Below are 144,179 nucleotides of genomic sequence, written 5' to 3' on the forward strand. Positions count from 1 at the left end.
CTGTTAGCCCTTGGACACCATGAACGACAACATCTGATTAGAAAACCCCTGCCCACAGACACATCTCGTTCAGTAATTCTCCACTTGCCCGTAGATGACCCTGGATCCTGGAATTAGCCAAAATCACATTTTCCTGCCCACGAAAATACCCCCTTGATGCATCGTATAAAACACTGTTAGCCTATACAAAGAGAGCCTTTTGATTAGTCATGGCCCCCTCAGGTTTCTGCCATTGAGTCTCTCATCTGCTCTCTCCTGTGTCTCTGATTCTCTAACATTTAGCATTCTAACACACCAAGATGGCCTCATGTTGATGGTCTTCCTCATTAGATTGTTTATCTTTGTCCTGTTTAAAACCGAATGAGTGTGTCTCTATAAATTATATCTATACTTTCTCTTGTTTTTGAGGGACTTACATATTTGAAGTAAAAGGTCTAAAATAAATATGGCAATATATATATGTATACACATATATACACAAAATATATATATATATTAAGATGGTTGAGGACATTAAATTCAGTTGCAAGTCATTCACCCCCCCACATGTAGTAGAACATTGCTGACACAGGCAGCTGGTTTGGAATATATTCGGTTCATCAAGCTTGTGATGCAGTTTTCATGTCCTGGCACAGGCAGAGCCAGAGTCTCAGGTGCAAAGACCTGATGGTCTCACATCTTCTACCTGGAACCAGACATTGCCACTGTTGGGTATCTTCTCAGAATCCCCTCCCATCACTATACTGTGCACTGGGGGGAATCTGGTGAGGAGGTTCAACATGGTTTCTGTCTTCAGGAAGCTTACTAAATTGTGGAGGAAGAGATGCTAGGAATAGTGTGACAACACAGTGCTAAGGGCTCCGATGGGAGCATAGGATGGTGATACCTTAGCCATGTGCAAGGACATGGAATGACCTTCTACAAGAGGAGCTATCTCAGCTAGACTTAGTCTGTCTCCCTCCTACTGCTTTCTTTTTCCAGCCTTCTACTTGAGAGGTGGAGACGGAGGTGCAGAAAGGAGACAGAGCTCAGTCAGGAATGCAAAGTAGAGAAAGATTTTATTGAGGCAAGGAAAAACTCCCAGCCAGATTCCACAGCCTAATGAGTTAGGTTAGGGAAGTCGTGTCAGTGGGATATATATATAGGGCTCGAGTCGAGGGAAGAGAGGTTTTTATTGGTGCCACTGCAGAGTCTTGAGTCAGGATGTAATCTGTGAGAAACCAAATTCCTTCCCTGGAATTCTGGGGGAGGGGGCTTTGAAGTTCGGCAGGTCATTGGTCTTCCCGAGGGGCTGGAGAGGGGGTGTGGGCTGCCTGGTCCGGACTGGCCCAAACACTACTGGCACTATTACTTCATCTAGACTCTAGAGAAACAGAGCACACATTTTTTTTCATGGTTCATGGTTTATCTGGTGGTGTTGGCGTAACAGATAGGTATGTTGCTCACATGTAGATCTTTTCACACTGCATGGTGATGTATATGACTCTTATATGTATCTCACACAACATAAAATCTACCTGGACAATTATGCACAAGACAATCAATATTGGATTTACACACTGGGGCCCAAAGTTGGACTTGGCATGTTGAGTGAAGGTGCCAGAAGTTACATAACATATAGTCGACACATATTGGCTATAGTGCCTTTAAGGTGGTGGAAGGATGTCATGCTAACCAATTTAGAACTTCACATGCCAAGTATTCTCCACCGTCAGGATAGAGCTGTAAAGCTTTAAGGGACATCCTCCCGTCTGACTTTAGGAAACTAATGTTTTTGGCTTTCAGATCGTAATTATACTGCTTTAATCACAGATCAGATACAAGAGCAACACGCATAACCTCCAACTAACACCCATTTGCAGCCTGAACCGTGAAGTGGTACAAGAGCAGACCTTAGAATCGCAGCTCGTTTGGGGTCCCGTAAGTGTATCTGCACTTTGCTTCAGTCTTCCTCAGGAGTCAGTCACCATCACAATGTCTGAGATTCCTTTCTGTCCCCATATGGACGGGACGCTGAGGAAGACATTGCGATGAATTAGACCCTTAATCATGGTGGAACCTGGATATACTCACCTCAGATTCTTCATTCAAGTTTCTGCCATCTGCCACAGACAGTCCCAAAGCGCGGGATCTACATCCTTTCCCTTTGCTCGCCTCATAAACACTGTCGACCCCTGTTTGTGGAGCTCTTTCCACTGGTCCTTTGTCTCCACTGGGGCCTCCATCAAGGTGCAGGCTTCTCAGGGAGGCACCGGCAGTATTTGTTCCACTCCAAACCAGCACACTAGATTGCCCGTGCCCTCCAGGGATCCATCCATGACAGCTTAACTGGTACTCCCGGCCTCGCCCACTTTACATAATGCAACCTTGCTGAATCCAGATCACAGCAACTTCCAATAACACGGTTCTGGGGAAAGCCACGTGTCCTGCACGCCACGTCGGCGAGGATTTCCACTGGATGAGAAACAGCAAGCAGCTTGCTGCTTGGCCTGTGCGTTCCGCCGTAAGGCATGATGAATTTGAGGATGCTCATGTTGTGCTGGATCAAGTTAGCATGGCTTTCTTCTCCCTCCTGCGGACACGCCCTGGCTATGATAATAACCAACTTGAAATCACAGCTACAGTCTAGTCTTTGCCAGAGCCATTGATGATGTGCTAAGGAACAGGCTGCCGAGTTGGAGATCCATCCTCTCTCCCTTCAATTTGTCTTCAGTGAGGTCAACAAGAGTGACTTCATCTGCTTAGTCCCGCATTAAGGTATGGATGGCACAAGCCATGCCAACAGCACCAATCTCAACTTTACAGTACTCGTTTTTTTGGGGGGGTGGGGTTTGAGGGGAACTATCCTTCCTTAAGAAAATTCTGAATCAGGTGATCCTCCAGAGTTGCCATGTTGGGTTTGGAAGAACAAGGAACCAGATCGCACGCTGAAAGAACCGGACTTGGTGGCAGCAACTCTGGATTTTCAGACAGAGGACATCTTGGAGCCAACAAAAAAGCCTAGTCCAACATGAGCAACTGGAAAGGAGATCCCAAACCCTTCCAATATCCAAAGGATACGCATCCACTGCCTCTCTCCAGTCTAGTTAGCCAGTCCTATGTCTCTACTACTCTTCCTTGCAACTGGATGGGACAGGGATGGCTCTAGGCTTGGCTGGTCACCAGACCAGACAATTGGGTTGGGCATCTACAAGATCTGAAGAACTTTTGCCAGCTCCAGGTGAACTTCCCCTGACATGCTGGTACCCTACTTACACTGCTGGCCTCTGCAAGCCATAGGCAGAGGCTCTTGTAACACAGTGAGGTGGGCATAGAATGCCCAGCAGAGGCACCATCACAGATCCATACCTGGTGCTGGAAGGCCTCTTGGAGGGCAACTTGTTTCTAGACCCAGAAACTGAGACCCAGAGAGGGTGAGGCACAGCCAGGTGCACAGATGTCAGATACCAAGGTTGTCAGGAGTCCCTTGATGCACTGTGGTGCCCCACTCCTCCCACAGATCCACTACCAGGTAAGGATGGGTCTTCTTCAGGGCTTGGTAGAGCCGGTCTTTGCAGGCCGAGTTCCAGGACCGGCTGAAGCTGAACAGCTTCCGCATCTTGTCTTGCTTGGTGGCCTCAGCGCGCACACTCTCATACTGCTCCTCACTCAGCATATGTCCGTGCAGCTTGTCTAGGACAGGGTCCACTGATGTCACCCGGGCAATCAGCTGCTCCCGATACCGGTCCACAAAATGCAGGGGGTCTGTGATGTCTGGGATTGGAGGTAAGGCTGGCAACAAAGAAAGAAAGGATACCACATTGGCTCCCAATTCCGATCCCTCTCCCAGTGATCCTTACTCACCTCATTTGCATCTGTGCCCTCCCTCACCCCTTTCAAGGCTGACATCAGAAAGGCACCCCCACATTCTCTCCCATGAGTATCCAGTCTAGCCTTCTGCACAAGTCGGGGGATTGGGATTGAGGGAGGATAGAGGGGGAGTTTTGATAGGGACTTTTGATACTGTTCACGGGGAGGTACCAAGGTCTACATGGGCAGGGAATAGGGAAAGACAGGAGAGACCCTAGACCAACGGTTCTCAACCTTTCTAATGCTGTGACCCTTTAATATAGTTCCTCATGTGGTAGTGACCCCCCCCCCCAACCATAACATTATTTCCGTTGCTACTTCATCACTGTCATTTTGCTGCTGTTATGAATCGGGTGACCCCTGTGAAAGAAAGGGTTGTTCGACCCCCAAAGGGGTCATGACCCACAGGTTGAGAACTGCTGCCCTAGACACATCCACTTTCCAAGGCCTGGTCCCTTGTGAGTTTTGTAGCAATAGAATCTGCTCCTTTTTCGTTTTCCTTTCTTTTATGAGCAGACACCTCAGAGCTGCCGCCACTGGCTCTTGTTGTCTCTAATGGCTGTACTAACCTGCTTGCTCTGGAAGGTCCAGGCTGGCTGCAGGTCTGAGATCTCCTAGAGGAAGACAGACATGCAGATGAAGACATCAGCAACAGCAACAGTCATTAACATACACACAATGCATCTCCAAACTTCCATCCACTGCTGAGATGGGTTGACTCTGTGAACAAGCTAAAAAGAGATTCAGATACTACCTGGGAGGCTGCAAAGAGCCCTTAGACTCTAAGGTTTGGAGCTCTAGGTGAATCTGTACCTTATGCATAGAGGGAAATTGAGGCTCAAAAGTCCTACTCATAGACAATTACAGAGAGTATCTAATTATAGAGAGAGCATCTACCCCAATGAGAACTGCAATACCTGAAGCATGGTTTTCTCCAGTCTTGGCTTGATCGTTGCTGAACTAACCAAGCCTCTTGCTAGATAGCTAAAACTATTTCATATCTCCTTGATCTAAGAAACCACAAGGTCTGCAGTTCAAAGCCATCAGCCACTTCTAGGAAGAAAGATGGGGTTTTATATTCCCATATAAAGGCACAGTCTTGAAAAGAAAAATAAAGTTAGTCTCAGAAACCAACAGGAGTGGTTCTACCCTGTCCTGTCGAGTCTCGATGTGTCAGCATCTACTCAATGGCAATGAGTCTGGTTTGATTTGAGCAGGAATCAATGTCCTTGTCCTTGTATGGTTTTCTGGACTCCATTAAACCAAGTCTGTTTGTTCTGAATTTAATGTCAGATTATGATAATATAAACTGATAATATAAACTCTCTCCCTGACATACACACTTTACATATGTATGTGTGAACCCACACATATGTACACATACCCTTTTATTAACTTTATCTCTTTATTTTATTTCTGTAATCCCTCTGAACTCCCTGGATTTGCCCTAGATGTACCTGTTTTCAACAAGGCCCTCCAGACTACAATCCCATCTTTCTTGTCTCTTATCTCCAACCTGATCCCTGATCCCAAGTGTCCAATGTAGAACTCAGAGAAGAGCTGTGATTCTCCAGGGGTCCGATAGCAGAGCTCCAGTTCCTGCGGAGGGAAGGGGGAAGAGAAGTCTGAGAAGCCACCATTTATCCTGCAGACAAAGCCTTGTTCGGCCCAACACTTTTGTTGGCTCTTCCTCAACCCCACAAAGATGCTCCAATTGAATCGAGCCCACGCTGGCCTTCTCAGTGGGTCCTAAACTTCACCCACCTTCAATGAACAGGACATGTATAGCCCTTCTCTTGCCTAAATCATATCTAAGACAGAACTCTTGGTTCCCAACTGTCTCCAAAACAGGGTCCTCTTCCATCTCTCCCTCCCCCCATACTCATTGGGTAAGCCCAAACATATCACCACTAGGGTCCCAGTTCACACCTGCGTGGGTTTATTCTAAATAAAATGCTTAAAATTGTTTCTGTGATCAATGCATGGTGGCAAACGAGACTGTCAGCAATACAGTTATCTTAGTCTTGTTAGGGTGCTGTCAGAAGAAGAAGAGGAAGGAGAAGAGGAAGAGGAGGAGGAGGAGAAGAAGAAGGAGAGGAAGAGGAGGAGGAGAAGAAGGAGAGGAAGAGGAGGAGGAGAAGAGGGGGAGGAGGATGAGGAGGAGGAGGAGAAGAAGAAGGAAGAAGAAGAAGAAGTCGTCGTCCAATCAAAACAGAACTGACTGCTGCAGGGCTCTTTTAGGCCAGTTCAATTCGAGACAGAGAGATCAGTAAGTTTATGGTGACTATTTTTGGGTTCCAAAAAGGTACCCTTGACAGATTTTCTTGAAAGACACAGTATGATCACATGGGCTTACTATAAAGTTCTCTTGGCATTTAAAATGTCACTGTTGAGAAGAAGGCCGAGAAAGCTGTGCCAAGGAATTTACTTCATCACAACAATGCATCTGCCCATTTTTTGAGGGCAGCAAGGACTGACCCATGAGGATTTCATTGGGAATCTTATCCCCTCTCTCCTCCAGCCCTGATCTTTCCCATTCAGACTCAGTTTGTTCCAGAATTCAAAGAATATTTAAAAGGAACATGATTTGAGTCCCCAGATGGTACCAAGTCAGGAGCCCTGGTGGCATAGTGATTACTTGTTGGGCTGTGATCCACAAGGTCAGCAGTTTGAAACTACCAGCTGTTCCTTGGATGAAAGATGAGGCTTTCTATTCCCATAAAGAGTTGTAGTCTTGGAAATTCACTGGGTAGTTCTACCCTGTCCTACAGGGTCACTGTGAGTCGGCATTGACTCAATGGCAGTGAGTTGTTGAGTGAGTTGAGAGGTTACCAACAAGTGTTTTGACATGGCTTAATCAAAGAGCTCAGATTTTCTCAGAGAAAGGTTAGAGAGATGAAAACACAAAAATTTAGGAGTTTATAGACCCTGATGAAGGATATGGCAAGAAATAATAGCTCAATGCTTTGATATTTTTGTGTAACAAGGGTTTCTATGATCTTATAGCAATAATTTTTGACTCACCCTCCTATGGCACTACCATCCACTGAATGTTCCGATTCCAAATTTAGGCATCACCCCCAGCTCTTTCCTTTATTTCTCCATAGACAGCCAATTTGCCACGTCTTGTCAGCTTGGTCTCCAGATTGTATCCTGAATCCATCAACTTTTCTCTTTCTTCACTTCACCTTCCCTAATCCAGCCACTATCAATTCTTGCAACAGTCTTTCAATGTATCACTCTGCTTCTACTCTTGCCCCCTTATCACCCACTTATTCTCCACCGGCTGCCAGAGGGTCTCTCTGAAAGTACAGCAGCAGGTCTTGCTATAACCATGTCTCAGACCCGGTAAAGCCCTGCTGTTGTACTTACAATAAAACAGAAACACCACATCAAAGCCAACAAGACCAACACGCCTTGGGACGCCTTTACCTCTTTTCTGACTTCCATGTTTCGGTCTTCTTTTGCTGCACTCACTAAACCCTGCTACATTGGCCTCGTTGTTTTTGTTTTTTTTTTACATTTTATTAGGGACTCATACAACTCTTATCAAAATCCATACGTATACATACATCAGTTGTATAAAGCACATCCATACATTCCCTGCCCCAATCATTCTCAAAGCATTTGCTCTCCACTTAAGCCCTTTGCATCAGGTCCTCTTTTTTCCCCCCTCCCTCCTCGCTCCCCCCTCCCTCATGTGCCCTTGGTAATTTATACATTGTTATTTTGTCATATCTTGCCCTATCTGGAGTCTCCCTTCCCCCCCTTCTCTGCCATCCATCTCCCAGGGAGGAGGTCACATGTGGATCCTTGTAATCAGTTCCCCCTTTCCAACCCACTCACCCTCCACTCTCCCAGCATCGCCCCTCACACCCTTGGTCCTGAAGGTATCATCCACCCTGGATTCCCTGTGCCTCCAGCTCCCATATGTACCAGTGTACAACCTCTGCCCTATCCAGCCCTGCAAGGTAGAATTCGGATCATGATAGTTGGGGAGAGGAAGCATCCAGGATCTGGGGGAAAGCTGTGTTTTTCATTGGCACTACCTTGCCCCCTGACTGACCTATCTCCTCTCCTAAACCCCTCTATGAGGGGATCTCCAGTGGATTGGCCTCGTTTTTAATCACCTGGAGCGATCATGTTTACTCCTACCTCTATGTCTCTGCACATGCTCCTTCTGCATCAGGTGCTCTGCCATGAATCTGCAGGTGCCTGGACTCGTCTTGTCCCTCAGGGCGCAACTCAAACACTACCCTGTGTTAGTTAGATGATGTCACGTCAACTTGACGAAGTGTGGAAGTGTAGGGGTGAAATCCAACCTGTCTAAATTAGCCCAAGTCACTCTCTTGCCTGGTTTGTTTCATTTTCATTCACAGCCCTTGGTGGTATTTGATCACTATTTAAAATTTTTTATTTACTGTAGATCTCATTGTATCAGGATGCAATTATGACAAGGGCAGGGCTCAGTCTTATTAACTGAAATATTCAGTGTTAAGGACATCACATGCTTAGCACTTGATAAATATTTGCTGAATAACTGAACCATGCTTCTCATTCTTGATTGCCGATGCTCTGAACTTAGTTACATTTAATTCCATCGAATTAGATTGCTGGATCCACCACCTCCTTCCTGACCTTAGTGACACAAAATCTAACACAGTGGTTCTCAACCTGTGGGGCGCGATCCCTTTTGGGGTGGCATGACCCTTTCACAGGGGTCACCCAAGATCCATAACTGTCACAAAATGACAGTGATGAAGTAGCAATGAAAATAATTTTATGGGGGGCGGGAGTCGACGCAACATGAGGAACTGTATTAAAGGGTGGAATCTGTATTGCAGCTAATTCTTCCTGCAGGACCTGTGTAAATACTACACGACAGGCAGAACCGTGTGTGACTCGGGAGGAAAAGAGTGAAGCAAAACAAAGAACACCACTTGGGTTTCTAAAACGGACCCACGTGGAGTCCGGGACATGATCGACACCCTCGTGTTGAGACCGGTTGCAAAGACCAATAGTCGCTTTGATGTTGACCACTGCCTATGTTGTAGTCAGCTGGTGCAGCCTGGGTTTTGAATAGAACTGCACAGGCATTGTGGTTCGACAACTCATCTCACCACAGAAAGAGAAGGGCCTTGGGTGGGAGCCCTGGCTTCGTGGATGTCCAATGAAAGGAGACCCACAACCACCATGTATTTAGCACTTCATTGCTCTCCTTGCATTCATGACAGGTTTTAATCTGAGAGACGAGGGTCTTCCCTTGCAAGAAATGATACAACAAATCTTCCTCTCGCCCCAACACCCACGCTCCGTGTCCACAGAGCTCAATCGATTAGGAAATCGATCTGTGCGAAGCAACAGCTCATGGAGTGCAGCGCACAGTGGGCCTGCACTCGCACAAACCCCTCTTAGCACTAGTACCTTTTAAAAGAGAGCGATTGACTGCACTCAGCGGACACTCTTCTGGTCCTCAAGAGCAAAACGGCAATAATGGTGCAGATCTAGATATGATGGGTTGATGGCCAATGGCCCAAATTGATCTCATTTGACCAAAAGGTGGGAGTTAAGGAAGAAGCAAGAGGCAGCTCCTGATGCCCAGGAATTGGTCTGATGCTCCCACGTAGACCTCAATGGTGTTACAAACAGATCTGATACTGACAGGGAAGCCATGCTATTTTCCGGTTGGATGTAAGCAGTGTCACATCACATCTATTTCTGCAACGTAACTGGGAAACCCACAAGATGCCAACACCAGCTCCTCCTCGTTAAACAAATGGCTGAGGTTTCTTTAGCAATTACAGCTTTCTCTTTGCTCTTGTCTGCCATTTCTACAGGTTCATTGACATTAAGATTTCTACTTATAGAATTGCCCTTGCGTCCAAGCCAAAATGAATCCTGAACTCTTCCCCCAAAAGGCCCAAGTTCCAGAACAGGTTGTTATAACACCCTCTTACTGAGTCACCCCAGGCTCCGAACACAGTGCGTACTCAGCACCACTGCAGCGACTCATAGACCCAACTTGTTCAACTATGGATATCAGTTATGACCAGACATTGATATCTTATAATGCAGATACTTTTCAGTCCCCCTGTTATATAATCAAGATATAATCAAGTCCTAACCCTTGGTACTTTAGGACTTTATTTGAAAACAGGGTCATTGAAGATGTAATTAGTTAGCAGGAGGCCATATTGCAGTAGGGTGACGCTTAACCCAATCATGACCGGGGTTCTTATAAAAAAACAACGAAGAGACACAGACAGATACTTGGGGAAGATGGTCATGCCAAGACAAAGGCAATGATTGGAGTGATGCTGCCACAGGCCAGCAGATGTTAAGAATTGCTAGCCATCATCAGAAGTTGGAGCAAGGCATGGGGTGGAATTCATAGTGCTGACGCCTGCTTTCAGACTTCCGCACTCCAGAATTTTTCAAGAAGAAACATCTGTGGTTTGAAGTCATCTAGTCTGTGGTATTCTGTTACAGCAGACCTAGGAAATGAATACAGCTCCCACTTCAAACCCCATGATGTTCCCATGGTAAATGGGATCCTCCTTCCACCTCTCAATCTTCAAAACATTCTTGTTCATCCCGAATCCCATTTGCTTTTACCCAACACCAATTCATCTCATCCTTTTGAAAGGTCTGATTCCTGCCTCGTGCTGTATTCCCAAGTGAGAGTTTTGATTTCAGGGATGGGATGAACGTCGGGGCAGCTCACCTCGGGGTTAATTTCCAGATTCTTTGAGCTGGACACGGTGTAGCGGGAGCCTATGTAGAGCGGGGTCAGTGGAGGTGGCTTGTGTAGTTGCACAAACTGAAACTTCTTTTCTTCATCGTCTATGGCCTACGGAACAAGAATTAAAGGGGTGGCTTACTCAGAGTTATCCCTAGGCGGCCCAAACAAGGGGAGAGGTGCTTCCGTGTGTTTATTAGCGGGAGGGTAGCACACCAATACCCCTGATCCTCCCGCACCGCTGTACCAAGAACCCCACACTTGGCTCCCACCATCCTCAGGGTGGGAATAGGAGAATTGCTAGAGAGGAAGAGAGAATGAGAAAAGGCTAGAATTCTGGGCATGGAATCTTCCCATCTGCTGGGTCCTGGAAAAATACAAAAAACCCCAAACTCATTTCTATCACTCCAGTGCCGGCTCATAGCAACTCTACAGGACAGGGTAGAACTGCCCCTGTGGGGTTCTGAGGCTGCCCCATCTTTCTCCTGAGGTGCCCAACACATAACCACTATGACCCCAGTGCTCCTGGATTTGGCTCCTGGAAAGAGGCTACACATAGTGAAGGAGGGGTGAGTGCAGCTGGGGAGACCTGGGAAGAAGGAATGGAGATCATTGCATGGCTCAGCAAGGGGCAGGACCAGTGGTTCTTGTCAAGGCTCCCGCTCCTAGGAGACCAATCCTGACTTCTCTGGGGCTCTCTGGCTGCATGGCGTTGTCTTTCGGGCGCGCGGAGTTACCTTTCGAATGGAGCAGTCACTGGGGATCAGGTAGAGGTGGACGGTGACTTCCTCAGGGTGGTGGTGATGGTAGAGCAGCACGGTGGAGATGATGGGGATGAAGCGTAGGGCAGTGTGGATGACCCTGAGCAGGACGCCCATGGCGGAGAAGCTGGGGTTTTCCAAGACTACGTAAGATGCTTCCACTGAGGCTGGCTTCTCCAGGAGCATCCCCTCCTTTTTAAAATGGGCCACCTGGAACATGGAGGTGTCCACACGGCCCTCTGTCAAAGAATGGGCACACAAGGCTTAGTCCCTCTGCTGACTCAGGCTCTGGCTGTGTAGTATGCTCCAAGGTTTAGGCACAGTAGGCTTCCTTGGGGAAGTCACCGGGAGGAGGAGGCATGTTTGAGTTTGAAGCCTTGGGTGACTTAAGACAATACTCATGCCCAGGGTGGGAGCACCACAGCCCCCCCCCCCGCTTTGATCCAAGCTGAGCAATGAGGGGTCATTGAAGGCTACTGGCAGGTCTGGTTCCCATCAGAGCAAGAAGGAAGAAGGGATGGTGAGAAGTGGAGTTAAGTATACCCTGGTCAAGTGCTTGGTCACCCACCACGCAAATTCTTTTCAGAAAGACTCCCTCCTGCCCCACCCTCCTCCCTCCTCATCACACACTCAATTGTGTGAGCCTTGGAAGGAGGCAAGATGAGCCTCCCATTCAGACACCGCTACTACCTGGCAACTCCAACACATGACTAAACGCATGCCTCCTTGAGTCTGGAAGCGTGAAGCAGAATGAAAAGATAGAGGTCATCTGGGCAGGGACAGTGTAGACCCACCATAGCAGGGACAGTGTAGACCCACCATAGCAGGGACAGTGTAGACCCACCATAGCAGGGACAGTGTAGACCCACCATAGCAGGGACAGTGTAGACCCACCATAGCAGGGACAGTGTAGACCCACCATAGCAGGGACAGTGTAGACTCACCATAGCAGGGAGGGTCCTGCAGTAGCTGTGTTAGCAGCAGAGGGCTCCCCAACTTTTCCTTAATGACTGTGACTTCCCAACATCCTTCAGTCAGTGCTTTTCTGTGGTTTGTTTTAAAAACCTTCTTCCTAACCCTTTATTAACTCTCTGCACTACATACATTTATTGATTTTCTGGCTAAATCAGTTTAATGGGTTTCTTTGACTGCATGCACTCTGACCAGTGCCGGTGGTGGGAGAAGCACTGAACTAGATGCTTGGAGTCAAGCTTGAGTGCGGTGTTGCCTAGCAACTGTTGCCATGCAGGTGACTTCTGGGCGATGAAGTCATCCAGCAACGTGGACCAGTGTCTTTGCCTGAGTGGGCCCCAGCTCGCGAAAGGTCTGTGGTGACCACTACTTTAGTTTCTCTTTATTAATTGCTTATTATGAATGAGAATGTTCACGCAGTCGGAAGCTATCCAGGAAGACCTGACCTCTGACCCTCACCAAGGAAACCATACAGCTCTTGCCTGTGTGTCTGTCCCTGCAGGACACACATTTGTACTTCGGGTGTAGTACATGCAATTTTGTCTCCTGCCTTTCCCTCATCAATTTCTATCGCCGCGAGCATGGTCCGGCCTTCCTACTGACCACCCAGGATCCCTGTGGGTGGACGTGACATCCTGTAATCAGCCATTCCGCTCTTGTTTCAGCAGGGAGGGGTTTTCCAGTTCCCACCATAACAAATAGTACCGCAGTGCACGCATCTCTGCCTTACAATCACCAAAGGGCATGAGGATTTTTATGACTTACGGTGTTTTGCTAAATTGCCTTTTAAAGCAATAGCGCCAACTTGCTCTGTCCTGAACCACATTAATTGGGCAGGTTTCCTGTCACCCCCCACGGTAGTGAACTCCCTCCCTCCCTTCCTGATGGGGAACTGAAAGCCAGGAGGAGGGGAAGTGATTTTCCCAAGACCATACACCCAACAGCAGTAGCAGGAGGAGAGCCCTGTGTCCTAGTTCCCGACACTTGCAGATGCTCGGTGTCAAGCTAATTCTGCCTGAATTCTGGAAGGTTCTGTGCATCTCTAACTTAACCTTCTTCCTAGGATATGCACCATCCCGATTCGCATAGGACTGCGGGGTTTCCTCGATGCAGGGCTTGGGTTACTTATGAGAAAGTGGGGTCTCCAACTTGTGAGCTAGAAGCCAAGGGCAGACCAAAGTGCGTTGGCCACGCTCCTCCTTGCACATGCCGATCTTCTCATAGACTGTAGCAGAATCACTTCTCTGACCATGAAGCATGACCATATACAGAACCCATACCCTCAAGTGGATTCTGACTCACGGCGACTCTATAGACAGGGTAGATCTGCCCCTCGTGGGCTTCGGAGAGTGTTACTTTTTTCTTTTCCTTTTTTCTTTCCACTTTTATTTATTTATCTTATTTAAAAGATCATTTTATTGGTGCTCTTACAGATCTTATAACAATTCATACATCAATTGTATCAAGCATATCTGTATATATGTTGCCATCATTATTTTCTAAACATTTCTTTTTATTTGAGCCCTTGGTATCAGCTCCGCTTTCCCCACCCCCTTGATCCCTCCCACCCTCATAGCCCCTTGATAAATCATAATTATTATTTTCATATCTTACAGTGACTGCTGTCTCCCTCCTCCCGCAGTTCTGTTGTTCCTCCCCGTGTGTGTGTGTGTGTGTGTGTGTGTGTGTGTGTGTGGTTATGTGTCAATCATTGTGATACATTCCCCCTGCCTCCCTTTCTCTCCCCACCCTCTCTCTACCCTCCTGGTATCTCTACTCCCATTTCTGTTCCTGGATTCTCTCTTCTCTCTTATCTCTACCTGTGTACATACACGAGTCTAGCCCACAGTGAAAGGCAAGATTGGGGTCATGATAGTGGGGGGTGAGGAAGCCTCAAGGAACCAGAGGGATATCATGTGTTTCATCGGTGCTATACTGCACCCTGGTTGACTTATCCCTTCTTTGTGACTCTTTGGGGGATGTCCCATTGTATACAAATGGGTTTTGGTCTCTGCTACGTCCCATCTCTTTCTCAACAATACTTTTTTTTTGTTAGTTTGTTTTGGGTCTTTTGATGCCTGTTACCCAATCCTGTTGACATCTCATGATTGCACAGGCTGGTGTGCTTCTTCCATGTGGGCTTATTTGCTTCCCTGCTAGATGGCTGCTTGTTTAACTTCAAGTCTTTAAGACCCCAGACACTATATTTGTTGGTGCAAGGGGGAAATCTCACCTGCACTTCCACAATCCCTTTCGGTCTCTCAGGGAAAGCCTTAAAGCCCCTCCCCAGGATGTCATGTCGCCCCTTTCACCTGCATTGCCATCACCACCCTCGTCCCTTTATCCTGCCCTCCTGCTGGCTCACCTGCTTGTTTACTTTGGAAGGCCACAAAGTGTGGGAGGTACACAGCTGCCACCACTCCTGGCTCAGCCTTGATGTCCAACAGAGGTCCTGCTATCTTCCAGTTGTGCCGTGAGGCAATCCCATCTAGGTACTGGCCCCAGGAACAAAACCCAATCTCCACGGTCACTGCCTCTTTCACGACAAAGTGGACACCGGTGTTGGGCCAGTGGTAGGAGCCGGCCGCGGGGAAGTGAACTCTGGGAGGAGCAGGGAAGAGGCAGAGAGTAAATTACTCTACAAAGACTCACCGAGCCAGTCTCTGCAGCGGGCGCTGCGGCTGCAAGCCCAGACGTCAGCATCGGTGGATTACGTTGGAGTCCTGCGTCCTTTGCGCTCCAGCTGTGGGGCCCTGAGCAAGTCACTCAGACTGCGTTTCCTCATATGTAAATGGGGATAATAACGGACCCAGGTCATAAGGTTGTAAGGAATAAACCACCTAGTGCATGCCAACATTTTCAGAGATGCCCGGGCGTGGTTGGCTTTCACGATGATGGTGGTGGTGAGGAAGCCCCACACCAAACACATTGCCACTGAGTTGATTCTGACTCCCAGCGCCCGCTGCAGCACAGGGCAGAACTGCCCCCGAGGTTTCCCAGACTCGGCCTCTTTATAACCATCAACAAGAACTGTTAATGCCTTGCAGCTGAAAACAACTCTGAAAACAGCTCTGTAAAGAGCTCTCAGGTGACTTCCCCAAAGCTTCCTATCAGGTAGACGGTGGGGCCCTTGGATGTGAAGTTCTGTGGGTGCCTGTTGAGAGTTCAGGTCCGTGACACTGAGCTTGGGCCTGGGACAGTGTTTGCTGATCGATAAAATTTTAGATAAAAGATCATTATGATGATAAGCATTTATTAATTTGAGACTGCACACCTTAGAAACCAGGGCTTCCGTGTTTATTTTAGTACCACCACTGCGTACTTGGAACTATATATATACACACACACACACACACACACACACACATATATGAACTTAAGCAACATTTCAGCAATATAACAAACCAGATGCCATGAGTGGACCTTGTATGGCTCCTGATTAGGACAAACCAATGGCAATGACCCACTTTTGACCACAGAGCACATTTGAACCTGAACCAAGTTTTAGATGATTCCAGAAGCCGTACTTGTTTTGCTATTATTTGTTAATGTTATCATCACACTGTGGTTATGGGAAGATGAAATCACCTGATGCCTTGGATTTTAAAACGACAACAGCCAAGATCGGGAGTATTCAGGGTGGTATGGCCGTAGACAGGGAATCCAGGATAGATAAACCCCTCAGGGCCAACAAGGAGAGTAGAGATACCAGGAGGATTAGGGGAGGGTTAGGGGAGAAAGGGGAAACCAATCACAAGGATCAACCTAGAAGCCCTCCCAGGGGGATGAATAATGGAAAAGTAGGTGAGGGGCAATGGAGGACTATGTAAGATATGGAAAAAATAATCTATAACTTAGCTAAGGTTTGTGAGGGAGGGCAGGTGGGGGAGGGAGAGGGAAGAAATGGGGAGCTGATATCAGGGACTCAAGTGGGAAGAGAATGCTTTGAAAATGATGATGGCGGCATATGGGCAAAGGTGCTTGACACACTGGATGAATGTATGGATTGTGTTAAGAGATGTAAGAGCCCTCAATAAAAGTATTTTAAAAAGTAAAATAAAACAAAATCAGAATTGAATGAAAAAAAATGAAGCTACCCACTCTTGTAAAGATTCCCAGCCTCGGGAACCTGGAATAGGGTCACTATGAGTCAGGATCGACTCGATGGCAGGGGTTTTGGTGGTTTGGTGTTCGGAAGACACTACATAGAGTCGCTATGAATTGGACTTGAGTGAATGGCAGTAGGCTTCATTTAGATTTGGAACAATTAATAAAAATGTCTTACTGTTAAAAATAAATAAAAATAAAAACTAGAAGAACATTAAAAAAAACCACAGAGAAAGTTGAATAATTGACACCAGTTTGGCAAAATGATATTGAAGGTGAGTATTGGCTACATGGATGAAATTCCTTGAAGTTACTATTTTGAAAGTTTTCATAAAGATTTTTTTGGGGGGTGGGGTTATAAAAATCACAGACCTAGCAGCTCAGCCCTGTCCTTGCCTTCTGGTTTGGAATGAGGAGGTGACTCAAAGGGGTTGGGTGGGTGGGGTGGTGACTTAGTGTGGGAGTGGGTGGGTGGGGGTGTCAGGCCCAGTTCTACTCACCGGTATAGGCTCTTCTCTTTGTCAATCACCTCAGTAGCCACTGGCCCTGTGGGTCCCCAGAAGTCATCATCAGTCCTCAGAGGCTCCACGTGTAGCTCCTGCCAAGGGACAGGAGAAGGCTGACAGGAGGGTTTCCCTTCAGCTGCTTGTGAGGAGCTTGCTTCTGGAACAGGAAGGGTAGTGGTTAGGTTTCGATTCTGCTTCCTGGTCTCTCCTAGGTCCCTACAGTTAGAACCTCTTCCCAAGGCTGCATCCGAAGACCCTTAACCCTGCTCCTGACTTCCCATCTGATTTCCAAGGTAGCCCAGCCTCTGCCCACCTCCCTTGTCTACTGGTCCAGAAGCATTCTCTTCTCAGGAGGTTCCAAACAGGTAGGTTGAAAGAGCAGCATGAGAGCAAAGATCGATGGGTAAGAGTGGAAAGGTGGTTGCCGGTTGGCAGTATCCCAGAAAGCACCTGGGAATGTTGAGCTCCAGGTCAGAGTCTGACGCATGCCATAGACATTCTGGGAGGAGCAGCACCAGCTGAGGCTGGGAGAGAGGGAAGCAGAAACCCTGCCAGAGTCTAACAGTAAGGATTTCTCAAGAGGAAGAGGGGCAGCTCTCTCATCTTGCATTGGGATGAAGGGAGGACAGGTGTCGGTCTCACCAAAGGCACAAGGCTCCTAGCCCGGCCCTGTCAAATTACCTGTTTCTGATCTCTGCCGCTTGAGCGAGGGCGTGGGATTGCTCATCTCTCCCCCATCTGGGTCTTCGTTAGGGGCCGTTACACTTTGCTTCCTGAAACAGAGTTGTTCGTTCTCCCTGAGGCCTGGGAGGGGCCTGGGCTGCCTAAATAACACCCTCACCTCAACTTCAACTCGTCTGACTTAGAACTGACGGCTCCCACCCAAGCCACTCCTGTAACCCCGTCTCTGTGGATATCCTGCCATCCACCCCACCATCCATGCCAGGACTGGGGGGTGGGGGGTGGTCTTGGCTGATGGCGTACCTTGGTGGTACCTCCAGGATAGCTCTACTTCCTATTCAGATCTCACTACCTTCATGACCCCCACCCGCGTCCTGGGCTCCGTCAACTGCAGGCTGCAGGTTTTAACCCATGGCCACACCTTCTGCAAGGCCTCCCTGCTCCACTCATGTCTTAGCCTAGGCCATTTCTACACAGAAGCTGATCTTAACATATGACGCAACACCTCCCTTGGTGGCCAGAGTCCGTGGCTTTTAAGGTAAAGTGAAAAGTTCTTAATGCCACCCTAAAGGCTTTGCTGTGACCTTGTCCACCCAAGCCCTGCCCAGGCCACTCTCCCTGCTCACTCATCTCTAGACCCAAATCCAAACCCAAACAACAAACAAGCAAAATGAACCCCGCCAGTTCTTGAGTGGCGACATCTTGGCTTTGTGGTGACCCCACGCGGGCTCAGTGGAGCTACTCTATGATAGGGCTTTTAGGTCTCTGACCTTTCGGAAACGAACCGCCTGGCCTTTATGCCGAGATGACTCTGACGGGGAGGAGCCACCCGCTTTGGACTGGCAGCCACTTCCTTGATTGTTTGTACCACCCAGGGACTCACTCCGTCTCTAGACCAGCAGTGCTCCAACTGGATGTGCTTTAAAACCACACGGCAGGTTTGTTAAAATACAGATTCCTGGGCCCTGCCCACAGAGAGTCTGATCTCGCAGCTTTGGGGTGGGGCCTGGAAGCCACCACCACCTGGGGTACAGTGAGCACCCTTTGAGGATCTCTGCTGAGGGCTGAGTGGCGCTGCGGCAGACTCCTGCCTTCCTCTTAGTTTCTCCAAAGAGCTAAGCACTTTCTTCCACCAGGGCCTCTGTTTCTGCGAGAAGCTGACCCTCTGTGGGCCTCAGCCCAGCTCCTTGGGATGGGATCTCGTAGGGCTGCCAATGTGGGATAAATTGTGTGTCTGCCTCCTGGAGGGTGGGGCCGTTGTCTCTCTTGTTCACTGGTGTAGCTTCAGAGCCTCAAATAGTGTTTGGCACACAGTGGGTCCACAATACATGAATGAATCCTCCTCTTAAGCCTAGGTTTCCGTTTTCTTCCATTTCAGGTTAAGCAGTAGGGAACTTGGGGTGTGTGTGTGTGTGTGTGTGTGTGTGTGTGTTTGTGTAGGTCGGCGGGTGAGGTAGACAGACAGGTGGTGAAATGCACTTCCAGATCCAAGGTCAAAACTGGCCAATTAGATTCTTTAAGGGTATCTCCTGGGCAGAACTGAGGGACACTTCTGCCTTGGGGCTGGTCCCTAAGCCCATGAACACAAGGTGGCTTAAAACATTCATGGAAAAATTCCATTATCTTTTAATTTTCCATCCCATGCTCTTTTTGAAGCCCCCTAGGATATCTAGGGGGCTCGGGTTGGGGGGTGCTTTCCCAAGGCTTTCTCATTGTCTTTGTCTCCCCCTTGTGGGCATCTCTCCTCCCACCCCCACCCCAACCAGCATGCTCCACTCCTGGACAGGTACACCCCTGCACGAAACTGTGTTGGGATCAAAGGATCCACTCCCTCACCCATTAGGTCATCTTCTCATCATCATGGACTGAATTATATCCCTCCATCACCAACTATGTGTTGGGATTCTAAGCCCCATACCTGTTGATATCATTAATTGCAATCACTTTCCACAATGCAATCTAATGTTATGTTAGTGAGGCCATGTCAGTGTGGGATCTTCTACCAATGAGGGGTGCCCCAAACGTAAGCATGTCCTGGAATAATCCAGATCAGCAACTCTGATCTTGGTGGGGAAGGAGAATGGAGAGCCTGGTGCCCTGTGACTCCTAAGCGGGTCAGAAACTGGGATCTGGGTCTTCAGTCAAAGCCTTAGATGGGAGATCTGAGGTTTTGACACCACATATTGCTAAAACCTTTGCTGCTCCACTTCCCTACTGAGAGCTGCCAGAAAGGCTTTGGGGACTGTCAACAGAGCCACAGAAAAGCCGAGAAGTGGGCCCTCAGACAGAAGCCAACAGAACCTTCTCTACCAAGAGGATAATAGGGCAGACCAGAAAAACCAGAGCTCTTTCCCTGCTGTGATGGCCCCCATCCAGAAAGAGAAACAGTCTTTCCCTGAGATCCAAGAGCACCAGCTTGAACACCTCCCCTTGACTGGGGGCCTCTCATGATCCCTGATGAGGAGAGGGAACACGGTGACCCCCTTCATCTGTGAACATGCCCTGTCTGACAGGGGAGCCAAGTGGTTGCAGCCTCTGTCAATTCTGGATTGCCACCTGCTTGCGATGACTTCAGAAGCCCTAGTGACATAGTGGGTATGTGTTGGGCTACTAACCAGGAGGTCAGCAGTTCGAAACTGCATGAGAGAAGGGTGGAGCTTTCTATTCTCATCCAGAGTTGCTGTCTTGGAAACCCACAGAGATAGTTCCCCCCTGTTCTAGAGTTGGCATTGACTCGATGGCAGTGAGTTTGGGTTTTGATTTTGAAGTGGTGACTTTGATGTTTAAGTTTCTTTGCACTTTGTAGTCTATATTTTTATTAATAAAGCTTTTATTTATTTAATAAGCTAACAAAAGAATTTAAACACAATAATTTCTAAGTTACAGAAAGAACAGATCTGATCCAGAGACAAAAATGCACAAATATGAGCTAAGAGGTGCCATGCGAAGATCACCAAGGCACAGAAGAATTCGCAGGTTACGTACTGGGCTGCTAATACAGGGTCAGCAGTTCGAGACCACCAGCATCTCTGTGGGAGAAACACAAGGCTTTCTACTCCCATAAAGTTAAAGTCTTGATATAGGAATGGAGGGAAAATTCCTTCATATAATTCAAGCCATATTTGAAAAAACCAACCACCAATGTAGTAGTCAATGGAGAAAAGACAAAGACATTCCCACAGAAAAAGGGGACCATACAAGGATGGCCCTCGTCTCCTCTTTTATTCAACACCATGCTAGAAGTCCTAGCTAACAACATAAGGCAAAGCAAAGACATTAAAAGAATTCGTCTGGGGGAAAGAAGAGGTCAAGTTTCCATTATTTGTAGATGATATGATTTTATATATTGAAAACCTTAAAAGCTCCAAAAGAGGAGTGCTAGAAGCGTTACATACAGGAATATGGCAGCATGGCAGGATAGAAGATCAATAAACAGAAGTGTATTGGATTGCTACATACACAACGGACAAGATCACGGAAGAGGAAATAAAAAAGGAGATAAAACCCTTTCACAATAGCCAAGTACAAGTTGAAGTATACAGGGAGATACCTAACCTAACCAAACAAAGCAAAAAGCCCAAAAGATTTGTACGAGGATAACTACAGAGCACTCTTAGAAGAAACCAAAAGTGACCTCCACAAATGGAAGAATATCCCATGCTCGTGGACTGGAAGAATCAATGTAGTAAAGACGTCAATCCTACCCAAGCACTGTATAAATTTAATGCTATCCCGATAAAAATGGCAACATCTGTTTACAAAGAAGTGGGAAAACTGACTACCAACTTCCTATGGAGAGGGAAGAAGCCCAGGAGAAGAGCCCCAAGGAGAAGGACAAGGTAGGAGGGCGTAATTTTCCTTTAACACTTACTGTACAGTCACAGTGTCAAAAGAACATGGCACTGGTATAATGACCGATACTCAGACCAATAGAAAAGAACAGAAATAAAGACATCCGCATACAGACAACTGAGCATTGATAAGGGCCCCAAAAATATCAAATGGGAATTGGATGCTCTCTTCAACAAGTGGTGCTAGAAAAAGTGGATATCTACCTGCAATAAAAAATGAAACAAGACCCTCAGCTCACTCCATGCACAAGAATAAATTCAAGGTAGATCACAGATCTCAAAGTCAAACCTTTTAGGGCCATCAGTGAAAAAATTGGGACAAACCTAAGAACTTTGGTGCAGAGAATACACAAGCTATTGGAAATATGGAAGGACAGAGGAAGCATAAATTGACAAGTGAGATATACTGAAGATAAAACACCTGTGCACATTGAAGGACTTCACCAGGAGAGTAACAAGAACCCACAGACTGGAAAAACATCTTTAACAATGACACATCAGGCAAAGGGCTTATTACTAAAATAAACAATACTCTGTGAACCTACAATACAACAAGAATAAAACAAGGAGCCCACTAAGGAGGTGGGCAAAAGACCTGAACAGAAGTTCCACAAGGGCAGAAATCTGAATGGCCAATAAACATATGAGAAAATGTTCCCGGTATTAGCCATAAGGGAAATGCAAATTAAAACAACTATGAGAGACCACCTAACAGCCTCAAAGATAGCCCAATTCCAAAACCCAGAGAGCAACAAGTGCTGAAGGGGGTGCAGTGAGATAGGAAGTCTCATCCACTGCTGGTGGTCCTGTAGGTATGTGCACCCACTATGGAAATCGATCTGGCAATACCTAAAACAAATGGAAATCGAGTTAACATATGCTCCAGAAATCCCCCTACTGGGCATATACTCAGAAGATGTAAGCAATAGACCAAGACCAGACATCTGTGTCAATGGTCATGGCGGTGGCTGTTCACAATTATGAAGAATCGGAAATGATCTAAACTTCTATCAACTGACCAATGGATTAAAAACTCTGGGATATACATACAACGGAGAACTATGCAGCTCTAAAAAGCAGTGATGAGGACATGAAGCACATTGTCTCATGGGAAGAGTTGCAGGACATTATGCTAAGCGAAGTTAGCCAAGCACAAAAGGACAAGTATAACATGAGTCCACTGAGGTAAACTCAAAAAGTACAATGGACATAGAGAATAAGCTACTTAATGCATCAATCCTGGGTTGAGGTCCAGGCACTTTGGCAGGGGTCTGACCCAACCCAGGGATGCTTATGGCAGCCAACTAAAAAGGAGGGAGGGAGAGGGAGAGGGAGAGGGAGAGGGAGAGGGAGAGGGAGAGGGAGAGGGAGAGGGAGAGGGAGAGAGAGAGGGAGAGAGAGAGAGAGAGAGAGAGAGAGAGAGAACACACACACAAAAACCCAAGGGTGATGGGGGAACAGGTCACTAATTTACCCATGGGGAGGGTATTGTTTATGTCTCCACAGGAGAAAGAGAAAGAGGGAGAGAGGGACCAGACCCCATCCCGGAGCTCCAAGTCTTAAGGGCAACATACCAGCATAGAGCCTCAAACTAACAGAGAGGATGGCGGGCCAGACCCAAACTGAGCTATGTTGAGCCCTCCCCAGAAGAATGCACCACAGAGGACAGCACTGAAGATGTAGGCCAGGGAGACTGGTGGGTCTGTCCAGACCACACGGGTGCAAACTAAGAGGGAAAGAGAGAGAGAGAGAGTGTGGACCTCACCATGGCCCACCAAGCCCCGGGAATGACAACCCTGCTCAGAACAGCCAATGCACAGAGAGGACCACAGGGCCGGCCCCACCACGAGACATGATATTTCCTCCCTGACCCACAGGGGACAGCACTGGAGACACTGTGCAGAAAGTGTGCCCAGTCTGCCCCATGCACAGCAGGGCAATGCTCGAAGGGAGTGCAACAGTACTGCAAGGGGAGCAAAGTAACCAAGTCCCTGAGGAATCCTGACAATAGGCTTCTGACTCGGGGGACAGGACTTGGACCTCATCACCTATGATTGGAAACACTCATAAGACAGACCTGGAACTATTTATCAGGTTTTTTTTTTTTCTTTCGCTCTGTGTCTGTATAAGATAAGCAAGACAAACAATCCCAAAGAGAAAACAACGGGACCCATGCATGCATGGTCCCAGGGGGACATGGGAGAGGCAGGGGTGAGGAGGGGGAGCAGGGAGCTAGCAAACTCAGGGACAAGGGAAATCAAGAGGTCTAAAATTGATGAAGAGCAGGGCGTATAATGCCTGGTGGGGTTTGATCAAGTGCGATGTATTCAAGAGGAATTACTGAGAGCCGAATGGAGGGTGAGCATGATAGTGGGGCAGGAGGAGGGTGAAAGGAAATAGAGCAAAGAACTAGGAGGCAAGAGCTATTTATAGGGGTATAGCTATAGGCATGTATATATGTAAATATATTAATTTATAATGAAAGGGATAGAGGTCAATGTACATATATTTATATATTAAGTATTAAGATAGCAGACAGGCTCCGGGCCTCTGCTTAAGCCCTCCCTCAATGCAAGAACACTTTGTTCTAACAAACTGGCATTCTGTGATGCTTGCCCTCCCAGCACAATTGCTGAAGACAAAATAGGTGCATAAGCAAATGTGGTGAAGAAAGTGGATGGTGCCGGCTATCCAAAGATATAGCGTCTGGGGTCTTAAAGGATTGAAGTTAAACAAGCAGCCATCTGCCAAGGAATAAGCCCACGTGGGAGAAGCATATCAGCCTGTGTGATCATGTCGATGAGATCAAGTATCCAAAGATCCAAAACAAACATTTGTATCGATATGAAAGGGGGGGGTTGGAGTGGAGACCCAAAGTCCATTTGTAGACAATTGAGACATCCCTCCACAGAAAGGTTACAAGGAAGGGACGATTCAACCAGGGTGCAAAATAGCACCAAAGAAACACACATCATTCCTCTAGTTCCTGAATGCTTCCACCCGCACTACCAATAACTAGTTCTATCTTACAAATCTGGCTCGACTGGAGTACACACATTGGTACAGATAAGAGCTCTCAACAGATAGAGTTCAGGACAGGTAAACCCCTCAGGAACAGAAATAGGGGTAGCAATACCAGGAGGGTGGGTGGAGGAGGGGAGGAAGGGGGAATTGATTGCAATGTCTGACATATAACCCTCCCCTCCCCCCACCCGGAGGACAAACAACAGAAACATGGGTAAAGGAAGACAGCAGTCAGTGTAAGATATGAAAACAATAATAATCTATATTTTATCAAGGGGTCACAAGGGGGAGTGAGAGGAGGAGCTTCAACATAGAAAGTAAATGTTTAGAAGATGATGATGGCAGCATGTGTATAAACATGCAGGATACAATTGATGTATGGAATGATTATTTAAAAACCCTCAGGAACAATAGTGTGAGTAGTGATATTATGAGGGTAGGAAGATGGTGGGAGGGGGAAGGGATGGAAGGGGAAACCCAATACAAGGTTGTATATAATGATGCCCCCCAGGGGGGACGAATAACGGAAATGTGGGTGAATGGAGACAAGGGACAGTGTAAGACATGAAATAATAACAATAATATATAATTGATCAAGGATTCACGAGGGTGGGAGAGGGGGAAAGAGGAGCTGATCCCCCCACCCCCAAAAAGAGAGGAGCTGATCCCAAGGGTTTAAGTAGAAAGAAAATGTTTTGGAAAGGTTGACGGCAACATCTGTACAAGTGTGCACAGTACAGTTGAATAATGGATTGTCAAAAGATTTGTAAATAAAATGATTAATAATACTAGTAAACAAATTTAGAAAAAAATGGACACGTGCCTAAGAAATAAAAATTAACAGCAATAATTTATGAAATTTAAAAAAATTGGGTTACAGTCTCAGAAGCCCACAGGGGCAGTGCCACCCTGTCCTTTAGGGTCACTATGAGTCTGGCGCGACTGGGTGGCAGTGAGTTTGGGTTTTGGGTTTGTGGTTGACTATGGGTTGGGTGGTTGACAACAGGGCTGCAGTTTGGACCTACCAGCTGCTCCTCCGGAGATAAAGCGTCCTGTTCCCTTAAAGATAGATTTATAGCCTCAGAAGCCCACAGGGGGTAGCTCTGGCCTGCCCTGCAGGGTGAGTCACTGTCAGTGAAGCTTTTTGTTTGTTTGTTTGTTTGTTTGTTTGTTTGAGGACTTTGAGATCTATAGCCAGGGCTACAGACACTGCGACAGGGGTCTACCTCCAGATTCGTCAGAGACAGAGAGTGAGAGAGCGAGAGCGTGAGCGCTATCCCTTACAACTGGTGTCCGTAATTCAAACACCTGGTCTCGCGAATCCCGAGGAAGTATATTCGTGCCTTTGCTTTAAAACCCCCCACTTGTGGTATTCGGGGGACAGAACACTAGGTAATGAACACACACAACCCCACCACCTTGGAGTCGAGTCCAGACTATAGTGACCGTATACAGGGATCTGGAGGCTGTGAATCTTTACGGGAACATCTTTCTCCTGCTGCAGAGCCGCTGGCTGGTTAGAACCCAACGCTTACCTGATCCCGCCACCAGGGCTCCTTAACAGACTAAGACTCCTGGAAGGTTTAAAGGCAGAGTTGGGACCTGGTAGCATTTGCATGAAACAAACTAAAAACAAAGCTCACTCTGGTTGTTGTGGTCTTGCCTGGACTCTTGGTTTCCCCCCAGGTCTGTCAGTCTGTCCCCACGAGTCTCTTTCCCTACCTCCGGGTTCTGCACTAGGCATGGTCAGGGCCCCGGGTGGGGTCTGGGGAAGGAGTTCTGGGCCTCTTACCAGGTGACGAGCAGTTGAGGCTTCTCCTCCTCCAGGGCCCTCAGGCTCTCGCTCACCTCATCACTGAAATGGGCCTGGTCCAGCCTGTAAGGAGAAAGGAAGTCTGGTTCTCCTGGAATGGCCTACGTGATCCCGAGCAAGGGCCTCAGGGCCCAGGAAGCTTGCCTCTGCCACCCTCTGCAGGAATCTGCTGCCGGGCGGGTCCTTTGGGAATCCCGCTCTGTGATGGAGATGAGAGGGAAGCGTTTCATGCATCAACCCCAGGTAACGGAATGCAGATTGGCAGAGGGAGAAGTGGGATTGTGGTACAGACTCCATGGAGATCCCAACCACCTATGGAGGGGGTTCTGGGGCTGGCTGAGGGGGGCCGGGCTTCTCTATCCCTCCACACTGACTAGCCACCTTGGTTCACATAGCATGGACAAGGAGCTGGTAAGAAACCCAGGCTGAACTGTATGGATTGACCTATCCCTTTCCCCTCCTCTCTCCAATTCCATGGTACCCCCATCCCATCCCATTCCACCTCACCCCCCTGCCCCTGCCCAGAAGAATCCCAGAAGGGCCTCACCACAGGAGCTTGAGTTGGCAGCTGGGGTGCCGCAGTCCCTCGCAGAGCAGGTTCACCCCCAGTGTTCCCAGGTCATTCTGCTGCAGGTCCAGCTCCATCAGGCTGGGGCTGGCACTGAGCACAGAGGCCAGGTCCTGGCAGCAGCTGGACGTGAGGCCACAGCTGACCAGCCTGCAGGAGAGACATGCCTGTGTCCCCAGCCACTGTCCCGACAGCTTCCTACTATGTCTGGAGTCTGGTCTGCCTTTCTGGAAGGTCTGACCCCTTTGATTGTCTGGGGGTGACTTCGCAGGAAGATGAAGCCTTGCCTGGTTTGGAATAATGTGGGAGATTGTCATCTCCCTCTTGTGGCCGAGTTGCTCCTCGAAATGCTGATGGCCTCTCCTTCTCACTCTGTGTGACTCCCATGGATCTTGTCCACTCACCATACCAACCTGGGAGGATCACTGTCCCTCCGTTCCATGTGTCCACCTGAGTGCAAACCACATCCGTGGGTCTGGAGGACGTCAGCAAGACCCTCCAGATCCCCAGAATGACCCAGTATCTCGGGTGACAGAAACAAAGAAGTCAGTTTTCAAATCTCTCCTGATCGAAAGAATAATACCTGGGGTCTAAAAGGCTTGTCTTCAAATAAGCAGCCATCTAAGTGAGGCATCAGCTAGGTCCACATGGAAGAAATACACCAGTCTGTGTGATCTGAAGATTGTAATAATATAATCCAAATCTGAAGGAGGGAATGATAGCATAGCTTAAATGATGAGCACCTGGTTTGCAGAATGCCATGGACGACAGTGGAAGCCCATTCATTTGCAGGGTCCACACATGGATTAAACTTCTGGTGCATCCCCTCTGATTGACCTACTGAGTTATATGATATGTGACTCATATGCTAGTCAGACTGTTAAAAAATAAGTGAAAAAAATAGCCCACATTGGGTTTTAGGGGATGACTCATTCATTCATTCAACAGTTTTATTGGAATATAATTCAAATATCATATAACTTAATAGTTCACTCATATTAAGAAGACTTGTACAATCACCACCATAGTCAATTTTAGAACATTTTCTTCTTTCTGGCACTTATGGTTATTAGCTTCCCATTTCCGTCCAACCTTCCCTGCCATACTCCACGGAAATCATTAATGCGGTTACTGTCTCTTTAGATGGATCTATCCTGGATCTCACATACAGGAAAACATGCAAAAACAAACAAACAAAGACCCAACCACAATAACAAAGTACAACAGAGAAAAGCCTCAATAGAAAAGAAAGCAGAAAATATTAAAAACTGGAACTGGCGAGGACAAGATGAGGGGTTGCATTGTAACCTCACTGCATCTACCATCACCCACTCTCCAACCCTCTGAGAGCAAAGCGATTCACATCCTGGCTCTGTTCCAGAGGGTTTTTAATAGCCCATGTTCCAGAAGTTGTGCCCCCCAATTTTCTTCCAAGGAGGCTCTGGTGGGCTTGAACCTTTTCTATTAGCAACCCAGTGTGTTATCCATTTGCACTCCCCAGATACTCCATCAGGAGCCTTAGCAGCAGAGTGCTTATGGGTTGGGATACTAGCTGCAAGGTCAGCAGTTCAAAACCACCAGCCGCTCCGCCGGAGAAAGACAAGACTTTCTACTCCCGTGAGGAGTTCCAGTCTCGCCAACAGTTCTGCAGGGTCACTCCGAGTCAGAACTGGATCCATGGCGGGGAGCTGTTTCCTTTTTGTTGTTGTTGGAGTTATTCCATCTGACATATGAACAAATAAACATCCAAACCAAACCCAAGCTCAGTTGGTTGTTGTTGTCGGTTCTGACTCCTGGCAGCCCCACCTACTATGGAGTAAACATGATGAAATTCAACGAGTGATGAATGGCTCAGTTGCAGTCAGAGGCATGGGAAAGAGTGATCAAGTTTGACGAGGGGAAGGGATAATGGGGCTGGAGGAAAAGGTGTGCCTGGAATGCTGAGTTGCCCTCCAAGTGGGAGTGGTGGGAGGGGGGATTCCAGGATGCAGAGGGGATGCGAGTTGCAACCTGTATTTGGCAGACAGGCTGTATCGAGGACATGAAATTTGAAGGTAAAGCTGGAAGACACTGCTGACTGTTGTGTTTCCCCTCGTCCACTGACTGAGGGGGCCTGGGGGAGGGCGTGGGATGGTTAGGGTGGCCCGGGTGTGGACTGTGGCATCCTGGGCTGGGGCGTGGTGGTTGCTGGCCCTGCCCTGGATGGGCAGCACCACAGCACATGCAAGCCGCTCACCCATCCCTGTTCCAGGTACTTAGCACATTTTGGAAATATTCTTGGTGGGGAGAAGAGGACTGCCATATTCTTGGTGGGGAGAAGGGGACTCCCATGTGCTGTGGGTGGATCTGGTGAGCCCGTGAGAAGCAGAGACTGAGTGAGGAGAGTGGTGACACTGCGTGGTGAAGCTGGCCAAAGGAAGGGACAATGAGTTGGCGGAAAGGGAAGGCATGTAAGCCTTGAAGGATGAGTAGGACTCTCCAGGGCGGGGTGGAGGGAGAGTAGGACTCTCCAGATGGGAATGGGTCACCACCCACACTGAGGCATGACAGGAGGGGAAACCCGGCACCTACTGGGCAGCTGTGTATGCTGAGACAAGGCCCCTTGACACCTTTGAGGGTCTACACTCTTGCCCTGAAGTACCACCGTGCCTGAAGGAGTGCATCATTAAAATGCCCATAAACAAGACTGCGCGAGGGCTTTCTGTGTGGGGACACTATGGAGGCAGCATCGTTCCATCCTCCAGCCCTTTCTTACCTCTCCACTCAGGTTATGTTCTGGGCATCTCCTGGAGAACCCAACAGGCAGGGACACTCTCCATTGGAGGGTGGAGCTTTGAAATAACAGATGAGCGTCTGTGTAGGGTCATTTTGAGCAAAGCTCATGGCCCGGGCTGTGTGATCATGAGAGAGCTGAGCCCCCAACACACCGTAGGCTTTGGGCTTGTCACTTACTCTTCAGTGGAGGTGGACGCAGCCATGAATGCCAGGCCACACAAGGTGGGTGGAAGAATGCCAGGCCACACAAGGTTGGTGGGAACCACCGAGAGCTGTCACACGAAGACTGGGTGCCCGTGTAACAGTGAAACGATCCAGGTGGAACGTTGAAGTAATGGAAATCATGACTGACTGGCACTGGCAAGAAGGGAGGGTGTACTTTTGGATGATCAGCATACTTGCATATGATGTCAACGATATTCTTCCATGATTTGAGTATTCTTTTGGGTCATCTTTTTTTTTTTTTTTTGGAATGGATACAAATATGGATCTCTTCCAGTCAGAGGGTCAAATAGCTGTCTTCCAAATTTCCTGCATAGATGAGCGAGTGCTTCTAGTACCGCATCAACTTGGTGAAACATTTCCAGTTGGGATTCCATCAGCTCCTGGAGTCTTGCTTTTGGCTGATGCTTTCAGTGCAGCTCAGACTTCTTTCGGTGCCATTGATTCTTCCTTCTTGAAGTGGCTGCATGCTGATGAATTCTTCTTCGGTACAGTGATGCTGTGTATTCTTCACATCTTTTAATGTTGCTTCCTGTATCATTCAATGTTTTGCTCATAGTATCTTTCAATATTACAACCCAAGGCTTGAATTTTTTTCTTGAGTTCTTCAGTTTAAGATTTTCTGAGTTTGTTCTTCCTTTTTATTTTTCTGATTCTAGGTCTTTGCACATTTCAGTTTAATATTTGACTTTCCCTTCTTTTTTTTTTTTAGTTCAAGGACTGTTTGTTGGCCTTTAGGAGTGTTTTCCGGTTGAGTCTGATGGGGTGCCACACCCTGGCCCGACAGTCTATGACTCTGCCTTCTTGAGCTGCCCTTTGAAATTTTCTTTTCAGCTCTTTGACTTCATCATTTCTTCCAAGTGCACTACTCTACAATTGGGAACACATTTCAGTCTCTTCTGACATCCACACGGATCTATTCTTTCCCTCCTGCCTTTTGAATGACCTTTTGCTTTCTTCACGTATGGTGTTCTTGATGTCCTCCCATGGCTCATCAGGTCTTCTGTCCTTAGTAGTCAATGAGTCAAATCTGCTTTTGAGATGTTCTGAAAATTCAGGCAGGATGTACTCAAGGTTGTATTTTGTGCTGTATCTTGTGGACTTGTTTGAATTTTCTTCAGCTTTCATCTGCACTTACACACGAGCAGCGCATGGTCAGTTCTGCAGTCAGCCCCTGGCCTGGTTTTAGATGGGGATATTGAGCTTTCTCATTTTCTCTTCTCACAGATGTAGTCAATTTGATTTCTGTGTATTCTATCTGGAGAAATTCATGTGTATAGTCATCTTTTGTGTTGCTAAAGAAAGGTATTTGCTATGAACAAATCATCGGTCTTGCAAAATCCTATCATGTGATTTCTGGCTTTGTTTCTATCTCCAACGCAATATTTTCCAATGACTCCAACTTCCCCTTTGTTTCAAGCTTTTGCATTCCAATCACCAGTAATTATCAATGCATCTTAATTGCAAGTTTGATCAACTTCTGACTGCAGACATTGGTAGAATTCTTCAATTCCTTTAACACTAGTTTTTGTAGTTGGTGCATGCGTTTGAGTAAGAGTTGTCTTATATGGATTTCCTTGAATACAGACAGACATACTCCTATCCCAAGCAGCAGTGAACTTCAAGATGGAGCTTGATATGTCCTTTTTGGTGGATAGTGCAATGCCATTCCTCTTGATTGCTTCATTCCCAGCATAGAAAGCCCTACGATTTTCTCCTTCAAAGTGACCAATATCAGTCCACACTCGGCTCACCAGTGCCTAGAATGTCAATTTTTATGCATTCCACTTAATTTTGTACAATTTCTGGTTTTTTCTAGATTTATCCTTTGTACATTCCACGCTCCAGTTATTTATTGATCTTTGCAGCTCCTTGCTCTCATTTGGAGTTGTGAGCCATCAGCAAAAGAAGGTCCCAAAGGCTTTGCTCTTGTAGGTTTTACTCCATTCGTGTCACGTGGTCGACTCCACTTTGAGAAGGCCACTCTTCCTCAGTCATATTTTGAGTGCCATCATTTTATTGAAGGCTCTTACAGCTCTTATATCAATCCATACATCCATTGTGTCCTGCATATTTGTACATATGTTGCCATCATCATTTTCAAAACATTTTCTTTCTACTTGAGACCTTGGTATCAGCTCATTTTCCCCCTCCCTCTCCCCCCTCCCACCCTCATGAACCTTTGATAAGTTATAAACTATTATAACTCTCTCTACCCATGTTTCTGTTGTTCTTCCCCTTGGTGGGGGGTGGCTATACGTCAATCATTGTAGTCATTCTCCTGTTCTTCCCCCACCTCCCCCTGCCCTCATGGTATCGCTACTCCTATTATTTTTCCTGAAGGGTTTATCTGTCCTGGATTCTGTGTGTTGAGAGTTCTTATCTGTACCAGTGTGCATGCTCTGGTCTAGCTAGATTTGTAAGGTAGAACTGGGGTCATAATAAAGAGGGGAGGAAGCATGAAAGAACTACAGGAAGGTTGTGGAGGGAGGGGAAAAAAAGGAAGTGACACCAAGGGCTCAATAGAAAGTAAATGTCTAGAAAAGAATGATGGCAACATATGTACAGATATGCTTGATTTACAATTGATGTATGGATTATAATAAGAGTTGTAAGAGCCCCATCTGTAGGCAACTGGACATTCCCTTACGGAAGGGTCGTGAGGAGGAGATGAGCCAGTCAGGGTGCAGTGAGCAACAATGACACATACAACTTTCCTATAGCTCTTAAATGCTTCCCCCCACCCCCATTATGATCCCAATTCTACCTTACAAATCTGGCTAGACTACAGGATGTACACTGGTACAGATAGGAACTGCAAACACAGGGAATCCAGGACAGATGACTCCTTTAGGAACAGTGCTGAGAATGGAGATACTGGGAGGGTGGGGTGGAAAGGGGGAAACAAGGATCTACATGTGACCTCCTCCCTGGGGCTGGATAACAGAAAAGTGAGCGAATAGAGACATCAGAAAGTGTAAAATATGACAAAATAAAAACTTATAAATTATCAAGGGTTCATGAGGGAGGTGAGAGCTGGAGGGAGGGGGAAAATGAGGAGCTGATGCCAAGGGCTTAAATGAAGAGAAAATGTTTTGAGAATGAGTGCACAAATGTGCTTTATACAATTGATGTATATATGGATTATGATAAGAGTTATATGAGTCCCCAATAAAATGATTTAAAAAAAGGATCTACTTTAAAATACTTTCTTTTTAAAAATTTAAATCATTTTATTGGGGCTCATACAACTCTTATCACAATCCATACATACATCAATTGTGTAAAGCACACTTGTACATTCGTTGCCCTCATCATTCTCAAAATTCGCCTTCCGCTTGGGTTCCTGGAATCAGCTCATTTTCCTTTTTTCCCTCCCTCTCCCTGCCCGCTCCCCCATCCTTCATGAACCCTTAATAATTTATAAATTATTATTTTATCTTATCTCACACTGCCCGGTGTCTCCCTTCACCCACTTTCCTGTTGTCCATCCCCAAGAGAGGAGGTTATATGTAGATCCCCGAGATCGGTTCCCCCTTTCTACGCCCCCTTCCCTCCCGGTATTGTCACTCTCACCCTTGGTCCTGAGGGATTCATCTGTCCTAGATTCCCTGTACTTCCAGATCCCATCTGTACTGCTGTGCATCCTTGGGTCTAACCAGGTTTACAAGGTAGAATTGGGATCATGATAGTTGGAGGGGAGGAAGCGTTTAAGAACTAGAGGAAGGTTGTGAGTTTCATTATTGCTAACACTGAACTCTGAGTGTCTCATCTCCTCCCCACTACCCCTCTGCAAGGGATGTCCAGTTGTCTACAGATGGGCATTGGGTCTCCATCATGCGTTCCCCTCATTCACGATGATATGATTCCCCCCGCCCCGCCTTTGTTGCTTGAAACCTGGTCCCCTCGGCCCTTCATGATCACATATGTTGATGTGCTGCTTCCATGTAGGCTTTGTTGCTTCTGGGCTAAATGACCGCTTGTTTACTTTCAAGCCTTTAAGTCCCCAGACACTATATCTCTTGATAGCTGGCACCATCAGCCTTCTTCACCACACTTACTTATGCACACATTCGTCTTCAGCATTTATGTGGGGAAGGTGAACACACAGTGATGGTTTTTGTTCTTTGGTGTCTGCTGCCTGATCCCTTCAACACCTTGTGTTCACTTAGGCTTGTGTGCTTCTTCTTGTGGGCTTTGCTTCTGAGCTAGATGGCCACTTGTTTGTGTTCAAGCCTTTAAGACCCCCAGATGGTATATCTTTTGATAACTGGGCACCATCAGCTTTCTTCACCATATTTGTTTATGCACATGTCTGTCTTCAGCGATCATGTTGGGAAGGTGGGTATCATGAAATGACCGTTTAGCTGAGCAAGGTGCTCTTGTATTGAGGGAATGTGCGAGGAGGCCCAATGTCCACCTGCTACCCTACTGTGGGAGGAGGTCAGATGCTTACAGACATCTTCCCTGAAGGCAATCCCACACCACAGACTGCTGTCTCCCCACACCACAGGGGTGGGCCTGCTCCCTGCTGCTGGAGACAATGGATTACTTCTCCCTGAAACTTGAAACCATTAGCTTGGTTCCTGTAGGTGGAGTTCACACCCTACAGATAATGATCTCTATCAGTTGAGCCAGGGAACAAGCACACCGGCTCTGTGACATCCAAAGTTAGGTTGCCATCCTGTATCTAGGATCCGCCCATCTTGCCACAGGTATACCCCCAATCCCTCCACTTCCTACTGCGTGGATACCCCTAGATCACCCCCTCCCATTAATGAATTACCTATAGCGTAACCCCTTCCTGTGACGTATGTCTTCACCTGTAATTAAGGGGCTTGCACGTCCCCAGAGAATATAGAAGTCTTGGTTAGCATTAAAGATTCTCTTTCTCCACGTGGACCACCAAGCGGGGCTGAGGGGAGCATGCTACCATGAATTGTGTCTGACTCCATTTATTTCAATATTTCTCTTCTATCTCTCATTCTCTCTAACTTTACTATAATCTTTACTTATCGCTGTACAATTGTGCCTACCAGACCCATAATGATGTGCTAGGGGCTGGCTTCCCCTGACACCCTACTACTAAACTTATAAATATATGCACATAGGTCTATTGCCCCCATAATCATAAATATATTTACATATGTACATGTCCGTATTTAGGCTTCTCTGTATGCCCTTTGCCTCCTACTCCTTTCCTCTATTTCCTTTCGCTTTCCTCCTGTCCCACTACCATGTGCAGGCTTCATTCTGGTTTCAGTAATTCCTCTCAGTTACCTTGCCCTTGGTCACTCCCTACCAGTCCTCCCATCCCCTCCCTCCACTGGTTTTGAACCACTCGTTGTTCCCTTGTCCCTGGGTTGGCCAACACCTGCTCCCATTCCCTTCCCCAACTTCCCATAATCTCATGTCCCTTGGGGACTGTTGGTCCCGTTATTTTCTTCTCACATTGTTTGTCCAGCCTATCTTATCTAGGTGGACCTGCAGATATAGTAATATGTGCATACAAATGCAGATGGCTTTGATAGCACCAAAGTGGCACTAAGAACATGGCGATGATGGCAGTAACGCCGACAAGCTAACAAACAAAATAAAATACTTTCATGTAAAATGTGCTTGATACAACTGATGTATGGATTGTTATAAGAGCTGTAAGAGGCCCCAATAAAATGACTTATTAAAACAAAGAGTTGTAAGAGCCCCCAGTAAAATGATCTTAAAAAAAGGGGGGGGGGAAATTGGGGAGGGAGGGGGAAAAGTGAGGAGCTGATGCCAGGGGCTTACGTGGAGAGCAAATGTTTTGAGAATGATGAGGGTAATGAATGTACAAATGTGTTTTACACATTTGATGTATGTATGGATTGTGATAAGAGTTGTATGAGTCCCCAATAAAATGATTTAAAAAAAAAGAACTAGAGGAATGTTGCATGTTTCATTGGTGTTATACTGCACCCTGGCTGGTTTGTCCCTTCCTTGTGACACTTCTGTGAGGGGATGTCCAATTGTCTACAGATGGCCTTTGGGTCTCTCTTCTGCCCCCCCTCATTCAAATCAAAATGGTTGTTTGTTTTGGATGTTCTGTTACCCGATACTGTTGACAGTTCATGATCCCACAGGCTAGTGTACTTTCTCCATGTGGGCTTTGTTGCTTCCCAGATAAATGGCCACTTGTTTATCTTCAAGGCTTTAAGATCCCAGATGCTATATCTTTTAATAGTCAGGCACCATCAGCTTTCTTCACCACATTTATGTATGCACCTATTTCGTCTTCAGTGATCTTGTTGGGAAGGTGAGCATCAAAGAATGCCAGGTTACTAAAACAAAGTGTTCTTGACTTGAGGGAGGACTTGAGGAGAGTCCCAATATCCGTCTGCTACCTCAATACGTAACATATAATTATGTGTACATAGCTCTATGATCCTGTTGTTATATAGAAATATGTTTACATACGTATGTGATTGTATTTCAGGAATCTCTCTCAGCTCCATTGTCCTTGATCAAGCCCAGCAGGCATGCTACGCCTTCCTCACTATCGATTTTAGATCACATGTTGTCCCTTGTCCCTGGGTTTGTTGTCTCCCCCACTTCTTTCCCCCAACTCCCCCTCTCCCTTGTTCCCCTGGAACCATCAGTTCTGTTGTTTTCTCCTCTAGATTGTTTATCCTGCCTATCTTATATAGATAGATAGACATATTTTAAAAAAGCCTATAAATATGTCCAGGTCTGTCTGTTGACCTTTATGAATGTTTTCCGATCGAGTCTGATAAGGTACCAAGCCCTGCCATTGAAATCTATTTTTGGACTTCCTCAGAGATTCCACTGCTTTGCTCCCCTTGCTGTTCTGTTGCAGTCCCTTCGTGTTTTGCACCGGTGTGTGTATGGGGGGGTGAGGTTGGGGCATTCAGACCAGGCACAATGTGCACACTGTGTCTCCAATGCTGTCCCCCATAGTGCTCTGGTTCAGTGATGGGATGCCGTATCTTGTGGTCGGGCTGCCCTATGGTCCTCTCTGTGCATTGGCTGCTTTGAGCAGGAATCTCTTCCTCAGACCTTATTGGGCCAGCATGCGGTTCTCTCTGCCTCTCTCTCTTTCCCTCTTAGTGTGCTCCTGTGTGCTCTGAGTAGACCTGCCTCTCTCCTTGTGCTGTATCTTCAGTCCTGTCCTCCTTAGTGCATTCTTCTGGGGTGGGGGTGGGGGGCGTCCACATAGCTGGGATTGGGGCCAGCCACACAGATCTCTCAGTTAGCTTGCTGCTTCATGCAAGGGGCTCATTTTCTATCACTGTCTCTTTTCATGAAGTTTGCAGTATCTGACAGCATTTCAATTCTATTCATAAGGCTTTCCATGACTAATTCCTCAGAAATGGACGGCCCATTCCTTCTTTGTTGTCTGCTCTCGACCATGGACCGGCAGAAAGATGAACAAGTCTGTCTTGCAGGAAGCACAGCCAGACTCGACTGATAAAAGAGGATGGCGAGACGTCGTCTTGTGTATTTTGGACATGTTAATAGGAGAGAACAGTCCCTGGAGAAGGACATCATACTTGGTAGAGGATCAGCATAAAGGGGAAAATCTCCAATGAGATAGCTGGACTGCAGGGGCTCCAACAATGCTCTCAGACGCACCTGCTCTAGTGAGGATGGCTCAGACCCAACACTATTTCAATCTGTCATCCGTGGGCTTGCTCTAGCTGGAAAATGACTCCTTGTACCCACCACCACCACCACCATCACTGCCACGAACAATAATAACCCATCCCGAGGAAGCCCTGGGTAGGACAAACGGCTATTGAATTAGGCCAATAACGGAAAGATTGGAGGTTCAAGTCCACCCAGGGGCACCTCAGAAAAATGGCCCAGCAAGCTACTTCTGGAAAACTTTACAGAGTACTGTTCCACTCTGGCACACACAGGGCCAGGATGAGCCAGTGGTCAGCAAGTGGGTTTTGGTTGTGCCAGTCTGGAATCCAGGGTTAGCGCTGTCAACATCATGTCCAGGACTTGAGTTTTAGTACGCTCGTCCTTTGGTTCGATCTCCCTGGACAACTTCGGCACCCTTGCTCCCAACCCTGGGTTGCAGCTCATGGTCAAAGAAAGTCAGGGGCACACTGACGGATGTCAGCCCAGCTAAGGCTGTGTCCCTGCCCGGACACAGCCCATGGTTGAGGACTTTCTTCTTAGCACAGCCTACACCAGCCCTGGCTGATGGGCTCCACCAGCCTAGCTAGTCTGGTTTCCTGACGGAAATCACTTAACGTGTTTCTACCTCCAGGCTCCAGGTCCGGATGAACAGATATGCCTCGAATGTCCTTTATGCATCCACGAATAACTCACTCACTCAATAAGCTGTAACAAGTCCTCTTCCCTCTCCTCAAAACCCTAACTCTGTTTCATCACTAGCTTTGGTGGTTGGTGCATACATTTGAATGATAGTTGTAGTCATCAGATTTCCTTGTTTGCTAATAGATATAATTCCTATCACGGGCACCGTTGTACTTCAAGATAGATCTTGAAAGGTCCTTTTTGGTGATGAATGCAACACCATTCCTCCTGATTGTGTCGTTGTCAGCAGAGTAAACCATATGACCATAGCCTCCGCTGAGGACTGTCAGCAGAGGACTACACTGAGGAGCCTGAGGTCATCTGACCAGGGATGGAGGGGCAGTCTAGTGAGGGATTCAGGCTCCAGAGCCAAGCATGCATGGGTTCAAATCTTGCCACTGCCATGAACTAGCTGATGACGGGGGCAATTTTCTTTATCTTCAAGTTCTAACGGACTCATCCCTAACACCGATGAAGCATGCCGATTGCACAAACTTGTTGGGAGGATCAAAGCAGATGGCGTATGCTAAGTAGTTAGGACAGTGTCTGGTGCATGCTTAATGCCTATGCTGTGGGAAGGTAGCCTTCAACTTGCTTCAGACTTCTCACCCTCAGATGCCTGTGTTTCAGATGCAGGTCTTTCTTTCTCCGTTGTCTCAGAGGTCACAGTCTTTGACTCCATGTCCTCACAGCTCTCCTCCTGCCTTGCTTCCTTCTGGCACCCCCTCTTTCAGATCCCCAGTCTCTCCTGGACCAGTTCCGTCTCCGATTCCCCAGAATTCGGGATTCTTATCTTGATTCAACATGTTTCTTACTGAGCCAGGGAAACCCAACCATGAGTTAGAACTTTGCCTGACAAGGGTTCATGTTTTCTTGTGTCTGAGTGGTAATGCTTTGAGATCTTCCATGGGGCCTGAATCTTCTAATGAGGGGAAAATTCTGAAGTTCCCGATTCAGGATTGGGCAATGTGGGAAAATTGTGTATTTCATTACTCCAGGAAGTTAGCTTTCGTCAGCTCCTGGCTTCCCTGACATAGAGGTGATATCAGCGCTGATCTTCCATCACATCCCTCTGACTAATCCCAACCTCTGCCATTCTCCTTGCTGCCCTGGGCCTGAATGACAGGGGAGGTGGCTGCCACCATGAGTCACCACCACTTCCTCACATTGGCTCACAATGCGGGTGGGTAAAAATCTCCTGCCCTGCTACAGGCATAGTAAGCTTTTACCTTCCTCACACCTCTAATATGCTAAATTCCATGCTCCACAGAGAAAAAGAACCTGCCCAAGATGGAAACTCTTAAGGTTTCCACTGTCAGTCTTCTCCATATCCTCGTCTCTTCTTTTATAGCTGAAACAGTACCCTTTCCCCAAAGGTCAGTCTTTCACAACAATTTCTAATCCTATCCTTTCCCGCTGAACAAAGGGAGATGTGGTAGTTATGTAATCTGTTGTCAACTTGAGACTATTAAGAGCAAAGGGGTGGAGTTTAGCCTGTAATCAAATTGAAGCTTGATGACCTCATTTGAAGGAGGTAAATAGCTCCCTGGAGGTGGGACACACTCACTCTCCCTACCTGACATTCCTGTCGACAAGGCACCTGGAGCTAAGCTGAGAGAGCCAGTGCCCTGGACCTGGCACAACCACGTGGAGACCCACACCAGAGCTGAGATGCTTGTAACACCACTGGAAACACTCCACTTTCCATCCACTGGCCTGTGACCTTCCTGCATTCAGCATCATTGCATGTGTTGCGTGGTTCTGAAGGGAAAATTATAAACTGGTACTGGACATATGGGCTAATATCGGACTTATGGACTTGATCTGGAGTGGGCTGGGATGTTTTCTTAATACACAATTACTCTTTTAAATAAAGCTCTTTCTGATACACATATATGAGGGTCAATGAATGTATTTCTCTAGTAAGCCCAGACTAACACATTATGGGATCAGGAGTGGGTACTAGAGAAACAAATCATAAAGATGGAGAGTGGATGCTTGTTGGATCCCACTCCTGGTACCATAATGTGCTAGTTCAGGTAGACTAGAGAAACAAATCCAGGGAGACTCACATGTGTCTATCAATTTCTCCCCTTTCTTGTTGCTTTCGTCATTGTATCTCCATTGAGGTTCAAACTCATTTCTCTTAAATGCAAGCAAGTAAGCGCGCACGCGCGCGCGCGCACACACACACACACACACACACACCACATGTCCTATGCAACTCCTATCCCATTTTTCTTTAGTGCTTTCCTCTTTTTCAATTCCAGTCTTTGGCATTGTTGTTTGGATTTGTGGTGTCTGTCTCTCAACCTCCCGTTTACTCTCTGTCACCACTCATGGGTCAGTTTGTCGTACTGTAGTGGCTCGCAAGTTGCTGTGATGCTGGAAATGATGCCACTGGTATTTCAAATAGCAGCAGTGTCCCCCATGGTAGACAGGTGATGGTGGCAAGATTTCTCATGTTCTTTGGTCACGTTATCATGAGGGGCCAGTCCCTGGAGAAGGACATCATGCTTGGTAAAGTAGAGGGTCAGCAAACAAGAGGAATATTCCCCAACTAGACGGGCCGACACAGTACTGCGATCATGGGCTCACCCAGCGGTGACTACGAGAGGCTGGTGGCTAGGATGGGAAGTTTTCTTCTTGTTTGTACGTGAGGTCACCATGAGAAGTGATGGAACAGCATCTAACAGCAATACTGCATTTCTTGAGACTGGTTTTATGAGGCAGGCTTAACTTTTCTAAAACCTTTATTATATTAAAATCTATATTATATCTGTTAAAGATTTCCACTTAAAGGAATTTCAAATTAATATGCCCCAGATTACTCTTATGTTAATTCTTGCCCCTCAAACATTCTACTTCCAGGATTCCTCATCTCAGTAAAAGCACCATTAAAAATAAACTCACTGCCATCGATGATGGCATAGTAATGAGTTTGGCTGCAATCCACAGGGTCGGCAGTTCAAAACCACCAGGTGCTCTGTGAAAGAAAGATGGGGCCTTCCACTCCTGTGAAGAATTACAGTCTCAGAAACTCGCAGGGGTAGTTCTACCCCGTCCAATAGGGTCACTACGAAGATACCAGTATCTCATGAGTTCTTCTGGCCAGAAATCCAAGATCATCCTTGGCATCTTTCTCTCTTTGTTTCTAAATCCTGTCCCCCACGAAAACTGGTTGGTTTTACTTTCTCAGGCTCTCTGGAACCCATCTGCTTTCCATCTGTATTGCCAGCTACTAAGCTATCACCATTTCTTCAGGAACTACAGTTTTCCTTATCTAAGCTATCATCATCTCTCATGGATGGAGTTGTTGCAACACAAGTATGTGTTGAAAATTCTAACCCCTAATGAGTTGACTGCCTTGGGGAAGCCCCTGGACCAATATTGTAAGCTCCTTTGCCTAATGTAATGTACGTGTCCTAATAATGACCCCCCAGCCCCCTTAGGGAGCCCCAAGCGTAACTAGGATGAATTGATCTGCTGCCAACCATATTTTTGCGACAGTTTTCTTTGACATATCCTTTTTAAAGGTCTGTACCTCAGCAAGCTGTTGGACCCCATTATGACCCCATGCTAATGGTCTCCTTCATTTGGATGATATGTTTCAGTAGTCATCTTTGTCCTGTTTAAGACTTACTAAATACTCTCTTAAGAAAAAAACAACAACAAAAAATCCCAAGAAGCACACCAGCTTGTGTGATCCAAGGATTGTAAATAATAAATCCAACTCCAATTGAGGGAATGGTATCAGAGCTTAAATTGTAAACACCTGGTGTGCAGAAGGCTGTGGGAGACAACAGAAGCCCCGAATCCATTTCCAGGGTCCCCACATGGATTAAGCCTCTGGTGAATTCCTTATGACCATAGATGAGGGGTGTGACTAGTCTTGCTATCATGCAGGATGTGTTGGAAAATGGATTATTGCAGCTACAGCTAGGTTAAAATCTAACACCTGATCGTTTGAGCTCCTTTTTGATCCATTTTAAATTTGTTCTAGCCCTGTGATCATGAGGTGTTGATTTGATCAGGTATCAGGCATCAGAATGTCCAAAACAAACAACCATTTCCATGGGAACGAGGAGGCTCAGACGGAGACCCAAAGCCTATCTGTAGACAGTTGGACATCCCCTCACAGAAGGGTCACAAGTAAGGGATGAGCCAGCCAGGGTGCAGCATAGAACCAACAAAACACACAACATTCCTCTAGTTCTTTAATGCTTCCTCTCCCCCACTATTATGACCCCAGGTCTACCTAACAAATCTGGCTAAACCAGAGCATATACACTGGTACAGATAAGAGCTTTCAACACACAGAATTCAAGACAGATAAACCCCTCAGGACCAATAATGATACCATGAGGGTAGAGGAAGTGTTGGAGATAAGGGGGAGAAAGGAGGCGCATGCACAATGATTGTTGTACAACTCCTCCCATCTCCCCCAGAGGCACGAAAAACAGAAATGTGGGGGAAGGGAGACAGCAGAAGGTGTAAAATATCAAAATAAAAATAATTTATAAATTATCAAGTGTTCATCAGGGTGGGAGGATGGGAGAGGGAGGGGAAAAAAGAGAAGCTGATACCAAGGGCTCAAGTAGAAAGAAAATGTTTTGAAAATGATGATGGCAACCTATGTACAAATGTGCTCGATACAATTGATGTATGGCTCATTATAAGAGCTGCAAGAGCCCTTAATAAAATTATTAAAAATAATAAAGTATGAAAAGCATAAATTAAAAAAAATCTGTTCTAGCTTTTAATATTTTCTGTTTTCTTTTCGATTGAAGTTTTTTTTTTATCTGTTTTACTTGATTATTGTTCCTGGCTTTTAAAAAATATTTTCTGAAGAGGAGCTGATACCAAAGGCTCAATAGAAAGTAAGTGTCTAGAAAATAATGATGGCAACGTATTTACAAATATGCTTGATACAATTGATGTATGGATTTTAATAAGAGTTGTAAGAGCCCCCAATAAAATACTCTTTAAAGAAAATTGGTTAAAAGGTAATATGTCTTTTAAAATACTAATTTGAATACATAATCTTTAATCAAAGATTACGTGTGTCCTAGAAATGTCTCTCTTATGAATTGAGGACAATAAAGATGCTAAATTGAAAAAAAAAAGTTCTGTATATGAAGTCCAGGCTAGGTAAAACTATAGAGACAGTAAGTGGATCAATGGTTCCCCGGGGGTAAGGCAGAGGAGATTGGGGGAAATGGGGAGCGAATAATGATGAATACAAGCCCAAAGGAAGCGTCCTAAAATTGATTGTGGCGAAGACTGTACAGCTCTTCCAGATATGACTGAATCACTGGATTGTATGAGATGTGAATTATATGGCAATAAAACGGTTGGACAAAAACAAAAGTAAAAAACATCCTAACTCCTATAGAATCCTGCTTGGGACAGGGCTGCTGTGTCAGCTAGAGAGATCCTGTCAGTGTTGGGTGTGGTACAGGTTTAAGCCGCTCCGCAGGACACTGAGATCTAAACCGAGCAGATTATGCAGAGAAGCAGACACAAACGGAGGGAAAGGCACCTGAAGATCACCCAGGGACCAAGACACAGAAGCTGAAAAGAGTCAACGACCTTCCCCCAGAGCCAACAGAGAGAGAGAGAGAGCAGTGGTTCTCAACCTTCCGAATGCCTCAATCCTTTCATACAGTTCATATTGTGGCGACGCCCCAACCGTAACATTTCCTTTCGTTGCTACTTCATCATTGTCATTTTGCTACTGTTGTGAACTGTTATGTAAATATCTGGTATGCATGATGTATTAGGCGACCCCTGTGAAAGGGTCATTCAACTCCCAAAGGGGTCTCGACCCACAGGTTGAGAACCACCATCCTAGAACCTCACTCGGCCTCACTGCGCCAGGTCAATTCCTACTCATCAACCAGGTAGGATAGGGGCCAACTGCCAAGTACCTCTGTGGGTTTCTGAGACTAACTCTTTTTTTGGGGAGCAAGTTCATTTGGTGATAGTTGCTGGCAAGCTTCATCCAAGAGAGACAAGCTGGGGGAGATATCGTGACATTGAGGAGGCCTTCAGAGTCACATTCAGTCTCACTAGGGATACAGGCACAGGCTCTGGGGCACAGGGAGGGCTGCCCTCAGCCACCCAGCACCATCTGGACGAGCTCTTCCTGTTGGATACCACCATAGCTGCCCCCGGGACCTGCCACCTGTACCCCCACCTCTTCCCCTGTCACCTTCTCGCCCGATGTGACACGCACAGGCTGATTTCAGCCCCCGTGACACGCTGTTCCCTTCCTTGTCAAACTCTTGAAGGCCTTCCAGGAGTGCTTGTGGACGCCCTAGTCCTTGTTCTAGGTCACAGTCTGCATCACGGGCAGGAAGTGCTCCACATTCAGCACCTTCACATTCACCTCATCACCCTTGGGGTTCCCCCAGGACCTTGAGCATCTCGGCATTGGTGGGGTTCTGGCTTGGGGCCCTCAGCATGTCCCCACACTTGCTGGAAGGCCTCCTTAAACTCCACGGTCTGGGCACCTTGTCCTGCAGTAATGGCCAAGACTGAAACTCATTAGGAGAGTAGAAAGCCTCATCTTTCTCCCGTGAAGCGGCTGGTGGTTTTGAACTGCTGACCTTGTGGTAACAGTGCGAGGAGTAACCCATTATGCCACCAGCGCTCCTTCTTCTAGAGCCAGCACCCTCAATTTGAACTTCTAGCTTCCTAAACGGTGGGAGAATACATGTCTGCTCAGTTCTGCAATCCATTTGTAGTATTTCCACTGTGATAGCACGAACACACTAATAAGCCCTGGTGGCATTGTGGGCGAGGCATTGCGTTACTAACCGCAAGGTGGGTGGTTCAAAGCCCCCAGCAGCTGTGAGACAGAAGAGGAAGCTTCCTGCTCCTAGAAAGATTTACCAGCTCAGAAGTTCTGTCTAAGGTTACTATGAGCAAGAAGAGACTGGATGGCAAGATAGAAGATACCATAAAGTAACAACTGCAACTTCCCTGCCAACTGGTTTTACAACTTCTACCTTGGCTCTTCTCCAAAACATTTCACAAATTGTAGCTCGTTTTGGCTTTGAAAATGTAATCAGACTTTACTCGTTTTTTGCTTAAAATTCCAATACTTTAGAGGAAACACAGATAAACCAACCAAGCAAGCAAGCCACCAAATCCTCATCTGGCTTCTAAAGCCCTGCCTGACCCGTCTCCCATTGACCTCTTTAGCCTCGCCTTGCCCCTTTGCTCTCTCCCCTCCATCCACGTTAGCTTCCTTCCAGTCATTGAACACCCATTTAATTCAGTCCATTTCCTCCACTTGCAGGACCTTTGCATAGGGCGTTTCCTTCTGTCTACATCTTTCTTCCCTCTTTAGTCTCAGATCTCCTTCAAATCATTTCCTCAAGGAGTGTCCCCACGGAGTGCTTGTCTGGGCCTGTGAGACTCATCCATGCAGCCCTGTGAGTAATGCCAGCCTCTCAAAGGCTCCGAGAAGAGCATCCTGTCTGGCAGAGTTTGCCACAGGGGCCCTGGCACCTGGCAGACCTGGCAGAGGGAGACCGACTCAGTGATTGCTGACTTTGAAGATGAACCTTCCCTTCCAGCCTGACTTCGGAGCTCTGCTCATCCCTGTTTCTAATCAGAACTCAGGCCGCACTCACCGCAGGGTCTCCAGGTGGCAGCGAGGCTGTCGCAGGGCCTCACAAAGGCTCTGCACTGCTGAGGGGTTCAGGGGGTTTCCACTTAGGTCCAGCTCCTGCAGACTCCTGGTGACCCCCAGCATGCAGAAGAGATCCTGCCAGCAGGCGTCTGTGACCGGCAGCCACCTGAACCTGAGAGGGGAGCAGAAGAGTTATGACCTGGGTGTGTGGGTTGGGGGGTGAGGGGGTGGGGGTCTGCAGTACACACACCTCTCTCAGCACGATGGGGCTCTGTCATCCCTGTGACTGGCCTATGTCCCTGCCTGCCCTCCCGCCCCCGGACAGCTCTCCCTCATTTGTGTGCCTCTTCATTGCACCACAGATCCGAACCATGCCTAAGGGTTCATTTTATCAGCCTGGAGGTTCCTCTGAGGCAGGAACATATCGTCTTCTTGATTTTCTTCCCTAAATTCTATTGAGTTTGTGCTTTCTGTCGCGAACATGCTGGGCCGAACCTACAGTGATTCAAATGTTTTTACCCAGACTGCTTTCTGGTGACGCTGATGGTGCTCTGAGTCCTGACCCCATTCCCATCCTCCCTCGCTGAGGGCTCTCGTCCCCCTGAGCACAAACTCCCCCCCCCCCAGGTCCCCAGCTCATCCTCGGAGTTGCTGCTGCTAAATGAGCATCATTTAAAAATTATGATTGTTTTTTGTTAAACTAAACAACTATTTGTTTTAAGAAGTCTTCAGGTGCCATTTTTGGTTGTTGAAGATGACCTCAGGGCAATTGTTTCAGGGATTTATCCAGGCTCCTTGGTTCCAGGAAGTCTGGAGTTCATGAGAATTTGAAATTCTGTTCTGCAGTTTCCCCCTTTTGTTTGGGATTCTTCTAGAGCAGTGGTTCTCAACCTTCCCAATGCCACAACCCTTTCATACAGTTCCTCATGGGGCGGTGATCCCCCACCAGCCATAAAATTATTTTTGTTGCTCTTTCATAACTGTCATTTTGCTACTGTTATGAATCAGGCGACCCCTGTGAAAGGTCATTTGACCCCCAAAGGGGTCGTGACCCACAGGTTGAGAACCACTGTTGCAGAGGGTCCTCAATCAAATCGTTCATTAATGGTAGCCGGACACCATCCAGTTCTTCTGGTCTCACGGCCAAGGAGAGAACGTCCATGGAGGCCACTAGCCACCTGCCCCATGCCATCCTCCCATTCTCCACTCTCCTTCCTCTGTTGCCCCAGGTAAATACAGCTGTGCCTTGGGGGGCATTTGCAGGCTTTTCAGAGCCCAGGCACTAGACAACAAACTAGGAGATGGCACAGGAGCACCCAGCATGACCCGAGGCCCTGTAAGTGGGGAGTTCCACGACACCATGACCCCCAACCGCCCAGCGAAGGAACCAAACCTCCTGAGGTGTTCGGTGGTATCTAAGCAGCTTCAGCAGCAAATCCAGTAAACAGACCTCTCACACAACTTTTGCAAGTCATCTTTGTATAGGTGTACACGTTATTGACAAGGTTCTTGTTCTTTTTAACTGTGTATTTAGTTTTTTAATCTTTTAGATCTATGGCCCAAAGGAAACACTTTGTGGTTTGGCCAGTCTTCCGCCCTTTAATGCAGACAACATCTATCTTCCTTTGACAAAAGCCTTTTAGAATCCCAGCACTTAGAAAGGAAAGGAGTTGGAGGGGGGTGGGGACTGAAACACAGATGTTGTAGCCTGTATAGAGTCGTAATATTCTGGCTGCCCCAGCATTCTTGCTCTGAAGCAGAATGCGCAGCTCAACCATCTCATCAGAGATCCTAGATTTTTAAAATGCCCCTTCCTCTTCTATCTAAGGAAGACTCAGCTGTCTGCTTCCTTGACCTTGGACCCAGCAGCCCTGGTGAGTTGAAGGACTTCCAGTATATTAACTGTTCCACGGAAGTGAGTTGAACTGAACCCTCTGAACTGCTGTGCGGATTAATTAGCTGTTATATTCCTTCGTTATAGTTTATATTGTATTATGTATTATAATTGTGTTATATTTTATATATCCAATCATAAGTGTCATGGTTTTGTTTCTCTAGAGAACCCTGTCTAACACAGGAGGTATCTAGACACATAAAAATACTCTACAGTCAATGTTGCAACAGGGGTGGGGGCCCTTGGATGGAGAAGTTGGTCACTTGGCTGGGCTGGAGGATGGCTGGAGATGGCTCCTCATTGGTTTCACGTGTGGCTTCAGGCCAAATGCCTGTGTCCGTGGTGGCATCACCGACACAAGGGAGTCAGTTTCACCAGAAAAATAAAAGATTCTCTTCCAGACACATGTGATGGGGGGAAATCTCAGGGTCAATGCCGTTCCCAACAGTCAGTCCTAACATCAAGGGGAAGGGAGGAACGTTTCTTGAGCAGAAATGATGTGAAGGTCAAAGGGCTGATCTCTTCATCTCCCTGTTACTGTACCACACTCTGGTTTCCCACTCACGTATAGAAGCCACGCTCACAAATGCTCCCTGACAGATTGTCACAGAATGCTTCACATATGTGACTCCTGACACATGACTGGAGTGGCTCCACCGTCTGGACTCCTGCCGACATGGCTGCTGTGATCAGTAGTGACAATGTGTGTCATCACATCTGGACAGGCTTTGGGGTTTCTTCGTCTGTCAGTTGACGGTTTAGCTGAAGTTGTCTGTGAATGTTTTAAAATGTGCCCACAACAGCATATGTGCAAATGTGCTTGACACACTGGATGAATGCATGGATTGTGATGAGATGTAAGAGCCCCCACTAAAAGTATTTAATAAAAAAGTGTGCCCACAAATGCTCTGATACTCCTCCCTTCATTTCCTCTCTCTTCAGTGTGAGATGGACTTTACTAAGTTCAGAACGTGCTTTCTTCCTCCTCCTCCTCCTTCTTTTTAATATAATGGAATTTCCCCCAAACTTTTTATTTCTTTATTTTATCATTTTATTAGGGAAGGGTGCTCTTTTGAGCTTTTGATCATCTGTAGTTTCTGTTCTGTGGAGCTCTAGTGACATCGTGGTTACATGTCAGGCTGCTGACCTCAAAGCCAGTGGCTCAAACCCACCAGTCACCCTGAGGGAGACAGATGAGACTTTCTACTCCTGTAAAGGGTTACAGTCTCAGAAACCCACAGGGCCAGTTCTACCCTGTCCTATAGGATCCCTATGAGTCAGCATGGACTTGATGTTGTGAATTTGAGTTTTTTGAGAGGTTCTGTATGTGAGCCGATGGTTTTCTTACAGTGGAATAATCTTATGATTTTATTTCCATTGGCTGTTAATGTTATGAAATGGATAGATCAAGGTTAAGAGAGAGAGAGAGACAGGTGGCTGCCCAGTGCCCTTGGGGAGTGTGGAGGAAAGCTAGGTCACATGCACCAGTAGGAAAGACAAAACGGACACACAGCAGGGGCCACAGTAAAGACCAGTCACACAGTCTGGTGCTGCAGAAGCATTTAGACCAGAAGTTCTCCACCTGTGGGTTGAGACTCCTTAGGTCAGTGGTTCTCAACCTTCCTAATGCTGAGAACCTTTCATACAGTTTCATGTTGTGGTGACCCCAACCATTAAAGTATTTTCGTTGCTGCCTCATAACTGTAATGTTGCTACTGTTATGAATCGTCATGTAAATATTTGATGTGCAAGAGGTATTTTCATTGTTACAAATAGAACATCATTAAAGCATAGTGATTAATCACAAAGCAATATATAATTCTAGATCGTGAAATATTTATTCCTAATGACAAATCAATGAAATTTTGTCTTGAAGCATGGTGTAGCATGGGTAACAGTCTTCACACCGGGTACTAGTATGTGGCCTTGTCTGCATCTGGGCGGACCTGCCTGCATAGAGGAGCGGTGTCTTGGTTCCTAAGACCATCTGACATATGTGTTTTCCAATGGTCTTAGGTGACCCCCATGCTTTCAGAGGGGTCGTGACCCCCCAGGTTGAGAACCCCTGCCTTACGGGGTCAAACGATCTTTTCACAGGGGTCCCCGATTCATAACAGTAGCAAAATTATAGTTATGAAGTAGCAACGAAAATAATGTTATGGTTGGGGCTCACCACAACGTGAGGAACTGTATGAAAGGGTCACGGCATTAGGAAGGTTGAGAATCGCTGGTCTAGACAGAGAATGGAGTTCTGACTTGGCAGGTAGAAGTCACTGACAACCTTGAGACTTGAGTCTCTGGCACATGGGCCTGAAAGAGCACGCCTGTGGTGCTCAGGAGACTCTGGCTTGTGGAACCCACTGAGAGGAACTGGAGTTGGGGGGAAGTGGGGAGTACTCACAGAACCACACCGGGAGGCCTCAGCGCCTGTCCATGCTGACTGCCCTGGCTCACTCGAAGGCTCCTGACGTTGTAGCAGAAACTGAGGCAGAAGGCGAACACCAGCAGCTCTGGGTCTGTGCGCACACACAGCCTGGCTCCGTGGACATGGGCCAGGGCTCGCGTCAGAAACGCCTCGTCCTGGATCTCATACAAGCAGCCGAGCACCTCCAGGGAGCACGTCGGAGCGGGGGAATCCTGGTCCTGGACTTGCGCTTCCACCCACCGGAGCAACTCCCCCTTGGCCTCCTGAGCCAGGTGGCAGTGGAAGGCATCCTCTAGCTCTCGGGCCCCACGCTCACTGAGCAGGCCGAAGAGGAAACGGGTGGTCGGCGCCCCAAACAGAGCATGCCTCCCATACAGGTCTGGTAATGTCTCCACACTTTGGGTGCTCTCAGCGCCCTGGCTTCCCTCCACCTTCTCCTCGAAGGCGCATGCAATTGCGGCCAAGAACTCTTGGAAACACAGGTGACTGAAGCTGTAGCTCAGAAAGGTCTGGTGTCGTCGAAGAAGGCGGGTCTTTAAGAAGATGGGGATGAAAGACCCGTCCAACCCATGTCTCCGGAGGTCCCCTAAACGAAACAGGGTCTTTCCTTGCCAGGTGCCCTCGGCAGCCAGCGAGCACAAGGCTCTCAGCTGGGCCCCCAGGGGCTGAGCCGGGAGAGCCAGGGACAGGTAGTGCAGGCAGAGCGCTGTAGTAGTCTGGCAACTCAACGAAAGCTCCTTTCCCTGCTCCATCTGCAGCTGCAGGCAGGTGCACAGAAGCCAGGAGACCCAGGGCACCTGACACATGGACAAGAGGGCACGGTTGGATTCAACCAGGCTGAAGGCATGGGCTGCTTGGCTTTCGTCTGGGAAATAGTTGTAGAAATAGTCTTTCCTGGCGGCCCGGGAGAACCCCAGCACCTCCACCCAACGTGGCTGCTCTGAAGAAGGAAGGAGTTCCCCTAGTGCTCTGGTCCGAGCCGTGATCAGCAAGGACACTCCAGGCAGGATGGCTTTCGACAGCAAGCTGCCCAGCAGCGTGGGCACAGGCTGCTGCTGGCTCCAGTGCAGATACAGCTCAGATGTCTGCTCGCCAAAGACCCACTTGGGCTCATCCAACCCATCCAGGATAAAGAGCAGCTGCTCTGGCCGAGACAGGATTTGTCCAACGGGAGCCAGGGGGGCAGCCCAGTCTTGGGTGAGGAGCTCAGCGAGACTCAGCGTCCTGGATTGGGCCAGCTCTCTGCAGCTGAGGTAAAAGACGTGCCGGAAGCGATCCTTAAAGAGCTGGCCTTGCTCCCAGGCTCTCCTGACCTGTCTGGCCAGGGTCGACTTCCCAGTTCCAGCAGCCCCCTGTAGTATGACCGTGTGAGGTGCGTCCTGGGTATCCAGATCTGGACCAAATAAGTCTTGGACTTCAATCAACTGCCCCTGTTCTTGCAGCACCCCATCTTGCCAGCTTGCCTTCCCCCAGGGCTCACGGCCTCTCGGGTGAGGGGTGTGTAGGAGCAGTAGCTGCGTGAATTTTTGGTGCGAATCTTCACTTTTCCAGGACTGAGCATTCTGGCCTCGAGGTCTCTCCGTCCTGCGGTTCTGATCACTTTCTGGGTTTCCTAAGTGAGGGAGGGAAAGGGGGACCAGGAAGGGAAACAGTTGATTTGTCTGCTCATTCATTGATCAAGTGTTTTAGGCACCCCCTCTCTGCCACTCACTGTCGATGAAGACCCTGGTATGTCCTCTCTGGTGTACTGAAAGGCCTCTGGGAAAGAAACCCCATTCATCTCTTTAAAAGTTTTTATTTCTATGAGTCACTTTATTGGGGGCTCTGATAACAACCCAGGCATCACTTGTATCAGTCCACTCATCTCTGGACTCCCAAGTCATCCTCCCTCGCTGACCGTCTTTCTTTCTGCAAATCTTTATCAAGTGCTGATTTTGGGCCAGGCACTGCCCATAGTAAGGGTCGGGGATAAAGAGTGGACACAGGAGATGTAACTCTGCCTTGAATGACAAATGATGTTAGCAGCTATGAAGTTCCACTGCCCACTTCCTACCTGTAGAAGTCCAGCCCATCTTTCCTGATCACCCCCAATTTACAGAAGTGAAAACAGAGGGCCAATAGGGCTCATTTTCTAAGCCAGGGACCTAGTCAAGGCAGACAGGTCATAGGTAGGCTTTGCTGCCAGCTCCCAGCCATATCTCCTCAGCAATCACTGAGGAAGTCTGTCTGCAATCACCTGCGATTGAATCTCTGTGTGTGGGTTCTTTGGGCCCATGAATGGACCAAGCTGGAAATGCCGAAGAAGTAATGCCTAGGGAGGAGCTCTTGCCCAATAATGGAGAGAGGCATGTACTCTCCAGGAGAGACCACTCTGAGGTGTGCTCTGCACAGTGTCCCAGAGATGCCCTCTAGGATTGGATCTCAGTTGCTCACCCAGGTAATCTGCTCCACCATGAGCAGCTTATTCTCTCTCTCCTGCATCCAGACCAGGCCTAGCTCTACATGAGGGCAGTTCTCCAGAACATTCTAGTTCTGTTGCCCCATGTCCGCATCCTTTAACCAACCCTGTCAGATACGTCTGACAAGTTACACTGTAAGGATGTGCACTTGACCAAGGACAGGCAGACTGGACGCTAGGTCCAACCCAGCCCATCATGTTTTCATTCACACCCCATCCACGCTGAAGTGGGGGCACCGTACTGGTGAGTCCCTTTGTGTAGTTGGTCAACCCAGTCCCTAGGGGAATTTTTGTCCACCCCTTTGCCTCCCCAACCCTCTCCAGGAGCTCAGCAGGGTCTCACCTGTGTAGCAGCTTCCAGAAATTTCACCCCATGGCCACTCAGTCTCAGCATTCCTCTGTTGTCCTGCTTCTGTGCTGAACTGAGGTGGGGACCCACAGGCTTCCAGCACTGCTGTGGATGTGGGGGCATTAGGCGACGCTTGTCTTGGAGAGTTGTGGGCTGGGGACCACGTGAAGACCATCGAGGGAGGGTTTCCTGTGTGTGTGGGGGGGGTGTTACGAGGAATGACTCGCTGAGTATATGCATTGTGGTTCACACTAATCATAATCTTCCCATTAGGTGGGTGTTGGTCATCCCATTTTGAACATCATGTAAAGGTGGAGATACACTTTCATTCTCTCTGTCCAACCAAACTCATTGCCCGTTGAGTTGATTCCACCTCATAGCATCCCTGCAGCACAGGACAGAACCTCCTGTGATTTCTGAGACTGTAACTCTTTTATTTTTTAATTAATACTTTTATTGGGGGAGTCTTTCAAATATTCTAACAATCCACATTCAATGGTCTTAAGTACACTTGGAATGTAACCCTTGAAAGGAGTGGATGTATCCATCTTTCTTCCATGGAGGGGCTGGTGGTTTCCAACTGCCGACCTGGCAGTGAGCAACCCCATGTGCCAACCGCTAGTGGGTCTACCGCCTCCTGTTGGTGGGCAGTACCGGGCATGACAGGTAGAAAAATCTGTATAAGCCAGGTGGATGACTGAGCTCCCTATTGCAAGTAGCAAGCAGTTAATTACCAAGTGGCATCAAAAGAGGTCCAGTTGACTGACAGACACTGTTTTACCAGCCGTGACCGTGCAAATTGTGGGCAGAGCATAATTGCTCAAGGTCCTAGAGAAGGGAAGAGCCGGTGGTACTAGGCACGGGGGAGGAGCAAGAAAAAGAAGCATGTTGGTGGAGGCGTAAGAGGGAGCTTCAATAGAAAGAGATACAAGCAGTCAAATCCTTGCTTAAAATATCTTCAGTAGAGTCGCCATCATGCATTCAGACTTTCGTGTAAATGGATTTAGTAAAAACGACAACTTTTTATTAAAATGGGGTGAAAGTTTACTGAACTATCAGTTTTACACACAACAGTTCATATGCATTTTTGTGTCAGTTCATTCTTTGCAATCCCCCCGATGTACCATGACTAGCTCATTTCTGCCCCGAGTTTCTGGTTTTTGTTCTTCCATCCTTGCTAGCCCTCTGCACTTGTATAAATACTGCCCTCTTGATCTTAAAGGGCTGACTACTTAATATGGGTGAGTTCAGTGCCAGCCCTGAAAGTCCAAGGGACATAGTCTTAGGCGGTGGCGGTCCCAGCATTCTCTATGTGACCAGTAAGCCGGGTCCCTTTACGATTTTATTTCACCTCTTTCTCCCACTCTGTCCTGGACCTTCTAATATGGTCCTTCTCAGAGAAATTAGTAGAGGTAGCCAGGCACCAGCTGGCTCTTCTAGTGTCAGGGTTGTGGAGACTGGTGTTGCATGGTCCATGAGTCATTGGACTAATTGTTTCCGAGATTTTTTTTTACGTTCATCACCCTGTCTTTCCTCTGGGCGGTGAAAGACCAGCAGCTGCATTTCAGATGACTATGGATAAGCTTTCATTACTCCAGTCGGTACTCAGTAGGGAGCAGAACATTGCCTTTGATGTCCCCTGAGACTCTGGTCCTGGGTCCTCCAGGCCCAGCCACTCATTCCCTCACGGTGTTTGGTTATGTCTAAGAAGTCGTCATCACTTTATGCCCTACATACATGCTCCACAAGTGGAGTTACTTACTTATTTATCTGGTGTGTTTATGTGTAGCTCAAAGAGATACAATTTCTGTACTGTGGGCTGGGGACAGAGGGTGGTGAAGAGAGAAAATGGGAGTAGTATGCAGGCTGAGGTGGAAACACAGAGACAGAGAGGGCTGAAATACTTGTTCCAGGTTGCACAGCAAGGGGGTAAGAGTCAGGATGAAATGTGAGGGCAACTGAACTTGACCTTGTAACCACCATGGGCAGGATTTTCAGTGAGGATGGTGTGGTAGTTACATAATCTCCTGTCAACTTGAGTGAAGGGGTGGAGTTTAGCCTGTCAATCAGGTGGCAGCTAGATAACCTCATTTGAAGGCGTGACCAAGATAAATAGCTCACTGGAGGCCAGGCCCACTCTCTCTGCCTTCCTTTCCTGCTGTTGAGATACTCAGAGAGCTGAAGGAGTCACGTGGAGACCTGCACCGGCACTGAGATGCTTCCGCAGCCACTGGATCCACAAGACCTTCCACCCACTGGCTTGAGATCTTCCTGCATTCAGCATTATTGAATGTGCTGCGTGAGTCTGAAGAGGAATTTATGGACACATGGGCTAATATCGAACTTACGGACTTGATCTGAACTGGGCTGGGATGTTTTCTTAATGTTCAATTGATTTTTTATATAAAGCTCTTTCTTATGCACATATGAGTGTCTATGAATTTGTTTGTCTAGTCAACCTGGACTAACACAGATGGGGTGAGAGGGGCACAGAGAAGGAGAAAGAGAAAGGGAGGGGCAGGAGGAGCTGGGCAAAGGGATTTTCACAAAGTCTGCTGCCCCAGGAATATTATCTGGGTTCTAGCCCTGGCTCTCTGCCTTAAGTGCCGCATGAGTGGGCACAAGTGACCTGTCCTCGGGAGTGGGGAGAGATGGCTTCCTGATGCTGTCTTGAGAAGAGGAAGAGGCAGGGGTGTAGCCAAGGTTTGCAGCCTGGGTGGCTTAGAGAGTGAAATAAGAGAAGTCAGGAGAGGGAACTGGCTTGGGCTAAGGAAGAAACCTAACCTCTTCTTGGGGCCTGTGTGTAGGGCTGGGCCATCCTTTTTTTTTTTTTTAATGTTTTATTAGGGGCTGATACAACTCTTATCACAATCCATACTTACATCAACTGAATAAAGCAAATCTGTACATTCATTGCCCTCATCATTTTCAAATCATTTGTTCTCCACTTAAGCCCCTGGCATCAGCTCCTCTTTTTTCCCCTCCTTCCCCGCTCCCCTCTACCTCAGGAGCCCTTGGTACTTTATAAATTATCATTTTGTCATATCTTGCCCTGTCCAACGTCTCCCTTCACCCCCAGGGAGGAGGTCACATGTAGTCCTTGTAATCGGGCCCCTCTTTCTAACTCACCCTCCCTCTACCCTCCCAGTATCGCCACTCACACCACTGGTCCTGAAAGTATCATCCACCCTGGATTCCCTGTGCCTCCAGCTCCTATCTGCACCAGTGTACAGCCTCTGGTCCAGCCAGACTTGCACGGTAGAATTCGGATCATGATAGTGTGTGTGGGGGTGGGGTGGGGAGAGGAAGCATTTAGGAACTAGAGGAAAGCTGTATTCTTCACTGGTGCTACATCACACCCTGACTGACTCATCTCCTCTTCTAGACCCCTCTGCAAGGGGATCTCCAGTGGTCGACAAATGGACTTTGGGTCTCCACTCTGCACTTCCCCTTTCATTCACTATGGTAAGATATTTTTGTTCTGATGATGCCTTATACCTGATCTCTTCAACACCTCGTGGTTACACAGGCTGATGTGCTTCTTCCATGTGAGCTTTTTGCTTCTGAACTAGATGGCCGCTTGTTTACCTTCAAGCCTTTAAGACCCCAGACGCTATACCTTTTGATAGCCATCAGCTTTCTTCGCCACATTTGCTTATGCACACGTTTGTCCTCAGCAATCGTATCATGGAGGTGTGCACCTAATGATATGACTTTTTGTTCTTTGATGCCTGATAACTGATCCCTTCGGAACCTCGTGATCACACAGGCTGGTGTGTTCTTCCATGTGGGCTTTGTTGCTTCTGAGCTAGATAGCTGCTTGTTTATCTTTAGGCCTTTAAGACCCCAGATGCTATATCTTTTGATAGCTTGGCACCATCAGTTTTCTTCACCACATTTGCTTATTCACCCACTTTGTCTTCAGTGGTTGTGTCGGGAGGGTGAGCATCATAGAATGCCAATTTAATAGAAGAAAGTATTCTTGCATTGAGGGAGTACTTGAGTGGAGGTCCAATGTTCTTCCGCCACTTTAATACTAAACCTATAAATATAGGCACATAAATCTATTTCCCCATCCTCATATATATATTTGCATATGTACATGTCTTTGTCTAGACCCCTATAAATGCCCTTTGCCTTCCAGCTCTTTCCTCTATTTCCCTTGACTTTCCTCCTGTCCCACTATCATGCTCCATCCTCACCTGGGTTTCAGCAATACCTCTTCATTACATTACCCTTGATCATGCCCTCCCAGGCCTCCCATACCCACCTCACCACCAATTTGAATCACTTGTTGTTTCCTTGTCCCTGGGTTTGTTAACACCACTTCCTTACCACCCCACCTCCCCCTATCCCATTTCCCCCCGGAACTGTCAGTCCCATTGTTTTTCCTCCAGCTTGTTCATCAGCCTATCTTATTTAGACAGACCTGCAGAGATAATAACATGCACAAAAACAAGACAGAGCAAAACCAATCAACAATATACAACAAAACAACAACAACAAACCACTGACAAAGAACAAAACAAAACAAAACACAACAAGAAAGAAAAGCTTGTAGTTAGTTCAAGGATTGTTTGTTGGCCTTTAGGAGTGTTTTCCAGTTCAGTCTGTTGGGGCACCACGCCCTGGCCTCAAAGTCCACCTTCAGCATTCCCTGGGGACCTTGCCGCTCCATTCCCTTGCTGTTCTGCTGCACTCCCCCAGTGCTTTGCCTCGGTGTGGTGGGATCAGGTCGGGCACAATTCCCACACTGAGTCTCTGGTGCTGTCCCCCGCCGGGCCATGGGTCAGTGAGGGACGTCATGTCTCATAGTGGGGCTGGCCATGTGGTCCTCTCTGTGGACTGGCTGCTCTAACTGGGGTCATCATCCTCATGGCCTGGTGGGCCAGGATGTGCTCCCCTCTCTCTTCCTCCCCCTTCATCAGTACCCGTGTGCTCAGATCAGATAGATTGGGCAGGGCCATTCTTGGAACTTTCTGGATGCTTCTCATCTCAACAGTCCCTAGAGTCCAGATAAAGAGCTGAGCTCTGCTTGGGCATGGATCAGGTCTGACATGGCCCCCAGAGTTGGTAAGATCCACTGCCTCACCCACATAGGTCTCAGTTTTGTCAGGTGCCAATGGGAGGGGATGCAATTTAACACCTTTAGGAATTGGAAAGATCACCTCTAGATGCACTGCTTTCAAGATCCTACCATGGCCCATGTTTCCATACAGGTACGTACTCACCTGGATGGAGACCCGCCTGCTGGTTGTCGGCTCTGTGTTCATAGGAATCAGCCAGGGTCATGCTCTCTCTTCTCTTTACCGGGAGGGGTGTCACGAGATCAGGGTCCCACAACCTCAGCACCTCGGTGGAGGTGGGCCCGCTGGGGGACCCCAGCCTGGGGGAACTTGCAAAGCCAAAGGGAGAAGAAGGGTCTGGATGGAGACAAGAGGAGAGGGCTGTCACAGGGGCAGGGGTGGGGCCAGGTGAAACCAGCAAACCCACTGTGATCCCCCCTCACAGCTCTCTCAACCAGTCCCCCAGAAAACAATGCCCTCATCGATCCCACTGGGCAAAATGGCCCAGTCTGCGACCCAGGAAACTTGTGCCCCTCCCTTGGTTCTGGTCTCTGGGTGGCATGAAAGGTGTCTGCTCAACCAGCAGAGGCTGGTACTTTGAACCCACTTGGAGGCACCATGGAAGTCAGATCTGGTGATCTCTTTTTGAAAAGATAGGCCAAGTATCTATCGAAAGTGGCATTAAGGTAGCAGGTGGATATGGGGCCTTCACTCAAGTACTCCCTCAATGCAAGAACACTTTGTTCTATTAAACTGGCATTCCATGATGCTCACCTTCCCAACATGATCGCTGAAGACAAAATGGGTGCATAAGCAAAGGTGGTGAAGAAAACTGATGGTACCGACTATTAAAAAAGATATAGCATCTGGGGTCTTAAGGGGTTGAGGTAAACAATCAGCCATCTAGCTCAGAAGCAACAAAGCCCACATGGAAGAAGCACACCAGCCTGTGTGATCATGAGGTGTTGAAGGGATCAGGCATTAAAGAACAAAAAATCATATCATTGTGAATGAGGGGGAGTACAGATTGGGGACCCAAAGCCCATCTGTAGGCAACTGGACATCCCCTTACAGAAGGGTTGCAGGGAGGCGATGAGCCAGTCAGGTTGCAGTGTAGCAATGATAAAACATACAACTTTCCTCTAGTTCTTTAATGCTTCCTCCCCAACCCCGCCCCACCCCACCTCCACCAGTATCATGATACCAATTCTATCTTACAAATCTGGCTAGAGCAGAGGATGTACAATGGTACAGAAAGGAACTGGGAACACAGGAGATCCAGGACAGATGATCCCTTCAGGACCAGTGCTGAGAGTGTTGATATTGGAAGGGTGGGGTAGAAAGGGGGCAACAATTATAAGGATCTACATATAACCCCCTCTCTGGGGGACAGACAACAGAAAAGTGGGTGAAGGGAGGACATCAGACAATGTAAGACATGACAAAATAATAATTTATAAATTATCAAGGGTTCATGAGGGAGGGGAGGGGAGAAGGGAGGTGAAAAAGGAGGTGCTGATACCAAGGGCTCAAGCAGAAAGCAAATGTTTTGAGAATGATGATGGCAATAAATGTACAAATGTGCTCGACACAATGGATGGGTGATGGATTGTGATAAGAGTTGTATGAGCCCCCAATAAAATGATTTAAAAAAGATAAAAATACAAATAAAGAGTAAGAAAGAAAGAATATAGCACCTGTAGCAATTCATTTGAACTACAGTGGTGGCGAAGGGAAAGTACACAGCCAGATACCCCCAAGCACCCTTGCCATACCTTCCCCAAACTGAGGTCCCCAGCGCCATGGCTCCCCACACTGAATCACCAGGTGTGAGGCTACCCCTTGATGGGTGCAGCTGGGGGTTTCAAACTGCTGACCTTGTGGTTAGCAGCCCAACACATAAACACTATACCACCAGGGGTCCCTACCTTAAAAGGCCTCTGGTAAAGATCAAGACCCTGGGGCTAGGGTCTACTCTGGCCCTAAGCTTGATGGCAATGGGTGTGGCTTGCTGGGCGCTGACTCCACCTCTCTGCGTAAGCCACTCCCATTCTCTGAGCCTCAGCCCTCTCCTAAGGAGCGAGAGCTTCTGACTCCCCAGGTTCCCAAGAGGAATAAGAACCGTTACAGCAGCAGCCATAGCATCAGCAACAGGTGCTCTCGTTTAGCGAGCACTTGCTAGGGACAAGACTTTGTGCTACATGCTTAACGGGTGTCATCATTTTAACCCTCACCCAATCCTGTGGTTCGAGCATGACTCTTCTTCCTCTCTCTCCTGTTATACATGCAGAAACAGAGGCAATGGAGTGAGCGGAAAACTGGTGGGGACGGGAACTGGGACCTGCTCCTGCCTAACTCCCAGTCTATTTAAAACCAAGTGCCCTGCTGCTCAAGGACTGGGCTTGACGCCCATGTTAGCCCTGCCAACATCCTTTGGAATGCCAGCTTCTTCCTTCTCTGGCTTCTGAGGACAGGACAGGAGAGGGTGTGGGGCGCTGGGGTCCAGCAAGAGATGCCCAACTCCAACTTAGCCTGTGGTCACTGCCTCTGCCCGGCGGTGGCAGGCGGAGGGGGGGGGGCGGGGGGAGTCCCTCATCATTGCCCAGAGGAAGGCCTGTGGGGAGGACTCAGTCTGGGGTGGACCCCAGGGACCAAAGTGGATGAGGGCCCTCTGTCCACTCACCTGACATCAAAGCCACATCTGCCTGGGCTCGGAAGCACAGACTGCTGAGCCCCATCTTCTGCCAGGTGCGGAGGGCCAGGTCCCAGGCCCGCTGCTCCCCACATTGAGTCACCAGGTGCGTAGCCACCTCTCTGCTCCTGATCTTCCCTGGCTGAGCAGAGGATGCCTCAGAAAAGCCTTCCCCTAAAGCCTCCTTGGGCAACTGATGGCAGAACTGCTGCAGTTCCTTCTTACTCAGCTCCTCCAAGTACCAGGCCAGCCGGCCGTGGGCTCGGTGCGCCATCTCTGCCCCTGGAAGTTCTTTGCGGGTGTTTGCGGTGTCAGGCAGGTCCACAACAATTCCTTCTCTTCCTCTGGGCAAGTCTCTCCACCTCCCAAGGCAAGCCTCCCACTGGGACCATTCCGCTTTGCCCAGGAAGCTTCTTCTCATCCAGAAGAACTCAGTTCTGTAAACTTCAGACCAACCACTAATAATAGATGTTGGGAGGTGGGTGGGGCAGGGGAGGGGCAGGAAAAGCCACCCGAGGGAGGAGCCCAGAGGGATTGGGGATGTTAGCCTTAGTCAGGCTGTAACAGGTGCTGAAGGTGTGGTCGGGTCCTGGCCCCAGGCAGTGAGGGAGGAGGTAGGGGGGGGGATGGAAAGGTGGGAGGGGCCTGTGTGTGTGTGACTCCCTGTTCTGCGGTCCTCAGGTTCTTTTCTCTCCCAGAACCTGGCCTCCTAACATCAGCCCTTCGGTTGGTAGGGAAGGGGGTCGGGGCAGGGCCCAGGCCGAATTAAGGTGGGCTTCCAGAGCCCAGGGAGGTGACCAGGTTCACCACCCGGGGTGATCAGTCCTCTCCGACTCAAAACCCATGGAGAAAAGCTCACGGGGGTTTTAGACTGCAGATGTCAGACAGGCCCGGTTCCCAGGCCCAGACAGACTGGCTGCTCCTGGGCCTAGACCCACAGGCACACACACACAGCGTGCACGGATGGTCCCAGGTGAGGCAGCCCATCGTCCAGAGCCCTCTGGCAGAGCCAAGGGCAGATAGAGGGGCGTTGTGTGATTCAGTGTCCTGTTCTCAGCATAGGTGGCTCCTTCCCTTGAAACATGAGAGGCCATTTCTTGCCTAGCCCCTGAGGGTTTTCTGGGCTCACAGAACCCTGTCATGTGACCCAGGCTGGGTGGGGTGGGGGGCGCTGTCTGCTCCATCTGCTTTGTTTAGTAAACATTCCTACCCGAAAGCAGAACAGCTCCTGCCTGCTCACAAGGCACCCACTCGGAGCCTGCCACAAGCTCTCTTCCTCTTTCGGAGAAGAGGGAGGCAGGCTGGGGCTCCAGGTTGGGGCATTTCCTGTTGTGTAACAGCTCCAAGAGCTTCTAGAAGATGCCCCCCTCCAGCCAGGCTGGAGGCAACCCGTGGGAGCGTCAGTCCACTCTTTGCTTGTGCACCGACTCCCTGTGTGTTGGCTTCTGTTCTCTGAGCCTCAGTTGACCAAGAGGCTCACATGAAGCAAAAGCTTTCAGAGCAAAACCACAAAACCAAAATGCCAAATGAATGTTCGTTTGTATGTAACCTGATATTGTGATTCGGGTGAAAGATGCCAGAGCACGTTGGTTCTTCATTCAACAATTTGATTCATGACGTTGACCGTAATCTCTCCACTTCCTTCCTTCCGGTTTGCTATTTCTATCCAATCTTCTCTCCTCTCCCTTCTAGTCCCTGGAGTTTGATCCCTGGGAAAATGTTACCCCCTTGAGCTCTGATGGTTGGTTGTAAGGGGCCCTCCTGGTCTTGGTGACCCGTGGCGACCCTACAGCACAGAGTAGAACCGTCCCTGTGGGTTCCCGAGACTGCAACTCTTCCTGGGAGCAGAAAGCCTCCTCTTTCTCCCAAGGAGCCACTGGTGGTTTTGAACTGCTAACCTTGTAGATCGCAGCCCAACGCCTAACCGCTGTGCCGCCAGGGTCTCCATGAGTCTGAATTGAGTTGATAACAGTGAGGTTTTTTTTTTATCTTCTGGTGGTGTCATGGATTAGGGTTGGGCAGTTCAAATCCACCGGCTGCTTCTTGGGAGAAAGATGAGTCTTTCTAGTTACCCCAAGGTCAGGGGAGGGGACACCTAGATTTCAGAGGAGGCATTTACACTTCTGTTGGTAGATAAATAGGGAGGATCAACTTCACATTGGGAAGGGACACAACACTAATTACAGAGCACCCACAGGGAGGATAAGCCTGGTGCTATGTTCCTGATTAGCCACTCGGACCTAGTTTCTATCCAACTCTTGGTGACCCACGCTGTGTCCTATGTACTATGGGGATCTTAGACTCTGTCCTTACAGGGATCACGGCATCCCTCATAGGTCACACCAGGACTCAATGTGGAAATCCCACTGAACCAACTGGGCTTTACCTCACACTAACCCGTAGCTCTTGGACTCAGGACTGAAACTCCATGGTGTGAGAAGAAACAGATGCCCCCGCACCAAGGCTGTGGCATCGGTGGTTGCTGGACCTTGGTGAGGAGCTTTACTTTGTGGGAATCCAGCGAAAGGTGGCTCAGAACCACCCTCCACTGACTATTTGAATGCCCTCCTTGCTTTACTACGGAATGCAAAGGAATATGATAGGCAAGGTTCTGCCCTTGTGAATGAACGGCACTAGAAATTTCCCCCATCACCAACCCCCGTGGTCAGTATGAACAGAGCTCAATCACGTCAGAGTTCAGTCTGTACAAATGGACCCTCACGGATTGTGCTCAGAGCTTGTCTGCCCTTGGTAGCTTCCCTTTCTCAACAGTGTGGGAAGTGCCGTGCCACTGACACTCTCATTAGAATTCCTTTATACCCCAGCGGGGTGATCGAGCCCGTTCTCTGTCATGACATGAGAATGAGGCTGCTAAAGTAAACCAGAGACATACATACTCGATAGGCAAGCGGAATGGATTTTGGGCTCCCATTTTAGTCCCGATTCAAGAAAATTTAGTTCTTATGACTCTCATGAGGCTCACCCTCATGAAGCTATCACTAAAGAGATGGGTGCTACAGTAAAGGGTGGTGAAGAAGGCAGATGGTGCCTGGCTATCAAAAAGGATAGCGTCTGAGATCTTAAAGGTTTGTATTCAAACAAGCAGCCATCTAAGTGAGGTACCAACCAAGGCCACGTGGAAGAAGCGTACCAGCCTGTGTGATCCAAGGATGATTAATGAAAAGATCCAAACACAAAGGAGAGAAAAGTATCCACTTAAATTGTGAACACCCAATTTGCAGAAGGCTGTGGATGAGCGTGGGATAATCCCTGTGTGGATTAAGCCTCTGGTGATCCTCTCTGACCACAGGTGAGGGACATGGATAACCTTGCTCTCAGACAGAACATTGTAAGCTTGATTATGGCAGATGGAATTAGGTTATATTGTGTTACCTGGTCATTTGAGCTTCCTCTTGGCTCATTTTGGATTTGTTTTAGTTTTAAATATTTCCTGCATTTTTTTCTCCACAGAGGTTTCCCCCCTTGTTTATTTTAATATTGTCACTGGTTCTGTCTTCCTTCCTTCCTCACTTTCTAAAATGCATTTGCTGCTTTTCTGGGTATGTTTCCCAGTATATGAAACACTGGATAGGTGGATATAGTCACACAATAATGGATATAATAGCACTGGGGAGAAATGGAGGGAAATGGGGAGCAAATAATGAATATAGGGGAGGGGAGAATGTTTTAGATCTGATTGTGGTGATGCATAGACAACTCTTTTAAAATACCATGGAATTATGGAAACATAGGCTATGTGAGTTATAGATCAATACAACTAGCGGGAAGAAAATTACAGCTTCAGAAACTCTTGAGGGCAGATCTACATCCCCCTAGAGCAGTGGTTCTCAGCCTTCCTCATCTCACCACCCTTTAATAGAGTTCTTAATGTTGTGGTGACTCCCCCAACCGTAAAATTAATTTTGTAGCTAATTCATAACTGTAATTTTGCTACTGTTAAGAATCTGGTAACCCCTGTGAAAGGGTTTTCGACCCCCAAAGGGTTCGCGACCCACAGGTTGAGAACCGCTGCCCTAGAGGGTTGCTAGGAGTCGAAATGGCACTGAGTGAGTCAGCGATGGTTGATTTTTCTAAGGAATGCTGTCTCCCTAGTGATATTGCTCATTGTGGCAATCATACAATCTCTTGTCAACTTAACACTGTTAAGAGTGAAGGGGTGGGGTTTAGCCTGTCAGGTCACAGCTTGATGCTAAGGAGATAAATACAAACACTCACTCCCTGCTAGACATTCCTGTTGACAAGCCACATGGAGCGATGCCGATGGAGTCAGAGCCTTGGAGCTGGAGGAGCCATGTGGAGACCCACACCAGTGCTACGGTACTTCCACGGCCACCGGATCCACAAGACTTTCCACCCACTGGCCTGTGATCTTCCTGAACTCAGCATCATTGCATGTGTTACGTGAGTCTGAAGAGGAATTTACAGACTGGTACTGGACATATGAGCTAATACCAGACTTATGGACTTGATCTGGACTGGGCTGGGGTGTTTTCTTAATGTACAATTAATTACTCTTTATATAAAGCTCTTTCCTATACACATGAGTGTCTATGCATTTGTTTCTCTAGTCTTCCCAGACTAACACACTCATCTTATTGGCCAGAAAGTTGAGCCACGCGGGTCTGTTCAGTTCCAGCCTTGAAGCGAGTCTAAGTGACCTCAAGGGTTCCACCAGTCTCAGACCAGTGAGTTGTTTCGTCCCATGGCCCCTTGTACTCTATCTTGGACCTCCTATTGTAGTTCTTTCCCCAATGGTCAGCAATGGTAGCCGGGCACCATCTCGATCTTCTGGTGTCATGGTGTTGAGCCTGGGGCTCCTGTGGTCCATCCATCCTTTGGACTAATTGTTCCATATACCTTCTGTGGGCTTCACTCCTCTTTGCTCCTGAAAGGGCGAGATCACCGCGTCGCAGAGAGGTCACTCACAAGCTTTTAAGAGACCAGGTCCCCATCAATAGAGGATGTGGAACATTGGCTTTATGAACTACAAATGACAGTCAAAGCTCTTCATTTGTATGGCCGACAAGCCCACTATACACAAAACAAACAAGTCACTGTTAAATGGAATCTGACTCCTGGGCACCCCACGGGAATTACCACAACCGGTTTTTGGAAGCAGATCGCCAGGCCTTTCCTCTGAGGGACCACGGTGGGCTGGAATGACCAGTCCTGGTTAGCAGCGAGGCATGTAACTGCCCCACCCAGGTACTCCATGCAGTTTCCCGACACCGGCTCAATTTCTCTCCACAGCACTTGCAATCCCTGACATTCTCTACTTTCCAATACAGCGCTTCTTCTCTGAAGGCAGACTGCTAGCCTGCTTTGTTCAAGAAGGCATCCTCTGATCCTAAAACTGCAACATCAGCACAATAAATGTGTACATCAAATAGCTGTGATTTCCTCTTCTTGCTTCTAAACAATTACTCATCCAGACCAGTAGATGGCACTCAAGTACTTTCTGTGCTTTAAAGAGACTGCTAGGGGGATTCTTTCAGAGCCCAGAATTTAAATTTGCAAATCCCCTCTTCCTAGGCCACAGACACTGCATTTGCATAGTTGGCTACAGTCACCTCATCTGCATAGTGTACTGACCAATCCCTTCAAGATGCATATCAATCACAGGCTAGGCTGCAGCCCAGGACCGGACAAAAAGTATCCAACTAAATTGTCTCCATCTTAATCCAGGAAAGGTATAAAAGTAAAAAACTCTCCCTAGAAAAGTCGAGCAAAAGAAACCCCTCAGAGCTTTGGCGGAAAATCTTTGAAGTCGTTTTTCCACCAAGAACCAGGGCAAGTGAGCAAAGAGTTCATTTCTTCACAGGTGCATTGAGTCTTCGCCTCCTCCCGATGCTTCAGGACCTTTGAGGAGTGCATGCAACACGCATTTATTTTTAATTAAAAAAATAATAGTTAAAAAAAAAGAATGCCTCACTGGCTTGGAACTAGGTTTGTGGGGAGATGGGCAAAGGCACCAAGAAGGTCGGGATCGTGGATAAATTGGGGACCCATTACAGAGCCTTCCTCAGGGAAAATTGTGAAGAAAATTCACATCATCCAACATACCGAGTACACCTGCTCCTTCTGCGGCAAAACCAACGTGAAGAGACGCGCAGTGGGCATCTGGCACTGTGTCCCCTGCACGAGAGCGGTTGCGGGTGGGGCCTGGCCCTCCACCACCACCGCTGCTGGCATAGGGAAGTCCACCATCAGAAGCCTGAAAGAATTGAAAGACCAATAGAAGTTCCACTCCCTGGAACCTCTCTGGCCTGTAATAAATGGGGTTAATTTATTAAAAAAAAAGGAATGATAGTTTCTATGAAAAATTAACTGTAAGAAAAAATAAAAATAAAGAAATTGATTTTGTAAAAAAAATTAACTGTAAGAAAATAAACCCCTTGTCCCGCATCCCGCTAGATTCAAATGACACTTCAATATGAATATTCAAATTATTGTGATGTGAATTCAAAGTTGGGTACCTTTGGGCAATGAGCTTCCCTACAATGAGCTTCCCTACAATTTCCTACCTTCCGCCTGTTTCTGGGCGGCTTCCCAGGCCTTGCATTGCATTAGTGTTCTGCTCCCCTGCCCCCTTTACTACCTTGCTGTTGTTGTCTGTGTGATCAATTATCTTCTTGGGATTGTTGGGTCCAGCTGGTCTCTGCTGATCTGCTGACTCAGGCCCTTCTGAAGGAGGGGGTCAGGCTGTCGCCAATTCTCCAAAGCCTCGTGGAAGGCCAGGCGGGACTTCCAACAAGTCTCTCCGGAAGGAGCAGGGAAGTCAGTACTGCAGAGGGTCACATACAGTGGCTGCTGCCAATGCTGTCCCAGAGCCCACAGGCCCAGGACCACTTCAACCCAATCCTAGCCGGCAGCCTCTGAAGCTCTGGCAGGCTTCCCCACCTGAGCACCCCCCCCCCAAGGTTTCTTAGTCCCTGGACACCTTGGAGGGCAGGCCAGGGTGGCTCCTGGTTCTAGAACAAAGCACATGCATCCCTCCCCGCACCCCGCTCCTAAGCCCAGCTCCAGCCTCGACCCCTTTCCAGGATGATACCTGCCCACTTCAAGTTGTGGTTGAGTACTCTGGTCCCATTTATTTCCCCTAAGTCTGTGGGCTTCAGGCAGACACAGATCTGTGTCTTGACCACCAATATCAAAATCGGTTTAAAAACCAAAATTTGGTCTATTGAATCACCGGGCTCCTCCTCCTCCTCCTCCTCCTCCTCTTCCTCCTCTTCTTCCTCCTCCTCCTCCTCCTCCTCCTCCTCCTCCTCCTCCTCCTCCTCCTCCTCCTCCTCCTCCTCCTCATCCTCCTCCTCCTCCTCCTCCTCCTCCTTCTTCTTCTTCTTCTTCTTCTTCTTCTTCTTCTTCTTCTTCTTCTTCTTCTTCTTCTTCTTCTTCTTCTTTTTTCATTGAGAACCCAGCCTCCGCCCTTGAGGTCTCCCCTACCAACAGCTGTTTTCATTTCCTGGGAACGTTGGCAAGAGCACAGGCACTCACACGGTGCCCTTTAAGAACAAACTGTTTGCAGGTGGGAAGCAATCTCAGCGCGGACTGAGAGGAGCACACCTGCCTAACAGAACCTGCGGCCCAGAGTTCTTCCAAAGGACACAGGTGATGAGTGGCATTTACAATAGAACAAGACCTCTCACTCTGGGCTTCCTCATCTCCCGCTGTTGAGTGCCTTTAAGTATCAACCAAGACACGGGTGGGTTTCCACCTTCTATGCCTAAAAGGATCCCCAGATGGGGGTCTTCCTGGAACCCGAGCAGGTGGGCACACGGAGGTCTCCACTCTAAAAGGCAGAAGGCATGTGTAATTTCCAGAGACTCTTTTGTTTGGAAAAAAATTTCAAGCTTTCAGACAAGTTGCCAGAGTCGTGCAGTTCATTCCCATATAACCTTTACTTCAAAGAAACCCAAATTCACTGCCAAAGAGTTGATTTTAACCAAGAAAAGAAACTCATGGTTCTCAAGAGGATTCTGACTGAAAAACAAAAAACAAAGCAAGCTCGCCGCCTTCGCCTTTGCTGCTGACAGGTAAAAGGCCCTGCTGACAGGATGCCTGACACTGTTTTAGCCATAGACGAGACCAGGTCAATTGGAGACATTCTAAGGTTAGTTCTGCAAGCGGCCGAGGGAAGCAATGGGGTTTGCTACCTGCTTAAAAACTGCTTCAATGTACAGGCGTGCTTTACATAATGGATGTATGAATGGATTGTGATAAGAGTTGTATGAGCCCCCAATAAAACGTTAAAAAAGACCCAACTGCTTCCAAGATTCCGAGAAAAGCAAGCAAGTTCTACACCCTAAGTTCTACACCACACTGAGGGAGTGTTTAACAGGTGTGTCACCGCGAACCGAGGCCTTGAGCGAGGAGACAGAGGCTGTGCTATGGTTCAAGGCCCGGGGGCGGCCTTGGTCTGGCAGGGCTGCAGGGGCCAGGCTCCAGGGCTTAGCTCATTGACCCGCTGGCCCAGAAGGCTTCGTGCACCCAAACTTGCTGAATTAGAACATTCTCAACTTGTCAATACAATGTTTACTGCAAGAGGGAGCTGCTACATTTGGGTCCCAGCAGACTAAATCCCCCACTAGGTGACATTTCCAGCATTTGATGACTGGTGGGCTGACTCTTTTACTTCCTCTAGCACCTTCGAGCTCACTCAGATTCATTGCGACCCTTTCCTTAGAAACACCCTCCCCCGCCCCCACTATGGCTAGATAGCATGATAGAGCAGCTTTCCAATTTGCTCTCTGACACAAGAGCCCCAAACGAAACGAAATCCAAGTGAAGCAACAGAAGCTAATCTATGCCAACTGACAGCGACGGCACGTGCAGCTCAGCAGACCTGCTTGATGGTGTTTTCTTGGGCGTGTGTGGTCTTCATGGAGACAGATCGGCAGACCTTTCTTCCACAGGGCCTTGGGTGGGTTCACAGTACCAGCCTCTCTGTTAGCAGTCAAGTACAAGCTGTTCTGTACCATCTGGGCCCTTCTCCTTATACACACTCGAAATATTCTTACTTTATTTGTTATTTTTCTCTTGCCCGTTCTTTGAAAAGTAAGTTGCAGGCCTCATGACCGTTTAACTCGAAGGACACCAGCGAATCTCGCCTCCCGAAGAGGTCATCTTTGTTCATAAACATTGCACGATGATCAACTTCAACATTAGTTTAACATGCGTACAACATCCCTGCCCAAGTACGTTCAATATTGCAAATACCGTGGACCGTTCACAGGACAAGCCGACCTGTCTTGGAAGACTTGGCCAGACTGCTCCTTAGAGGCGAGCATGGTGAGACTTTGTCTCACATGCTTTGGACATGTTGTCAGGGGAGACCAGCCGGGAGAGGAGGATATCATGCTTGGTAAAGTCGAGGGGCAAGCCATGAACAGGAAGGCCCTTGGATGGATGGATGGATGGACGGACGGACGGACACAGTGGTTGCAACAATGGGCTCAAACCTAAGGATCATTGTGAGGATGGCGTGGACCCGGTGGTGTTTAGCTCTGTTGTGCTAGGGGTCGCTAGGGATTGGAACCAGCTTGATGCAACAACAACAACAACCTAAGAACACTTAGCTTTCAGAATGCCAGCATCTCCCTTTGTTCTTTAAAGGATTGTTCTCGACCTACAAAAACCAAACCCACCAATGCACAGAGCACAAAGCAGAAAAGGCCCTTCCTCCACCATCTGATCTCCTCCCCGGCAGTGTGGATAGTTTTACATGGATGAAGTTATTTCTTTCTAGATCCTACATGAAGGGCACGTGAATTTCTGCAAGCTGACTTCCTCCTCCCTCCTCTCAGCCCTGTTTTGCTTGCCCCGGCTGGAAGCAACTTGTAGATCCTCCATGCTAACGTCCATGGACCTAAGCCATTCTTTCAGTTGATGTTTTTTTGTGTTTGCATCAGGCTCCACAGTCTGGGTGCACTAGAATTCAGTTCATCAGACCCCTCGATGGAGACATAACTTGCTTTCATTGCACTGTGCCGTGGCCGAGTGCACTGCGGGGACCGAATGTTCACTGTGCATCCTCTGAACATGTGCCCCCTTCTCTCGGAGTTAGCATCCTAGAAAAGGACTGTTGGGCCGAGGGGAACATCTATAATATATACTGACAACTTTGGGTGTGCAAAAATGCTTTTCTTGGGAACTCACTGATTCAGTTCCCCTTGTCCAGGAGCCACTGTTAGGCCACTGACCCCAGGTGCTCCTTGGCTGTCTTCTAGGAAGCTGTTGGGTTACATGTTTGTCCGTCTCTTATGAACATACACAATACAGCCCGGAAGCCCATGATTCCCGTACTAGCTTCACTGCTGGGCTCATCTTATTGTCTCTTTGCTCTCATGTTATTTATTGATTTATTTTATTTTTTCGCATTTTAATGTGGCTTACTCTATATACCCACTCAATAGAGTGTCTACTTCATCCTGCCTCTTCAAGTGTATGTCAATTTGCACAGCCCTAAATCTGTGAAGTCCTCCTTCCACAGCGAGATGGATTATATGCTAAGTGTAAAAAATGGGAGGGTTGCTATTTATTTAATTTTTAAAAATTGGGAGTTAGTATATAGATCATATCATTCCGTGACTCAGTCACATCCAGCAGGATTGCACAATCCGTTTCCAAATATTCGTTTCCTTCCTGGACATCGTCTCCCTTTTACACCCACCCCGTCCAATGTACCCCACTTCCCAGAAACCCTTGTTCTACTTGCTGTACACATAGGATCTTCAGTCCTGGGTTTCATATACTGAAAAACAGAAAAACACAGCACATACATTCAAAGAGGTGACTCCCAATGACATAATGCACCTGAGATAAACCCCAACACGAACAAACAAACAAAAATACAGCACATGTTGAAAACCAGGTCAGGTGCAGTTACTGTGCGGATGGACAGAGCGTCCATCCCGATGCGGGAGGTCTGTTGAGTAGGATGTTTCTGAGCAGGCTCTTTGCTGAGTGAGCCCCCTCCGTGTTCACAGCTCACCCTTGAGGGTTGGCATCTTTGTCCCCACTTTGTAGATGAGCAGTCACTGCTTAGGGAAGGGAATATGTTTGTCAAGTTCATGGAGCTGGGCCTCAAAACTACACCGGCAGGCCTGGGAAGCCCGTGTCCTCTTCCTTGTGCATCGTGTGTGCCAGGGTGATTTGAGGTACGCTGTCAAGGCCATCCACAGGGTGACGCCACCACGGGGGGGTTCTGAGTGCCACACCAACTACCCATGGCCTTCAAGTCAAGTCCAAATCTTGGCAAGCCCAAGTGTTTCAGAGCAGACCTGAGCGCTGTCTGGTTTCGAATGGCTGTAAATTGGTGGAAGTAGATCACCAGGACTTTCATGCTGCTTGGTGGTTTCATCATGGCTAACCTTTTGGTTACAGGTTGTGGTAGTTACAGAGGGTTAGGGTTTGGGGTTTAGGATTTTGAGTTTAGGATTAGGATGTAACATTTAGGAATTAGGGTTTGGGTTAGGGTTTATGCTTTATGGGTAAGGGGTTCTGGTTTAGGGTTTAGCATTTAGGGTTTAGGGTTAGGGTCTCAGGTTAAGGTTAGGGTTTATGTTTTAGGGTTTGAAGTTTAGGTTTTAAAGTTTAGGGATGAGGGCTAAAGCTTAGGGGTTATGGTTTATGGTTAGGGTTAGGTTTATGGTTTATGGTTAGGGTTAAGGATTTAGAATTTAGGGTTTAGAGTTTAGGGGTTAGGGTTAGGGTCAGGGTATAAGGTTTATGATTTAGGGTTTATGGTTAGGGTTGGGGTTTAGGCTTTAGGTTTTTGGATTAGGGTTAGGGTTTAGAATTTAGGGTTCAAATTTTAGGGTCTAGTGATATGGTGTAAGGTTTAGGATTAGGATTAGGGTTTAAAGCTTAGGATTTATGTTTTATGGTTAGCTTTAGGGTTAGTTTAGGGTTTAGGGTTTGAGGTTTAGGGATATGTCTAGGGTTTAGGGTTTAGTGTGAGGTTAGGTTAAAGGTTTAGAGTTTATAGTTTAGAGTTAGGGTTTAGGGTTAGTGTGTAAAGTTTAGGGTTTTAGTGTTAAGATTAGGGTTAGCATTAAGGTTAGTGTTTGGGTTTATGATTTAGAGTTTACAATTTAGGATTTCGGGTTTAGGATTTAGGGTATAGGGATATGGTTTGGGGTTTATGGTTAGAGTTTAAGGTTAGGATTAGTGTTAGGGTTAAGGTTGAGGTTTGGGTTAGTGTTATTGTTTAGGATTTATGGTTTATGGTTAGTTTTAGGGTCAGGGTTAGTGTTTCTGGTTGAATGTTAGGGTTTAGGGTTTATTGTTTAGGTTTAAGTACAGGGTTTAGGGTTAGGGTTTATCAGGAAGTAATTGTGTATCAAGAAAACTTTCCAGCCCAGTCCGACTCAAGTCCATCATTCTGACACTAGTCTATAAGTCTCTGTTTGGACTTATGCAGCCACACACAATGATGCAGAATACAGGAAGCTCACAGGCCAGCAGGTGTAGAGCCATGTGAATCCAAGATTGGTGGAAACAGGGCAGAGCTCTGGCAGCTCTCAGTGTGGCAGCCAGCAAACAGGAAGGTGAGGGAAGAGAGAGGAAGTTTCCTTGGGTTTTCCTTCTGAGAAGACCATGCCCACAAGGAGGCACCAGCAGGCTATAACCTGATTGACAGGGTTGGACTCCACTCCTACACTCTTATACACCTTCAAATTGACACGAAATGATGTGCCCACCACAGATGGGGACGTTTGCGTTGCACATCCAGGGATCGTAGGATGACTTTTGAGTACACACGTTTGTATTCCGCCCCACTGTTGTCAAAGCCAGCACAAAGGGGCTAACTGCAGTAGGAGTAACTGGGATTGGCTGTGAGGTAGGACTTTTGCCCAGAGGGAGGTGTTCGACACTGGGCTGAGCAATGGGAGGTGAGCATGGATCCTTTAAGTACAGACCAGCTCCTCATGGGCCTGGCGCTACGCGTGGAGAATTAACGAGGCCCCGGTGACAGCCCGGTGAAGCCTCCTTAGAAAACTACAAATCTGCGATGTCAACTGGTCATTAAACTCCATTACTCCAGGCTGTTCTTTCTTACACAAATCAGCAGAAGCCACCAGGTGGTGATAATTCAGCAGACATGAAGCTGCACAGGGCTTCTCTGAGCCATGAGCAAAGCCGGGAAACCACTGCACCGAGTTCTGGTCTTGCAGTCAGGAAGGCTCTGGGACCAAAGCGGGCCGGCGCTCTCTGGCCTTGAACTGTGTAGCTGTCAGAAACCTTTCTTCAAACCTCAGGGACCTACAGAGGAGGGTTGGGGTGCAATTCAGATGTTGTGGTCTCTAGTTATCCCTGCTCAGGCCCAGAGGGGATCTCCGAGGGACAGAGCACAGAGGAGAAGTAGCTGCTGTTCAGAGCACGCTTCTCCTGTCTCCCAGGGGCCTTCTGGGTGGCTGCTATGACCGCTTTTGGTCAGTTCAGTGGACAGGGCCCTGCTCCCCACTGGGCTTTGGGAAGCTGAGGTAGGCACTATTTCTCAGGGAGTCCATGATCTGAAACAATCAGATCTTCAACATAAAAAAAAAAGAAAAGAAACAATCAGATCAAGATTTTTTTTGACCTACAAGGTTTCTCCCACTAGAACCTAGGCCTACCAGCATAGTGGTTACAAATTGGGTTGCTAACGGCAAGGTCAGCGGTTTGAAACTACCTGCCACACTGCAGGAGAAAGATGAAGCTTTCTACTCCCGTAAAGTGTTAACCGTCTTGGAAACCCACAGAGCAGTTCTAGCCTGTCCAGTAAGGTGGCTATGATTCAGCATTGACTCAATGGCAGTGAGTTTAGTTTTGAGTTGTATAGGGATAAAACCTATAGGGAGATTCCCTTGATCTTGAACCCCCCTCACCCAAGTACCTACTATACTGTACTAGTTGTATGCAGTCCAAGTTCAATGTGTACTTGTTGAACAAGCAATGAATGAGTCATAGGACAAGAGCCAGGCACATGGAACTGTCCAGGGTACTGGGCAGACACCTGCCTTCCTCTGATTTTTTTTGTGCATTTTCCCTAGGACTTTGCCACAACACCTACAAGACTTTCTTCATAGGAGGCACTGAACACATGTTTAATGAATGATGCACTTGCTCGATAGACTCACTATGCCCGGGATGGCCATTCGAGATCTCGTTGAGACAGGGCCCGAAGAATGGTTCTCTTTTTGCATGAGATGGGTTACATGGAGGCTTTCATTCTCAATTCTGTTCCGTCCCTGTCCTTACAGTGCAGGGTGGATGGTGAGAAAACATCAGGGGAGGAGTTTGACACGACCTGGGGCCCGATTGTGAAGGGCATGCAGGGTGAACTCATGGGGAAGCAAGTGCGGCTTGTCCATCTCTGAGTGCTTGGAGCGCCCTGCACCATTCCAGCCTCAGAATGAGTCTCACTGTCAGAGGCTTGCCATGCTGTGGGCTGTGTTCCCCAGCAGCTTCCACGGAAGTGCTAACCACGCCACCTGTGAACGTGACCTTTCTTTGGAGATAAGAGTTTTGTTGTTGTTGTTGTTGAGGTTAGTGAGGTCAAACTGGACTAGTGGGGGTTCTGATCCCTTCTTAGTGGTGTCTTGATAAAGGAGAAGGACAGACATGCAGAGTGTGTCCCACATGGGGAGATCCAGAGATGCATCTCAAAGCTAAGGCACAAAGAAAAATCCTGGGGTGACCAGAAGCTGAGGCTGAGAGGGACAAGGGAAGATCTTCCTCTTTAGCTTGCGTGTACACACACACACACACACACACACACACACACACGCACACACACACACACACACACACTGTATAGTTCTGCTGGAGTCCTGAGTTTGGACTTTAAGCAGCCAGAACTGTGAAAAGGGACATTTCTGTTCAACTCAGTACCCTGCTCCCATCTCATGGGATTTGTTCTGGTAGCACTCGGAAAGGAAGCCAGTGCTTCATTTCTAATTGTGCAGGACTATGTGTGCTGCTAGTTAGGCTGCTAACCCCAAGGTCAGCAGTTCAAACCCACCAGCCGTTGTTCCTTGGGAGAAAGGTGGGCCTGACTGCTTCCAGAAAGATTTACAGTCTTGGGAACACTTTACAGCAGTGATTCTCAACCTGTGGGCCGTGACCCCCGGGGGGGGGGCGTGGAACAACCTTTTTACAGGGGTCGCCTGATTCATAACAGTAGTCAAATGACAGTGATGAAGTAGTCACGAAAATAATTTTATGGTGGGGGGCACCACAAGAATAAGGAGCTGTATGAGAGGGTTGAGGCATGAGGAAGGTTGAGAACTGCCACTCTACTGGGTGAGAATAGAAATGAGAATCAACTTGACAGCAGTGTGTGTGTTTTCCCTTTGCGTGTGGTTGTGTGCTCTGGAATTAGTGAAAGGGGTTGACCCTTTCTAATAGGGCCTTGAAAGGAAGGCCCGGCAACCTGTTCTGAAAGGATGCAGTGCAGCAGAACCTCAGGAGTGGATCTGCTTTGACATCAGGGGATCACCAGCGCCTGGCTCACCTCTCGGTTGACCCCAAAGAGCCAGCTCGTGGTTTTCCTGTCATGTTTCTTATGATGCGCTGGGAGATGAATATGGGAAGTGATTTGGGGAAAATGACTCAAACTGTGAAAGCTCTTCTATGACGCAGGAAGTGCTGATGTCCGTGTCTATGGTAGTTACATAATCTGTTGTCAATTTGAGAGGATTAAGAGTGACAGGGTGGAGTCTAACCTGTCAATCAGGTCATAGCTTGCTGACGTCATTTGGAGGCGCTAAGGAGATAAATAGCTCACTGGAGGCTGGACACAGGCTCACTCCCTGGAGGCGCTAAGGAGATAAATAGCTCACTGGAGGCTGGACACAGGCTCACTCCCTGGGAGACATTGCAGCTGACAAGACACATGGAGCTACGCTAGTGCCCTCAGCTGAAGGAGTCATGTGGAGACAGCTACCGGTGCTGAGATGCTTACAATGCCATTGGGTCCACAAGACTTCCCACCCTGTGATCTTCCTGCATTTGGCATCATTGCATGTGTTTTGTGAGTCTGAAGAGGACGCTATAGATTGGTATTGGGCATATGGGCTAATATCGGACTTATGGACTTGATCTGGCCTGGGCTGGGATGTGTTCTCTATATTCAATTACTCTTTATATCAAGCTCTTTCATAAACACATATGCCTGTTGATGAATTTGTTTCTCTAGTCTACCCAGACTAACACAGTGTCTAATGCATTTCTGTAGCAAAAAGGGCTCCTGAGGCCAGGTGCCATCAGATAGGACATTAGCCCTGAAGGCAGAACCTCTGGAACATCTGTCCTTAGCACTCTAGGCTCAGCTCTGGGCTCCTTAGCACCTTGGAAACGCATGGAGACTGCCGAAGCCCAGTGAATGGCCATCACCAGGCACCCATCTCCTACCATTGCTCATACCAATCTGTCTCCAAGAGCTCTCCCTTTCTGGGTCTCTTCTCTTTCTTCTCCATCCCCTCTGCCTTTGTCTTTGTTTACTATCATTTCCTCTCTGGTTTCCTGCAATCACTACCTCCTAAACTCTTTTCCCTAGCTCTGACCTCACCCCTTCCGAATCCATCCTCTCCATGGGAGGCCAGAGAGACCTTTCTAGCACACAACCTTGAATCATAACACTCCTGGTTAAACGCAGCCAGTACTGGCCATGTGGTGCTCAAGGTCACGCATGCTCCAACCTCTCCCCAAGCTCCATCTGCTCCACTTTGCCTCTCAATGTCCTCCGACCACCACATCTCACCATCAACTTGGTGTTGCGGGTCAGTCTCTGTCTTCTATCTGGAATGCACTTTTCTTGCTCAGCTAAGATCCCTCTAAGATCTTCTCATCTGAGATCCAGCTTCTCCCATTTCCAGGCAGAGTTCCTTTCTGAGCTCACGCACATTATTTATTTCCTATTAGGGATATAACTGGATATTTACCTGATTTGTTTTGCTACTTCCTTTCTCTCACTGCCCAGTGGGTACCTGGCATGTATTTGGTTGATGATAAATGTTTAGAGAATTGAGAAACTAATTATGTTCATAGAATCGGCATGGGGGACAGTCCCGGGGGCACAAATTCTTCAGTCTAGGAGGATAGACGCTGAGGAAGGATATTAAAAAAGCCGTGAAATATTCGGAAGAACCAGGAGGCTCCACAGACTCCTGAGGCCTCATGTCCTTGGTTTTTGGACTAGTCATTGCCCTTTGCTCTCATCCCCATGCCCCGATCTTCTCACAGAAATGCGTTTCTCAGGTTTTCTTGCCCCTGGGTTTTGTCAATGTCTAGGTTTGGCAGGAGAGTAGAGTTTGGGGCTGGGAAGGGCAGGGCATTTCTCGAGCCTCTGCTCTGGGTGGGGAAGGCATTCTCAGCCATGGCTGCATCCACACTGCTATTCCAGCGTCCCAGTGGATAGCCCATCCCGGTGGTCTTGCTCTCTGAGCTAGCTCCTGTTGGGTGACTCTGACTTCTGGGGCTTGGATGTCCTACAGCCATGGGAGAGATACTGGATTCTTGCCATTGTTAAGTTTTGAGTTGTTTCATGACCCTTATATCTTAGTCTCCTAGAGCAGCCATAAAAACACCACCAAGTGTGCGGCTCTGATGAACAGAACTTTACCCTCAGTTCTGGAGGATGGAAGATCAAGTTCAGCACAAGGGGAGGGCCAGGCACTCTCTTTGCCTGCCCTAAGGTGACGGTCCTTTCTTGCCTTGTCCATCTCCTCATAGCCCAAGGTGTTCCTTGGTGTCTCCTGGCTTTTAGATGCATCTCCAGGTGTTCTGATCCCCCCCATGTGGGTATCTGTCCCCATTTTGATCTCCTGTATTATAGATGATTAAGACCCACCCTATTCCAGTATAACCTTGTTCACTTACTTGACTGCATCAAAGAAAAACTCTATATCGGAACTAGGCAAAGTCACATTCACTGGGGGTGGGTGTGGTCCACAGTTCAATCCACATCACCTTCTTTGTCTGCATAGTTTCTCCTTCTCCAGGGCGACCAGTCCTCTGCATTGAGTGCATCGTGTTTGGAATACAGTTATACCTCGATTGTCAAACTCAGTTCATTCCAAGTTCATGTTTGAACACTGAAAAGTTCGAGAACTGAACAATTTTTTCCACAAGAAAGAATGGAAAACCAAAGAGCTGGTTCTGAGGCCCCTGGAAATTCCATCCATAAATTAATTTTCCAGGGCTTTCACACTAAGTGAACAGATTATGGAAGTACCCTCCCCCCCAAACATTTAAATACATTAAAGACAGCACATACAATAAATATCAAAACACAATCCAGTAAATAAATCCACTTATTTTTCATTATGTCTCGTTTAAAAACCCATGGGCTTCGGAAGGGTACACTGCAAAATCCCCGCCAGCATTCCACTCAACAGAGTGAGGGCATCTTTCATAGCTTTGTGGCCTCGCAGTGCCTCTTCCTCGTTACTAATGAAGGTCCTATCGGGCATTTACCCCCCAAAAAGTCTGGTTTCACTCCAGTTGAACCCTTGCTGGGGAAGGAAAGCCTGAGCCCCGCGTAGTCAGCCCATTCAGCCAGGAAGGTACCACCTGTCTTTGCTGGCACTCGCCCTTCCCCGCCTCACACCCTGTCTCTGCGGCATCTCCGTCTGCATTTTCAAACCAGCCCCGGCGGCTTTGAACCGTTAGGCCTGCTCAGCGCGCTCCTTCCAGCTGGTCTTGGCACCCGTCACTGTCTCCGCTGCGCCATCACCGCCGCCACGTGCCGTCTGATCTGTCCAAGTCCACGGTCACTTTCCAACCTCCGCCAGGGTCTGGGTTCTTTGTTTCGTGCTGAACGATCTCACGTCTTCCGACACAGTAGCTGCCGAAATCACTTTTCCGCCTGCAGGGAAGTCCGGATCATGTCGACTTAGCGTGCTTTATTCAGCCGCCAAGCCGGATGAGCGGTGACACGGGATCCACCATTCCCAATGACTCCTTCCTTTCATTCCAGCGTGGGGCTCCCAGCCAGTGCGCCTCTTAGCCTTACTGCGGGCCTTTACTAACTCTTTGGAGCCGGGCTTTACGATAGGTCACGCAAATAAAATGCACACACACACACACACACACACACACACAGATGAGGAGGAATGTTTAAACGCGCGGACACAAGTGGTCTGAGTGAGCGCAGAAGCCACCTGGGACTCACTCTTGTTCAAGTCGAAATGTTGATCCACTATCCAGCAAAGTTACAAACATCGAACAGATTTTTTATTCCCCTTCAAACTTTGCCCATGAATAGTGTTTCAGCTTGGAATTGTTCGACCACCGAGATATCACTGTACTCGCCCCCAAACCCAAACTCAGTGCCATGGAGTTGATGCTGACTCACTGCCACCCTCTAGGGCAGGGTAGAACTGCCCCTGGTGACTTCTGACCTGGTATGGAATGGAAAGCCCGGGTTTTCCTGCTGGAACCACTACGCCATTGGGGTCCCTCATTTGAAGTACTAGAGTGCTTTTGTTTTTCCAAATTAGACCTTGGTTACTGCTCCAGTCTCTTGGCTTAGACCAACTGAAGACCAGCTGAAGATTCCATCCTTGGGTTTCTGGATCAACCTCTGTCCTTGGGCTTCCCCACAGGGGTCCCTGGCCTTGACCCCACTGTCCCTGCAAACCAGCTCTGGGTGACCCCCAAAAGAGCCTTCTTGATTCCCACTGGGTGGCTGTGGTGATCGGAACCCTCGGTTGGACCTGCTACTTATGAAGGGGGCTCTTGAATCCTGGCAGAGCAAGGTGGGGGTGCCCCCCCCACGAAGTCGCCAACTCCAGGAGGCTAATTACCTTGTGGGCCTTGACACTTGGAAGCAGGGTCCAGAAGAAGAATGTGTGAGACGTGAGACAGAGGGCAGGAAACGCCCAGCAGGCATTCTGGCAAGAGCCGGAGCAAATAGCAACTATAAAAGCCGAACCGAGAGGCCTGGCTGCACTCGGAGGACTGATCTCAGGAGGATTGTTAGGGGAATGGGTCTGCTGGGGGTGGCCTCCCCAAGGAGCAGCAGTGATCATGCCCCTGAGGGCTCCTCCGCAGGCCAGAATCTGGGTCGAGTGGGCCTGAGGCTGACTCCTTTGGGGGGGGGGTTCCCATGCCCCTTTCTAAGGTGGAGGAGGGTGAAGAGACTCTAACTCCCTGGTGGAGTTAAAAGTGCAGGGATTGAGATGAGGTGAATGGAGCTGGAGAGGAGATGGATGGGCCACTCGAAGGAAGTGGATGGGACCAGGTGCCTGCTTTCCCTGGAGCGGAGAAATGAAAATATTTAAAGCTTCAGTTTGACAAGTAAATATGACTCTCATTGAGCAAGGAGAGAGGGGGGAGTGGAAAAAAAAACTAAGGGAGGGAGAGGAAAAACAACTCTGAAGCCCAGAAAAGAACATTTCTACAAAGGTCATTGAGGAGATGGATGTCAAAAAGGACAGTCACTCAGTATGCAGGGGGATGATGACTGTTCTACAAGGTCCGGCATCTCCAACTTCATTTATTTGGCGCCTCTGTGTACCAGGGAAGGGAGGAGGCAGAGGTGGAGAGGACACAGGGATTGCTGTTTGGGAACTCACGCTGTGGCTGCAGAGACAGATCACAAAGCAGAGGAGGCTGATCCAGGTGCTACGTCCTCTGATCCTCGGACTTGCCTATGGCCACAACACACGGAAGGAAGCGGAAAGGAAAGAGGGCAAGCTAGCTGAGCAGCTTTGAAGGCGAGTTGCAGTTAGCCAGGAAAAGAGGGAGAGCCCTGAAGGAAAGGGAAAGTAATGGCATGAGAGAGAGAGAGAGAGAGAGAGAGAGAGAGAGAGAGAGAGAGAGAGAGAGAGAGAGAGAGAGAGAGAGAGAGAGAGACTGACTCAAAGGTCTGGAGGTAGATGTGTTTGGGGAGCTGGAGTGAGGGGTGAAGGTGTAGGGTTGAGTGGTTATAGAGGAGGCTGGAGTAGTAAGTGGTGGTAGAGGGAGTCTTTCTTTTATTAAAACCATTTTATTAGGGGCTCATACAACTCTTATCACAATCCATACATCCATCAATTGTGTAAAGCGCATTTGTACATTCATTGCCCTCATCATTCTCAAAACATTTGCTCTCCACCTAAGCCCCCAGCATCAGCTCCTCATTTTGCTCCTTCGTCCCTGCTCCCCCCTCCCTCATGAACCCTTGATAATTTATAAATTATTATTTTGTCACATCTTTCACTGTCTGACGTCTCCCTTCACTCACTTTTCTGTTGTCCATCCCCCAGGGAAGAGGTTATATGTAGATCCTTGTAATCAGTTCCCCCTTTCCACCCTACCCTCCTTCTAGCCTCCCGGCATCACCACTCTCACCACTGGTCCTGAAGGGATCATCCGTCCTGAATTCTCTGTGTTTCCAGTTGCTATCTGTACCAGTGTACATCCTCTGGTCTAGCCAGACTTGCAAGGTAGAATTGGGATCATGATAGTGGGGAGTGGGGGGAGGAAGCATTTAGGAACTAGAGGAAAGTTGTATGTGTCATCGTTGCTACACTGCACCTTGACTGGCTTATCTCCTCCTGGTGACCCTTCCATAATGGGAGGTACAGTTGCCTATAGATGAGCTTTGGGTCTCCACTCCACACCCCCCCTTATTCAAATGATATGATTTTTTGTTCTGATGATGCCTGGTAGCTGATCCCTTCAGCATCTCGTGAGCATTCAGGCTGGTGTGCTTCTTCCATGTGGGCTTTGTTGCTTCTGTGCTAGATTGCCGCTTGTTTACCTTCAAGCCTTTAAGACCCCACATGCTATATATTTTGATAGCTGGGTACCATCAGCTTTCTTCACCACATTTGCTTATGCACCAGCTTTGTCTTCAGTGATTGTGTCAGGAAGGTGAGCATCAAGGAATTCCAGTTTAATAGAACCAACTATTCTTGCATTGAAGGAGTACTTGAGTGGAGGCCCAATGTCCATCTGCTAAACCTATAAATATATGCACATAGATCTATTTCCCCATCCTCATATATAAATATATTTACATATGTACATGCCTGTACTTAGACATCTATAAATGCCTTTTACCTCCTAGCTCTTTCCTCTATTTCCTTTTAGTTTTCTTTTGTCCCACTATCATGTTCAGCCTTCATTTGGGTTTCAGTAATTCCTCTCAGTTACATTACCCTTGGTCACACTCTACCAGGCCTCCTACACCCTCCTCACTACCGATTTGGATCACTTGTTGTTCCCTTGTCCCTGGGTTTGTTAATACCACTACCTTTCCCCCCACTTCCCCCTCTCCCATGTTCCCCAGGAACTGTTGATCCCATTGTTTTCTCCTCCAGATTGTTCATCCAGCCGATCTTATTTAGACAGATCTGTGGAGATAATAACATGCACAAAAACAAGACAGAGCAAAACCAAGGAACAAAATAAAACAAAACAACAAGAAGCCAACGACAAAAAGCAAAACAAAACACAAGAATAAGAAAGAGGAGCTTGTAGTTAGTTCAGGGACTGTTTGTTGACCTTTAGGAGTGTTTTCCAGTCGAGTCTGTTGGGGCGCCAAGCCCTGGACCCAAAATCTATTTTTGGTATTCCCTGGGACTTCGTTGCTCTGTTCCCCTTGCTGTTCTGTTCCATACCCTTAGTGTTTTGCCTCGGTGTGGTGGGATCAAATTGGGCGGAACTTCTACACTGTGTCTCCAGTGTTGTCCCCTGTAGTGCTATGGGTCAGTGAGGGATGTTGTGTCTCATAGTGGGGCTGGCCATTTGGTCCTCTGTGTGGACTGGCTGCTCTGAGAGGGAATATTGTCCTCAAGACTTGGTGGGCCAGGATGTGCTCCATTCTCAATTCCTCCCCCTTCATTTGCTCCCATGTGCTCTGATCAGACATGTCCCTCTCCCAGAACTGCAACTTCAGTGGTGTCCTCTGAAGTAAATTCCTCTGGGGGGAGGGGCAGGTGTCCACATAGTTGGGATTGGGTCTGGCCCTGATAGAGGGAAGAGTTGGGACAAGTCCATTGTGGGCAGTGGAGAAGTAAGGAAGGCACAAGTCAGGAGTGATACAATCAAATTGATGTTTCAGATTCCACGGTAGAATGTTTGCCTTTCACACACGAGGCCCTAGTTCAATGATTGGACAATGCCTCTCATATACAGCCATCAATTGTGTTCCAATGAAGATGTACACGCCGCCAAGCTTCTAGCTGAAGATGCATAGGAAGGCAGACACGGAAATGAGAGCCAATGGTCCAGTCTGCACAAGGTCATGGGGATGGCTTGGAACCAGGCAGCATTTCATCCTGTTGTTTTTGGGGTCACCACAAGTCAAGGGCAAACCCAACGGCAAGGAACACCGCCACCTCCCTGGCTGCCTGGTTGGAGAGAGGTAAGAGACAGGCTATTGTGGTGGGTCATCTGACAGCAGCTTCCTGCCACGATAGGGAATCCAAATTACCTGTCTACCACAACCAGGCCGGTAGTAGGGTGCTTGTCTCCCAGCCTGACAACAATCTGTGGGGTCCCAGTGGGGCTCACTCGCCCTGACTTGAAGACAGGGGCCTTGGAGGTCTGCTTTGGGAGCAGTAGTTGCAGAGAAGCCAGGGCTGACCTGGTTCAGAAATGTGCATCCCATCCAATACAAATGATGATATCGATGTGAAAGAGGGGGGTTGGAGTGGAGACCCAAAGCTCAACTATGGACAATTAGATATCCCCCCACAGAAGGGTTACAAAGAAGGGACGATTCAACCAGGGTGCAGTATAGCACTGATGAAACATACATCATTCCTCTAGTTCCTGAATGTTTCCTCCACCTCCCCCTACCATGACCCAGTTCTACCTTGCAAATTCCACTAGACCTGAGTTCACACATTGGTACTGATAAGAAGGCTTGGCACATGGAATTCAGTACAGATAAAACCCTCAGGAACAGTAGTGAGAGTAGTGATATCATAAGGGTAGAGGGATGGGGCGGGGGGTGAAGGAGGAGAAAGGGGGAACCCATCACAAGGTTGGGTATACAGCCCCCCAAGGGGTTGTACAACAGAAATTTGGGTGAAGGGAGACAACTGACAGTGTAAGCTACAAAATAACAACAGGAATATATAATTGATCAAGGATTCATGAGGATGGGAGGGTGGGGGTAAAAGAGGAGCTGATACCCAGGGCTCAAGTAGAAAGAAAATGCTTTGGAAATGTTGATGGCAACATATGTACAAGTGTGCTCAATACAATGGAATGATGGATTGTCCTAAGATTTTTAAGAGCCCACCAATAAAATGATGAATAAGTTAAAAAGATTACATGAAAAAAAGAGATATACATCCCAAACTTGCCCATGGTGTGCACTGTCCCCCGGGCCACGTAGGGCTGACGTGGAGACTCAGGGGTGTGCTGAGCGGGGCTTTGCAGGTGGAGCCAGTGCTTTAGCAGCTCTGATGAGTTGTGAGAGCAGGAGCTCGTTCAGCCCTGGCTGGGAAGGCGGCGTCTCCATACAGCTAAATTCCTTTATTAACTTAATGAGCTTGGCTGCTTTCCTGGAAATGCAAGTGCCATTTGGCACCATTGCTGCGCTTCCGAAAGGGTGTCATTAAACTACGAATCTGTAGAAATGCACAATCGCAATAAACGAAGCTGCTCGGGAGACTGCATACCATCACGCACACTCCACGAGGACTTGCCTGGACGGGGGACTGCTCTCTCTTGCTATGAGATCAGCGTGCGGCTAAGGACTGGGGACAGGGGTAAACCTACCCAAGCTCACTGCCATTAAGTCCACGCTGACTCATAGCCCCCCTCCCCTTAGGTTACTAAGACTGTCACTCATGATGGGAGTAGAAAGCCCAGTCTTTCTCCAGAGGATCTCTTGGTGGTTTCGAACTGCCGACCATTCGGATCACAGCCCATCACTACATCACCAGGGCTCTGGGGACCAGAGTAGAGCCTAGTAATTACTGAGAGAATCAAATCTTTGGCAGAAATGAGGGGTACAATTGAGAGGACTGATGTTAAAGTCAAAGGCAGCGAAGGTTCAGGGTAGATCTCTTGCCCTCCACACCTGAGACACTGGTTGGATTCCAGCCAAAGCAATTGAGGTGCAGCCACCACTTGTCTGTCAGGGAAGGGTTTATATGTTGCAAGAGGAGCTTCCAGGTTCAGATGGACTTGAAAAAAGAGGCCTGATGATCTTTCAAAAACCAGCGAGTGAATTCTCTGCGGATTGCAGCGACTCCATCTCTTTCTGTGTGAGTGAGCTCACCATGCGTTGGGGGCTGACCTGGGTCCAGCAACACGATACCTCCGAGCCCTGCTCTCTCCCCTGTTCTTGGTTGCACCCTAAGTCCAGCTTTCCAAAGGCAGCGAACGATGCCATGACTCCATTCCTCTCAAGCAGGGGATTGTCGTGGTAGGTCCCCAGGTCTCTGAGAGGGAGACTTGACCTAAATTGCTTCTTCCAAACACCAGGCCAGAGGTGGAGCACTAAAGGCTGAGGCGAGATCACCAGGCGAGATGGGATGAGAGAGCTCTTGTCCCGTCTCTTTTGTGCCTTGGAATGGGAATGGGAGTGGACTTGGAACCTGGGAGAGACATGGGAAGTCACTGGGCTTTTGAACTCCTCCTCATCCACCTTAATTAAATTGTCTCTCTGAGTTGAGTTCGGCCCCGAGTGCTCGATGTGGACGCCGTGTGACAATAAAATGTCCCCAGATGATGCCAGCTCAGAGACCTCTCCCTGGATTCATGGACACCGTGTCCACAGCTGGGTGGTTCAATGGTCAGTCTGCTAGTCCTTCTTGCCAGTCTTCACGGCAGGCCCAGGGTGTGGCACTCATCCTTTGCAGGTAAGAAGTAGGGGCTCAAAAAGGTCGCAGGACCTTCTGTGGTCATTACGTAATCTGGTGTCAATTTGAGGGGATTAAGAGTGAAGGGGCGGATTCTGGCCTGTCAATCAAGATGTAACCAATCAGGCCTCTGTGTGGGCATGGCCTTCTCCTGAGAACTCTGGAAACACCTGTATTTTCCTTCTCGGAGGCGGGAGACACTTCTTTCTCTCAGCTCTCTCTCTTGGAGACTCTCCATTGACAAAACTCAAGACTCACTCCCTGAGAGACACTCTATTGAGAAGACCCATAGGACTATATTGATAGACCTATGCCCTGAGAACTTGAGGAGCCACGTGGAGACCCCTGCCAGCACTGAGATGCTTCTACTGCCACTGGATCCAAAAGATTTTGCACCCACTGGACTGTGATTGTCCTGCATTCAGTTTCGTTGCATGAATTTTGTGAGTCTGAAGAGGACTTTATAGATTTGTGTCATACATATTGGCTAATATTGAACTTATGAACTTGATCTGGATTGGGTTGGCTTTCTTGATATACAATAACCCTTTATATAAAACTCTCTCTTATACACATATATGTTGTGTTAGATAGGGTTCTCTAGAGAAACAAAACCAGAATGCTTATAATTATATATATTTATGTAGATAGATATATAACATAAAATAAACAGTCAATTAAATTATAAAGCAGTACAAATGGCTCAGTGCAACTCATTCCCATGAGACAGTTGTGAAACACTGGAAGTCCTCCAAGTCTTGAGGGCCACCAGATAGTCCTCTGTAGAGTAATTCAGGCTATCAGGGCACAGCCAGCAAACAGCACTGCAGGTCACCAACAGTCAGCCAGATGACAGGGTCCGATAGTCCCCAGCTCAAGAGATGTAAACTCCAGTGGTGTGGTGAAGCAGGTCTCGAAGGAACCTCAAATTACAGCAACACAGTCCATGGGTTAGGTGTCCCACAGGTAGTGTAGCTTGCAAATTGAGACACACTGGTCTGGTGATCAAAGAGCAAGAGACAAGAAAAGCGAGGCTTGCCGAGTCATTGATCTCTCTGCCCTTCAATTAATCCCACATGCGTTTATTGGCCAGGTTGGCACAATAAACTAACTACCTCACACGTGTTTATGAATTTGTTTCTCTATACACCTGCTAAAGCCCTCCCAGCTGGTAGATGTCAGAGCTAGGACCTAAGCTTCGGTCGTCTTCACCCAAAGCTGGTACTGTCTGTTCCCCACCGCCTCCCACCCATATCTCTCCTTTCTGGTGGGCAGGTATGTTTTGGGGAATTCAAGTACACTCATGCTTGAGCTCAGCTCAGCCTGAGCCAACGTGTCTGTGGTTCCCTACCCCCTCACTTGGCTTCCATCCCAGGCGAGGTTTCCACATGGTTGGGTGCTTTTATAAAATTTTTATTTTTCAATTACATGCTCATTGTAACAAATCCAAACAATAGAGGAATGGATAGAGCAAGCGGAGAAAGTTCTCTCCTCTCGCTCCCTCTCTCTGTTTGGAGCTTACTGTTCTGACGCGGAGTGGAGGTGGAGAATGCCCACCCTGGGATAAGACGGCCTCGGATCTGGGCTCTGCCACTTACTCACTCCCCGTCCCGGGGAAAATGGCTGACCTCCTCAGAGGCCGAGTGTCTTCCTCTGGCACAGGTGGTGGTGGGGGTGGGGTGGGCGAGCACCTACTTTGGGAAGTTTTTGTAAAGATTAACTCTTGAGATAATTGTTGGCCAGAGAATAAGTACAGTCAATCATTCGCTATTCTTAGTTATTTTAAAAAAATCCCAAATAAAGATGAACACCACATTTATTGTGCTGTGTCTTCTCTTTTTACTTGGCAATATGCTGTGGACTTCTTTCCAAATCTGTACATATGGTACACTTAAAAAATCAACAACCTGGTGTGTAGGGTTTTATTTATATGGTGGCACTCTAATTTATTCATTCAGATACAGACCGACTTGAAGTTGTTTCTACTCCCCTCCCCCTGTACAGACAATGCTGTCACCTTGTTTTGCATGTTCTTATGAGAATTTCTATGCAAGCAGCTAGGGCTGAGGTCACAGGCTTTTAGAGTGTCTCTATTTTAAATGTCATTATTATAAGTTTCCCCACAATATCGTGCAACTATAATCTCCCTGACAGTGTAATAAAGCTGGCTTCCTCAGCCCCAGTCAGCACCAGGCTCATTTATCTCACAGCTAACGAGCGGAAGAGGAGCCGGCTAACTTTGTATGCGATGAAGAGATGAAGATGGCTGGCACAAAAGCGAGCGACTTCTGCTTTGCACCACACTCCCTTTGCCTGTAGGCTGATGCCAATGCATAACAACCCCTCAGGGCAGAGCACAACGGGCCCATAGGGCGTCCAAGAGTGCAAGCTTTACGGAAACAGACCGCCATGCTGTTCTCCCCGAGGGCTTCTGGTGACCGAGTTTGAGCTGCTGACCTCTTTGTTTAGTAGCGAAGCGCTGAACCAGCGTGCCCCTCACGCTGCTTCTTTACATTGTACAAAACAAAGCCCAAGAGAGACGCCCACAGAAAATGCATGCACTGAAGCTAGAGCTCAGGGAGAGGGGCACGTATGATCAGAACACACAGGAGTAAATGAAGAAGGAAGGAGACAGAGTGGAACACATCCTGGTCCACCAAGTTGCAAGGACAATATTCCTGGTCAGAGCAGTCAATCCACAGAGAGGACCATAGGGCCAGCCCCGCCACGAGACGAGACGTCTCTTACTGACCCATAGCACCATGGGGGACAGCACTGGAGACACAGTGCAGGAATTGTGTCTGATCTGACCTCACTACACTGGGGTGAAACACTAAGGGTGTGCAACAGAACAGCAAAAGAAGCAAAACAATGAAGTCCAGGGGAATACTAAAAATAGACTTTGGGGCCAGGGCGTGGCACCCCATCAGACTAAACCAGAAAACATTCCTAAAGGTCAACAAACAGACTTGAAACTATTTATAGGTTTTTCTTTTATTTTTCTTTCTTTTGTTGCTTTATTTTTTTAAATTTGTGTCTTATCTTTGTGCTTATTATTGTCTCTGTCTTATCTTTGTGTTTATTATTGTCTCTGCATGTCTATCTAGATAAGATGGGCAGAATAAACAAACCAGGGGAGAAAACAATGGGACCTATGGTTCCCAGGGGACAGTGGAGAGCAGGTTGGTGTCAACCAACTCAGGGACAAGGGAACAACAAGTTATCTAAAACAGATGTCAAAGTGGTTATAGGATGTCCAGTGGGACTTGATCAAGGGCAATGTGGCTACGAGGAATTACAAAACCTGAATGAAGGCTGAACATGATAGTGGGACAAGAGGAAAGTAAAAGGAAAGAGATGAACTAGGAGGCAAAGGACATTTATAGAGGTCTAGATACAGGCATGTACGTATGTAAATATATTTATATATAACAATAGGGAAAATATATCTATGTACATCTATTTATATGTTAAGTACTAAGGTAGCAGACGGACGTTGGGCTTCTACTCAAGTGCACCCTCAACATAAGAACACTTTATTTCAATAACCTGGCATGCTGTGATGCTCACCTACCTGACCCGATCACAGAAGACAAAATGGGTGCATAAGCAAATGCGGTGAAGAAAGCAGATGGTGCCTACCTATCAAAGAATATACTGTCTGGAGTCTTAAAGTCTTGAAGATAAACAAGCAGCCATCTAGCTGAGAAGCAACAAAGCCCACACGGAAGAAGCACACCAGCCTGTGTGATCATGAGGTGTCGATGGGATCAGGTATCAGGCATCAAAGACCCAGAACAAAAAATAATATCAGTGTGAATGAAGGGGAGTGCAGAGACCCACAGCCCATCTGTAGACCACTGGACATTACCATACAGAAGGGTCACAAGGAAGGGACGGGTCAGGGTGCAGTATAGCACCGATGAAACATATAACTTTCCTCCAGTTACTTGATGCTTCTCCCCCCCCCCACTATCATGACCCCAATTCTACCTTCCAAATCCAGCTAGACCAGAGCGTGCACACGGGTGCAGATAAGAGCTGGAAACACAGAGAATCCAGGACAGATAAACACTTCAGGGCCAATAATGAGAGTAGTGATACCAGGAGGGTGAGGGGAAGGTAGGGAGAGAAAGGGGGAACCAATTATAATGATCTACATATCACACCCTCCCAACGAGATGGACAACAGAAAAGTGGGTGAAGGGAGACATTGGTCAGTGTAAGACATGAAAAAATAATGGGAAGTTATAAATTATCAAGGGTTCATGCGGAAGGGAGGGTGGGGGAGGGGGGAAAGTGAGCTGATACCAAGGGCTCAAGTAGAAAGAAATTATTTTGAAAATGATGGCAACATATATACAAATGCGCTTGACACAATGGATGCATGGATGGATGGTGATAAGAGCTGTATGAGCCCCCAATAAAAGGCTTTTTTAAAAAAGAAGAAAGAAATGAATGCAGAAGACATAAAGCCCCTTCGGTTCAGTTTGTGAAGATGAGCTCTTCGAGTGGTCTCCATCCTTAGGATGCCTCCTCCTTTTGAGCCCCAGGCCAGAGATGCAGAAGCGGCGGCGTCCACAGGTGAACGCACTTGCTCAGACGTGGGCAGCCGGTGACTGGTTGAAGTCGAAGCCCAAAGCTCACCTCGTTGGCACCAGCATCTGTTCTTGTTCAGCCGTTCGGCCTCCCTGGAGAAGCTGGTAGACGCAAGTGGTTTGGATCCGCAGAACTGGGGAGTCCTCAGAGAAGTGGAGGCCACGCTGGCCGGGGATGCAGAGTTCCTGCGACTTCATTCTGCCACTCTCCCTATGTGGGACGTAGACACCTTTCCCATCCATGAGGCAAAGGAGTTGAGCCTTAATAGGGAAGCATGGGGTTGACAAAAAAACAAAAAACGAACCGATGTCCACACTCGTGCCTCTGGCCCAAGGATAAAGGTGGCCGGGCACTTCCATAATTCGCATCTCTCCCTACGTCCATCCACTGGCCCGTTGTGCCTTCTTCCTCTCATTTCCTAGACTTGGCCATCAAGGCGGTGGATCCCAAGGGCATCTGCTTTTCTTTAAAAAAAGTTTCAATAGATCATTTTATTGGGTGCTCTTACAGTTCTTATCACCATCCATCCATACATCCATTGTGTCAAGCACATTTGTATATATGTTGCCATCATCGTTTTCAAAACATTTTCTTTCTACTTGAGCCGTTGGTACCAGCTCCTCTTTTTCCCCCTCCTTCCCACCTTTGTGAACCGTTTATAATTTATAAATTATTATTATTTTCATATCTTACACCGTCCCTCGTCACTCTTCACTCATGTTTCTGTTGTTCATCACTCTGGGGGCGAGGGTGGGGTTATACGTTCATCATTATGATCTGTTCCCCTTTCTCCCCCCACTTTCCCTCTACCCTTATGGTTTCTTTATTGGTTCTGAGGGGTTTATCTGTCCTGGATTCTGTGTGTCAAGATTCTGGATTGTGTGTGTACCCGTGTACATGCTCTGGTCTAGCTAGGTTTGTAAGATAGAATTGGGGTCATGATAGTGGGGGGAGGGGAGAGGAAGCATGAATGAACTAGAGGAATGTTTCATCGGTGCTATACTGCACCCTGGTTGGCTCGTCCCTTCCTTGTGACCCTTCTGTGAGGGGATGTCCAATTGTCTACAGGTGGCCTTTGGGTCTCCACTCTGCCCTCCCTCGTTTGTATCGATATGATTGTTTGTTTTGGGTCTTCTGATGCCTGATACCTGATCCCATCGACACCTTGTGATCACACAGGCTGATGGTGCACCTGCTTTTCAAAGAAGCAAATGAAAGCAGCCTTTTGTGTTTGAAAACAAAGTGTCCATGAACAAATGTTCTTTGGGTCTGAAAGTCTGTAGGGACCCAGGGAGACAGGGGTTTGGATTATGATGAAGAAATGGTGTTGCTTGGAACTTCGGCACACCCAGCACCCCACAAGACAGCTAGGTGGCTTCCTAAGATGTCTCGTTGAGAGGATAGAGGATGCAATGGGTCTGGAATGTTGTTGGAGTGTTAGAACACAGTGCTTCATCCCTTGACCCCTGCTCACCTTCCCAATCTCCCCTATCCCCAAGCTGCAGCTCCACCCTGCTACAGTTGCTGAATGCATCATGCTTTTGCCGACACTATTCCCTGCTCTAAGGAGCCCTGGTGATGTCCTGGGTTATTCCATAGACTCCCGATCCCAAGGTCAGCCCTTCGACCTACCAGCCTCTCTGAGGGAGACAGATGAGGCTTTCTGCTTCCCTAAAGGTCTCTGAACCCCATAGGGTCACAATTCACTTGATGGCAGCAAGTTCCCTTTCCTGGGATGCCCTTCTCCATTTCTCCACTCCGTTCCTTCTTAGATGTCTGCCGAGAACCAACTTCCGTGCTCGCTCTTTCAGAAATGTTCCCTTTCTTTGTCAGGGTTCATGATGGAAGTTGTCAAGGGCAGAGCTAGTTATCTCTGTTGTGTCTAGCCACACAACCATGATAAGAGTTTCGCGGTCGTTGAATGAAGGAATGGTTTGATGCCAGTGGCGGGCGGGACATCTGTGCTTGGTTAGCGCAATGTGTCTGGCACACGATGCTTATGAGATCCGACAGCACCATGTGTCTAATTCTTCTGTGAGTGACTTGGATGGAGATGCAGGGGGCAGATGCTTTGCTGTCTGGGCGGGTGGTGGGATCCTGGAAGTGATAACTGAAATGTGCGCCCGCGATTAATCAGTCTTTGAGAGGATCTTGATAGGGTGGAAGAATTACCCGAGAGAAAGAAGATGACACTTTACTCAGACACATTAAGAATGCCCCTAGTGTAAAGGCTGGGGTGAGGGAGAGGAGAGATGCTGAGATGACGAGGGTATTAAACAGTGCGTGGCTTTTCATACTCCCCAGCTGAGGGGGAGCTTAGGGGCTCATTTAGGCACAGGCAGGGATAGACAGAGTTAGGTTGTTTACTGTTGTATCCCCTGTGTTTAGCACAATGCCTGTCACCTGGTGGATGCTCAATACATATTTGTTGAGTGGTGAACGCTCCAGTGGCTTTGTGTTTGCTTTCCGCTTAGACCAGGCTTAGGCTCCAGATTCTCAGTGATTCTTCAAGACTAAACCAAGGAGTCACCAATACCCAAAAGCCCTCCTTTGTGGCTACTTCTTCACTGGGCTATTGGAATATTTTGGGTTTACAGATAGAATTTATTTATTATTTTTTCTCTTTTCTTCATTATTTTTATTTATTTTAATTTTTTTTATTTTAACAATTTATTGGGGCTCATACAATTCTTTTCACAGTTCATACATATACATACATCAATTGTATAAAGCACATCTGTACAGTCTTTGCCCTAATCATTTTTTTCTCCTCTTTTCTTTTTTTACATTTTATTAGGGACTCATACAACTCTTACCACAATCCATACATATACATACATCAATTGTATAAAGCACATCCGTACATTCCCTGCCCCAATCATTCTCAAGGCATTTGCTCTCCACTTAAGCTCCTTGCATCAGGTCCTCTTTTTTCCCCCCCTCCTCCCTCCCCATTCCCCCCTCCCTCATATGCCCTTGGTAATTTATACATCGTTATTTTGTCATATCTTGCCCTATCCGGAGTCTCCCTTCCCCCCTTCTCTGCTGTCCCTCTCCCAAGGAAGAGGTCACATGTGGATCCTTGTAATCAGTTCCCCCTTTCCAACCCACTCACCCTCCACTCTCCCAGCATCGTCCCTCACACCCTTGGTCCTGAAGGTATCATCCACCCTGGATTCCCTGTACCTCCAACCCTCATATGCACCAGTGTACAGCCTCTGTCCTATCCAGCCCTGCAAGGTAGAATTCGGATCATGGTAGTTGGGGGGAGGAAGCATCCAGGATCTGGAGGAAAGCTGTGTTCTTCATCGATACTACCTCACACCCTAATTAACCCATCTCCTCTCCTAAACCCCTCTCTGAGGGGATCTCCATTGGGCGACACTTGGGCCTTGGGTTTCCATGCTGCACTTCCCCCTTCATTTAATATGGTATATATATACATACATACACATACATATATACATATACACATATATACACATACATACACACACTTATATCTTTTTTTTTGCATGATGCCTTATACCTGGTCCCTTGGGCACCTCGTGATCGCACTGGCTGGTGTGCTTCTTCCATGTGGGCTTATTTGCTTCTGAGCTAGATGGCCGCTTGTTTATCTTCAAGCCTTTAAGACCCCAGTCACTATCTCTTTTGATAGCCGGGCACCATCAGCTTTCTTCACCACATTTACTTGTTCACCCACTTTGACTCCAGCCGTTGTGTCGGGAGAGTGAGCATCATAGAGTTCCAATTTAATAAAAGAAGGTATTCATGCATTGAGGGAGTGTTTGAGTAGAGGCCCAAGGTCCTTCCGCCACCTTAATACTTGACCTATAAATATAGACACATAGATCTATTTCCCCATCCTCCTATATATATTTGCATGTACATGTCTTTGTCTAGACCTCCATGAATGCCCTTTGACTCCTAGCTCTTTCCTCCATCTCCCTTGACTTTCCTCCTGCCCTACTACCATGCTTCGTCGCCACCTGGGCTAGAGTATACCTCTTCTCTAAGCACCCTTACCCTTGATCATTTCCCACCAGGCCAGCCACTCCCACTTCTCTACCATTTGGGGTCCCATGTTTTTCCCTTGTCCCTGGGTTTGTTAACACCACTTCCTTACCCCCCCCTACCCCCCACCCCAAGTCTCCCCAGAACTGTCGGTCCCGTTGTTTTTCCTCCAGATAGTTCATCCAGCCTGTCCTATTCAGACAGACCTATGGAGTCACTAACATGCACGAAAACAAGACAGAGGAAAACAAAGCAACAGTATACAACCAGACAACAAAACAACAAAAATAAACCACTGACAAAGAACAGAACAAAACAGTTCACAAGAGAAAAGCTTGTAGTTAGTTCAGGGATCGTTTGCTGGCCCTTAGGAGCGTTTTCCAGTCCAGTCTGTTGGGGCACCACGCCCTGGCCCCAAAGTCCACTTTCAGCATTCCCTGGGGACCTTGCCACTCCATTACCTTGCTGTTCCGCTGCACTCCCCCAGTGATTTGCCTCGGTGTGGTGGGATCAGGTCAGGTGCAATTCCCACACTGTGTCTCCGGTGCTGTCCCCTGTATTGCCCTTAGTCACTGAGGGGCATCATGTCTCATAGTGGGGCCAGCCATGTTGTTCTCTCTGTGGACTGGCTGCTCTACTCAGGAACATCATCATCACGGCCTGGTGGGCCAGGCTGTGCTCCACTCTCTCCTCCTGCCCCTTCATCTGCTCCCGTGTGCTCTGATTAAATCTGTCCATCTCCCAGAGCTGCAGAGTCAATGTCGTCCTTTGGAACAAATTCTTTTCGGGGGAGGGGCAGGAATCCACTTAATTTATGGTGCTGGGGCCAGCCTCCCAGACCTCTCCACCGGTTCCCTCCTCCACACCGGGATATTGCATTCACACCTTGCGACACTGGGTTGAAGTCTGGTCCCACTTTCCCTGTGGAGATATAAACAATACCCTCCCCTTGGGTGGATTAATGTCCCATGACCCCACTACCCTTTTCTTCCTTGTATAGAATTTATTTTTACTGTGCTGATGTCATTTGTTGATCTCACAAGACGGGGAGGTTGGCAAGAGCGGAGACTGGGCTTGACTCATCTCTGGCTTCCCGGTGCATTCCATATGATCATGGCTCAATAACTGTTGGCGTCATGGATTATTGAGAAAGGTTGGCATGCGATGCTCATTTAATCTCCTGCAACGCTCAGTCGTCTGAGAGCTGGAGATGGGTAAAAGGGTGGGAAGACCCTTGACCATGACAGGTCAGGTGTTAGGGCATGGGTTAAGGAGTCTCTGGGAGTACCCAAGAGAGCATTGATTAGTGCAGCATTTGCAAAGAGACACATGAAACAGAAGCCGGGCTGTTGGCTGGTGGAACTCAGGAGGCTTGATTTCCAAACTCACATCTTCATCCCTCAAGCACTTAGTTGGGAATTTGCTTTCCGACTTGTTCATGTGCATGGTGCCCTAGATCGCCGCCCTGTCTCAAAGGGTCGAGGTGGAAGAGTTAAGAGTGATGACAGAGACCCAGGCTTGGGACGCAGGGGACAGAGAAGGATGCCGGCGAAGTTGACAAGGTTGCGGAGAACTCCTCTCACGGGGATGTTCGAGGAGATCTTGGTCAAGGATGGTATCAGGGGATAGGATGTAGTGAATATGTTTTTGGAATTCTTTGAGCAAAAATGAACAGAAACTGACTTTAAACAAGGATGATACTGTTGGTTTCTAGAGTCCTAGGAAGGCAGCTGAATCAAACTACAGAGCAGGGAAGCAGTCGGGTCTCAGGAACAATTGGGACAAAGGCTTGAACGCCTGCAGGTCTATCTTTACCATCATCTCATTTCATAAGGCACCATAGAGCATCTCTTTGTATCCCTCACTACCTCTCTCTACCCTTACCTATATATCTCTTTGCCTCTCGGGCATGCGTGTTAGGATAGGGCTTCTAGAGAAACAAAACCAATGACACTTTATATTAAGAAAGGAATTTATATCAAGAACGTGGCCCAGCCATGTCCAATTCAAGTCCATGGGTCAGATGCTGGCTGGGGCCTCTCCAGACTCATGCAGCTGCTGGCTGGTGAAGGCAGAAGATGAAGTGGGAAGCTGGGAGATCACGTGGGCCAGTGGGTGCAGAGTCACGTGTCTCCAAATTTGACAGGAGCACGGCAGGCACCCACAACTCCCCGAGTCAGCAGGCCAATGGGATGCTGGACCCAGCAGCCAGGGGCAGGATCCAATCACGTAGAAAGGAGAGGGACAAGAGAGAGGGGCCAGTCTTTCAAAAAGGTAACCCCCGCACCCATTAGACGTCATTAGACATCATCAGATGCCGGATCCCACCCATCCCTTCCCACAGGGGGAACCAAGTTGACACAAAGCCTAACTGTCACAGCAGGTTTATGGTTTCCATGAAGAACGACTTCCTTTAGTGTGGTGACATATAGAGGCTCTGAGTTGTCCTTCTCAAAGCTGTAAACACTGAATAATGACTCTCTATGAAACAAATGAGGTGTCCTGGTGGCACTCTGGGTTGGCCATTGCACGTCTAACTGCAAGGTTGGTAGTTCAAATCCATCAGTCCTTCTGAGGGACACAGATGAGGCTGTTTGCTCCCATACATTTATTGTCTTGGATCACTATGAGTCAGAATCAATTTGATGACAGTTTTTTTCCATCCCAGTATGACAAAAATACTAAATTCTCATGGAAATATTCATTGGTCTAGAGGCAGTGAGGTGTCAATTTTTTATTAATAAATCATCTTATTGGAGGCTCTTTTACAACTCTTACAACAATCCATACATCAATTGTATGAAACACATTTGTACATGTGTTGCCATCATCATTTAAAAATATTTTCTTTCTGCTTGAGTTCTCTGTATTAGCTCTTCTTCCCCTCTCCCCTTCCATTCTCATGGGCCCCTTAAAATTATAAATTATTATTTTCCTATCTTACACTGTCCGCTGTCTCCTTTGCCCACGTTTCTGTTGTTTGTCCCCTGACCCGGGTGTGTGTGTGTGTGTGTGTGTGTGTGTGTGTGTGTGTGTGTTATATGCCATTCATTGTAGTCGGTTCCCTGTTTCTCCCCTTCTCCCCCCACCTTCACATTTTTTTTTAAACAGGGCCCTCACCTTGTCATCAGGTAAGGTGGGAGAAGAGCTTGCAGAGAAGTTGGGTGCAAACCATATCATTTGGGAGACATTCGTTCTTCATTGTTTTGACGGGAATGGTATCAGTTGGGATGATTTTGGCAGCAGAAAAAGAGAAAACCGGATTCCGATGGATTTGACTATGGCGCCAGCACTGCTCCTACTGCCTTGCGTTACGCTGACGACACAGCACAATCTAGCACTAGGCAGCCCCGCTCTGCTCTATCCAACGGGCGCCATCAGGCCCAGGCAGGAGGCCAGGAGAACGAGGACCCTGGACTGGTGCAAAAGCAGATGTAGGGGTGTGTGCGTGTCAGGCAAGCCCCCATTCCCTGAAGGGCTTCTGGGGCAAAGTGGGCGGTGCCAGGCTCCTTCCTGGCTCCCCAAGGCGGAATGTATGGACTTCTCCCGTGAGAGTAGAGCAATGAGTACCAAGTGAGCATCCAGGGAATGCTCCCGATGCCCCATCCCACCGCGGCTCCTCCTGCCGAGGCCGTGGTTGTGTCCACATGTCCCCCAGTGGCAGCGAGGCCCCAGACTTCCACAGACTCAGCACTAACTAGCCTGGCAGCAGGAGTTCAGATGTAAGTCACTGTGTGGGAGGGACACAGGGGCTGCTTCGACCTCTCCACCGTGGGAGAAGCATTGGTAACTGCTAGGGCCGGTCTGTCTCGGTCCTTAAGAGTCACACAAAGCTTTTGTGCTTCTCAATAAATGCTCTCACCCTCCAGGCTGTTCCAAGTGGGCAGGCACAAGTTCAGCCAGAGCCGCGGTCTCCCTCTGAATAGAACGACTCCTACGAACCTGATTCCACCCCGCCACAAGTCATTAATAACGAGCTACATCCCGGCAGCATCTGCTAACGATTTATTATTACCTGGGTAGTATAACATTTTCATATACAACAACATTTTTCATCCGGGGTTCAGTTAATTACAAATGGCTCACAAGCAAGTAGTTTCCTCCGGCAACCCACTGCCAACCATGGCACATTGTTCGTTCCCCACCGGAAGCTGCCTTTCCCAGCTCCCGCTCCTGCCCTCATTTATCACCATTGCTCTACAAGAGTCTCACAAAGCCATGGAAAAGGCCATGGGGATTCTGGACTCAGTGGGTTGGTTCTTCTGCTAAAACCTGTTTTTTAAAAAATATTTGTGTGTGTGTGTGTGTGCGCACGCGTGTGTGAGGGGTGGGGTGCACGTCCTGCTTGAAATTTGAATCCTAGTCTCTCTTGAAAGGTCAAAGGATTTTTCATTCAGGTGCCTGTCTCTCTCCATGATGTCCATGTGATGGACTAGAGGTCATGATGTCTTGGAGGTGACTAGAGGGGGCTGCTTGGTGGGCAGCAGAGCTGTACTAAACATCACTTTCCAAACTGGTGCCTCTTTCCTAAATTTAAAGTCATAAAATAATCATAGCTAATGCTTCTACCTCTTTAAAGTGTTGAAAAGCAAGGATGTTCCTTTGAGGGCTAAGGTGCACTTGACCCAAGCCATGGTATTTTCAATTGCCTCAGATGTATGTGAAAGTTGGACATTGAATAAGGAAGATCAAAGAAGAATCGATGCCTTTGAATTCGGGTGCTGGTGAAGAATATCGAAAGTACCATGGACTTCCAAAAGAACAAAGGCATCTGTCTTGGAAGAAGTATGGCCAGAGTGCTCCTTAGCAGCAAGGATGGTGACACTTGGTCTCACTTACTTTGGACATGTTATCAAGAGAGACAAGTCCCTGGAGAAGGACATCATACTCGGTAGAGAGACAGGGGACAAGAGGAAGACACTCAGCAAGATGGATTGAGACAATGGCGCTAACAACGGGCTCAAACATACACACAATCGTGAGGATGGCACAGGATGGGGCCGTGCGTGCTTATGTGGTGCGTGGCATCGTGACGGCTTGGAACCAACCTGGGTAGTATAACATTTTCATAGACAACAACATTTTTCATCCGGGGTTCAGAAGCTCCAGTGCTTCTACAGTTTTGCTTCTTGGGTCGCTGTGAGTCGAGATCAACTCCATGGCAGCAAGTCTGGGTTTGGAGCGTTTGCATGCTCCTACCACAGCAGGTCCAAAGCTCTGCTACCTGAAGGGATTGATTGCAAACAAACGGTGCTTACATGTGTCAGTTCAGCCAGTGGCTGGCTGCGTGGGTCCTGCAAGTTCTCTAAGTCCTACTCTTGTCTTGGTCTTGTTACCGTGTCTTCCAAAAAAGTGCAGTCAAAATGCTGACTTCTGAGAACATCTACTGGGTCAGTTACATTCAAGGCAGAGAGGTCAACTCAGCAGTTTAGGAAAACTGGTTTGTTTGTTTTTTTTGACCCTAAAGGGGCCATTGAGGAGCCTTGGTGGCAGAGTGGTTACTCATTGGGCTGCTAACTTCAAGGTCAGCAGTTTGAAAGCACCAGCTGCTCTTTGAGAGAAAATTGGGGCTTTTTCCTCCCATAGAGTCACAGTGTTGGAAACTTACAAAGGTACTTCTGTCTTGCCCTTTAAGCCACTATGAGTCGGTCTAGGCTCGATGACAGTGAGGTTTGAGTGAAAGGGGTCATTTGATAGCTTTTTCTCAAAGGACACGGGATGATCACAAAAGCCTATGATGAAGTTTTAATAAAACGGAAAACTATATTGGGGAGACAAAGCCCAGGAAAGTTGAATCTAGGAATCTCCCCCCATCACTACAGTGTATCTGGTGCTCATTCTTAAGAATTTTATTGGGAAACCCTACTCTAGCCACCCTCTAGACCCGGTGCTGCTCCTTCGGATGATTTTTGATGCTCAAACGCAAAGAACATCTTCAAGGGTCGCAGTTGGAATTCCTTGAGGATGCTGCCACTTACTCTCTGATGAAGTCGAGGAGCGCGGAATTCTTCGAGGAAGGCTCAGAGAGACGGAGGACTGCCCTCAGGAGTCTGTGGGCTTGGATGCTGAGAAACAAGAACTTCCTTCACATTTGGAGGTTTCAAACTAAAGATTTCTGTGATGTTGACCCACCCTCATGTAAGGACCCCTGGGGCACAGCAGTGAGTGTTCCACTGTGAGCCCCCTGGCTAGCCTGCCCAGGGGGCGCTACAGGAGAAGACCTGGGGTCATGCTTGAAGAGTCAGGACACGTAGAAAGTCCTGTGGGACAGCCCTTCTTTGTCACCTAGGGTCAGCATCAGTGGGAATTGACTCAGGAATACCTAACAGCAACAGCGACTCTGCTTATCTAGTGTCACCCTGTGCCAGGCACAGCTCTACATCCGACGCAGTCACAGGGCACCCACTGTCCCTGGTGCATTCTGTAAACGAGGACATCATCGGATGCATACATTGTGCAAACATCGTATTATACATCGGCAGTTCTTGGATGAAGTGTCCCAGTCCTGCATCTGTCGTTATGCTGGGTTTGTATGTAAGTCAGAACAGTGAATGTCAGTTAATCAAATGGTTGTCACAGTATGTAGTGTATGGCTGTTGTTGTTACCCAGTGTGGCTAGAAATCTTACAAGTATTCTTTTTTATTTTCCATGTCTTTCACCAACCACGGTCTCCTTTCACCCACTTTTATGCTGTCCTTCCTCCTGGGAGGGGGCCATATGTCGATCACTGTGATTGGTTCCCCCTTACCCCCCACCCTTATCTGCCTAAAAGAATAATTTATAAATTATCAAGGGGACATGGGGGAGGGCAGAGAAAAATGAGGAGCTGATGCCAGGGGCTCAAGTAGAATGAAAATGTTTTGAAAAGATGATGACAGCATATGTGCAGATGTGTTTGACACAATGGATATATGTGTGGATTATGATAAGAGCTGTAAGAGCCCCCAATAAAATAAAAACTATAAAAAAAAAACAGAAAAAAGAGAAAGAAATCTTACAAGTAAATGACTTTAGGAAATGGAAATCTATTCTCTCACAGTTAGGGGTATAGAAGTCCACATTCACAGTACCAGCTCCAGGGGAAGGCTCTCTGTTGGCTCCTAGCTTAGGAGGAACGTCTTTGCCTACTTCCAGCATCTCTCGCCTGGCATTCCCTGGAGATCTCCAGGTGTCTTGTCATCATTCCTACCTGGTTTTAGGAGTCTCTCAGTGGAGGGACCTCAGGCCCAAGGATGCATCCCATTTCCTGCTCTTCTTCTTTGCTGCCTCGTTCATTCTCTTTTGATCTCGTGCAAGATGAAAGGCATTGCATTCCACCGTAATCTTCTTATTGGTTTATCACATCATGAGGGCTCATCACACAATGGCCACATTACATGATCATGTAATTGCCAAACCACCAAGAATAATGGTCCTGCCAAATTGATACATAATTTTTTTGGAGGGGGGGCGGAAACACAACTCAATTTGTGACAATAATGTACTTTCTATGCATTAAAAAAATGACAAAAAACACTTCCAGAGACAGCAAAACATCTTTAGCATATTGCTACAATGGTAATAATAATAACGTTCCAATACAAGTTGCAAGGTAGAGCCCGAGTGTTATTTGGAATGATTGCATGCACCTGGACATTTAAAAATAATAGGCTTTATGGAGGCGAGACCTTGGGAGAAACAAGAGAGGAAGACTCCTTTACAAGGTGACCGATGCGGCGGCTGCAGCCATGAGCTCAGGGCTGAGTAGTCAGAGCCAACACAACGCACCTAACGCACGCACGCACGCACGCACGCACGCGCGCGCCCCCACGCTCCACAATCCTTTTGACAATCCACTGCCATCAGGTCGGTTTGACTCAGAGCAGCTCTATAGACAGAGTGGAACTTGCCCGGTGGGTCTCTGAGGTTGGGGATCTTTATGGGAATCTCCATAAAGCCCCAGCCCCACCCCCCACCGAAGGAGTGGCCGGTGGTTTTGAATTACTGACCTTGCCGTTCACAGCCCAACTTGTAACCTTCTCGCTCTCTCTTATTCTTTATCCAAGTATATGTAAATGTATATGTTTCAAAAAGATGGTGGCATAATTCCAGTATCTTTTCACTCCATTTCCCACAAAGTTTTTGAAGCCGCCACACACACACACACACACACACACACACACACACACACACACACACACACACACACACTGTATCGACTCGAGTATAAGCCGACCCAAATATCAGCTGAGGCACCCAATTTTACCACAAAACTGCATAAAAAATGTGCTGAAAACTTGGCTTATACAAGAGTATAATATATATTATATACATATCTATGTTTTTTTCCCATAAAGATTCACACTCTTGGAAACTTCAAGGAGCAGATTTCTGTGAGGTGGAATATGATTTGGATTTTAATACATCCTGCCCCAGAGTGAATTCTGTTCCCCTACAATATATTGGCCCTTAGACCCGTGGACACCATCCTATCTGGAAAGAAGACTTTCCCTTTGCTGTGATAATAAGGAGATGCCAGTGTAGAGTGAGCCCTAAATGGAATCACTCCTGTGTTACAGAGAGACCTCGGGCATGCTAGTGCGCGCGCGCATGGACCGGCGAGGACGGCCAAGGATTGCTGGTAGCGGCCAGAGCCTAAGGAGGAGACGCCCAGAGAAGCCTGATGGGGTCCTTCCACTTGTGGGGATCTGGCGGTGGCAGCACTAACTAGGCGAATTCGGGCTACCTAGTCCTTCCAAAGGAGCCCTGGTGACACAGGTGCGATGAATTGGGCTGCAGACCGCGAGGTCAGCCTTTGGAAGCGACCAGCAGCTCGGAGGGAGAAGGCGGAGGTTTTCGGCTCCTGTAAGTCTCCAAGCCGTGGGCAGCAGCTCTGTTCTGCCCTCTAGGGCCCCCACGAGGGGGGCGTGACTCCACGACAGGGGGTTTGGTTTGGATTTGACGTTGTTGCTGTTAGATGCCCCCCCAGTCGGTGTTTGTCCAAAGGGACCCCGTGCATAACAGAAGGAAACACCGCCGGGTCGCCCCATCCTCACAATTGTTCCTCTGCTTGAGGCCACCGCTGCAGCCACCGTGTCCACCCGCCTTTTGGAGGGCCTTCCTCTTTTTTGGATGTCCCTCTGTTCTGACAACAAGCCCAAAGGAGGCGAGATGAAATCTCTTCCAAATGGAGCTCGGATGGTGCAGTGGTGAAGCGCTGACTGCTAACTACCGAAAGGCTTGTGGTTGGATTCGCCCTATTGCTCTGTGGGTGAAAGATGTAGCCTCAGAAACCCAGCTCTCCTCTGTCCTGTAAGGTGTCTATGAGTTGGAATGGGCAAAAGACTTCTTTTTTTTAAAGGAGTCCCTGGGTGGAGCTGAACAAAAGGTTGGAGGTTCAAGTCGACACACAGGCCTCAGAAGAAAGGTTTGATGATCTACATTCCCCCAAACCCAAACTCAAACCACCACCACCACCACCACCAAAACTAGCCATTGGAAACTCTATGGAACCCACAACTCTACTCTGATACTCAGGAGTCAGAGTAGCAACCTGACTTGATAGCAACCTATTTCACTCTTCCCAGAGCCTGCTTTCCCTTCCTACAGCATCATTTCCCCAAGCTTTGTCTCTATGAGAGATATTTTTGGAGGAAACGTTCTTGAGGTTGGAAGACCTAGGTTAGAGACCTGGTGCCTTTCCTTTCTAGCTATGTGGTGTGAAAGGACCATGCGGTCATTAGGTTATTGTGCCAACCTGGCTGATAAACACAGGTGGGGTTAATTGGAAGGCGGAGGGCTAAATGGCTCAGTGAGCCTTGCCTTTCGAGTTCTCGGGTCTCTTGCTTTCTGATGGTTGGGACCAGGGTAAAGCTGCTTTAGCCAGTTCCCTGCTTCAGCTGGCAAGGCTCACTTCCTGCAAGACATCCCTGAGGAGAAGCCACATGGACCTACCCTTATGCAGCCCTGGGTGCTGGAGCAGCTGTGTGGAGAGCCCTGCCAGCGCTGAGATGATTACACGTTCACTGATTCGGCTTTCCTCCTGCAGTCGGCATCGTAGTGTGTGTTTTGTGAGATGGAGGAGGACTTTGTGGACTGGTGTCAGACATATGGGTTAGTGTTGGACTTATGGGCTTGGGCAGCACTGGGTTGGGATGTTTTCTTGATGTGCCCTTACCCTTTATATCAAGCTTTCTCTTATACATGAGCCTCTATGGATGTGTTTCTCTAAAGTAACCAGACTAATACAGACCACCAGTCTAGCTTCCAGGCCTGGCCTTTTCCCAATAGGCTGTGTGCCCCACTGCTTGTCCTGTCTCCTGAGTTCCTGCATTTGTAAATCCTGGAGGTGGAACAGGCAGTAACCAAGGTGACATCGTGCTTTAACGGGATGACTGTTGTGAAGGGGGGCAAAACTCATTCACAGTGGTGAATCAACTTCTAACCATTGGTGGTGGGAGCCATGTGGAGTTCCTTCCGGAGGGCAATTGTGAATTGGAATGCAACACCTAGAGAGGTTGAACGATGTTCTTAATGCCTAATAGTGAGACAATGATGGAGTTGGGATTAGAATCCAGTTCTTCTGCAATCTATCATTTAGCAGTGCTGGTGGTGTAGAGGGTCACGAGTCGGGCCGCCTACCCTGAGGTCTGTTTGAAACCACCAGCCGCTCCCCGGGAGAAAGAGGAGGCTTCTTAGTCCTGTGGAGTTACCGTCCTGGGAACCCACGGGGCCAGTTCGGCTCTGTCCTGCAGGATCTCTTTGAGCTGCTCTCGACTTGATGGCAGTGAGTTTGGTTTTGGTCTGGGCTAACATTAATCATTAATGATTTTAAATCAAATGTTAGTAGTGTTAATAATAATAAACTTAATAGTTAAAACAATGAATTGAAATAATGGCTGGGCGTGGGAAATGCAGTATGTGTTAGCGAGGAAGAGGAAATGACTGTTTAACAGGCTCTTATTCATTCTTTCCGCTTAACAGCCACCTCCGCAGACCAGTGAGTGGAAAGTAAGTGCTTGTCCTTGTGTGACCTGGGATGATGTGGTGGTTCCCCAGCGATACCGATCTGATACAAAAATTGGTACCCGAAGGGGAATGCTCGCAGAACAAGAACTTGAAATGTGGGCATTGATTCCGAGACGGCGCGGCAGGTGGTGAGAACAGGACTGTCAGAGGCTAGTAAATGGCAGTCATGCTTTGCAAACAGTTGAAACGTTGGTACGGCTAGTACTGGCAATATTGCCAAGAGCTTCTCAAGTTAGGCGAAAGGATTTTGAGGCAGGATGGGGAAAGTGTGAGCTTGCTGGCAGCTAATTGCATCTGAAGAAGATAAAGCTAAAGAAAGAATTGGGCCTGGGAAGGGACGTAGTATACCCACGAATATATATAGGTTCAATAGAAGACGTGTGTGTGTATTTATCTTTGTATAAATATACCCGGAAGTGTGGTGAGGCATACAGTGGGCAAAGTTATGCAACCTTCTTATAACCAAACACCTGGAGGGAGTAAGTTACTGGGTTTGGGGGCTCGGGCCATAGTCTCCAGGGACACCAATGTCAAGAAGCATAATCTAGTTCTACAGACCCTAAGGATAGGGTTCCACATCCCACTTTAGTGAGCGGCAATTGGGTTCTTAAAAGTTCACGAGGGGCCATCTAAGGTGCAGCCATGCGGCTCTCCCTGCCTGGAGGAAAGACAAGAGATGAAAACAGAGGCTACACGGGCGCAATGAGCCCAGTGGACGAACAAACCATGTGACCAGCAGTCTCCATATCCCTGAGGCCAGAAGAACTGGATGGTGTCTGGGTTACCACTGCCAATGACTGACAGGGATCACATTGGCAGGTCCTGGATCAAGTGTGTGTGTGTGTGTGTGTGTGTGTGTGTGTGTGTTGGGGGAGGGGCAGGGGAGGGATGTGAAATAAAACTAAAAATCATAAAAGAGACTAAGCTTGATGGTCACACAGAGACTGTGGAATCCCCGAGGCCATGTCCCTTGGCCATCGTTAGGTGTGGAGCAGAACTCACCGGTGTGGCTCAGTTTTCAATCCCCTGGGGCACCATAACTCCAGTGAGGGGCGCACCCCTTCCAATAGACAACCATTGACCCACAGGCAGCGTTCCGAAGGGTGAGGCAAACAGGAGGATGGGAAACACAGGGAGGAAGTGGAATAAACGTCGCTACAGTGTTTGGATGGCAATTCATGAAATGAGACGAAATGCCTACGGATCGTTGAATGAGAACACCATGCGCTGCTTCGTAAACCGTCACCTCATTCACAATAAAAATGTTTAAACAATTTAAAAAATGGACCAATCCAAGAATCTTTAAAAAGAAAAAAAAGGCCAGAGTGCAAGCAGAATTTAAAGGGACTACAGAGAGCTTAGAATTTGTAGAGTTGGAAAACGAAATGATTTCTCACCTATCAAAAGGAAGGCCATTGTAACACAGCCTTGGGCAAAGACCAAGTTCAGGGCTCTCCCGGTAAAAGGTTGTGGGTTGTTTACCAGCAATAGTGACTGATGGTTCGGTTCTCCATCAGTCACCTTGCATGCCTTACCTCGGTCAATCTTTATAATAATGCCACAAGGTAGGAACTTTTATTTCTGTTTATAAATGACAGAGCTGAAGCTTAAAAGGGTTTTTGAAACCTGTCTGAGATCCCGCCGGTCTAAGAGGCAGAGACCGAATTGGAACTCGATGGTAGAAATTACTCCAACACCAGTTTTTAACCAGAAAGCTTTTCTGCTTCTGATCCTGTAATTGTCTCTGACCTCTTTATGATGGCGATGTGCGGAGTATTTTAGCCAGTAGGCAGTAGTAGGCAGAAAAAAGGGACCCACCCATGTTCATGTCCTAATCCTTGGAAGCTGTGAATACACCACATTACATGACAAGGGGGGATGAATGTACATGTAAAATTAAAAGAGCTATTCGGTTGACGCTGAGAAAGAGAGATTCTCCTGGATTATCCAATGTAAATTTAAGAGTCCCTGGAAGCAAAAGAGGGAGGCAGAGACGTTAAAGATGTTATTTTACTGGATTTTGACCCAAGGGGTTCTGATGTCTGTAGCCTTAGACAGTGACAAAGAGCCCCGATAGTGTTGTGGGAAGTGTTGGCAAAGTCAGTGGTTCAAGCCTACTTGCTGCCCCGGGGAGAAGGTCGGGGCTGCCCGCTCCAGGAAAGAGTTACCCTCTCAGAAACCCTAAGGTGCATGCCTGCTCGGCCCAAAAGACTTGTTCTGGACGAGAATGGGCTTGACGGCAGTGGTCTTTTGGCCTTGTGTTGTTTTTGGCTCTAGAAGGTGAAAAAGCATTGGGCTGGATTCTTTCCTAGAGCTTTCAGAAGGAATGCAGCCCTGCCCACACTTTCATTTTAGTCAAGTGAGGTTTGGTTATAGAATCCTGGTGGCTCAGAGGGTAGGTGCTCGGTAGATAACTAAGAAGTCTGTCTTGGGGACTCCCAGCTATTCTGTAGTTGGGGAAAGGCGTGGCAGCATTCCCTGTCAGGGTTTTCAGCCTCAGGGACCCTGTGGGGGCACTTCTAGTCTCCCGTTTAGATCGCTGAGTCAGAATGGACTTGATGGCAGGGGGTTGGATTTTGGAAGGCCTGTTTTGGCTTTATGACGCCAGAGAAGAGTAAGATAATAAATTTATATTGTTTGAAGTCATTAAGTTTGTGGTAATTTGTTTCAGCAGCCACAGGAAACACATTCACCGATTACCTTGGAATATGTGATTATGTGCATGCACACATCTGGCTTTCTCCCCATGCGCATCTTCATAAAACTTTAAATTACCCTGAGTGGGGGAAGACCCTTCAATGACCCAATGGGTAAGCAGCAGCTAGAAGATTCCCGGGAGCGCTGCAAATTTTCCATGTGTTCCTCTATTAGCAGACCACAGCCCAGCGCCATGGTTCAATTTAATCAACTGGCACAGTGTGTCGGAGGTCCTGAAGGTGAGTATCTCTGTGAGTGAGGGGGTACAGGCATCTGTGTTGGGGTGAATGTTCATGTGTCCACACATCTGGAGGCAGACGTGGCGTTTTCCTATGTGTGTGGACAGATGTTGTGTTGGGCTGAGTTTTCTAGAGGAACAAAACCAGTGACACTCATTGATGGATCAGAAAGAACTTTATCTCAAGAAATAGATTTATAGCAAGGAAGCAGCCCAGCCTAGTCTAGCCCAAGACCAGGGGTCAGATGCTAATAAGAAAGCCTTCTGGACTCACACAACTACCAGTTGATGAAGCAGAAAGGTAAAGTGGGATGCTGGGAGGTCACAGACAAGTGAGTGCAGAGTTGTGTGGATCCAGGGTTGTCAGGGACATGGCAAGACACCTACAGCTCTCCTGGTCATCAGGCCACGTGGGCTGCCAGCCCTGGAATCCATACTCAGGGTCCAAGATAGCAGGAAGGAGATGGGCAAGAGAGAGAGAGAGGCCAGTCCTCCATGGTGACTATTATAAATAGGCCACACTCCAAGGAGATGTCATGATTGAGGTTGAACTCTACCCATACCTTCCCACAGGTGTAACCAAGTCAACACAAAATCTACTACAGATGGCTCATGTTTAAGTAGGTGTGATAGGTTTATTGTGTCAACTGGCCAATAGGAACATGTGAGCAGAGATTAATCAGGTCGCAGCTTGAGTGGAAGAAAAATGAAATATATAAAGACAGCTGGCATCCCATCTCCCTCTTGCTCCCTGGTGATTGGACCAGCATGCTGCTGCTCTAGCTAGTTCTCTGCCTCAACTTGTGTGCTACACTACCTCTGGGCCAAGCCAACCTATGGATCATGTCGTTTGAGCTTGAGGCTCCTTATAAACCTGCTTCCCCATGCAGCTGGTATGTACATTGCCTGAGCTTGAGGCTGGTGGATCCTGTTGCCTTGCTTGAGTTTGAGATCTTGTCAGGGCCTGCTTCGATAAGCTTCCTCCAGAGCTACTGACTGTTGCTGACCCACACTGCTGCCTGTTGCCTGTGGGCAGACTATCTGCCTGCTTTGTCTGCTCTGTCTGCTTCCTTGACTTTAGGCCCAACAGCCCACATGAGTTGAAAGACTTCCAGTAACTGTTCCAGGAAAGTGAGTTGAACTGAAAAAAAAAAAAAAAAAAGGAGAGTTGAACTGAGCCCTCTGTACTGGTGTACAGACTAATTAGCTGTTATATTCTTCCTCGTTGTATAAATCTATTATCTATCTATCTATCTATCTATCTATCTATCTATCTATCTATCTATCTATCTATACATATATTTGCAAGTGTCCTGGTTTTGTTTCTCTAGAGTACCCTAACACAGTAAGTATACACTTACCAGGGGTTTTCAAAGAATTAGAAGAAAAATTCCATTCTCTTTTAATTCCCCTTTTCCACAAACGTGGTGAGCCCCCTTGACTATGCAGGCATGAAGTACAGGTGTGGCGTGTATTGAGACACATAAGAACACACATACACATGTGGCTTGTGTGCATGTGCATCCAAGGATTTCAGTCCTGATACCAGAACCCAACTAGTCCATCTAACTAAAGCCTTCTGAGCCCAGCCCCCCAAAAGCGAAGTAGCACCTGACACCCTGACAGGACCCATTAATTTCTCCTTTTCTCCCTGAGGCTGGAGTAAAATGAAGCTTGTTTTCCATTTCTACACAATGAGAAGTAGTGAATCGATTTTTTCCCTCACTGCTGATTGGTCACATTAGAGGCTTGTTTCTAAATAATTGACACGGAGATCATTTGTTTTACTGCACAAACATCTTTCACGGTTTGCCTTCTCTTTGGACATTTCGTCCTAAAGCTAGGACTTTTTGTAGATCAGTGCCTCCTTGCATGGGCAGATCCTTCCCAGAGGAGGTTCAGCAGCTCTGGGGTTCCCTTTCAATCGTTAATTTGTTCAACCATTAATGTGCTAAAAAACACTGTATTGTGGGTAGTGATGGGCTCACAGGGTGGGTTGGGCTGTATTCAAGGGGCACTCCAGGTGCTGGCTTGCTGAGCCAATCTGGAGCTGATATGTTAAACTCTGAGGAATCCAACCACCCATCCTCCAGTGACATGGCAGGGAAGAAATGAAGGAGAAGGATCAGGAAGAGGGAGGGAGAGGGATAGAGAACCAAAGCACTAGGCTAGTATGGTCTCTTCTCTCAGCCTTTGGTCATATCACCAGAAGGAGGACACCCTATTTTGTACATCCAAATGTTCCCCATACTTAAACGTGAATTAACCCTCCATCAGTCTTCTTTGGATCCTCAGATTGGGAGGATAATAGCTGCCCTCTGACCTCCTACCTCCCAGGTCAGCACTTGGACCCTTTTCCTTACATTCTGACTTGAGTTTCACACACACACTTCTTGGAGTGTAATTTCCTTGTGGGAAGAAACCACTATGGACACACCATCTTCAGAATGTCCAACCAAACAACCAACCAACCAACCTACCAACCAACCAACCAGCCAACCAATCAACCAACTAACCAACCAACCTACCGACTGACCGACCGACCAACTGACCAACCGACCAACCGACTGACCGACTAGCTATCTTGCTGTAAAAGTCAGTTCTAACTCATGTGTGACAGAGTAGAACTGTGACCCATAAACTTCTTTCCCTCCCTTTTAAAATTAATTTTATTTATTTTGTTATTGAGAATATATAGGGCAAAACATAAACCAATTCAAGTTTCCTCATGTTCCATTTAGTGTCATTGATAATATTCATTGCATGTGTAACCATATGACCTTTCTTGTCTATGTGGTTCCTCCATCTACATAAATGAATTGCCCTTGAGGTTCCTATCTAATTTTTAAAGTGGCTACATTATCAATTTGATGCCATATGACCCTCAAACCAAACCCACTGCTGCCGAGTTGCCAAGAAGGCAAGAGTTAGACACGCTCCCATGCTCCATCCTTTGTTGAGCATTCTGATACCAACTGCTCCTCCCACACCACTCTACACAGAACTCACAGACAGCACTCACAATTAAGGGGAGTTTCTTAGGGAAGCCAAGAGGTTACCACAAGTCAGGATCAGCACACAGTAAGAATGCAATGACTGGTCTCCTCAACCAGCCTCTCATCCAGGCGACAGTCAAGTCTTTCTCCTTTCCTCTGTCTCTCAGCCACATGGTCCCTTGGCCTTTACCTCCAGGGGGCAGGAAGCCAGGGTATTACTCTGTCTCTCCGCTCCACAGTCCAGGCCAGATGAGGAGAAGGGGTCACATGATCTCAGTACTGCTTCTCTGAGTCTCTATGCCACTGTCTCGGATGCATCTGGTCTCTCTGGCTGCTTGAGAGGAAGAGCTTGCATGTGCTCCTCCAGGGTCCTTTTTCTCTGCCATTGCTTCAAAGATGGTGCATCTTTATAGCTGGGTGGTGATGGTGGTAATGAGAACTGATCATTCCCCTCTATTAGTGTTACACACATCCTATTTGCGCAATCCCACCCACGTATTTTCTGGTAGTTACAGACTTAGGTAGACAAGCCATAGTAAAAAATTTCACTCCAGCACCAACCTATGGCTCTTTCCCCGCTCCTCGCCTTGTGTCGTTGTGACTTCTCTGAGGTCTTCTGTGTTTCATGAAAGACTCATTTTCCTGTTTTAAAGTACAGCTCAGAGCAGCATCCTGGTGAGAGGGGCTCCCTTTTCCCAGAGAATCTGTTAGCTACCCGGTGGAAGAACAGGGAAGATTCACGCTGAAAGGCCAAAGAGGGTGGCCTCACCATCACGTGACCTCTGCATTGTTTTTCCTCCTCTTGTCTGGATTGAGAGAAAGAGGAGCTGCAGGGGCCAGGATGGAACTGCACAGGCCAACATGAAAAGAGACAGGGTTTCCACCAAGACATACCATGAAAGGGACCCCCGAGAACCCATAACCCCTAAGCCCTCTAGGAGGGGTGGCCTTCCAGTCCCCTCCTATTTAAAGTGAATAGGCAAATCAGGATTCCTTAAGCCTTTGCTATCTGATCTCTGCCCCAAATGGTAGCCACTATCTACATGTGGTCATTTGTGCTTAAATTTAAACTAATTAAATGAAATAAAAGGAAAATTTTTTCTGCTATTCTAGTTGCATTTCAAGTGCTCAACAACCCCATGGGGCTCATGCTACCATCTTGGACAGCACAGCTGCAGCATCCTCCCATCACTGTAGATAGTTCCGCTGGACAATGTTGATCTAGAGCAGTGTTTCTCAAAGTGAGCTATACCGCCCCCTGGGGGCACTAGAACTACCTGCAGGGGGTGGGGGATGTGCAAAAACAGATACCTACACTCTATCCTGGATCAGGTGTCCTCAAACTATGGCCTGCGGGCCACATGGGGCCCACCAAGGACATTTATTGGGCCCACGGGGTGTTTTTGCTCTGTTTGTTTGTTGTTTTTTTTTTACTTTAAAATAAGATATGTGCAGTGTGCATAGGGATTTGTTCATAGTTTTTTTTTTAAACTATAGTCTGGACTGCTAACGGGTCTGAGGGATCCAACCGGCCCCCTGTTTAAAAAGTTTGAGGACCCCTGTCCTGGATGATGGGCTATGCAGTAAAAACATTTTTAATATCCAGGGGGATGCTGAGTAATTTTTTTTAATTTTCTGAAAAGGGAGTCATAAGTTTGGGACCCTATGATCTATCGGCTTAGGTTTCTGTCATAACTTCCATTTTAACACCCAGTTACATGGATTTATACACACCTACACCCACAATCAATCACTTCCTCTTTAAAATATGATTTAATTTCATTTTAAATGGACATGTGATTTACGCACAGAAAGATGCACACTTCTTAAGTATACAGCCTGATGAATTTTTAATATGCAAATACCAGTGTGCCTTCCCCTCAAATCAGCAGATGCAACATTTCCACCATTCCAGAAAGTTCCCCTGTGCCCACGCCCAGTCAATACTCCCTGCCTCATTCCCCGCTTGCCCCAGTCTCCAGTAACCGCTGCTCTACAGCCTATCACCGCGGATGATCTCAGCCTGTTCTTGAGCTCCTGCATGACTGTGTACAGCGTGTGCGCCTTAGTATTCTGTTCTCTCAGCATATTGCTGTTGAGAGCCGGTCAGGTTGCACATGTATTAGCAGTCTATTCTGTTCTGGTGCTGACTCATGCTCCATTGTCCAAATAGGCCCCAATTTGTTTTTCTATCCACCTGGTGATGGGCTTTTGGGTTGTTTCCAGTTTTTGCCTATAGCAAACAGCGCTTCTCCTACTCTTTGCTTTTAACCCCCTTTCAATGTCCCTTGTCCCTTTCCTTAAGGGGATCCCGAAGACCTTTCTGGCTTAGACACGGTCACCCTAGGACCACAGGGTTGATGTCGGCTGGGGTTTCTTGTGTAAGAATTTGAAGGCAAATTCTTAACTGAGCCTCTCTGTCTTCTGGGGCAGGCGAGGAGGCTGGAGAGTATAAACGTTAGCTAAGAGGAAGACAAGGAAAGCTATTGGCGGCCGATCCATTGAAACCTGAAAAATGGGTAGGTGCCTTGGGCGTTGCTTGTGGTGACAGTACAGATGTTTGCCAGGCAGGGCTTAAAATAGGATTGACTGGTTTCTGAAAGCGTACATTTCCTATGAGGAGGGCAGGGGTCCCTCAGGTCCCTGAGGTCCATGGGAATGAAAAGCAAGCCATGCGGGAGGGAGCCAGTGATGGGAACTTGAAAGAAAAGCCTGGGGTTGAAGCCTCCCTCCGATACTCTTACTGCTAACCAGGCGCTCTCGGGGAGCCTGGTGAGGTTCAGAAGATCACACATAATCCCTGGAGGTGTCGGCCAAGCCTCCGCAGGGCAAACAACTGGACAGCAATGGCAAGGAGGCACAGGAGGCTGCAGAAGAAGCATTGATCATTTTTGTGGGTGCCTGCTTCCCTGGCCTGTCTCCCCAGTGCATACCCAGCTTCTGTTGATTTCAGCCGAGGCGCTGGGCCCCAGACCCAGCTCCTGCTGCTCTGTCCGGAGATCCTTGGCAGTCCCTCTGCCCCCCACAGCTCCCTCTTTTACCTGTCCAGCCCCTGCTCCAAGCCAGGCCTCATTCCTTCTCACTTGACCAACACATCAGCTGTTGAGGGTCTCCCTGTTGGCAGCCAGGCTGATCTTCCTGAGATACAAGTCCGATCCCGTCACTTTCCTATGACAAGCCTGCAGTGGCTCCCTGAGGCCACTAACCCCAACCTAAATCTATGTAGGTGAATCAAACTTACAGTAGGATTTCAAATTTTGCTGTTTTATTTATACCCCTAACCGAATTTATTGTAGTTGTATCTACATTTATTATAAATGGATTTAATGGGAACACACACACACAAAAGTATTTTCAAGATTGACTGCTGGAAACATTGGCTTGTGCATCAGGCTCCAAAATAGCAGCACCACGAGGCACTGATGGAATTATTGTTTTCTTTACTGGGGGCTTCTGCTTCTGCTTGGGCTCATCAAAACCAACCCAACTCACTTCTGTTGAGTGGATTCCAACCCACAGCAATACCATAAGGTAGAGCATAACTGCCCCTAGTGTGTTTCTGAGCCTGTCAATCTTTATAGCAGCAGACAGCCTCATCTTTCTTCTGCGTAGCTGCTAGTGGGTTCAAACTGCTGACCTTGTGGTTAGCAGCCCAATGTGAGCTATAGGGGAAATTCTATTCCGTGTGAGTTGGAATTAACCCGATAGTGGTGATTTTGTTTTTTTGAGCTGCTCGAAGGGCATGAGTTTTGATGTATCTTTAAAAGAAAAAAGCATCTTTCTAAGACAGTGGTTCTCAACCTGTGGGTCGTGACCCTTTGGGGGTCAATGACCCTTCCACAGGGGTTGCCCGATTCATAACAGTAGCAAAACGACAGTGATGAAGTAGCAACAAAAATAATTTTATGGTTGGGGGGGTCAGCACAACATGAGGAGCTGTATGAAAGGGTCGTGGCATTAGGAAGGTTGAGAACCACTGCTCTAAGAAATGAAACCCTACCAAGCATGCTGGAAACAGAGTAAGATGAGGTTTTGGGGAAAACAGATTAATTACAATAAGCAGCTTCCAATTTTAAGGCTCTGGACATGTGCTGAATGCCATATGATCATTGCCACTGTGTTGTTAATTGCCATAGTGTGTGTGTGTGTGCACAATTCCATGGTGACCCCATGTGTTATACAGTAAAATTCACTGCCATCGAGTCAATGCTGACTTATAGTGACCCTGCAGGGCAGGGTAGAACTGCCCTGTGAGTTTCTGAGATTGTAACTCAGACCAGGAGTAGAAAGCCCTGTCTGTCTTCTGAGAAGCAGCTGGTGGTTTTGAACTGCGGACCTTGTGGTTAGCAGTCCAATGCATCACCACTAAACCACCAGAGCTCCTATGTGTTATAGAACAGAACTGCTTCACAGGCTTTTCTTGGAGCCCTGGTGGCTCGGTTAGTGCGTTGGCCTGCTAACTGCAAGGTTGGTGATTCACACCTGCCAGTAAATCTGCAGAAGAAAAAGAAGAGACTCTTTGCTCCTGGAAACATTTACCGTCTCAGACATCTTATATAGGGTTGCTCCGAGCTGGCGTTGACTTAATGGCAGTGGGTGTAGTCTTTATGGAAGCAGATTGCCACGTGTCATTCACATTACTGCTGGGGCCATCTGAACCACCAGCCTGTGGCTTGGTAGCCACGCACAAACCGTGTGTACCAACTAGGGGCCTACATTCTCACTAAGTGGACAAAGACGCGCTAGTTCTCAAGTCTTATGGATGAACAAAAGGAGGCGTGTAAAGAGCAGGGCTGGAATCCAAGACCGGAGTTGGACGTTGTATTAGAGCTTACGTGCCACGCACCCAGTTTACAGAAGGCGATGGATGACAGTGGAAGTCCCGACGCCATTTGCAGAACCCCCACGTGGAAGAAGCCCCTGGAGAATCTCGCTGACCACTGACTAGGAATGTGACTCGTCTTGCTAGCCCACAGCGTGTACTGGGAAGCGGATGCATGCAGATGTGGTTGGCTAAAACGCAACGCCTTATCATTTGTGCTCCCTTTTGACCCACTTTGAGTTTGCTTTAGTTTTTATTAATTCCTGCTTTCTTTTGTTGTGGTTAGGTGACCCATAGCGACCATATACACAACCAAAGGAAACGCTGCCCGGTGTACCAGCCTCACATCAGTTCCTAGACTTCAGTCCATTGTTAGAGCCGTTGGGCCTTTCTTTTTGCTCTCTACTTTCCCAAACTCATGTCCTTCTCCAGGGGCTGGGCTCACCAGCTGACATGTGCAAATTCTGTACGATGAGTCTTGCCGACCTTGCCTCTAAGGAGCACTCTGGCCATACTTCTTCCAAGGCAGATTTGTTCGCCCTTTCCCTTCCACTAGTCTCAGCCAACTCTTTTGCTAACACGAGGTTGGGCAGTCTCTAGTTTCCTGTCCCTTCCCTTCATTTGGGCTTCAGCCACCCCCACCCCCCAGCACATCTGCAATCTGTTCGGAGCCCATGGTTGCAGCCACTGTCAATCCATCCCGTCGAGGGCCGTCCTCGCCCCTCCACTTTACCAAGCCTGATGTCCTCCGGCACTTGTCTCTCCTGACATGTCCAAAGTGCGTGAGATGAAGCCTTGCCATCCCTGTCAGCTTGTCGTTGTGCGGTGGCTTGTGTGTGGCTGGAAGCTAGGTCGCTGGTGCTTCCTGTGGCAGCAGGGTGACCAAGGTGAACAGGCTTCAGCGGAGCTTCCGGACAAAGAGCAGACACGGAAGAGGGATTCTCCTGAGAACCGTAAGCACAGCTTTGACGCCTTCTTTTGGCTCGCGGTTCTCCTCTTTTATTTTTGGTGTAATTTTTAAAGTATAAAGCCCAGGATAGCTAAGTGTCTAGACACAGGAACCAGATGATTGTGTTCTTAGGGTCATGGCAGGGGAGGTTGGAGGGAAATAAAGAGGCTCTAATATCGCGAGAACAAGAATGAAGCCTGTGCTCTCTAATATCGCGAGAACAAGAATGAAGCCTGTGCTCTCTAATATCGCGAGAACAAGAATGAAGGCCGTGCTCTCGATTGATTATGGTGCTGATTGTACAACTCGTTTTAAGGCATTTAAACCACCGAATTGTATGGTATGTGAATTATCTATCAATGCAACACGTCACATTTAAAAAAGAAAATAAAGCCATAGAAAAGGAGTGCTAGCACTTCAGCCCTTCCTGCACCCCCACACTCTCTTGTCTCTCTCTGTGTGTAGAACACTAACAGAGAAGAGTTTTCACGTTACTTATAATATTTGTTACTGTTGCCAGTTGCCCGTGAGTCATCCCTGGGCCATGGAGGCCGCACAGCAGAACAACATCTGTTCCATCCTTCACCACGCCCACCACTGGATGCCGATGAGACCATTGTCATCCCGAGGGACCATTTTCTTTTTCAATCATTTTAGTGGAGGCGCGTACAACTCTTAACCCACTCCATCCATCCATCCATCCATCCATCCACCCACCCACCCACCCACCCACCCATCCATCCATCCATCCATCCATCCATCCATCCATGTGTCAAGCACATTTGTACATTTGTTGCCATCACCGTTCTCAAAACATTTGCTTTCTACTTGAGCCCCTGGCATCAGTTCCTCATTTCCCCCCTCCCTCCCCCAATCCTCCCTCCCTCATGAAACCTTGGTAATTTATAAATTATTATTATTTTGTCATATCTTACACTGTATGATGTCTCCCTTCACCCACTTTTTTGTTGTCCATCCCCCAGGGAGGAGGTTATATGTAGATCCTTGTAATTGGTTCCCCCTTTCCACCCCACCCTCCCAGTTTCACCACTCTCACCTCTGTTCCTGAAGGGATCATCCACTCTGGATTCCCTGTGTTTCCAGTTCCTTTTTGTACCAGTGTACATCCTCTGGTCTAGCCAGATTTCTGAGTTAGAATTGGGATCATGATAGTGGGGGCAGGGGAGGAAGCATTTAGGAACTAGAGGAAAGTTGGATGTTTCATCGTTGCTACACTGCATCTTGCCTGGCTCCTCTCCTCCCCGGTACCTTTCTGTAAGGGGATGTCCAGTTGCCTGCAGATGGGCTTTGGGTCCCCAACCTGCACGCCTCCCCCATTCACAATTATATGATTCCCAATGGGCCATTTTCATGGGCTAGTTTTTCAGAAGTAGGTCTCCACACTTCACTCCCAGTCTTTCTTAGTCTAGGAGTCACAGATGGCAATGTGGCGCATTGCCTGAGAATTGAGCCCAGGTCTCCTGAGGCCCCAGTGGTACTGTGAGTGAGGCACTGGGCTGCTAACCTCTAGGTCATTGGGTCAGATTCTCCAGGTGAGCTGGTCTGCTCCTGGGAAGATTTACAGTCTTGGAAACCCTATACAGGGTCTCAAGGGGTCAGAATTAACTCGGTGGTAGTGAGTTTTGGTTTTGGTTCTCCCGCCTAGAAAGTAAGAAGTTTAGCACTGGACCACCATTGGCTTCTTAGCAATAATATCATATCATGTCTTATGAAGGCGGCTGATATGATGATTTTGGGAGTTCCATCATCTGTTGTCACTTTGAGTAGGAAGAGTGAAGGGGTGGAGTTTAGCCTGTCAATCAGGTCACAGCTTGATGACCTCATGTGGAGGTGCCACGGAGATAAATAGCTCACTGGAGGTGGGACACATGCTCACTCCCTAAGAGACCTACTGACAAGCCACATGGAGCTATGCTGATGGCAGAAAGAGCCCTGGACCTGGAGGAGCCACATGGAGACCCCTGGGAGCACTGAGATGCTTCCACCATCACTGAATCCACAAGACTTTCCACCCATTGGCCTGTGGTCTTCCTGCATTTGGTGTCATTGCATGTGTTTTGTGAGTTTGAAGAGGAACTTATACATTGGTATTGGATATATAGCCTAATATCAGACTTATGGACTTGATCTGCACTGGGCTGGGATGTTTTCTCAATATTCAATTGCTCTCGTATATAAAGCGCTTTCTTATACACACATGAGTCTCTCTGGATTTGTTTCTCTAGTCGGCCCAGCCTAACACAGTAATGAATATATATTAAGATGCTGCTAAGATGCTCACTAAACCAGAACCTGCTTCTAATACTGAATCTTTAATGTCCAAACCATTCTCATAACCTCTATGATCAGTCTCCAAAGGCTCAGACACTAGCCAGCCCTCTGATGTGCCAGGACACACAGACATCACACAGGCTGTCTCTGGAGCAATGGCGTACAACTGCATTTTCAGGGGACCCGCAGCAGCAAATGCCCAGGCCCGATTGCCCAGGAGACCATGTGCCTCTCCCAGGTTGCAGAATAAAGACTGTGAGAACCAAACCAGGCACAAGAAGGAAAACAATAGCATCGAGACATTGATAGGGTCCTTGCAGCACGCACAGTGTAACAGCCAGACCAGAAAAGCCCAGCAAACACACCTCAAAGACCTCGGCAGCAGGTAAGCCTTCTTTTAGGGACCCAGCAAAGGAGTCTGCCCAGGAGCTTAAAAGCCATCTCTGAAAGGCTTTTTGGTGACTGTGCAGAGCAGACGATCCCTATCAAGAATGAAGTGGGACTAAACAGGCAGTAAGGAGGCAGCTGACTTGACCGTGCTATGGTTCGGGGAAGAGTGTGGGTTTGATTCCTTTAGCACCCTCCTAGATTGCCAACGACACTTCCTATAGGAAGGTCTGTATGCACGGTGTGGGGAGAGCCCTGGTGGTGTAGCGGTTCAGCAGTTCTAAACCACCAGCCATGCCATGGGAGAAAGATGGGGTGTTCTACTCCCGTAAGGAGTTAGAGTCTTGGAAACTCACAGAGGCAGTTCTACCCTGTCCTATAGGGTTGCTACGAGTTGGCATCGACTGGATGACAGAGAATGTGGTTTGGAGTTATGGGTGGCATAAATAGTTAATGTCCTCAAGTGCCAATGGAAGGGTTAGAGAAAGGCTAGCCCAGTGGTCCTCAACCTTCGTAATGCCACGACCCTTTCAGACAGTTCCTCATGTGGTGGTGACCCCCAACCATAAAATTATTTTGATTGCTACTTCATAACTGCAATTTTGCTACTGTTGTGAATTGGGCAACCCCTGTAAAAGGGTTGTTCCACCCCCAAAGGGTCACGACCCACAGGCTGAGAACTGCTGAGCTAGTGGTTTGAGTCCTGTAAGAGGTGCCTTGGCATCTACTTCAAATAACATAACCTTTGAAGATCCCATACAGGTTTTCCATGACACATACGGGGTCATCATAAATTAGAATTGACTAGAAAGAACCCCTTGTATGTGTGTGTGTGTGTTGCACATGGGCAAGCATGTGGGTGCGGAATTTCAGCTTTTAACTGTTGGGCAGTGGTGTGTGGGCGACTCCAGTCCCTGCTATTCATGCCATCATCTTGGAGTGCACATGTCACCATCTGTTAACACAATCTTTTGTGGTGAAGTTGTGGATTCGTCTGGGGCCATATGACAAAGAAGAAGCCCTTGGATAATCTCCTTGGGTCAGGGCTGACAACCCAGGCATGCTCACCCCCAGCCCTGCAGTCTCTAAGCCTTGCCAACGCTATTTCTCTAACCACTCGGTGTTCTTCACTGGCTGTACCGGCAGATTCAGCCTTCCTCAGAAGAAGCTCCCTCAGGACTGAGACCCAAAATTTATAGTCATCACAGATTTTGTGTCCTCCCTTATTGTACGTTGCCCCCCCCCCACCGTCTTTCTAAAACTCCTGCCACATTGTCTTACTAAAACGTAGCTCAGACCCTACTGTTATTGGATGTGCCTTATAGCTATTGTTAGGGATACGCCTTCAGTGGCTTCCCTATTGGCTGCAAAGATCATGGGCTGATTGTTCCCTTCTCCTTGATACACATTCCCTCCTAGTTTTCAGCATGAAGGAAGCTCCAAAAACTTCCGGAGAAAATGGAGTGAAAAGAGAATGCACTTCCGTTCCTCTCCCAGACTTTTTGAAGCTCCATCAGACACACACTCTAATAGGTTTCATCTTCTTTCACTGCGCTTGGCTGGCTCCTCTTTGTGCCCAGCTTTGAAGAGTTGGGCTGCATCAGGTCCTGGGGCTTGGACGGCTTCTCTTCTCTCACCATGACCATCATATCCTTGGTGATCTCATCTGGCCTGTTATCTTAAAACATTAACCACTTGCCAAGTGTTTGCAAAGCCATGTTTTCCACTCAAATGTCTCCCCTTATCCCAGTTTATTCTATCTAAGTTTCTTAGAATACAAAAACGAGCTGGGGAAACCCAATTGATTGTACCAGATAGAAATGAAATGGAAGAGAAAGAGTCGTTGCTTTGGGGTCCTCTCTGGTGCACATTGATCTTGTGTGTATCAGAGTAGAACTGTGAACCACAGGACTGTCAGAAGCTGATTTTTCAAAAAGCCTTCCTTCTGAGGCATCTCCAGGTGGACTTGAACCACTGCTGGATGAGCCATCAATTGCTCTTTTTCAAGTTCAAGTTGAAACTGAGGAAAATAGGAATCAGTCCACGAGAGCCTTATGACCTTGAACATATCCCACCTGAATTTTGAGAATATCTCAAGAATAGATTTGATGCATTGACTTCTAATGACTGAAGAGCTGAGCTGTGGAATGACATCAAGGACATCGTACACAAAGAAAGCAAAAATCCATTGTAAAAGAGAGTAAAGAAAGAGAAGGCCACAATGTATTTCAGAAGAGACATTCACACCTGAGTAGCTGAAGTGAATGCAAGAAATGATGAAGTAAATGAGCTGAACAGAAGACTTTGAAGGATGGCCTAAAGAAGATGAGGGAGCATAACAAAATGTGCAAAGACCTGGAGCTAGAAAGCCAAAGTAGAAGAAGATGCTCAGCAGATCTCAAGCTGAAGAAAGACTTCAAGCCTAGAGTTGCAATATAGACTGATTCTATAGACAGAATATTGAACAATGGAAGGAAAACACAGAATCACTGGATCAAAAAAATTGGTTACCATCCAACCAGTTCAGGGGGCAGATTATGATCGAGAATGGATGGTATGGAAGGAAGATGTCGAAACTACACTGAAGGCATAGTGAAAAACAAGAATCCGGGAATCGATGGGCTCCCAGTCCAGATGCTTCCAGCAATGGAGGCAGCACTGCAGGTGCTCATGAGTCTGTGCCAACGAGTCTGAAAGGCAGCCACCTGGCCAACCACCTGGAAGAGATCCAAATTTGTGCCCATTCCAGAGAAAGACGACTCCAAAGAATTCTGAATTATTTAATAGCATTATTAAGATCATGTGCAAGTAAAATTTCGCTGAAGATACTATTTTTTGTTTTGCATTTGCTTTTGTATTTTGTTTTATTGGAGGCTCATACAGGTCTTATCACAACCCATCCATTCATCCATTGTGTCAAGCACATTTGTTGCCATCATCATTTTAAAAACATTTTCTTTCTGCTTGAGCCCTTGGTGAAGATACTATTTGAAATGATTACAGAGACAGGAACTTGTCAGAAATTCAAGCCAGATTCAGAAGAGGATGGGGAGCAAGGGGTATCCTTGCTGAGATCATCAGATTGCTCTTGGCTGAAAGCAGAGAATACTAAAAAGATGTTGTGTTACTTTTTGCTAATATATTTTCATTTTTGTTAATTTATTCAAGGTATCTGGCAGAGTAGAAAAGGATGACCATGGCCTTTTTTGATGGAGATGAATGCATTGACACCCCTCTTTCTCAGTGATGATGACCTCCTGCTGATGTCAAGTTGTCCAAGACAGAGAAGTCACATCCTTTATGGACCGTGGGAAAGCGTTCAATTATATGGAGCATCATACTTTATGGATAGCATCGTAAAGGACAAGAATTTCAGCACACTTATGCACATGCAGAACCCGGACAGAGACCAACGGGGAATTATTGGCACAGAACAACGGGATACTATGAGGTTAAATCAGGAAAGGTTGGTGTCAGGGTTGTATTCTTTTGCCACGTTTCCTCAATCTTAGCCAATAATCCGAGAAATGGATTGTATGCAGAGCATGACATCAGGATTGGAGGAAGACTCACCAATATTTTCTCTGTGCAGATGACCCCACCAAGTAGTTGAAAGCCAAGAGCACTTGAAACAATTATCGATGACGGTCAAAGACAACAGCCTTCAGTATGGATTGTAACAATGTAAAAAAATAAACAAACAAACCGAGGGCCTCACAATGGGGCCAATAAAGCAACATCATGATAAATGAAGAAAAGATTGAAATTGTTAAGAATTTAATTTTACTTGGATCGACAATCAATGCCCGCAAAAGAGATCAAACAATGCACCGGGTTTACCCACGGCAAAAGACTCCTCTGCAGTGTTAAAAAGAAAATCTATCACGCTTGAGGACTGAGGTGCATCTAACCCAAGCCACAGTATTGTCAATGGTTTCAAATGCACCAGAAGGCTGGCCAATGAATAAAGAAAACCGAAGAAATATCGATGTGTTTGGATTATGATACCATGATCCAACTTGCTCATCGTGGTGAGGAATGTTGAATCTATTGAATATATTTCCACGGACTATTGAATAGATACCATAGATTGCCACAAGCATGAACAAATGCGTCCCGGGAGAAGTAGAGCCAGAAAGCGCCTTAGCCGTGAGATGGTGAGGCGTTGTTGCACATCTTTCGGGCATGTTATCGGGGGACTGGGGCCTGGAGAAGGATATCCATTACGCATGCTAAAATAGAGGGTCATCCAAAAAGAGGACGGCACTCAATGAGCTGGATGGACACAGTGGCTAACCAATGGGCTCACGTGGTGCTGGACTGTGCGTGGGTCATCCAGTCGTGCCCACGACCACTGAGTGGAAACAAACTCAAGGACCCTTACCAACAAGCAACAACGTTGCTTACTCTTACACTAAGTCACCACTCTAACACCGCCCCCTACTTAGGCCAAGCAGAACCTCGGTTCCTTGAAGCAGAGAAGCCAGACCAGGAGTGCATGCATTCGCTCTCTAGCTGTGCTGGGGCTGGACTCCTGTGTTACACTGGGGGCTTTTGCATGCACGCATTGTTCTTCCTTCTTGAACGGTTAGCTCCTTCCCTCTGCCCTAATCCATGGACCTTTCACAAAACCTCTTCCCATAAAGAGGCTTCAGATTCAATACCCTTTGGAAGGCAGAGCTGGGATAGTGTGTGTGTGTGTGTGTGTGTGTGTGTGTGTGTGTGTGTGTGAGAGCGAGAGAGAGAGAGAGAGAGAGAGAGAGAGAGAGAGAGAGAGAGAGCCCCTGTCTCCCTCTAGGGACAGCCATTGCTCCCTTGGATGGCAGACTTGAGGTTGGTAAGCCTTCTGCATTTTCCAGGGGGAAGTTTTACTTTCTCCCAACTTCAAAGCCTTTAAGCAGGCCTGACAATGTTTGTAGGGAGCCAGGTGATGTAGTCGGTTACTCATTGGGCTGCTTACCTCAAGGTCAGCACTTCGAAGCTACCGGTTGCTCTGTAGGAGCAAGACGGGGCTTTCTACTCTTATAAAGAGGTACAGTCTCAGAAACCCAGAGGGGCAGTTCAACCCTGTTCTATAGGGTCACTGATGGACAGCATCAACTCCATGGCAGCCATTTTTTAAAAACAAGGCTTGTCTGCAGGTTATGTCTGTCCTAAAGGTCTCAGTTTGTAATCTTCGTCTAACCAACCAGCCATCTCCCACCAGAGTCCATTCTACACAGCTTTCACACAAAGCCTTCTCAAAACCAGCACCACCAGTTTAAAAAACCCTCAAAGAACCAGTCGCTGCAGCATCAACTCTGAGGGAGGTTGGGCCGTGTGTCGGAGGACAGAGCTGTAGCTCCAGAGGGCTGTCACTGGCTGCTTTTTAGAAGTGGATCATCCCTCTGAGGCACACCTGGATGGATTCAAATCTCCCCACATTGGTTACCTTCTGAGTGTGTGAACTCTTTGCATCACCTAGAGATTCCAGAGCCCACACACTGGACAGAAACACTTGTGTGAGAATGACAAATTAGGAGGTTACTTTGAGGACTAAGGTGGGCCTGACCTAAACATGATATTTTCAATTGCTTCATATGTATGTGAAAATTAGACATTGAATAAGAAAGACTTAGGAAGAATCGCATTTGAATTATGGTGCTGGTGAGGAATATTGAAAGTACCATAGGCCGCCCAAAGGACAGACAAATCTGTCATGGAAAAAGTATGGCCAGAATGTTGCTTAGAGGCAAGGCTGGAGAGGCTTCGCGTCACATACTTTGGACATGCTGCCAAGTGGGACCAGTTCCAGGAGAAGGACAGCATGCTTGGTGAAGTAGAGGGGCGGGGAAATAGAGGAAGGCCCTCCATGAGACGGACTGACCCAGCGGCTGCAACAATGGACCACCGTGGAGCAAAGTAAGAACAATTGTGAGGATGGTGCAGAACCAGACAGTGTTTCCTTCTGTTACCCACAGGGTTTCTGTGAGTCAGCTTGGACTCTACAGCACCACCTGGGGACAAAGAACAAGGATACTGATTATGTCACTGTGAGCTCCCTAAGGTCAAGGGTGCCTTTTGTGCTCTCATCTCTGGGACCATTGAGATAGTTAAGGCTTATTGGGCCAACCTGGCCAATAGACACATGTGGGGTTAATTGAAGGACTGAGGGCTAAATGGCTCAGTGAGCCTCGCCTTTCAAGTTCTCGGGTCTCTTGGATTGTGATGGTCGCACCAGGGTGCAGCTGCCTTACCAGTTTCCTGCTTCAGCTGGCAAGGCTCACTTCCTGCAAGACATCCCCGAGGAGAACCCAAATACACCTACCCCGATGCAGCCCTGGGTGCTGGAGCAGCTGTGTGGAGACCCCTGCCAGTGCTGAGATGCTTACACGTTCACTGACTTGGCTTTCCTCCTGCAGTCGGCATCATTGCGTGTGTTTTGTGAGATGGAGGAAGACTTTGTGGATTGGTGTTGGACATATGGGTTAATGTTGGACTTGTGGGCTTGGGCAGCACTGGATTGGGATGTTTTCTTGATGTGTACTTACCCTTTGTGTAAAACTCTCTCTTAGACATAGGGGTTTCTGTGGATGTGTTTCTCTAAAGTACCCAGACTAACACAACCATGGTGCTTAGAAGAAGGTGTTTTGCTCAAATAGGACCTGGGTCTCCAGAGCCCCGTCCTCTGATGCAAAGGTTGAGATGCTGTTCTTCACTGCCCCCACTCCCCCCCAGCTCCCAGGACCCCGCGACCCTCTTTCTCTCTCACTATGTGGAAGCAGCTCTCCACTCCGAAAGCTCCCCCTCCTCCCACACTTCTGATTGGCTTGTTGGAGCCCAAGCTCATGGAAAGCCCTTCTGGTTCCAGGGCGTAAATTGACAGGCCACTCAGAGCGGATGTTGGCGTTCCGGGGGTGGGGGGCGGCGCTGAGACAGAGGGTGGATGGCACAACTGAGAAACTGAGTGCTTGCGAAGAAGGCGGCTGCGACATCAGGGACGTTCTGTCGTCAACAGTGCTCTGATATTCTCTCCGGGGGAGCTGACGCTGACACCACTGCGGCCGCCGCCTTCCGCACACCCGGATCAAGGGCGCGAGTCTGGATTCAGGCCACATCATTCGGCGATGGCAAAACATTATCTTTTCTTTATGAATAATAGACGACATTTGGCTGGCTCATCATCTTTTTAAAAACTGTAGTCATAGTAACATGCGTTCTGCCTGTTAATAGAATTGTCGTCCCCCCCCCCCCACTTAAAGACAGCAGCCTCTTGTAGTGGTGGTCTTCTCTCCCCCAACAGTCACGTATCCATGAGATTTGCAATCCAACCAAAGACAGAGATAGAGGGGGAAAAAAAGAGTCCCCAGCCCCGGCCTTGCAGGTGTGATTTTTGGCTATGACCCTGTGGGGTGACATAAGCAATCTATTCCGTTTGGCTGGAGTTTGTAGTTTAGAACCAGAGGGAAAAGTCTCTAATGAATGGATTGATCAGTGATGACTGGGGCGGTGGGGCGGGGGAGGGAGCAGGTGCTGACACTTGCCATTTCCCAAAGGCAGTGTCTCGGGGTTGAAGAAGAGCCTGTAAGAAGGGGGCAGCACAGAGACCCAACAAGGCGTTGCATTCGGTACTGCTCCCGCACAAGGCCTCTTAGAGTACCGAGAAGCAAGGATGCTCCTTTGAGGACTCGGGTCCTCTGACCCAAGTCTCATGGTATTTTCAATCACCTCATTTGCCTATGAAAATTGGCCATCATGCTCGGTAAAGGGGCAGCCAAAAAGAGGAAGACCTTTGACAAGCTGGACGGAGCCGCGGCTGCCACAAGGGACTCCAACGTAAGAGCGACTGGGAGGACGGCGCAGGACCGGGCAGTGTGCCAATCGAGCACGTGGGTTGCTGTGAGTTAGAACCTAATGACCCACAGTTGGACCACTCCTCATGGGACAGGTTTTCTGGTGGCCTCTCTGGTGACTTGTCTGTTTATCTAAGTGGTGAGGGACTGGGCAGTGTTTGTTCTCGTGTATGCAAGGTCACGATGGGTTGAGGTCAACCCAATGGCAACAAGAACACAACAAGCAGAAAAACAGAAGAGCAATTCCGCGTGTATCGGAGGCAAAGAGTGTCTTTGCCATTAGCACCCAGGTGCTCTGCTTTATATTTGTAGCATGAGGGAAGGTTGCTGCACACGCCTGAGCCATCCATCCTCTTTCTTCTTCCTAACGGACACCTTCAAGAGGGCCAGGGGGAAGTGGGCAGCGTTGTAAGAGCAACCCGGAAGGTGTGGGTACTCCGTACCAGGATGGTCAAGGGCGATTGATCAGCTTGGATAAGGTAGCAGATGGCTTTCAGGACACAAGAGGGTCAACTTCAAATATCTGCAAGGCTATCTGGGGGCGAGGAGTTTGACTTATTTTGCGTGGCCCCAAGGGAGAGAACGGACAACTGTATGGGAGGACACCGTACCAGGTTTACATTTCAGTAAGAACTTTCTTCTCATCCCGGCTGCCCGAAGAGGTGCTAGGATGTATCAATCATTGTGGAGCCTCAGGTAAGGTTTCCTGGGAGATGACTGACATGGGTTCATGAATGCACCATGTTTATCAGGGAGAGTCCATGTGCTCAATATGGTGGTGGCGGGAAGTGCAGTACCAGAGGGAGGACTGGGCAGGGGGGAATCAAGCTATGACACAGCAGCCATAGGGGCTTCAGTTCATCTGCAGGGAGCTCACACACAGACCAAAGCATTAGACGTAACTACCTTCTCTCTCTGGCTTTGAATGAGGCTATTCGCTTCAGCTGAGCATCATTCCAATCGAGCAAATCAGTTTGGAGTTGTCAGTTGCCAACACTCCAGGAAGCTGGGAGAATGAGTGCCTGGGCCTCTGGGCCAAATGGAAGCTCACCATGGCATCTAGTAACCATTGAGTTGATTCTGATTCCTGGGGATCCCTTGTGTCAGGGAAGAACTGTACTGCATAGGGTTTTACCGGACGGTTTTTGGAAGTATATCTCCAGGCCAGGCTCCTGAGTAGACTCAAACCTCTCACCTTACGGTTAGCAGCCAAGTGTTTTAAACATTTGTACCCTAGAGGACCCATGGTATGTCTTAGAGGTTGACATTTAATGAAGACATTATGATTTCTCCACTGTGAACTTCTAGTGATCCATTCAGTGGTCACATTCCACCATATTAGAAGTTCTAATATAATCCATCCATCTTTCATTTTCCCATGGGGCATCCAGCATGGGGTTCAGGAAGGAGTTAGAAGCACAGTTTATTCAGCTCTTGGTTCCTGGGCATCACCTGCCCAGTGCTCTTTGGTTCCGGAAAGAACACCACATTCATTCAGCTTTCAATAAGCAGTAATTGAGTGACTTCCTCTAGGATCTGGAAACACAAGTATGAACAAGATAAAGCCCAGTCCCTGATGAGGCTTATAGTATAGTGAAAGCGACACACACACACACACACACACACCCTCCCTAATTATTGTAGTCATTCCACGCCCCCTTGCGCAGATTACTGTGTGTGTGCGCGTGCGTGTGTGTGAATTGTATAGGCTATGCATGGAAGGCCTCTTGAGGAGTGCTCTGGAACAGATCTGAATGGTATGGAGGTCTTATGACTGTGAGGATCTGAAGATTGGAATTCTAGGCAGAAAAATAGCAAAGGCAAAGGTTCTGAGGCAGGAATGAGCTTGTTTCTTTCAAGAATACAGGTTTAGTTAATCAGAGTAGAGGAAGATGACTCAGTTTCCAGGAAGAATTTGATTTGGTAAAGAGATATTCACTACCCCGAGTTAATTTTTGACCATATAGGGTAGGGTAGAACTGCCCCTATATGGTTTTCTGAGGCCAGATTTTTGTAAAATCTTTATAGAAATGGACCAATTCCTTGTTCACCCTCAGAGCAGCTAGTGGATTCGAACCACTAACATTGAAGTTAGCAGCTTAATGAGTAACCTGTTCTCCCACCAGTGCTCATTGCTAAGGAGATAGAGTTGTAATTGGGGCTGGGAGAAGCCATTTTCAATAACATCAGCCTAGAGCCACACATGGTTCTCAAGAGAAAAGACCCCAGTTCTGGGACCACCCTTGGGAGTGGAATACCAGCTGACACGTTCTGTGTCCTCATCTCAACCACGAGGACGACTGTAGTGCCAACCTGTCAGCTATTAGGTGCACAGGCGATGATGGACATAATTGCTTATTGTGGTGTCTGTAAGTACTTAAATACTCCCTCTTATTTGAGTTGTTTAACTCAGTGAGCCAGGACTTAAACCTAAACTTTAGAATTCTTTTAAAAAATACTTTCATTAAGGGCTCATACAACTCTTATCACAATCCATGCATACATCAATTGTGTAAAGCACATTTGTACATTCATTGCCCTCATCATTCTCAAAACATTTGCTCTCCACTTAAGCCCCTGGCATCAGCTCCTCATTCTGAGCCCTCCCTTCTCCCTCATGAACTCTAGATAATTTATAAATTATAATTTTGTCACATTTTGCACTGTCTGACGTCTCCCTTCACCCATTTTTCTGTGGGAGGTTATATGTAGATCCTTGTAATCTGTTCCCCCTTTCCACCCCACCCTACCTCCACCCCCCGAGCATCGCCACTCTCACTACTGGTCCTGAAGGGATCATTTGCCCTGGATTCCCTGTGTTTCCAGTTTCTATCTGTCTCAGTGTACATCCTCTGGTCTAGCCAGATTTGTAAGGTAGAATTGGGATCATGATAGTGGGGCTGGGGGAGGAAGCATTTAGGAACTAGAGGAACGTTGTATGTTTCATCATCATTGCTACATTGTACCCTGACTGGCTCATCTCCTCCCCGTGACCCTTCTATAAGTGAATGTCCAATTGCCTACAGATGGGCTGTGTGTCTCCACTCCGCACTACCCCTCATTCACAATGATATGATTTTTTTCTGATGATGCCTTATTCCTTCTACACCTCATGATCGCATAGGCTGTTGTGCTTCTTCCATGTGGGCTTTGTTTCTTTTGAGCTAGATGGCCGCTTGTTTACCTTGAAGCCTTTAAGACCCCAGACACTTTATCTTTTGATAGTGGGGCACCATCAGCTTTCTTCACCACATTTGCTTTTGCACCCATTTTGACTCCAGCAATTATGTTGGGAAGGTGAGCATCATGGAATTCCAGTTTAATAGAAGAAAGTATTCTTGTATTGAGGGAGTACTTGAGTGGAGGCCCAATGTCCATTTGCTACCTTAGTACTAAATCTGTACATATATGCACATGGATCTATTTCCCCATCCTCATATATAAATATATTTACATATGTACATGCCTGTGTTTAGACCTCTATAAATGCCCTTTACCTCCTATCTCTTTTCTCTATTTCCTTTTACTTTCCTCTTGTCCCACTATCATGCTCAGCCTTCATTAGAGTTTCAGTAATTCCTCTTGGTTACATTACCATTGGTCACACCATACCAAGCCCCCTACACCCTCCTGACCACGGATTTGGATCACTTGTTGTTCCCTTGTCCCTGGATTTGTTAACACCACTACCTTTCCCTCGCCTCCCCCTCTTCCATGTCCTCCCAGAGCTGTCGGTCCTGTTATTTTCTCCTCCAGATTGTTCATCTAGCCTATCTTATTTAAACAGACCTGTAGAGATAATGACATGCACAAAAACAAGACAGAGCAAAACCAAGCAACAAAACAAAACAACAATAACAAGCCAGTGACAAAAACAACAACAAAAGAAAACATAATAACAAGAAAGAAAAGCTGTGGTTAGTTGAAGGACTGTTTGTTGGCCTTCATGAGTGTTTTCCAGCTGAGTCTGTTGGGGCACCACGCCCTTGTCCCAAAATTTATTTTTAGTACTCCTTGGGGACTTCGCTGCTCTGCTCCCCTTGCTGTTCTGTTCCACACCCCTAGAATTTTGCCTTGGTGTGGTGGGATCAGATGGGGCGGAATTCCCACACTGTGTCCCCAGCCTTGTCCCCCATAGGGCCATGAGTCAGTGAGGGATGTCATGTCTCATAATGTGGTCCTCTCTGTGGATTGGCTGGCTGCTCTGAGCTGGACCATTGTCCTCAAGGCTTGGTGGGCCGGGTTGTGCTCCACTCTCTCCTCCCCCTACATCTGTTTCCGTGTGCTCTGATCAGACATGTCCCTCTCCTGGAGCTGCAGACTCAGTGCTGTCCTCTGAAATAGATTCTTCTTGGGGGAGGGGCAGGCCCCCCAGACCTCTCCATTGGCTCCCTACTCCATGCCTGCATGTTGCATTCACATCTTGGAGCACTGGACTGAAGTCTGGTCCCTGTTTCCCTGTGGAGATAATAAAAAATACCCTCCCCTTGGGTGGATTAGTGACCTGTGCCCCCGCTACCCACTTACATTTTTCCTTCTCCCCCGTCCTTTATAGTTGGCTACCGTATGTATCCCTGGATTTTGTCTGGCCCCGGCCATACTACCTGGTCCTCACCCCAGGAATGTTGTATACAGTAGCTTTTTCCCTATGCCCTTTTACATTTTTTTTAAAAAAGCTTACCTCAGTGGACTCATGTTGTACTTGTCCTTTTGTGCTTGGTTACTTTGCTTAGCATGATTTCCTCCAATTCTTTCCATGCAGTGATGTGTTTCATATGTTCATCACTGATTTTTAGTGATGCATAGTACTCCATTATATGTATGTACCACAGTTTTTTATCCACTCGTCAGTTGATGGATATTTGGGTTGTTTCCAACTCCTTGCAATTGTGAACTGTGCCATGATGAACATTGGAGCACAGATGTCTGGCCATGGTTTGTTTCTTGTCTCTTCTGGGTATATGCCCAGTAGGGGGATTACTGGGTCATATAGTGGTAGCTCAATTTCCATCTGTTTTAGATATCACCAGATCGATTTCCATAGTTGCTGTATTTACCTACCGGCCCACTAGCAGTGGATGAGAGTTCCTGTCTCCACACAGCCTCTCCAACACTTGTTGCTTTCTGATTTTTTGAATTGGGCTATTTTTGAAGGTGTTAGGTGGTACCTCATTGTTGTTTTAATTTGAATTTCTCTTATGGCTAAAGATTGGGAACATTTCCTTATATGTTTGTTGGCCATTTGGATTTCTGTCCCTGTGAAACTTCTGTTCAGGTCCTTTGCCCATCTCCTCAGTGGACAATTAGTTTTCTTCTTTTTGGAAGGTAGCAGAGTATTGTAGATTTTAGTAGTAAGGCCTTTGTCTGATGTGTCATTGCTACAGATGTTTTCCCAGTCCGTGGACTCTCTTATTACTCTCTTGGTGAATTCTTTCGATGTACACAGGTGTTTTATCTTCAGTATATCCCATTTGTCAATTTGTGCCTCCTCTGTGTTTGTGTTCTTCTTTATTTCTGATAGTCTATGTATTCCCTGTGCCAAAGTTCTCAAGTTGGTCCCAATTCCCTCATTGATGGCCTTAATAGTTTGGGGTTTTACTTCAAGGTCTGTGATCCACCTTGAGTTTATTCTTGGGCATGGAGTGAGATAAGGGTCTTGCTTAATTTTTCTGCAGGTAGATGTCCATTTTTTCCAGCACCACTTGTTAAAGATGGCATCTGCTTCCCATTGGATCTTTTTTGGGCCCTTATCAAAGATCAGTTGTCTGTATGACGATGATTTTATTTCTGGGTTTTCAGTTCTTTTCCATTGGTCTAAGTATCTGTCATTGTACCAATACCATGCAGTTTTGACAACTGTGGCTGTATAGTATGTGCTCAAGTCAGGTAAAGCAAGCCCTCCCACTTTGTCCTTCTTGAGGAGTTCTCTGCTAATTGTGGGCTTTTTCCCTCTCCATAAGAAGTTGGTAATCAGTTTTTCTATTTCTTTGAAGAAAGATGAGGGTAATTGTAGTGAGATAGCATTAAACTTATATGTTTCTGTTACTGGTTTTTGTTATCTCCTCCCTAAGCTCTTGTATTTCTCTTTGGATTATGACCTTTATCTTCTCTATCATTTCATCCTTTTCCTGTATTGTTTCCTTCATATCCTGTATGACTCCAAGCAGCATTCTGAAAATTTCTTTCAGTGGCAGCTCAATGTCTGCTTCTTCTATGCATGTCATTATGTTCAGGACATCTTCTGCTATTTCCTTTTTTCTCCTCTTTTTTCATTGAGGTTGTTGGGGCTGATGGTTGTTTGCATTGCATTGTTTTAGAGAAGCCAGGTGCCATTTTCCAGGGAGTCGAAGAGCACTGGCTCTCTCTGTGAGACTTGTATGAATTCTTCTTCGAACTGCCTACAGCTAATTCCACTATACAATTAGCCTACTACTTTATCCTCCTGTGGCTTCCCTCTCAGGGGGTACCCAGAAGGTTGGTGGATTACCTGCTTTGGTGTAGAGCACCACGGATGGTGGGTGGAATTGCCTTTGCCCGGTAGATAACTGGGGAGGTTGGGCAGAGGTTCCTACAGCAGCTTGGAATGTTGGTGAGTATTGGCCGAGCTGCCTTAGGCCATGTGTGGCACTAAGGCAGATGGGAGGAAGTTCCCTCGGTCACGTGGAACAACAGAGGAAAAATAGGAGCTCCCCCAACCACACAGGCAGGAATTTCCTGGTAAAAAGTTGGGCAGAGTTTCCCCTGGTGGAGGTCGGCCCGGCTTTCGCCAGCCTCGGGCTAGCTGCACATGGTTGAGCTCACCTAACTGTGTGTGGGGCAGGCATAAATGCCATAGGCTAAGGGGAGTGTTCGCAAGTTTGGCAGTGGAGTGTGACAGAACAGGGGAAGAGAAAAAAGAGTAGGGAAAAAAAATCTATGTCTGCTAAGACTGTGGGGGGATAGAGAGAAGAGAGGGAAACAAAAGTAACAATGTAGCTGGGCCCTGATCCCTGCACGTGGGGCTGCAATGGTTTAATACCTGCCCCAAGGTGGCGGCAAGCTGTGGCTGTGTTGCATTAAAGCCCCTGCACCGGCTCCAAAAGGTCCTTGCTCTGGCTGAGACAATGGTGGGGTTAAGGTCAAGCCCTAGCTGACCTCCACTGTGGTAAACCAAAAGCCCCCCAACCCCTCAAAACCTTGTAGATCTGTGCCTATTTATGATGCTATTCCTGTGATCCAGCAGTGTTGAATTTCCCTCTTAGTAACTCTCCTGGGATGATTTCTGCAGAGTCCCTCTGGTGTGTTACCTAGTTGCCATCTTCCTGGAAGTTCTACCTAAAATTTAGAATTATACTCACGTTCTTTCTCTATGCCATCTTGCAATTTCTCTTGCCCAGGCTGTGTCTCTATCAGTCTCTCTCTTTGTCGGTATGACTCTTACTCTGTCTCTGGCCCAGCCCTTACCCCATCTTCAGGGTATCCTTCTCTGTTAATCTCAGCCTCTCTCTGTTTTTCTCTTATGCTTGTCTCTCTCCCCTTCCTTCCTGCCAGACTTAGAGCCCAGCTGGGTTCCTACAGACAGACCCAGAAGCAGGCAGCTCTCCATGGTGCTGACAAGGGCCATAGGTTTCAGGCCTTCCCATTCCTCATTTAGGAACAGAGATGAATGGCACTGTTTTTTTTTTTTTTGAGTAGCCAATCGGCAGGGGCTCTCCATCTGCTGGTGCAGGTAGGAGAACTTCCTTAAGGGAACTACTTCCCTAGAGCAACCAGGACTCCCTCAGTCAGGAGAACAACTGCCTCTCTGTCCCCTTTCCCACAAACACTTAATCCTGCCTTGCACAAGCTCATTCAGCCTCCCTGAGAGGCGAGCAGCAGGCCCTTCTGGTCTTTGGTCTGCGGCAAAGCAGATTGGAAGCGGATTTATTTCTCCTGCTCTAGTGGTGCATAGCAGCTCCCTGGTGAGGGAGTGGAGGGTGGGAGTCGCGTGGGAGGAGTCGTGTGGGGTGTGGGGAGGGGCAGGGTGGCTGGTTGTTCTGGAAACACAGGACTCTCCCTGTGGTAACCTTTCAAGGAGAATGGGGGTAGGGTGGGGGTGGGTGAAAAGTTTATCCATTTTATTCCCCAGAGAGGCTTTCTTTTTTTTTTTTTTTTCTTTTTTGAGCTGATGCCAGGGGCTTACGTGGAGAGCAAATGCCCCGAGAATGATGAGGGCAAAGAATGTACAAATGTGCTCCACACAATTGATGGATGTCTGGATTCTGATAAGAGTTGCATGAGCCCCCAACAAAATGATTTTTTTAAAAAAATTGTATTTATTTATTTCTTTTTTCTTTCTTTTTTTTTTTTTTAAATTTTAACAATTTATTAAGGGCTCATACAACTCCCATCACAGTTCATACATATACATACATCAATTGTATAAAGCACATCTGCACAGTCCCTGCCCTAATCATTTTTTTCTCCTCTTTTCTTTTTTTACATTTTATTAGGGACCCATACTACTCTTATCACCATCCATACTTATACATACATCAATTATACAAAGCACATCCATACATTCCCCGCCCCAATCATTCTCAAGGCATCTGCTCTCCACCCAAGCCCCCTGCATCAGGTCCTCTTTTTTTTTCCCCTCCCTCCCCTTTCCCCCCTCCCCCATGTGCCCCTGGCAATTTATACATCGTTATTTTGTCATATCTTGCCCTATCTGGAGTCTCCCTTCCCCCCTTCTCTGCCGTCCCTCTCCCAGGGAAGAGGTCACATGCGGATCCCTGTAATCAGTTCCCCCTTTCCAACCCACTCACCCTCCACTCTCCCAGCATCGTCCCTCACACCCCCGGTCCCGAAGGTATCATCCACCCTGGATTCCCTGTACCCCCAGCCCTCATATGTACCAGTGTACAGCCTCTGTCCTATCCAGGCCTGCAAGGTAGAATTCGGATCATGGCAGTTGGGGGGAGGAAGCATCCAGGATCTGGGGGAAAGCTGTGTTCTTCATTGGTACTACCTCGCACCCTAATTAACCCATCTCCTCAGAGAGGCTTTCTTAACATCATCTACAAAGAATTAAATTAGAGGACCATGGGATTTTACCTCCGATCTCTGGAGGAGGGCACATGGGGAGGATTTGAGGGAAGAAGTGTGTGTGTGTGTGTGTGGGGGGGGGGGGGTGCTGTGAGAAGCTCAAGTGTGGAGATGGCCAAATATGAAGACACATGTGGTTCAGTACTGCATGATCTTGGCTAAAGGATGGATGTAATTCTTCGTGTGAACCTGGAGGCAAAAACTATGTGTCCCAATTCCTTCATTGAATTGACGTGAGGCTCAAACAAAGAACGGGATGAGAGAATTTGGAAACTAGGTAACACTGGGTATCGTGCACATTCCAATAACTCATGTGTTTAGGGTGCTTAATTTTTTGATATACACTTGCCCGTTTAGTCTTGGAAATGAGGAGGAGGCATTGTGCCCTGTAAGGGATGAGGAGACTGAGGCCCCCTGGGAATTTTGTGTCCTCCCAGTGTCACTCAGTTAGGGCAAAGCAGAGCTTCGAAATGAACTTGAGTTTGTTTCGCTCTGAAGTTCTTGTCTGTACCCTTGTGTTTCACCCCCTGGTCCTGTCTTAGAGGATAAACTACTGTTGACATCTTTCCAGCCCAGAGGCCCTGATGGATTGAGAACCAGGCAAACAGCAGAGTTTAAGCTTGCAGGTCTGTCCTGGGATGGCCAAGAGGGTCACCTTGGATGCACTACAAGACACTCGGAGGAAGAAGAGTTTGGAAGAGCCCTCAGGGAAGGGGCCATCTGGTCTGAGTTCTTTCAGATCAATTACCGGCAGGACTGTCACTTTCACTAACACTTTTGGGCCACAGAGGCTAAGGAGACCAGGTGTCGGCTGCCTTATTTGTCCAGAGAGAGCAGAGTTGTGCCTGAAAAAGGCATTTTTCACCATCCAGGAGGCTCCTCCCACTGGCAACATTCTGTAAACCTCTCTATCCACAGCCTCTCTTTCCAGCTTCACCGAATATCCATCAACCGGGGGGCCGTTGTTGGTATTTTGAAGAAACCAAATAGAGTTTTAAAGTCTTGGTTGTTCAGAACTCTAGGCACAGCCTTCCTGGGATAGAATAATCAGTGGGGGTTAGAGAAAACTCGGAAGAACTGTCTGGACATTTGCTTCTGATAGCCTGTGAGCATGCTATGAATCACAATGACTGAATCTGCAACCGACCATGAAGATGGTACAGAACTGGGCAAGGTTTCTCTCCACTGTGCGTGGGGTTGTCATGAATTGGGGGCTGACTTGATGACGCCTAGGAACATCATCATCATTATCATTATCATGTCAACAACAACAGCAACAACAATGACAGGGAGACTCATCAAGGGAGGCTTCTGATATGAGTTGTATTTCTACAACTGGGACAGTTAGCTTCATAAGGGCCAAGTGTGGATTTGGTCATAGCTCCTAATTTCACATCAGAACAAACTTCAGTCATCCCCCCCCCCCGCCACCTAATTGCCAGATGTGAAAGCATCATAGCAAATCTCTTGGGGGGTCTTGCTTCTCCAATAACCTGGGTGCTTACTGAGTCCATAATGGCTAACCAGCTTCTGTGTTTGAGCTTGTAGAACAGAGGAATCTGATTAGCCCACCACAGGCACGCTGGGTCTCAGCTGTCACTGAGGCTGTTGCTATCACACACAGACGAAGGTTGGTAAAAACTGATCTAGCATAATGTGGTGCTCTCTTGTCCAGGACTGTGAGACATGCTCACTGATTCAGATCCTTGCAGTGGCCAAGGCGTTTACTTGGACACCAGGATTCACCTTCAATATCGTGACCTTGGGCTCAGGGCCATATACTTTAGGACTCCAAAGCTTGCAGTTGCCTGGTTCACATTCACGTTTCCAACTACATGCCTCACCTTGTGGGCTGGGCATGGGGGGGGGTGGTCTACTGTTGTTATTGTTAGGTGCCATCGAGTTGGTTCCAATCCACAGCCACCCCACACACAACAGAATGAAGCACTGCCTGGTCCTGTGCCATCCTCACCATCGCTCCTCTCCTCGAGCCCGTTGTTACAGCCACTGAGTCAATTTATCCCCATGAGGGTCACCCTCTTTCCATGGACCCTCTGCTTACTGAGTATGATGTCCTTCTCCAGGAAATGGTCTCTTTGGGTAACATGTCCCAAGTATGTAAGATGAAGTCTCGCCATCCTTGCCTCTGGGGGGCACTCTGGTCGTATTTCCAAGACAGACTTGTTGGTCCTCTGAGTTCTACTAGTCTCAGCGAAATATGTCCACAGGACCAACTCTTTTGCTAACATGAGGTCGGGTTGACTCTCTAAACTTTCCTTCAGGTAGGCCTCAGCTCCCCAGAGTGTCTCTAATCTCTTCAGGATTGCCCCATTGTCAGCATTTGGGTTGTCAAAATAAGCCTTCAATTTTGATGACACAGGGACTTGGATGAGAAGCTGCTACCTGTTAGTGCCGAGCTGCCAAAGAGAGCCGCTGCAGCTGTAGGAGGTGGAAGTGAGTGGGGAAACATTGTGTGTAAGCTGCAGTGCAGTCTTGTCTCTCACTGACCTTCAGAGAGTGGTCTTGTGAGAATGAAGATTCTCAAAAGAACGGTTCTCTTGCACCCAGAAGCATGCAGCAAAGGAAATTCTAAGAACATTGGGAGCCCTTGTTTTGGGCTAATGCTTTCAGTGCAGCTTGGAATTCTTCCTTGACTACCATTGGTTCTTGCTCATGGGTGACCTCCTGAAATAGTTGAATGTCGACGAGTTCTTTTTGGTACAGCGATTTCATACATTCTTTCCATCATCTTTCAATATTTTGCACATGGAATCTGCTCAGGGCTTGGAGTTTTTCTTTAGTTCTTTCAGTTTAAGATGGGTTCAGTGTGTTCTTCCTTTTTGGTTTTCGAGCCCCAGGCCTTTGAACGTTTTATTATAATATTGGGGTTTGTCTTTTTTTATTACCAACAGTTTCATTGGCATACAATTCACATATCATACATTTCATCAGTTCAGTCCCATCAAGGAGAGTTGAACAATCAGTTTTAGAATGTTTTCTTAATTCTTGTGTTCCTTGTTATGAGCTCCCCATCTCCCCCCAACTTCCCCTGCGGTACCCCCAAGGAACCATTAATCCAAATACTGTCTTTCTAGATTTACCTCTCTTGGATTTCATGTGCAGAAAAACATTTAACAAACAACAAACCAACCAACAAAAAGCTAACAAGAATAACAGTAAAACACATAACGTCAATAGAAAAGAAAGCAAAAAACATTTAAAAGTAGAACAAATTCAAATGGATTACACGGGTGATCAAGTGATAGGATGCTAAATTTAAATCTAATTGCATCTGCAACAACCTACTTTCCAAAGCATTCTGCATGTTAGCCAGGCTCCTTACATTCCTGGTCCATGCTCCGAGGGATTTACCAGGAGCTTAATCTGTGTGTATTCTTCCTTCACTGTTTTTTAAAAAACTGAAACAGCTTTCAAATGAGTCAAAAGGGTGAACAAGCGATATTACATTTTCACCCAACAATGTCTGCCACAATCGATGTTACAATGCTCTTTTTGGATAACAGGTCAATTCCCATCCCTTCACTGTGATCTCGGAGGGAGGGAATTCACCGGAGGCTTAATCCATGTTGGGCCCTGCAAGTAGAGTTTGCACTTCCACTGCCATCCACAGCCTTCTGCAAACCAGGTGCTCACAACGTAAGCTCTGATACCATTCCCTCCTTTAGATTTGAATTATATCATTTACACTCCTTGGATCACACAGGCTGATGTGTTTCCTTCTTTCTTTTTAAAAGATTTCCCTCACAGCTTTATTAATTTAGGGGAATGGACAGTTTTCCTGGAGGGAAAAAAACACAGGAAATAGATATTTCAACTAGCAAATATGGTAAACATTAAGGTAAATAGAACTGGTTAGTGTCATAAAGGTGTTTTTAAAATTTTTCCTCTTATGGTTATGTTTAAAACATTTGATAACTTTTACAAAATTTTATTCTTACAAAACAACAATATTTGCCAAGGAAAAATTCTCAAGATTAAGTTATAATATCAACGGTTGGTATTTTTGGTTTCAGTGCAGTGACAAGGAAATTAGGAACAGAATTATTTGCATTTTTTTTATTATGCTAGAGAAAAAAATGATCCTCCCAATTGGTGGGAGCCTCAGGCATCAAGCTAAAAGGACAAAAGATAATTCATGTCTTCTTAGATCTTGACTTTATCTTTTACTTACGGAGCAATTTCTGTGACTTTGGCCTAGTTCACTTTCACGGAGTCAATTCTGACTCATAGCAACGTTACACAGGGTTCCAAGACTGTAAGACTTATGGGAGCAGCTAGTTTTATTTTTCTCCTGTACGTGACTGCTGGGTTTGAGCCATCGTTCTTGCAGTAAGCAGCCCACCTCCGACCCACAGTGACCGGAGCTCTTTTCAAGGGATTTTCTATTTTTCTTAAGAAATTTTCTATGAGCCTTTACTTATTTTTTTAAACTTTTATTTATTTATTTATTTATTTTAAAATCATTTTATTGGGGGCTCGTACAATTCTTATCACAATCCATATATCCATCCATTGTGTCAAGAACACATGTACATTTGTTGCCATCATCATGCTCAAAACATTTGCTTTCTACTTGAGCCCTTAATATCTGCTGCTCATTTCCCCCCTCCCTCCCCACTTCCCCCCAACCTGTGAACCCTTCATCATTCATATATTATTATTATTTTGTCATATATTACACTGTCTGACGTCTCCCCCTGCCTTCTCTGCTGTCCCGCCCCCAGGGAGGAGGCTATATGTAGATTCCTATAATCAGTTCCCGCTTTCTACCCCACATTCCCTCCACCCTCCAGACATCACCACTCTCACCACTGGTCCTCGAGGAGTCATCTGTCCTGGATTCCCTGTGTTTCCAGTTGCTATCTGTACCAGTGTACATCCTCTGGTCTAGCCAGATTTGTAAGGTAGAATTGGGATCATGATAGTGGGGGATAGGAAGCATTCTAGAACTAGAGGAAAGTTATATGTTTCATCGTTGCTACCCTGCACCCTGCCTAGTTCATCTCTTCCCCACAACCCCTCAGCAAGGGGTGTCCGGTTGGCTACCCTTGGACTTTGAGTTTGCACTCACTCACATTTTCAAATGATATGATTTTATGTTCCTTGATGCTTGATACCTGATCCCTTTAATTCTTAACTGCTTAAATATAATTAGTTATATTAAGATTTTGTTTATTTAAAAATCATTTTATTTGGGGCTCATTATAGTTCTTATAACAATCCACACATCAATTGTATCAAGCATATTTGTACATATGTTGCCATCGTTAAAACCTTTATTTTATATTTGAGCTCCTCTTTATTCCCTTCCTCCCCCCTTGATAAATTATAAATTATTATCACTATCTCTCTTCTCCCTTGGCTTCTGTTACTCATCCCCCTGGGGGGCTGTGGTGTGGTTATGTGTAGTTCAATGTGATTGGTTCCCTCTTCCTTCCCATCTTCCCCCATCCTCCTGGTATTGCTACTCCCATGTCTGTTCCTGAGGGGGCTATCTGACCTGGATTCTGTGTGTCATGAGCTCTTATCTGTACCAGTGTGCATGCTCTGGTCTAACCTGCAGTGATAGGCAGGATTGGGGGTGTATGGGTGTATGTGAGGAAGCCTCAAGGAAATCAGAAGAATGTTATGTGTTTCATTGGTGCTACACTGTACCCTGGTTGTTTCATCCCTTCCTTGTGACCCTTCTGTGAGGAGATGTCCCGTTATCTACAGATGGATTTTGGGTCCCTGCTTTGACCCACCTCATTATCAGCAATAAGTTTTGTTTGTTTGTTTTGGATCTTCTGATGCCTGTTACCTGATCCTGTCAATACCTCATGATCACACAGGCTGGTGTGGTTCTTCCAAGTGGGTTTGTTGCTTCTCTGCTAGATGGCTGCTTGTTTAACTTCAAATCTTTAAGACCCCAGGCGCTATATCTTTTGATAGCCGGGCACCATCAGCTTTCTTCACCACATTTGCTTATGTACCATTTGTCTTCAGCAATCATGTCGGGAGAGTGAGCATCACAGAATGCAATGTGCCCATTTTTCCTAATACAATCTAATGTAATGTAACCAACCAACCAACCAACCAGAGGAGGTCTGTAGAGAGTGTACCCTAAGTGTAGGGTGGATCCTAAGCTTAATAACTTCTGATTCACATAAAGAGCAGCAAAGGTACAAAGACGCACTGATACAGGGGGAAGACACACCTTATCTGGTGGAGGCAGATGGACCTACAAGTCTAAGAACACCAAGGATTGCCAACTACTAGAAGACAAAGAAAGACTTCCCTCTGCCACCCCCGAATCCAGACTTCTAGCTTCATAAACTGTGAGGACGTACATTTCTGTTCTTTAATTCAAGCCAGTCCCTTGTGGTGTTTTTGTTACAGCAGAACTGGGTGACTAAGACACCATATTCAGGGGCATCTGAAGATTATTTTCTTAGGCACTCTGTCAACCACCATGGGAGCCATGGCAAAGCGAGCTGAGGAGGTGAAGGAGTAACCTTGAAGACTTGCCTTCAGCAGAGAGCTCCAGGATGAGGGATGTGGGCTCCTTTGAGAGGCCAGCCGAGAGCTGTTTAACAGGGAGGGGCGGGGCTCCCGACAGTACATCGATACTCTGGCATCCCTCTTCACTTGGATGCGAGCAGGCGTCTTGACTCCACTGCCTGGGCTGGCTTCCAAGTTGTCTGCCGGTACCTGCCAAAGTTACCCAGACTCTGCCTGCT

The 144,179-nt window shown here is 47.5% G+C and overlaps 1 protein-coding gene and 1 pseudogene across 1 annotated transcript; both read right to left on the reverse strand.

The window, feature by feature from the left end:
* Positions 1-2,087: 2,087 nt before the first annotated feature.
* Positions 2,088-2,892, reverse strand: LOC142458633 (L-lactate dehydrogenase A chain pseudogene; annotated as a pseudogene).
* Positions 2,893-3,439: 547 nt separating this feature from the next.
* On the reverse strand, positions 3,440-60,993 carry NLRP1 (NLR family pyrin domain containing 1). Its single transcript, XM_075559590.1, has 16 exons — positions 60,711-60,993; positions 58,193-58,384; positions 52,956-53,150; positions 50,131-51,766; positions 45,837-46,007; positions 26,851-27,021; positions 26,291-26,366; positions 26,213-26,226; positions 17,616-17,707; positions 16,929-17,163; positions 14,699-14,922; positions 11,326-11,588; positions 10,574-10,699; positions 5,307-5,448; positions 4,419-4,463; positions 3,440-3,771 (listed from the first exon to the last, which is right to left on the reverse strand). The coding sequence occupies exons 1-16, from the start codon at positions 60,991-60,993 to the stop codon at positions 3,440-3,442; spliced, it is 4,197 nt and encodes a 1,398-aa protein (XP_075415705.1).
* Positions 60,994-144,179: the final 83,186 nt, after the last annotated feature.

This window comes from Tenrec ecaudatus, chromosome 10 (assembly GCF_050624435.1).
Source record: "Tenrec ecaudatus isolate mTenEca1 chromosome 10, mTenEca1.hap1, whole genome shotgun sequence".
NCBI classification, from domain to species: Eukaryota; Metazoa; Chordata; class Mammalia; order Afrosoricida; family Tenrecidae; genus Tenrec; species Tenrec ecaudatus.

Excerpts from the sequence above, each read along its gene's own strand:
- NLRP1 (XM_075559590.1), bottom strand. The coding sequence starts at position 60,993 with ATGGCGCACCGAGCCCACGGCCGGCTGGCCTGGTACTTGGAGGAGCTG. Across the intron at positions 26,367-26,850 it reads TGCCAACTCAAGCTCCTGTG|GCTGGACCAGGCCCATTTCA; the intron begins GTGAGGCCCTTC and ends TTCTCCTTACAG. Across the intron at positions 5,449-10,573 it reads ATCTGGAAATTAACCCCGAG|GAACTGGAGCTCTGCTATCG; the intron begins GTGAGCTGCCCC and ends TTCCCTCCGCAG.